The sequence below is a fragment of the Artemia sp. Qi Xiang Cuo genome, chromosome 1 (assembly GCF_049724085.1).
Source record: "Artemia sp. Qi Xiang Cuo chromosome 1, ASM4972408v1, whole genome shotgun sequence".
In the NCBI taxonomy this organism is placed as follows: Eukaryota; Metazoa; Arthropoda; class Branchiopoda; order Anostraca; family Artemiidae; genus Artemia; species Artemia sp. Qi Xiang Cuo.
In genome coordinates this window covers 46,932,902-47,077,080 of record NC_142794.1, presented here as the reverse complement: position 1 = coordinate 47,077,080, position 144,179 = coordinate 46,932,902, and the positions used below count along the sequence as shown (strand labels likewise).

The window sequence follows — 144,179 nt, the reverse complement described above, 5'->3', positions numbered from 1 at the left end:
GTATAACACTGGTAGCGAAACACAAGGAACATTGGTGCCAGCGGTAGCTGGCACTACAAACATTGGTGGCAGCAACAACAGGAATTATTAACAATATTGATAGTAAAAGAATTCTGCGTTTTCAAAGAGACTAGTTGAGTTAGCCTACATAGTGATAGTAGCCTATTGAGGTTACATATAAAGAGAAAAGAAAGAAATACTGAATCAATTAATACAATTATGAAGATCTATTATGGGCGGTGCCTTGTGAGATCATAATTGAAAAATTTACGAATCAATATATCGCGCAACTAATTAGTATTCAAAAATATAAGGCTAAAATTGCTGCGTGTCAAAACAATTTTTTGCGAGAGACTGGAAGTTAAATGTAATTCAAGACCGAAAAGGGCGAGTGAAGCCCATAGAAAAAAAAGAAAGAGAGATAGAAAAAAAAGGGAGATAGATAGAACACAACAAATATTAAATTTCAGGGAGAAATTGAGAGTAGCCAGAAAACGAGAAGACTAAAGAGATAGAAAAAAAAGTGAACAAAGAGAGAGAGATAGACAAGAAAGAATAGATCAAATTGAAAAAGATAGGCAATCCAATGAAATTCTTCATCAGGCCCGTATAAACAAAATTGAAAAAGATAGACGAGAAAGAGAGAAAGATAGAGAAGAAAGAGAGAAAGATAGACAAGAAAGAGAGAAAGAGAGGGTAGATAGAGAACGAAAGGAAGAGGCTGAAAGAAAAGCCAGAGAGCAAAAAGAGGAGGAAGATAGGAAACAAAGAGAGAAAGATAAAAGAGAAAAAGAGGAAGAAAGACAGGCCCGTAGGGAGGCCGATAAAAAATATTACCAGGATGTCGCAAAAACAATTGAAAGACTAATGAAAACTCGTTGGGGAAATTCGCAAAGTGACGTTTTATCACAAGTTACTTATAGGCCGTCAGATAGCCATAATAATTTGTCTAAGAATCAATTGCGAGAAAACGATAATTACCAAACATTAAACACTTACAAGAAAATATACAACTCCGTTAACTACGGGGGGAGGTGAACCAGCCCATAAAACAAATTGGGAGGCTGTGCCGCCCTATCGGAAAAAAGAAATGCTTGATAGTAAAAATGATGATAATCTGGTAAAAATTGATTTCTCGGAGCCTTTTTCTAAAAATTTCCATAATAAAGAAAAGAAAGTAACCTATAAAAGATCGAATTGGGCTATAGCACATAATCAAGGAAATATTGACGAGTTTGTGAAATCACATAAAATAGAAGGAAAATTAAACGGAAAATTGACCGAAATGGTAATTGACCCAGGGAGTGAGCAAACTTTTCCGCGAATGGACTGAATTAAAAAGACGGAAATAGACCATAAAAATGATATTAGAACAGTGTTTTATTATGGAGATAAGCACCCATGCCCGTCTGCTTGGGTATGAATAGAAATGCCAAAGATACAGTCCAGAGAAAAATGATAAAAGTAGGCTTAGTACCTCTGCTAGCAGTGGATGTTTTAGTAGGAGGACACTTTGGAGATATCTTTGCAAAAAATAGAAAACTCGAAAACACTTTTAATGAATATGAGACGCTAACAAGTACAGGTCAGAATGAAACGCTGATTGTACCAGAGAATAAGGAGACGAAATTTATTGTACGCGCTTTTCCTCGCAAAGTTCGAGAAATTTTAGTAGACTATGAAAAACCAAATGTCAGAGTTCAATTCCCATTTGATAACGAAATATTTGTTTCTGCGGTAAAAATAAAGAAGACTAAAAGAGAGAAAAGAGATATTAAACGGACCTACAACGAAGTAATGCAGTCAAAGATAATGGACACTGGGGTCCAAATCAGAATTAACGATGATTTGTTATTTTGCGCGAATGACAGAATTGAGAAAGGTAGAGACGAAAAGAGGAATGCGAAGAAGAGACAAAATTTGGAAATGCAGCCTGCAGTGGCGAAAAATAAAAAAATGTTGGATGGGCTGTGCCTTGAAAACATAAATAATAAGGGGGAAAAAGAGGTCAAAGACCCATGGGGAATAAAACAAGGTGGTTACGAAATAAATATGAATGACCTACAATGGGTTGGGGGAAAGTTGGGAGATATGGAATGTCGAGTCAGATTGGAAAGATTTGGGAAGGAATCTGATATTGGTCTGAACAACTCAAAAGAGGGTTTGTTCATTTATGAGGGGGAGGAATCCCTTGGGGAATATCCCCTGCGGATGAACAAAAGTACCCAGGATTCTAACCGCCTTATTTTGAATTATCTGAAGAGGTTGGAGATGGACCATAAATGTGTTGAGGTATATTACAGGGCAATATTTAAAATATGATTCAATTAGAGAATGATATAAAATTTTAAGGATGGAAAAAGGAAATACATGTTTCATTCAATGAAGACAACCTAAGTTATGGGCAAGTTTCAATCTCAAATGATCAGAATGCTTACGAAAAGATAAAAGCTCATCAAGAATAATCCCAAGGTAACGAAATGAATTTACTCTTTTTATCCTACTTTGATTTACAATTAACTCATCTATGGTAATTTTATCTACTGCCCGATGTGACCGCCCAAAAATCATGAATTCAGTTTTAGAATAGTCCGGAGCCAGGTAGTTATATGCAAACCATTTATTCAAAGAATTCATTGCTGTCACCATTTTCTCAGCCAACAAAGATGGGGTTTTAGCTTTTACTGTCACCGCCGTATCATCTGCAAAGATTACTGCAAAACTACTATCTTTGGGTAAACACCTCGAAAGGTCATTTGTATAAATCAAAAATAGTAATGGTCCTAATAGTGATCCCTGGGGGACTCCAACATCATCAATAATAATATGGCTTGACTGGTGCCCATTTACCTCTACCTGAATTTTTCGACCATGCAAGTAAGATTTTATTAGATCTAAGCCTTTACCTCTAATACCTGCATTATTAATTTTCTCCAATAAAATTTCATGGTTTAGCGTATCAAATGCCTTCTTTATATCATAGAAAAGAGTAGATACATGATTTTCATCATTTAATGAATCATTAATCTCTAAAATTAGCGCTGCAATAGCTTGTTCAGTAGAATGACCCGCCCTGAATCCAAACTGATTTTTAGTAAATAAATTCCTTTTATCAAAATACGAGACAATTTTTCAATAACCTTAGATATAGGGGAAAGAATAGCTATTCGGCGATAGTTACCTATATCTGTCTTATCACCTTTCTTATGAATTGGAATAACTCGTACAGATTTCCACACTTCTAGAAAGATCCCTGATGATGTAGATGCATTTAAAATATGAAGCAACAGGACGTGAATTACACATACAAGTTCCTTCAGAATATTTGTGGATAGCCCATCTAGACCTAGAGAATTACCACTCTTTAGATTCATAAGTACTTTCTGGAACTCACCGAGAGTGACAGGGGCCATTAACATACTGTAATTTTCGGATAGCAGGATATATTCATTATATGAATCAGATTGAGATTCAGGTGAATCCAGTTCAACGGTAGAACTAAGGTGAAAAAAATAATGAAAAAAATAATATGCAAGAACATCCTTCCCTTACAACTTAACACCATTTTTATTTATGATCACTTCAGGGTGTGGAGTTTTAATATTATTTCCAATTTTTTCCTTAATTAATTTCCATGTAGTCCGAGGTGAATCAGATTTTTTAAATGCATTTTCATAATACATTTTTTCACTTGTTCTGAGAGTTTTAACTAGCAAATTTTTATAATTTTTGAATCGCTGTACATTATGAGCTGAGGGGTATTTCATTTTTATCTTATACAGTCTATTTTTTTCCTTGATGGATTTTAGAAGTGATGGACATATCCAGGGTTGTTTGGGTGAGGTTCTTTTCCGGTGCGTAGTTTTAAATGGGCAATGAAGGTCCAAATTTTCATTCAAAATTCGATAAAATATATCTAAAGATATGTTGGGGTCATTCTCATTAATAACTTCACTCCATCCTACATCGCTAAGATTAGATTTCAATTCATTCATATTTACTTGTGAAAAGTTTCTCCTCTTCATATGATTTTCTTTATTGACTATCTTTTGCGCTTTGAAGTCAGACATTAAAATACAATGGTCAGATGTATCCTCCATAACCACGAATGTAGCCTCACAAGGATAAGGTGCAAAAATATTATCAATCAGTGAAAAAGAAGAATTTGTTATGCGTGTCGGAATAAAACATACTGGGTTCATACCATGAGAAAGGTTACATTCCAAAAACTGAAGGACATGTCGGTCGATTCCTTGCTGTCTAGATGGGAGACATCCCATTAAATCAATATTGAAGTCCCCAAGGACTAAAAAGGGAATTTGGAGATTTGATATCACACTTAACATATTTTCAAATTTATCAATAAAATCTTCCTTATTTGATGAAGGAGGACGATAAATTACAGCAATTAAAAGTTTATCATTATTTGGTAGAAAACACTCAACAATACAGCTTTCGAAAATCATCTCCGTATTCAAATATAAAAATTCTTCTTTCAGTCCTGCCGGAATATAATTTTTAACCCGTATTGCTAAACCACCTTGCTTTTGTTGGGTTCTACTTACGGGAAAAAATTGGAAATCACTAATATTAATTTTTTTTGCCGAAATTTCATCTAGAAATGTTTCACAAACTCCAAAATTATCCGTACCAGATTCAAATAAAATGTTTTTAATTGCATCTTGCCCGCTCCTCCATCCACGGCAGTTCCAAAAAGATATTCTCCGCATATTTGGGTTTTTGTGAACTATTTAATGAGAAAACAAATATTTATTTGGGGGGACTAAAAAAGAGTTTAAAATTTCATTATTATCATGGGCTAGGGGCGTTTGGAATACATTACTAAAATGGGCTGAATTTCTTTCCAATTCCTCCAGCCTAGATGTAGGGATCTCGTGAACTTGACTAACCATTATCATGTACCCCCCCATGCCTCTCCCACAAAAAATTACAAACACTAAAACTCACACTAAATAGATTCTTCATCATAATAATAGCACCCAAATACATCAAACCGCACAGAACCCACAATATTTTTTAATTCAACCCAAATAAATATCGAACACTTATACTCACATTATTTAACAAAACTAATCCACTATCATATCAACACAATCAGTCTTGAAAAAAAAAATCATGTTTCCAAATTTGCGATTAGAAAACCATGTTTACTTTCAAGGTCATTAATTAGAGAGAAACCTTCACTAACTGTTAGTCGTTCATTCGTTCCATCTCGCCGCTTGATAACTAGGCAGGGGGGTACACCTTTCGACAACCAAGAGTCAATTTCAAAATCGTGCAATTTTAATTTCACATGAAGCAACCTCTTTCGAACTTCACCAACAGATTTTGGCGCATGATCTGTCATATATATTTTCTTGAATCTTCCAATTTTTTTTGTTTTTCAGTTTCTTGGCGTTCTTCAAAATCTCATTCCTGATTAACCTCAATGGCAATTTAAATTTCAAAAATTTGGTATTTTCCCTGAAATCCACCAACTTAACTGGGCTTTGGACTGGGAGATCAAGGCCTTCAATAACAACTTTAGACAGTAATTCCTGTGCTCTCATTTCATCTTGAACTTTCACATTCCACATCACTAAATGTTTATCATTTTCATTACTTTCCAATTTCATCATAGTAAGCGATATATTGTCGATATGTGATTTAAGTGCTATATTTTCATCCGCCAACACAGATATTTGATTTTTAAAGCTTGCCGTCTCTAATTCAACATTCTGAACACGCGGTATCAGCCTCGCCAATTCTTTACTTGATTCAGAAACAGTTTCTTCCAATTTTTTTTACATTATGTTCAATTGATTTGATGTTAAATTTTAATGATTCTAAGCTGGCAGTATTACCTTTAACTGTTTCTAATATCAAACTGATACTTTCTGCTAAAGACTTTATAGAAACTTCATCACCTTGACTCGTTACCGTAGACAAGTTTAAAGATTCTTCCATTTTCTTCTTTCCCATCCTTTAGAAACTTATCCAAATATCAAAGTTCATAAGTTTAGCTCAGAGCAGACTAATTTATCACGGTTAATATTAAATGTTCAACTACACCAATTCATTCACTTGTAATAGGTCCTGGCGCGAAGAGCTCTTATTCCGTTGAATGCATTCAGGTAACTTTGCATTCAGGTAACTTCAGGTAGCATTTGTATTTTCGGCCTTAGATTATTTGAAATTATGCCAAGAGGCAATTTACTTTTTGATTGAGATGTGGGGTTGTTTCCACAGATGGAAATTAAGAGGCTAGCGCAGCCAAATCTTTCACGATGGCTGGCATCATCACATGTGCCAGAAACTGATTCTCTGCTTCTCTCAAATGTAAATTCGTGAGAGCGAAAAAACTTTTATTTTGGATTGTGCTGCGCGCAATCATTATCTACGAATCTTGAAGATTTCAACTTTCAAAATTTGATGCGGATGCTATAAGTTTTAGACCATGGTGGTCCTACAGTAGAGACGTGTCGAGGACGACCGTTCCAGTGCCAAGCGGTGGAAGTAGCATCACAGACACTGGTGGAAGAGAGAAAGCATGGATTTTGTAAAGTTGAAGTTAAGTGTTTATGTTTGTAAGGGTGGACCAAGGTAGCGCGTGGGTGGTCATTTATCTTATGGGGGGAGGTGTTGGGGTTCCACCCCTGTTTCTTTTCCTTTCAGATAAATGACCTGTTTTCGTTTTCTTAATTACATTTGCTTATAGTATAATTTCAAAAGACAGGTTAAATTCCGTTACTAAGCGATAGTGGTTTTGCAATAGGTAAGCTTTGAACCAAGTTTATTTTTGTACTTCCGGGTTTGGAAGTAATTGATGTATTATTGTAACAAGACAAAGTTCCAACAGTTTCTCTTGGAACAGAAATCATGATAGTGTTCATAAATATGAACAGGATCAGCTCATAATTAGACTCTTCTGTACTGGTAGTTTTTTTTTTCATTTTATAAAGCTGCCAGATAGAAGGGTATAGCCTACTGAATTGCATAGTTTAAAAATTAAACTTCTTTTCAAAATACCCAACACTCCGAACTAGTCGTGTTTACTTCAGCTAATAAAAACAAATTCTCTTAATTAAAATATACTGAAAACTGGCTGAAATTTGTACGGGTATAATGGGGGTGAAGAAATGTAGGTTTCAAGAGGAAATTTTTTTAGTATTCACTATATCAGAATTGGATAATTTAATATACATGTTGCTCAAATAAATTTCGCATAAACTAAACAAAAGGGAGAAACAGGAAAAAATTGACAAAAATAAAAGTTTTTCACTTTTCAAGTTAAACATAAACCTTAGTCTAACTTGAATACATTATCAGGTTCTAATTAGTTTAATTGAGATAATTGAATTATAATTAATAACTTATTGAGAAATTATATTTTAATAAATAATTAAAGTAAAAATCGGGTACGGATTGATTATTAGAATAATTAAATAAGAATTTGACTGATATTTTAAGCAAGAAAAACGAACAAAACGGCAAGTAAAAAAGGAAGATTAAACACTTAAAACCTAAAATCAGAGCAAAACATGATTCGGATCAAGCCCTATCTATGAATAGTGTCAATTATCGAATTTTTAAGTAAAGTCAGGCATATTTGATCTACTTTTGATTAATTTTCTTCATAGTTTAACTTTCTTAATTTTTCAATCTTCACGTGGAAGACAATTTCATACAAATGAACTTAAAAAAGGGGTAGATACCAAAGCAGTACTGCAAAACATACACAAAAAGCCTTGTCTTAATGAGTTTAATAATGGTTGTAGGGATTCTACATCTTAGAAAGCTCTTATGCCCATTGTAGAGAGGAGATTTCGCCTCGTCTTAATCCATGTATAAGACCATTAGTAAAGATATCACCGTCATCACCTTTGCAGTCTTCTTATTGGTAGAAATTAAACGATTAGTAAAAAACCACGACTTTCTCTCCTCTAAACCAATAGCTGTCATGAGCCTTGAGTTCCTCCCCAGGCTTCCCACAGGACGTGGTCCAACGCCAGTTGTCGTCCTCAGTAGACCACGAGCTTCCTACCTTTGGTTATTTTCTGTTCTAACCTTTTTCTCTGATCACCAATGTTTTGACATCAATCGTATTATTATTGTTTTTTTTTCATTAATATTTATTTGGTTAACTTTACTTGAACACTGTTAAATTTATTATGGTGGTTCACAAGTTGATTTTTATAAGGGATTTGAAATTTTTCTTTACATTAATTAGGGATATTTCCATCTGTCAGGTTTTTTAACCGTTCTGCCTGACTGTGTCGTTATTTTCTCCTCTGTTTCTTGCGTTTTTTTCTTTTTCGGTTTTTCTAGCGAAATAAGGTAAAACTTTTTGTATTGTTTTTTTCAAAAATTCTTGCCCGTTTAATTTCGTTTGTTTCCCGTGTGCGGCTGCTGAGGTCGGTCTTGATTTTCCTATTTCTTTAGGTACTATATGGTCTGATTCGCCGTCAGACTATTCGGAACTAGTTTACGACGAATCCGGAGTATAACTTTTAGAGGTCGCGCTTTTTGAGGTGTCACCTGCCCTTCTTTCGTAAATTTCTACTCCTCTGGAAGTAGAAGGTTTATTCCCTAGGTCCTCGCCTTGAGTTTTTAACTCGGGGGATTCGAAAGATTCTTGAGAGCTTTGGGAGGAATCAATAGTTTTTGCGGGGTTCCTCCAGTGTTTGAATGCCTTGTCTTCAGGGGGATGGGGCATTCTTTGCACAAAGGTCTCCCTCCATGAAGTCCATTTTTTAGGTTTGACCTTGGACACAGTTATATCATGATATTGACCTTGCTGGTCATCCTTTGGAGTTTTATGGGAAAATTTATGAAATCCATAGCTTCTCGCAGGTTTGTTTTAGTTAAATTTTTGGGAGGAGTTTTCTTTACAGTAATACCGGGTGTTTCTACAGCTCTGTTTAATTCTTCCTGTAAAGACAGGGGCCTTTCTATCGGTGTTGCAGGGGAAACAATATCGTCTAGAAATCTTTTGGGTGGACATGGGGTCAAAATTCTATCGGGGAAAAATTGCGTTTTTGGAGATATTGTATAATCTAAATCTCCTGCGCTCGCCGATGAATAACTTTTTGGACTTTTTGGCGTTTTTAAAAAAAAAAATCCTGGTATTAGGGATTTTTTCTTAGGAACAACAAGATTTTTCATAGCTAAGAATTCTTCAAAATTTTCCTCATCACTGTCATTCTCGAAGTAAGCTTGCTTGAAATTAAAGGGTTTAACTCTGCCAATCTTCACCTAGGGGGCTCATTTTCTGCATCTGACGAATCAGTAGAGGAGGGATGTAATACCAATCTCTCTGGAAATTTGGCTCTTTTTATTCGGCTAACATGCGCCTTGTAAGTTCTTCCACTACCAGGGTTTTCCCTTTTTAAAAGTATAATCGTTATCGTACTTTTTGACTATTCTGTACGGTCCAGAATATTTGTTGGAAAGTTTTGTTCCTTCTGTTTTTGCCTCGTTCTTTAGGTAAAAGAAGTCTCCTACTTTGAAATCCATACTCCCCTTGACTTTGGGTTGGTTTCTTAGCTCTTGGTTTATTTTACATTTTTCCAGCTCTTGCCTAACTATTTTATAATTTTCCTCATCCTATTTATAAATTCTTGTTTGTAATCTTCCGAGCTATTATAATACTGCCGATATTCAATGATCTCATTATACGGATTCTAAAATCGCGACCAAAAAGTAAATAAAATGGATTGTCTTTGGTTGTTTCGGAATAAGCAGTGTTGATTACGTTAGTTAAATAAGGTAGGAATTGATCCCAGTCGCTCCTATTTTCTTTCGTATAAATACTTAATAAGTTGGAAAATATTTTATACCTGTTTTATATTTTACCATTAGTTTGTGGGTGGTACGGGGCTGTCACCATTTTCTCTATATTAAGAAAACTCATTATGTTTTGTTACTTTTGAAATAAAATTACCTCCGTTGTCAATCAAAATTTTATTAGGAATGCCAAATTGTAGAAACAATTTTGCTAACGCTTTACTTGTGGCATAAGCACCTTGATTTTTTAATGCTTTTGCAAAAGTAAATCCTGAAAAATGATCTATAACCGAAAGAATACAAGTATGGCCTCTGCTAGAAACAGGCAAGCCTCCACTTGTTCCGTATAGGTCAAATGAGATAATATCGAAGGGGTACTTTGCTACCGGGATCCTTCCCATTGGAGGATTAGGATAAGCTGGGGGGATTTTTCTTAAGTTACATGCTTCGCATGTACTTACAAATTCTTTAAGTTTTGTCATTGCAGACGGCACGTAAAAATATTGTTTTAAATTATGGAACGTTTTCATAAATCCTAAATGCCCACCTGTATCCGAATGAAAATATTCAAATGCAGGCCCTATTAAGTTTCGTGGTAATACAGGTATTATTGAGGTTTGGTTTCTATTTGTCTCACAGTCACGATTCTACATAGTATTTCTTCATCAAGATCATAGTAAAAATTATCTATCTCTTTTCTAAGAGTTTTGACTTTATCCGGTAACACATCATCATTCACAAAATAATCAATTAGTGCTACACACATTTCGTCCTTTTTTTGCTTTCTTTTTATATTTTCCAAAGACAAGGGACAATAGTTAATCTTATTTTCTTTTACTGTGTCTTTGACTTTGTTTTTCTTAAGTTTGTGTTTGCTCTTAGCATTGATAGCGTTAACTTCATTTTCTTCGGCTTCCGACGGAATATTTTCTGGGTATCTACTCAAAAAGTCACAAGCTGCGTTTTGTTTACCTTTTAAATGTTCAAATTCGTAATCTAGGTCTTGGATTTTCATAATCCATCTAGCTAGAATGCCCGTGGGGTTTTTAAATGTGCACAGGTACTGCAAGCTTTTATGGTCTGATCGTAGTATAGATTTTCTACCAATTAAATAATGTCTAAATTTGTCCAAGTGGTGGATAATGGATAATAATTTTAAGTTTGTGGCAGAATAACTACTTTCGCCTTTTGATAAAGTTTTTCTCGAATAGCATATAACTTTTTCTATTTGTTTTTGTTTAGGAGTTCCCTCTAGAGGATTAGGGTTTTCTTCCGGGATTATTTGCAAAAGAATAGCGCCAATGCCTTTTGAACTAGCATCAGTTGTAACCACAAATCTTCCGCTTTCGAAATCAGGGAGTGATAAAATTGGTTCAGATTTGAGCGCCTTTTTGAGTCGGTCTAGGGAAGTTTGAGCTTCCTGGGACCACGTAACATTATGGGAGTTCCCTTTAGTTAATTCCGTGAGGGGTTTTGCAATTTGGGCATAATTGCGTATGAATTTTCTAAAGTAGCCAGTAAGACCTAAAATTCCCCTTAATTCTTTCATAGTTCTGGGGGCCTTGAGGTTTTCAACACATTTTATTTTATCAGGGTCTTGGGATATCTCTCCTTGGGTTACTACTACTCCTAAAAATTTAATTTTAGGTTGAAATAAATTTACTTTCTCAGGCCGGCATTTTAAATTACCTTGTCTGAACTTCTCGAATACCTTAGCTAACGTTGCTAAGTGTTGTTCAGTGTTTTCTCCCACGCATATAACATCGTCGACAAAATGAATTATATTCTTTAATCCTCTTAACAGGTACAGTAGGGGTCTACATAGCTGGCTTGAACTTGTTTTAAGGCCAAATGGTACTCTCAAGTATTCATAAGAACCATATTCGGATGCTGAAAATGCAGTTTTATGGACATCCTTTTCGGCTATTTTCACTTGGTGGTAGCCTTGGGTAAGGTCCAAAGAAGTAAAAATTTTGTTTTGCTTGAAATTGAGTCAAGACTTTCATCTATTCTTGGTAGAGGAAATTCATCGCTAACTACTTGTTTGTTGAGGGCTCTATAATCTACTACGAGTCTAAGATCTCCATTCTTTTTTGGTACTAAGATCACTGGTGCACTATACGGACTTATACTTGGGCGTATGATTTCATTTTTTTTCTAATTCATGAATTTTATTTTTTAACCATTCTTTGTGCTTATACGGCACACGATATGGCTGTTTTGCTACGGGATTATCAGTCGTTAAAATTGAATGTTCGTAAAATGGTATCAGCCCGATGTCATCTTCAGATGTAGAGAATACATCCTTAAAATTCCATAATAACTCGCATAATTTTTTCTTAAGTTCCTTGTCCGTAATACGATCCATATTAAATTTGTTTAAAAATTGCGATTTAGTTAAAGGATATTTGTTATTTGAAGTTTTAATACCGTTAACTAGGTTTCCCTTAGAATTTTCCCATCTATTTAAATCATTCTCCGTTAAAACCTGGATTTGAACTAAACACGTCCCCTTTTGAATTGCAATTGTATCGTTTTCGTGGTTATTGGTTACCCAAATAAAACCTTCTCCTTTGTCATAAGATATAATCTGTTCCTCACATAGCAGATTTTCGGGTATTTCAGACGGGGTTGCCAACCCATCTTACAGATTTGCTAACCACTGGCTCAATCATCTGTGACATTTGAATTTGTTGAATCGTTTTGGAAGGGACTTTAGTTTTCCTTATCGTGAATCCGTATTATTTCTCTTTATTTTCATTGTTTATTAGATTCATACTGGCGCTATGCTGCGCCATTGCGAAATCTTGCGGCGTCACGTTGGGTTTTACTATGTTCTTCCAGAATTCCGCTATTTTCTTAATTTCGTTTGACCTGTACTGTCGCATATCTCCAATTTTTATTTTCGCAGATTCAATTCTTTTATTATTTAAATATATTTCATTTATGCAATATCTCTCAGAGTAATTAAACAAATTTCGAATTATGCCATATCTTTGCGATACATGAGGTTCAAAATGCTGCGACATTATACCACCAGAAATTTTGTTTACTGTTACGGTGTCTTCGTAACCTCTGTTACGACTTCTTAGGGTAGAAATTTCTTCCCCTATCTTAGCTGGGTAGACAAGACTCTCATTTGCTATGTCTAATAGTATTCGATTAGACCTTAGAAAATTTGCGCCTATAATAGCCTCGTATGGAAAGTTATCGCATATTATAAAATTTGTTATAAAGGTCCTATTGTCTCTTTTTACGCTTAGGCAAATTGAACCTTTTGCGTCTAATTTATGGCCTGTCACACTCGTTAAATTGGGATTATTAGGGTTCCTCTGTCGCCTAATATGCAGAGGCAACATATTAAATACGCAAGAGTTTATGATACTAATTGTTGCTCCGGAGTCAATCAAAGCCTTGAAATAAACATTTTCTACACAAAAATCATTAAATATAGGTAACTTGTTATTAATATCACTACAAGACGGCACTAATATTGTCTTGGACCTATTAAATATTCCGGGCATCATCGGGGTCCAATGTATATTTCTGAGGGGCCTGAAACGTTTCCCTGAGGATTTGTTTCATGTGTCGGTGCCTGTAATAGGTATTCAGACGTATGAGGTTCTGTAGGCATATTTAATTGATTTACATCTGTCTGCCTTCGCCATATATTATTATGGTAACTTGGGTGTCTTGCGTCAGTGCCGCTTACTGGCGCTGACTGCCAATGCCGTTGGTTTGCAAAATTTTCATTTCTTGTCGGCAAATTTTCGTGATTTCCATATGGCATTCTTGCATTATATTGGCCTTGGCGAGTATTTGGGTTTTCAAATCGGTAATTAATTGTTCTTTTGGGGGGAGGGTTATACGAATTTGGTTGATACGTGTTATAAGGTACTGATTGGCGCAATCCTCCCTGGTTATAGCCTATTGCACGACCGGTGCTAAAATTTGTTCTTCCGAACAAATGGTTGCCGTAATTTTGCATATTACCGACAGCAATTCTTGGCATGTAATTGGGAACGCAGTGGCGCTCTCTCGCGATATGGCCAGCATTATTGCATTTATAGCGCCTTATTATTGTAGGGTTATTTTCGTCATTGGATTGTTTGATAAGCTGAAAGCGTACTGTTTTCTCCTTAGCGGGTTCTTGCGTTTTAGTTTTTTGTGGCACTGGGGAGTTATGCCTGGAAAAGAAATTGGGGGATGCCTGATCGCCCTTGAAGATTAGGTTCGCGTTTGAATCGCCTAGGCTATTTTTTTTTGCTATATTAGGATTATAGACCATTGTATCAACTTCGATGAATCGCTCTACCTCCTGAACTGCAAGATCCAACGTCTGACTATTTTTGGATATTACCACTCTATATAGTTTTGGTGGTAGCCCTCTCAAAAAGGTATTTAGTATGACTTTTTCATACAATTGCCCCGAACCACTTCCGTATTTTGCCTCTACAAAAATGCGTATGTTATCAAGGTATTCTCTTATATTCTGTGAAAAGACAAAGTTCACTGTTCCGTGTTTTAATTTATTTATGGAACTGGTGTCTATAAACCTATCTTTAAATGCTTTTAACAAGTTATCAACCGTATTTATTGGCAAGTTGGCGTTATTGCCTATGGTATGTTCGATCTGTTTTAGAAAGGTTAAGGCCTGGCCTTTTAATCGTAGTAGGAGCATGTCTTTAGACGCTCCAACGTCTGTTTTTGTTAGTTGTACGAACTGGGTCAATTGGATATTAAATTCGTCAATATCTGATTGCCCATTGTACTCCGGTATAGACTTTGCTATTTCTATATTTTTCACAACCAACTTCTGCACTATTGATAATTCATTTATTTCGTCCATTTTTTTTGAATCAATTAAAAATTAATTTATTTTTACTAAAAATATTTTGGGGAAGGCTTTTATCTCCTTTGAGAAATAATGGTTTTCCTGTCGCAGCCTAGCGGTTATAGGCCTAATCACTTTACTTATATGTCTGTATCTCTATAATAATTAAATTCGAATGACAAAGTTTATAGCGTAACTAGTTCGCAATTTTTCCTCCAATTTCCGACTGTGCCATTAGTAGCAATATAAATTTTCTTTGTAGCAATAAAAGCTTTCTGGCCGTCCTGATAGCGGTAATGAAGATTGATCGCGTCAAGTCTAAAATTATACCTTAAACTGTGAACTTACACTTTATAGGTACTCCGATAGCGCCGCTTATAGCGCTAAAGATTGTGTCAACTAGGCTAGCGCCGCCCTCAATTAATGGGAGAAAATTGAATATGTAGACATATAAATGTGGCCTCTTTTTTTCTCGAGCTATGTGGAGATCCGATTCCCTGGGAGCGTTTACCTTGGAGAGACGCGAACTAATTACCTATTATTAGACTAGATGCAGACATATAAAATGAAATAAACACAGATAAAAAAGGGCAATAGATTTATTGAACTTACATACTTAGGTACACAGCAATGGGTCACTTCAAATGACAATAACGGTGACAACGATGGAAGAATATAAGAATTTTGTCTGAGTGGTTTTAACTCTGATTTACCAATAATTCCCAAAAGCACTTCTACCCCACTATCAAACATAGCTCTTCAGTCCTGCGCCGTGAGAACTGGCTCACCATTGGCTCGATTGGACCAAGGATGTGAACCCGTCGTCCAATAATCTTTCTTAACTATTTTTGATGATTTAGACGTTCACACGGTTTCTATCGCTTAAACTTCCTTAGAAATATTGTACGTAGCATAATTTTTATTACTCACTCTCTTAGCGAAATCTAAAGCCTGGATAGTGCCGTTCTATGTCTGGAGGTGACCGCACTTTTTCTCTTTGCTGATTAAGGACATCATTGTTGAAACTAGGTTTAATTTAAATATAGGAAATCGGAATTATCTTTAGAAAGAAGGAACTTTATTTTGGTATTTTAAATACATCGCATTTTACTTATGGTACACATCGCGACGTGAAAAAAAAAGATAAACCATCCAGTGGCGGATCCCGAGGGGGGGGGGGGTGAGGGGTGCCCCCCTATAGTAGTCTAAAGTAGCGTAATTTACCTAATTAACGCAAGTTTGCATTAATTAAACTTGCTCCTAACGTAAGTTTGTCGGATCAACCTATTTTGCGCCCCCCCCCCTAAAAAAATCCTGGATCCGCCCCTGAAACCATCACACCTACTCCACCAGTTCCTAGAAGAAGAAAAAATTCCTTATTTTCACAAATTTTATCAACCCCCCCCCGCCCCCTTTCTTATAAAATACCACATAGGCCGATCAGTTGAGTCGACTGTATGTAAATAATAGATTAAGTCATAATTTATATATAAATTAATTCATACCTGTGAGATGGGACACTTGCAAACCACTTGGCTGGCTCACCAAGTTTTTTTCTGCTTTCGCAGTTACGAATAATGCACTTGGTAACCATTTCTCAGTGATTGACGAAAACAGACTAATCTGCTAATGCAGAAATAAGTGGGAGGAGCTTTTTGTTCTCACCGAGAACGAAGACCATAAATGATCTGCGATAAGCTTACTGTCTATAAACTGTGGTTGGGAAAATGGTTTTCACTAGAAACCGGCGCCGTGCCGGTGGATCGACCGAATGCCGCCGACGAGAGGCCCAGTCAACCACCGCCGAAGTGTCACAACGCCACCGACGTGCCACCGCCGGCAGAGGTGATGGCGTTCGGTTGACTTTAAATTGATTTTGCGACAATTCTTTATTGCGTCAACCGCAAAGTCGGAGCTTTTCTTTCCTGATTAGAAATCAAGCAGGGCTTGCACTATCCCCGAATTTTCAGGTATTTCCCGGAAAATCTATGCGTCACCCCGAAAAAAATAGGGTTCCCCGAATCCCCGAAAATCACACAATCACGGTGCCACCCCTAGCGATTTATCACCAGTGACTTTCCCTGCCAAATATTACTTTGCATACCATAATTCTTCACAACTCTCTTGTTCGTTAATTTTCGTCTCTTTTGTTACTTTGCATAAAAACCAGAAAGATGCAATATGCAATTGTAAATATTGCAATATACACAGTTCTTCACATGTTGACAAAAAAAAGTATCGTCTTTATAAAATGATTTTAAATCATTTCGAATGCAGTTTCCCAATCGCTATTTCGCAATCACTGTCACTAATCACCAATGGCTATTTCGCAAGAACGCAATCACTACTATACAGCTTCAGCCTTCAGTTGGATTTTGAAATTGACAACCAACAGATTGGTTCTACAGCTGAATTCTAAGTTTGCAGATTTTTTTTATTTTGCTGTTTTTAGATAAGATTTTATTAATGTTTAATGCTCAATTATTGAACGCCTGATAGAAAATACAATCTTCTTTCTGAAAGATTTTTACCCCCCCTCCCAAAAAAAACCTTCTATTGAGACAAAATTTAGTTATAGACTATGCTATGTACAAGGTTGGGGAATCAAAGATTGAAACGGAAGTTACCCCAAAAATATGATTCATAAATAAATTGTTAATTATTGCCTATAGGGGGAGGGGATAAGGGTTTATCATTTTTAAATGATAATACCTCATTTTTTTTTATTAAAAGCAGGGATACCAAAAGATAATTATTTTTTTTTATTTAAAGTGGAGACAGAAGAAAATGATATCAAATTCCCTGGGAAACTATTGAAATATTTTGATAGACCCAGGGCCCCCCATTGGGACTTGTTCATTGTCTTGGGTATTTTGCGATTTCTCATAGGCTACTGGCCTAATTTGGCTTTTGTGTGTGCTCCCTTTTAATTAAATTCTTTGGATCTTATTGAATGCCACGGCGAATCTATCACTCAGTTTTCCAATAATTTGAGGTATATCTGAATAATTTCAACCTATTTGTTGTTGTCTTTGTACCCCTTTACTCATACCCTCATTTTGTTTTTCCAAGGAACACTAAGCTGTTTAACGTTATTTTGCGTGATCGTTTGAACCATATAGTGACCTAGTTAATTATTAAGTAAATTATTTTCCTAACGAAAAGCTGAGACGGTATCCTATCAAGGTGGTATCCAGAGGGGGGGGGAGGGGGTAGGGAGGTATTACATTTAAATAGTAATATCTCGATTTTTTTATTATTGAAAGCAGGGATGCCAAAAAGTTATGTTTTTTTAATTTAAAGCAGAGACGGCATCCTATCAAGGTGGTATCCAGAGAGGGGGGGGGGCAGTTAGCTATCATATTTAAATGATAATACCTCATTTTTTTAAAAGCAGGGATGCCAATAAGTTTTTTTTTTTATTTAAAGCAGAGACGGTGTCCTGTCAAGATGATATCCAGAGGGGGGACATAGGAAATTATTATATTTAAGTGATAGTACCTTGATTTTTTTTATTGAAAGCAGTGATTCCAAAATGTTGAAAAGTTGACAAAAATTAACAAGATTTTCGTGAGTTATACTTGATACAGCACTTGCATAGTTTCATCGTCCAAAGGGAAAGGGACATATGCGTCCAATCCATTTTGTTCTTATTGATGAAACGGGTTTACTTTGAAAACATTCATTCGTAAGTACAAGGCAGATTCACACTAAAACGAATTGGAGTGACGAAAGCGATATCGACATCCCCACCTAACGTTGCGCTCGAGTGACAATGGCGCCCTTGGTCCAGTGCCCAAGTTACATTAAAAGGCCAGGTCATAATAAAAGCTTTCAATTTGGGAGGCTCAAGGAGGAGTCTTTGACAGTCTTCTGACCTCAGGGTACTAGATGTTGCAACGTTCTTACGCACCTACAGTGGTTTGAAAAATTCGATCACCCCACAAATGATTAGCAAAAATATGCACAGATATAACAAATGTAACATTTGAAATATTATAACCCTTTTTTTCAAAGCTCTGAAGAAAAGCAAAAAAGGCTAAATACCCCTAACTACGCTTGAAAGCGATTTTAAAAAGATTTCCATGGATATGACCATAGCAGAAGCTTTGACCCTGGGTGGGGATCAAAGAGGAGTCTTTGAGTATTTTGACCACAAGTGATTTATTGTGGCGACTTTCTTAAATTTGGTAATTTTGTGAGCATTTGGAAATTAAAGCTTAAACTCAATAACTGATACTAAGTGTCCTAACATTTTGCTTGGATTAAAAGTGACGAACTAGGAAGAAAATCTCAACATCTTCCTGGAACTACTTCAGTCTGCATATTATTTCATTTAATTAAATTTAAAACGGATGATTTTTTCCTTTTTTATCTAAGAAAATAGCTGGCACTTCATTTTTCTTCATACCGAATAAACCATTAAGTGTTTTTTGTTTCATTGTAATTGAAGTATTCTCATGTGAAGTGTTCATTATGTATTTTTTAATTTGATAAATTTACTCCTTTTAGATGCAGTTTATAATTTGACTGATATTAGGTATTTATGAGTTTATAATTTGGAATGAATCCCCAAAAGGAAAAATAAGTAATATCCAAAAGAGCAGCCAAAAGCAATAATAAAGCAGCAGTTCAGCCTTAGCCTACATGACATCTATTCTATAAAGAAGCCACAAAAAAAACTTTAAAATTCATTTTTTAAAAATTGTTATTAAACACCACTTTTTAATACAAGAAGGCTTTTTAGGAATCCAAAAGAGCAAAAAAAAACAATCAATATCAAAGTCGCCCATTTCAACTGTTTTAAAGATGACAAAACAGATATAGGCAGAGGACATTATGAAAAAATTAAGCTTCTAAGTTCAAAGTTTTTATCCAGATAACTGACGAATTTTGTGATACGGTATTTGAAGTTTTGTATGCAGTAATGCTCGATGAAAAAAAACTACTAATTTTGATAATTATTTAAGTTAAGAATACATAGCTAATAGATACTTCAACTACTCGTATTATGCAAGAGTTCTGAAACGCCACAGCCGTTTCGTTTCTGCCAGATTTTACTTCTCTTGATGAATAACGAAGAAGACCAGTTTACAGCCAGCGACTTGTGAATTTTTGAACTCATGAATAGGCTCGAATCCGCTGTAAATTTAAGCTGTGATTTGAGAAAGACTGATGAACACATTAATGTTTGCGGTCAACATTGATCGCGCCGGCGGCGCGCCACCGACATCTTACCGGCGGCGTGGTGGTGGCGCGCTGTTTTGGTCCCTCATTGGCGCGGTACCGGGGTCTAGTTCTGACTATATCTGAGGTGTCGTTAGCCGTTTTAGAATGTAACGTATGAGATTCGGGTCTCCCGGTTTAAAAATTAATGGATGCAATTACGGAAGTAGGTTGCATTGGCGTTATAGTCGCAACTGGTCCTTTAAGTAGATTTTCGAAATAATACTTTATTATGATTCTTAGCCCAAATAGAATTTTCATATTGGGACTTCTACTTGAGTTAAAAAAATAGATGCACTTGACACGTCACTGATATAAAAGTAAAACTTGACTACTCTGTAGGACAGTGATGCCGGGACGTCAAAGGAAAATCTGCCATGGCTCGAATATTCAAAAGAAAAGGACTCAGTATTCTGCTTCTGTTGCCAACACTTCAGTGGATCATTGCTAAGATCAGCCGACAGATATGGCACAAGAGCATTCATCGGCGTAGGATTGAGAAAGTGGAAAGACATTTCAGAGCGTGTAAGGAAACACGAAAGCAGTGACCAGCACAAAGTACGTATCATTTCCTGGACCAAATTTGAAGCTAATCACATGGAAACGGTCGAATCTGTTGCCTCATACCTCTCCAAAGAACGGGAAAAGGGAATATTGGAGAACAGACGGTATGTAAAGGCTCTGCTAAAAACTAAAGCCTTACTTGGACGGTAAGGTCTTGCGTTTCGTGGCCATGATGAAGGAGAGTGCAGTGCCAATAGAGGGAATTCCGTTGAGACGGTAAGTCTTTTAAAGGAAATCAACACGGACCTGATATACAAGTCTCGCAAGGCCTATGGCCAGTACTTATCACACGAGTACCAAAACGAATACATTGAGGTCATAAAAAGTAAAGTTAAAAGTTCTATCGTGAAAGAAGTCAGAGAAGCAAAATATTTTGCCATTCTTGCTGACGAAACAAAAGACCTCTAAAAAAAAGAACAAGTTGCGATCTTAGTGCGCTATGTTCATGACATAAAAATCAAAGAAAGGGCCATAGGCTGCTAACACATGCGCAAGGTTGACGCTGAGAGTTTGGCCGACTTAATTTACAACGAAAAGGCACCGAAAAAAGCACCACAAGCGGTGTACACTCACTGTCATTCCCATAGACTTGACCTTGTTTTTGGCGACTGTATGTAGAAAATACAAAGAATTTCGTCAGTATTTTCAGTTTTGCAAACAGTTTATGGTTTTGTCTCCAACAGCGACACTCGATACCAGTTGTTTGTCGAGGCCCAGAAAACTGCCAACACGTCCGTGGTAACGCTTGAAAGGGCAGTTGTGACACGTTGGTCTTGCTGGTATAGATCAGTGGCTAAAATTCTGGTAAGATATGACTACATACTCGCAGTTCTCTCAGTTGTTCAAGAATCTTCTGACAGGGAGGAAGCGGCAGAAGCTACAGGTCTTAAGAATCAACTAGACTCGTTTCCCTTCATATTCAGTTTGCATGTCATTCACGAAGTTCTTGCAGTGATCAACCCTCTTTCTGAACAACTGCAGGCCCCAGATCTGATCATTTCCGACGCTTGCACATTAATCACCACAACAAAAAAACACAACTGCATACAATGAGTGACGTCGAGTATTTTCGATGTCCTATACGGCAAGTCTAAGGAGATGACTATTAGTGTTGGATCTGATCTGTTGGAAACAAGCGCTCTTGCTTCAACCATACCAGCAAAATCAAAACGAGTTCATAAGATACCCGGAAGACTCAGGGACTATTTGACGACATCAAAACTTGGAAAGCACGGCACGGAATCTGAGGGCACAAGAACAGAAGAGAAAATGCGAAGAGAGTTCTACCAGGTTTTGGACAGAGTGGTAAATGAGTTTGAAGTTCGTTTTACTGTCCAGCTGGCAGTACTAGAAGCCTCACGATCCTTTAACCCCAAATACGAAGACTTCATGAACACAGATTTACATCTCGAGATCGTGACATACTTCGATAAGGCATACATCGATGTTATAGGGCTGAAGAGTCAAGCTTTGATAGCTCGTGCATATGTATCGCAGCTTCCACAGAAACCGGCAAACACTTTAAATCTTTTCGAAAGCCTAGGAGGATTGAAAGAAGCTTATTCTGAGACTCTTGAGGTCGTGAGGGCAGTCCTCACACTCCCGCTCACAACATGCTCAAATGAACGATTTTTCTCTTGACGTGGCCCAAAATTGATCTTTGCCCCCCCTGAGGTTTTCTGAAATGACAACAATTGATTTATTTTTATTAGTCTTCAATGTTGCAATTCACGAAACTGTAGAGGAGGGGGGATGAATTTTTCAAAATCCAGTAGGGCGGGAATTTTGGTGCCATTTCTATTTTTTTTTTAACAAAATACAAAAGAAAACCTAAGAGATGGAAAGGAGTGATTTTTCCTGCTACCACACCCCCCCCAAATTAGCCCCCTATCAGTTTTATACAACTTACTTTCATCAATAATTCCTATATTTTAAATAAGCTTCTTTAAAATAAGCAGAAAATCAATTAGCTATACAATTCTTTCAGTTTAGGCTATTATCTAGAGGATATTTCCACGGGGAGGGTACTTCTCCGTACCCTCCGTACTTCTCCCTACCTAATAAGTATTTAATAAAACGTTTGTAATGTAATTCAGTTTCAGTAAAGTGCCAATGACATAGCATGTTTTATGCTTTTACAGTTAGGGAAGGAAGCAGTGCCCATACTATTGTTTTAGTGAATTTTGTTCGTTCAATCTTGATTCGCATATTTAATTCAAGCTTTATTCGTTTTAAGGTTTATTTATTCATTTATGCTTGTTTGCTATGATTGTTTATTTAGTTACTGTTCGTTTCGGGTTTCATTTCTGATACAATAGTAAGATATTTTTGTTCATTTAAGCTTGATTTGCATATTCAATTTTAGCTGAATTCATTTTAAAATTTATATATTCATTTATATTAGTACAACAAAAGAATAAAAACGAAAGCAATACGAAACCAGAAGAATGGAACAACAAGAACAGTGCAAGAAGAGATAAGGAAATTAGAAACAATATATTAAAAAAAACAGTTGACCCCTCCTCCCCCTCCCGCACCAAAAAAACAAGCCAAATGTATTTAAGCTGCTCCAACCCCATCCAGGTAAAAAGAGTCCAGCCTAACGCAGGTTAGATTTTAATTACTTTTAGTTGTATTGACGAGCAATTCTGATTTTTCCCTTCTCTTCTTCACTTGATTAGCTGCAACTCCTTTTTTCTTATTGGTAGACGTTTCTGTTCTTTTCTGGTTTAATCGGCATTGAGCATGCCTCGTTTGACGCATCTAAAGATATTAGCGGTCTTTTTTATCCTTCATTGTCCTTTTTCGGTGGCTGGCGCCCCCGGAAAATACAACCCGCGAATATAACCCCCCTGGAAGATATCACCCCCCACGCAGCTGGTTGGTCTCCAATACCTTTGGAATTAAAGAAAGGACTAGAACGCTCAATTTCTGATCTAATAAGCACAGTCCGAAGTTTCTTTGACCTTGAGGTGGAGGTGAGAATAAGGAAGGGGCAATCCCCCTCCTGTATGGAATAAATTTTGCTCATTTTGGGGTTTAATGTTATTCTTTACTTACAGAATGACAGCATAGACCAGAAAAATGCCCAGAAATTATAAGGGAGTTTGATGCGTTTTTAAAGGTTTCTTTTGTACCCCTCCTCCCCCCAAAAAAACCTTTGTTGGTAAATACCCTTTTGCTGGATTCCACGGGGAGGTGGGGCCAGATTTCCTGGGGCTATTTAAAAAATGATCAAAAATTAAATAAAAAACTAATTATTACAACTGAAAGTAAAGAACAACATTAAAACTTTAAATTAACAGAAATTACTACGCATATGAAGAGGGTTGCCTCCTCCTCAACACCTCGCTCTTTTCATTAAAGTTTGAATTACGTCCCGATTCTCAAACTCACAAAAGACTTGTATTTAAACATGCTTCTTAATTTGTTTTTCTTTTTAGCCAGTTGATGTATCTGTACATTGAAATTCATATGTACATTATCTGCTTTAATCAGGTTAGTTATATAATTTGGGGTCCTTGCCCCTTAGACTAAACGTTGGAAGGCTCCTCAACTTTGTCCTCTGGGCTAAGGATCCAACTTTAGCGACAGAAACCAACCTTGGTGAAATCACCGTTTTTGAAACATCACTTAATGTGGGATAAATTTATTGGACTTTTAAATAATTCACAAGCTCAATTAGTTATTTAACGCATTTTCTGAATATAATAATTGTCACCGACAAAATTGCGTTACCTTAAAAGTCAGCATTATGAAACAGTAGTTGATGAGAAATAAGTGCAGAAATAATTTAAACCAACAACACCAGCGAAGGTTTATGTATAGCCTAGGGCTATATTTAGTCCTGAAACAGGAGGACTGGGCCGTAATTTTGACGGTAGCGACATGAGCGTACGCAGGGAGGGGGGAGCAGTTGTCCCCCTATAACCGTCAATTTACTAGAAATTAAGGCTTTACAACCTAAATTGCACTAGGTATTGTGAGTTATTGACCCAAATTAAAGTAGATATTATGACTTTTCAGCCCAGTTTACCCTGAGGTATTTTAACTTTTCGGCTCACTTTAGACTACATACTATTAAGATTCTTTGGGTAGCTTATTTCGGGTAAAAACACTTTTCACTACTAACTTAAAAAAATCACCCATAGCTGAATTAGATTTTAAATCCCATGTAGTGATAACACTAATAACACATCGAGCTGGTAAAGAACAACCATCTACAGGTTTCCGATATTATAATGAAAATACCAACCTCATTAAAGAAGAATTTGCTGGGTTGAGTCTTCTTGAAGCCCAAAACGCGACCACAATAGCAAAACAAACTGAAACCTTCCTTAATGACAATAGATTGGAACCTGAGAAATGTGTTGGTCTGGGATTTGATGGATGCAGCACAATGGCAGGCAAAGAAGGTAGCGTTAAAACTATTTTGAGGAAAAAATTTAAGAAACCCCTTTTTTTCACTGTGCTAACCACAGACGAAATCGAGTGGTCAATGATGTAAAGATGTGAATAAGGGGTCTAAAGCGAGATAGGCTGTTACCACCGTCAAGGACATCAAATTTTTTTTTCCGAGAATCTACAACAAGAAGACATGTAATACCAAATAAATAAATAAATAAATATATATATATATATATATATATATATATATATATATATATATATATATATATATATATATATATATATATATATATATATATATATATATATATATATATATATATATATATATATATATATATATATATATATAAAAAAAAATATATATATATATATATATATATATATATATATATATATATATATATATATATATATATATATATATATATATATATATATATATATATATATATATATATATATATATATATATATATATATATATATATATATATATATATATATATATATATATATATATATATATATATATATATATATATATATATATATATATATATATATATATATATATATATACATATATATGAGGCCTGGTGAACTGAAAAGTACAGAGCTATCAAATGTTTTGACCAAAACTTTCTAGAAATTGTAGGTGGGTTAGAAAAACTGTATATTGAAGGCAACCAGGGGATAAGACATTTAGCTTACGAACTGCATGCCGCCAAAACAAGATCCTTTCATAATTACTGTGAAAATTATTGTAAAATACTCTGTAATTTTGGAGCCTATAGCAAATGCTCTACAGGCCGAAAATAAGGACATTATTAGCACAACTCGATACATCTTAAGAATATTAGCGTTGCTCCAATGATCGCCAATATGTCGATTAGACAGTGAATGAAATCTTGAAAGAATCTAATCAGGCCGCTGGTGTTTTATCTATAACCTTATTAGTCCCTAGACAAACAGATAAATAATGTCACAGAGGACAATGCTAAGTAATCAGCAGATACTGAAGAAGATTCTTAGAAACTGCTATAAAACAATACTTTATTGATATTCGAAAGTCAGAAATTATAAAATAGCAGAATTTGCGTTCTCAATCAATCATGAATTTGTGTTGCGAATCAAAAGAATTGCACAAGTCAAAATCATTGAGATTATGAAAATAACAGGAATACTGATAACTAAAAAAAATATTGTGCAAAAGAAACTAGGCTAAAAAATAGATCTCAAAACTTGAAACACACAAAAAGTGGAGGCAAAGAAGCATCACAAACGGGCAGAAAACAAAAATAGCAATAGAAAAGAGGGGAGGAATAATTATTATGCTATTGAACGGTCTACTATGAAAGAAACGCTGGAGATTTTTTTGTTAAAGACATGTTTTAATAATTATTAAGGTGCTCTATAATAAGGGAATGAAATTTTGGAAACCTTTTGGTAACAGAATGGATTGAAGAGTAAGTTGGGATTTTTGTGAAGGCTAAGCTGGGGAGTCGGCATCTATTGGGGTTGCAAATTTGGTAAAAATGTCGTCAGTCAGGGTTTTGGAAATGGTGGACTTGGCAAAACACGAGCAACTTTTATCCCACCTTCTTTAATGGAGGTAATGCGTGCGGCTTTAAGGAGAAAGGAATATGGGATTTTAATCTCTTTGTAGATAATCTTGAGCGAATGCTTTTCGACTAACTCAGTTTTGTTACTAAGTTTACTAGAAAGTTGTGAATGTCAGACCGGACATGCGCTTTCAAATACCAGCCTAACATACGCAAAGGAAACACGGAGGGAATGCATCTTTGGGCAATCAAATTTATTTAGAAGTTTAATCAAGAATAGCGACGGGGTTGCTTGTTTGACAATATTTGACACATGCATGTCCCACTTAATGTTATTAGTTATTGTTTCACGAAAGAGTTCAGGTCGTTCCACTAACCATTAGATTGTTATACGCGTAGGTTCTAGAAAAATGAGAGCAGATTTTAGAATTTATCGTCCTTGTATTTGATTTAATGGTATTTGCTTTCATAATGCTTGTTTATATCTTGTACTAACCCAACTTTTTAAAATGTAAGATAAATACATGGCATGTGAAGATAATATTTTACTTATTGTCCGTCCAAAGTTTACCGCAATTAAGTAAACCCCATTTGTTTCTAAGCTGTTTGAAAAAGTCGGTCTTATGCCAGAAAGTGTGGACATTTAGTTTTTAACGCCAAACACTGAAGCAGTTATCTAAGTCGGTGTTCCTTTGCAGTTAGTGACCATTTACACGGGGCTTAGTCGTAGTCGTAGTCATGGCCACAACTACGACTTGGCAAAAACTTTCTGTTCCCACTGGTCCCAGAGTCTCAGTCCCAGGCGTAAAAATAGTTCAATTTGGATCAACTCACAAACAACTAAGACTAGGTTTTAACCTGGCTTTACTAAGCAAGCATCCCAAATGGTATTTGAAAATGCAGCTAATAAAGGCCTGGTGGTTTTTTTTAGCAAGTGACATCCCAGTCACATCCCACGCACTTTGCTTCATCGAAGAATTCTTATAATTTTTCTCTGTCTTATCATGCACAAACCTTTTGATCTCCACATGCACATAAGTTCTTCAATAAAATCAGACTCTTATTCCATTCCGTATCTGTACAATTTGCTCATCCTCCGTTCCTGTCATATTTCTTGCCACTAATCTTTGATGTCATTGGTTGAAACCTAGGCTTAGTTGCCGGTGAGTTGATCTAAATTGAACTATTATTACGACTAGGACTGAGACCCGTATGAAGGCAAAGTTTTTGCCAAGTTGCAGTTGTGACTACGGCTAAGACTAAGCCCCGTGTGAATGGCCACTTAATCTAGCTCCATCGTTGCGTTGGCTTGAGATTAGTTATTGTTCTTGTGTATCAGTTATCCGTTCTGGTGCATTTTCGCACGTTAAGAATAAACTTAAAGTACTTCAAGCTGAAATTATCCTGAATTGCGGCCATAATTCTGTTAGCGCTGATGTAAATTCACCCCCCCCCCATTTCAAAGAATCAGCTGCCCCCCCTCTACACAGGATGCTGGGTGTGCCAGTACAGTGATTATGTTTGGAAAGAGTTGGGCATGTTTATATTTTACTTAGGAAATTAATCAAACATTTTACAAGTTTACCCCAATCAATGTTTTGAAAGTCAACAACAATTTCATTTACTTTTTTTACCTATAATTTTAGATCTAGCTTGTAAGTAGAATACTCTCAATAATATTCCGTATTTTCCTTTGTCTGTGGTTTCATCCCAGTATAGACGTAGGTTAACTTAGTGCTTTAACTTAAAGGCTGTCAATTAGTGTTAGGCGATAATTTGATCAAACGATATATCGAAATATCGATATTTTTACTTTCGATATTCGATATAACGATTTCGATATTTCTGATCAGTTTATTCAGATTAACTCTTGGCTTTGCCAAAGTTAAAAAAAAAATTGGGTACTTATCTGTTAGCCACTACACACTCGAGAATCTGAATCTATAAAATCATACAACAACCGGTTTATTGTTGTTTGTACACGGAGACAATTAGCTTCGAATCAGTGGAAAACTACATTGTAGCTATGTTTTAATAAATATTTAGTTGGTATTTTGGTTTATTTAGGTTAGGTTACTTATTTCATGCAGTCCCGCTGTACTTAACCCCCACCCCACCATCCCCCTAGTGTGCAAATATACAGCCCAAATTATATATATCCTATCTATTTCCCAAGCATAGCGGTTGTTTCTACCCCGTACCAGTAGATCCAAATTCTCGAGTGTGTACTGGCTGATAGAAAAGTACAAACAATTATAATAAAAGTGTATTTTGCACATTTTTTTTAAACTTTGAATAATATAAAATCAAGCAATAAAAACAAACTTTGATTACAAGAGTGAATATCATAGAAATCTAGACTTGAAATTACTCGGGCTCAGGGTAAAGAAAGATGACCTACTTACTACTTTTGGCTATTCAAACTCAGCAACATGTCAATGTTTTTCCCTGAGCATTTGTTCTACCCACAGTTTATATAATTATCCAGTAAGCTTATCGCAGATCATTTCTGGTCTTCGTTCTCGGTGCGAACAAAAAGCTCCTCCCACTTCTTTCTTCACTTATGGATCAGTGTGAGTAGTAATCAATGTTATACTTCTAAGGGACATATAGCAATTTCAACGTTATTTGCGTACGCCTCTACACCTTTTCAAAGACATTCAGAGCTCCCTCACATGGCCTAATACTTCTACGAGATAAATAGGTAAACATTTTTTACAGGGCATTTACAACTTTTCAAACAGAATGAGCATAACTTGATTGGTAATTGAGATTTGACCCATAAAAAGAGTTTTCTTAAAGATTCATATTAGTGTGAGAGTTGAATTCGACGAGACTAATTTATATGGGTGTATACTAATTGAGAAAAATGAGCGATATATTTAAATTATTAGAAATTAATTATGGATCTAGAATCAACAGCAACGATATAAGAGTACCCAATGTGGCTGTAGAAACAACCACTGGTTCTGAACTTTGCCTTGAATGGGACAGAAAATGAGCTAGATAAATGATATATTTCAGGAAGTTTAAGCAGGAGGAGCAACTATGTTTCGCTGGAAAAGTGAATATTCTCCAATTAAATAAACTTCAGTCAGCATTAGATGTCCTATCGAAATATATTGATGAGAACAAAATGCATCAGTGAATGTTATTATTGTAATTATGTTCAATAAAATTGTTTCTAAATAAATGGTATTTTTTTTTCTTTCTATAGTAGACTAGCGTATATTTTTTAGAGTAGAAAAAAATTCTGGTTAGTCTGAAGTTGGCTGTGAGAGTGTTAGGACTAGAAAAAAAAATGTATAGATTCGAGAAAGAGCGAATCATGGGGAATCTAGTTCTTATGGAAAAATCTTAGATTCTAGATTACATTTATCTAGAATTGTCTATCCAAACAAAGATATTTTCTCAGGAAATACCTTTCAATATAATGACAACTGATTCACGATCATGAGACTATTGCATGAAGGTTCTACATCGTGGTCCAAATGCATTTACACAATTTATTGATATATTGATCACAACACGGCAAAATGATATTGTGGATATGCTTTTAAACATTAGTTGAGAAATTTAGGACTCTTTTTTTTCATGAGAAAGATGGTGCTCAAGGACGATTTACTCCTCTCTCTCTCTCTCAGACAATTTATTGTTGTTGCTAGCTCAGTTTCAATGTGGCAGTGAGAGTGTCAACACATGACAAAATGTTCCATACATGTCCGTTATGTATGTATACACTGGGCTGCTGGTCATCATGTGAGAACTGTTCAATGATTGATGAGTATGATGAAAAGTGTAGATTATACAACCCGTGTAAATTGCATAGAGGATATGCTGTACGAAATGAAGGTTGTAATTCCTGTGTTGTATAGCTATGTGACTCTCATCCTAGAGGACACCTATACTCCAATTGTCTCTATAATAAAGTTAATCAGTGGGAGAGTACATATCCTGGTATGATTGGAAAGAATCCTAAGCATGATTTTAATTTATTGCTACGAGATTGGTATCGTCGTGGTTTTAGATTTTTCTGGGAAGAGGAACCGGGTCAGCGATTTAACTGCTGGAACAACAAAAGAATATGGTTTTTACATCATTTCTGTGAAGACAATGGGTGTTATGATTATAAGCCCACTGATTTTTATTTGGCTGTGACGGAATGTGATTCGACACTTGAGGAAACTGAAACACCTTCCAAGGGTTTTTAAATAAGCTATGTTTATAGTGAAGTAGGCATTATTAGTGTTGTTATTCGCCTAGATGCATGCAGCTTTTTATTGCTAAGTATTTTTTGTTATCTTTTACAGATTAAACCCAGGGAAGCTAATTTTAAGCGGGTAAGGAATGCTCCAAGGCACTCTTGGCTCGGTGCAATAACGAACCAAGTCCTAGGCGCTCTTGAGTCCCCATTCTGTTTGGACCCTCATTCCTCCTATGTCTAGTACACAGTATTTCCATTCCAGTTTACGAGGTTTTTCTAAAATGACATAGGATAAATGAAATGAAATAAAGTTGGATGAATACATAATAGTTTAGAAACAATTTTGGGCTATATCTTTGCCAATTAGGGAGGGGGGGGGCTAAAACCTATCAGACATTAAATATCTACACTAACTGAGGGATCTGTCTCCCTCCTCAACCCAAACGAAACCCCTTCCTTAAATACTTAAAATTCACAATTTGGCATCAATTTATCATGCAAATCGCCCAGTGTCTGATAATGACATAGCACTTTGACGGGTTTTGTGACTGGTTTCTTTGATTTTGTATATAGCGATGCCTGCATAATGCACCAGTACCCCGTAATTTATTTAGGATAAAAAGTAAAGGGCAAAGCATGGCTCAAGAAAAATTCACAAAACCATAACTAGTAAATAGATGATATTACTCCATGAGACATTGATCTTGTGCACTTTAAAAAACAAAAGGTACTACCATCTTGGAATGCAACTTTGATCGTACTACTTTGTTTCTACTAAGTCTTTCAAGCTCAAGTAAATCTTATAGTAACTATCTTTCATTTTCTATTGACTTACTACGTTTAAAATATTATTTATCTTTATCAAATTTTCAATCAATTTCTGATAAATATATGTATTTATGCTTGTCTTACTTATATATTTCAATTATGAAGACATTACACATTGTTAGTGTTGGGCGATAATTTGATCAAGCGATATATCGAAATATCGATATTTTTACTTTCAATATTCGATAATCGATATATCGATTTCGATATTTCTGATCAGTTTTTATTCAGATTAATTCTTGGCTTCGCTAAAGTTAAAAAAAAATTAAGTACTTATCTCTTAGCCACTACACACTCGAGAATCTGAATCTATAAAATCCTACAACAACCGGTTTATGGCTGTTTTTACACGGAGACAATTAGCTTCGAATCAGTGGAAAACTACATTGTAGCTATGTTTTAATAAATATTTAGTTGGTATTTTGGTTTATTTAGGTTAGGTTACTTATTGCATGCAGCCCCGCTATACTTAACCCCCACCCCACCCACCCCCTAGTGTGCAAATATAAAGCCCAAAATATATATATATCCTATCTATTTACCAAACTTAGCAGTTGTTTCCACCCCGTACCTGTAGATCCAAATTCTCGAGTGTGTACTGGCTGATTGAAAAGTACTAACAATTATAATAAAAGTGTATTTTGCACATATTTTTTAAACTTTGAATAATAGAAAATCAAGCAATAAAAACAAACTTTGATTACAAGAGTGAATATCATAGAAATCTAGACTTGAAATTACTCGGGCTCAGGGTAAAGAAAGATGACCTACTTACTACTTTTGGCTATTCAAACTCAGCAACATGTCAATGTTTTTTCCCTGAGCATTTGTTCTACCCACAGTTTATATAATTATCCAGTAAGCTTATCGCAGATCATTTCTGGTCTTCGTTCTCGGTGCGAACAAAAAGCTCCTCCCACTTCTTTCTTCACTTATGGATCAGTGTGAGTAGTAATCAATGTTATACTTCTAAGGGACATATAGCAATTTCAACGTTATTTGCGTACGCCTCTACACCTTTTCAAAGACATTCAGAGCTCCTTCACATGGCCTAATACTTCTACGAGACATATAGGTATACATTTCTACAGGGCATATACACCTTTTCAAAGAGAGTGAGTATAACTTGATTGGTGATTGGGATTTTACTAAAAAGAATAGTTTTATTTAAAACTAATATTAGTAAGAGAATTGAATTCGGAGAGAATAGTTTACTTGAGAGTATACTAGTAGAGAAAAATGAGTGGTGTATTTACATTATTGGATATTAATGATGGAGCCGACATCAACAGCAATGATATAAGAGTACCTAATGTGGCTGTGGAAATAACCGCTGGCTTTAGACTATGTCTTGAATGGGACACTATGTATGCTATATATGTGATATCATTAAGCAAATCTAAACAGGAGGAGCAACTATGTTTTGCTGGAAAAGTGAATATTCTCCATATAAAAAACTTTGGGCAGCATTAGATGTGCTATCGAAATATATTGATGAGAACAAAATGCATCAGTGATTATTATTGTAATTATGTTCAATAAAATTGTTTCTAAATCAATGGTATTTTTTTTTCTTTCTATAGTAGACTAGCGTATATTTTTTAGAGTAGAAAGAAATTCTGGCTAGTCTGAAGTTGATTGTGAGAGTGTTAGGACCAGAAAAAAAATGTATAGATTCGAGACAGAGCGAATCATGAGGAATCTAGTGCTTATGGAAAAAAGTTTTGTTCTAGATGATGATTATCTAGAGCTATCTATTCAAAGACAGATATTTTCTCAGGGTATGATTGTCGATATAATAAAAAACGATTTATCGTGATTAGCATATCTTATGAAGATTCGACATCACGGTACGACCATACTATCACAATTTACTGATATATTGGCCAAGGCATACCCGTTCGATATTATTGATATTCTCTTAAAAATTAGTTTAGACAATAAGGACTTTTTTTTTCATGAAAAATATGGTGTTCAAGGACGATTTAATCATCTCTCTCTCTCACTGACAATTTGTTGTTGTTGCTAGCTCAGTTTCATTGTGGCAGTGAGAGTGTCAACGCATGAAAAAATGTTCCATACATATCCGTTATGTAAGTACACACTGGGCAGCTGGTCATCATATGAGAATTCCACAATGATTAGTGAGTATGATGAAAATTGTAGATTATGTAACCCGCGTAAATTGCATAGAGGATATGCTGTACAAATTAAAGGTTGTAATTGCTGTATTAAAGAGGTGTGTGACTCTCATCCTAGAGGGCACCTATGCCCCAATTTTCACTATGATAAATGTAATCAGTTGGAGAATACATATCCCGGTATGATTGGAAATAATCCTAACCGTGATTTTAGTTTATTGCTACGAGATTGGTATCGTCGTGGCTTTAGATTGTTCTGGGAGGAGGAACCGGGTCAGGGATTTAACTGTTGGAACAACAAAAATATTGTTTCTACGTAATTGTTGAGAAGACAATGGGTGTTATGAATATGAGCCCACTGATTTTTATTTGGCTGTGACGGAATGTGATTCGACACTTGAGGACATTGTGAAATTGCTTCAAATAAGCAAATTGAAACATGTGAATTCTATAGAATGAATGAGAATAGTATCATTGACTATACAAAGAGATATGACAAGAGTGAAGTCACACTCTACTGTAGAAAATGTGACCCTGACATTGCACTACATCAGGATCAGTAAAATGTGAATTCAGATAATCTACCTGCACTAGTTGTTGTCGACAAATACCTAGTAGTGGATGAAATCTAAAGAGTAGAAAAGTCGTTTTATCATGTTTATAGATTTTTTTTATTAATAAACAATTTCAGATACTTTTTTAGAACATTTTACTCGTAGGGCACTAAAATTAATATTAAATAAGCTTTTTAATATATTCTGCCCTAGAAAGTCGTTAAATCGAGGTAAGTCAACGTAGATGTTGAGAAACTGCTGGTAGGTGTAGCAACGACATCTGAACATGAAAAAGAGTAGTGCATCAAAGCCACATGTCTTAGTCTTTAAATCCTGTACTCTTCGTTGATTTTGAATAATGGTTTTCCCACTCCTTTCAATACAGATTCTGATTTATGGAGTTTAGAATTTATAAGATAGGCCAAGAGGATAAAAAAATTGAATACTCTTCGCTGTTTTGAAAGATGCACAGCAAATGACCAGTCTTCAAAGTCAACGGACTGCCAGTAACAATGATAAGGGTATTGTTAACACTTGTAACTTTTTGAATGAAGTCCAATGGTATGCGCTAGAACTTGTACTGGGACATATATGGATCCATATCAAATAAATTGATTTTTTATTTTGTGTTCATGGTGCTAGATCTATTAGAACACTACTATTAGGCCTGATTTTCCAAAATTTTTCGAACTGAGTTTATGACATTAACTTGTTATCGTCATTCAGGACAGTAAAGAACGTAAGTTCTAAATTTACGGTCTCAGATCGTACTAGACTCCAATTGTATCTGCCTGTTAATTCCATACCATTAAACTCATGATTTTTTGAAAACATTAAATCGATTATTCAATTTTTAAATAGTTGAGAGTCATGATCTAGGGATTGCATGGTCAACTCGTAGAGAGTTCTATACGATTTTTTGTCAAATGATAGAGTGTACAGTGGAATACCATTCACTTTGCACACAAGGCTAGATAGACCGAAACAATTAAAATCATGGGGGGATTCAGTCCAGGATCCAACGGCACTGCCACTCTTCACAAAGGCCAAAGCCAATTTTGATGGGATTTCTCCATTGATAAATGATGAATCGCTATAGCTCCGAGAGCCAGTGGCAATAAGACAGTTCCTTGTGATTGTAGGGCGGACAAGAAGTTGACAGTTGTTGCCAGAGGTTCTTAGCTTTTCCTCTGTCAATGGAACAGAGATCAAAACTTGTTGTTTTCGGACGTGAAGAAATGCCAATGCGATAATAACATTTGCATCAGGTGCAGCAGGAAGTGTTTTTCTCAAGATGAAATTTGATGGTGCCAACTGTAACTTTACGTCAATCCTGACATTGGGGGGTAGCGATTGGGATATATTGAATATCTCATGATTTAATTTTCCAACCAGATGATACTCCTGGGTCACTGCAGTAGTCAACTCACCGTCAGTATCAACACCTGATCGATATTCATAACCCATTGATTGTCCTCTCATCTCCTTGTACGCCTTTGGCGTCATCATCATAAATTGTATGTAGCTTGAATAGTTGGATAAATTATTTCTAGTGCTCACCAATGTTCAATTAATAAATACATTAATTTGTTTTAATAGGTTGTATTGAATACAGTTTTCTTAGTAGATACCATCGCCGGCATTTGGAGTTGTATTATCTGACTTTTTATTCACCATAACATTTAAATCAATAAATGTTGATGACAAATCAATGAAATAGTCTTCATTGGAAAATATTTGAAAGTGTATATTCTCCGAGAGGGGTTGTTGGGGATGAAATTGTTCATAGTAGCCATACTTGACACTGACATCAATATTTTCAGCATTGAATAGATTCAATGAGGAGCTGATTGATGGATATGATTCCTTGTGGGGGAGATAAGTCATCTTAAGAGAAGAAATCCTTCTTTGATCTAACAATATTTTTCTTTTTCTTCTTGCGCTTATTGGCCATCCTTGTTTTAGTCCTCAAAGTCATTTCTGATTTCATTTTCTTCCTGCCTGGGTGAAGACTGATGAATGAATTATATGCACGCATCCTTTTCACTCCCTCTAAATTTTTTCAAGATTTTAAGTGATCCCCAACTGCTTTGCTTAAGATCAAATAATTTCCTTAACAATTTCCCTGAAATTATTATCTGGTTACCGTTCCCTTAGCTTTGAGGCAGCGAAATTTGATGCAGTAGGCACAATCTATTTTCTGGAAAGCTGTATTCCAGAACGAAACAGCCTAGCAAGCCAGCTGCCAAGACCGTAACCAGACATTGCAATACTGCTCTTGTAGTAGTTCAATCCATTACCTGTTTGATGTGGACTCAAAGCACCAACATAACAATCAATATCGGGACAGACAAATGTAATTCTTTTATTGTTAATTTTAGTTGATTGTGCCGTCGTTGACAATAGGTCGAAAATGACATGTAATAATTGCTAAGCCTTTTGGTATTGCTAGAGGATCACCCAATTCACTTCTTAGTGTTAACTGACAGAGTTCCAAATACAAAGTGTCTACAGGAACAAACTGAAAATGCTTTATATTATAGTGAAGAGCAAGTTCATGAGTTGTTTTTCGTTAAAGAGAACTTAGTAGGGGAACGTTTGAATTATCGACTCTCAACGTTTACACAAAGAATTCATATAGAATCGTGTTAGATTCCGATCTGAAAAAAGGTGGATATTCAACAAAAATTACTCGATTCATCACGTAAACGCTGTCAGCATTTTTCCTATTTATCATATTCTGTTTAAAGTCAAGAACATCTCACAGGCAGTCCGTGACGATAAACATTTTAGTGTTATCCGTAAAGCTATTGTTAATCCTATCAGGTTCCAATGAATAATTAAAACAGAATTTACTATTCCGACCATTTGAGATTTTTATATTGACTGTACGACGAAAATATCCCATATTATTATATTCAGCATATTTAAACTTAGCATGTAGGTATTAGCTAGATTTAATTTCTTCAATCCGTGAATAGCCAGCAGAGTGATCAATCGAATTGGACAACTCTCAAGTCATACACATAATCCTTTCTCAGAATATCGTAAGTATTTTTGAGAATACAGTTGACAAGAGCCACTTCATACGCACCGTCATATGAACTGGTAGGGGAGAGTTACTTCCGGAAATTCCTTTTCACATTTTAGTTAGCACAGGTAGGTTCAGAAACAAGTGATAAGAAAGTAAAACAGAAAGCTCGGTGCCTCTCCAAAACCATTAAGATTGGTCCCAGTAGTAATATCAGAGTTGACTCCTAGCCAGCAAAACTTTCTTTTTTTCTAAACCTATGAGCACGAGTCTTTAATATCTTTTTAATTCGGTATATTTCACTATTATTTTTAACTTTTTGTAATTAATAGTCATAAAAGCCACCGAGAATCTCTTCATCTTTGGTTTCACGCAGGCGATAAGTTATGGGTGTAGTGTCTAGGATTTTTGCTACTTTAAAAAGTTCGGTGGACCACAAGTAATTCCCCTTTTCAAAAACATTAGTTGTTCTATTAATTCCAACATTATCACCAACATTGAATTTATTTTTCTTCTTGACAATCGATTCATTAGAATATTGTTTAAGAAAAGTGTCAATTGTATCATGATCAGAATAATGAACTTCCGTTGGCGTAGAGTTGGACAATGATCAATGAGGTTGTTGATTATAAATAAACATGATTTTATCTAGATCATGAATAAAAGCGGATATATTTTTCAATATACAATATCTTGAAATTAGAAGTCGAATAGTTCTTATCAATAGTTCGGCCAATACAGCCTTTATAGGACTGTGACTATGATAGAGCAGTGTACTATGTTTCTCTAGTACTTTTGCAACATGGGGATTAAAAAATTCACTACCGCGATCCGTTTGAATTTATTTATATGAATCCTGTTCAAAAATACTTTCAATGGCCTGAGCAACTTCAACGCCTCTCTTTGATCGCAATGGAATTGCATATGCATAGCGACCAAAAACACTGATTGCAAGTAGAATGTACTTGTATGGTGTATTGTGACGTCTTTGAATCTCATCTAGAGTCAGGAGATCTGCTTGCATTGTATGCAATGGGAAAAAGACTTTAGTTTTTCGATATTGATTGGCAAAAAGTCTATGATTTTTATACAGATTTTAAATTTATTCATTTTTTTAGAAATTCTTGTATATCTGAAGTCTCAAAAATCCAGAAAGTTTGAAGACTGTTGGTGGAACTTAAAATTAACATCTCACCAATTTTATCATAAGCGTCGTTCATAGTATTAACAATTTTTAACGTAAACAAGTTGTTTAACGTCCACTACTCTGTTGTAGACGGACTGTTGGTGGTGGTAATGGTGAATTTAATTTGATACGTCTTCGCTTTTGTTTAGTTATCAGCGGTGTACTAGTATTTTCTAAGATTGATTTAAAATCTTCTTCCTCTTCAAGTTCATTCTTCAATAGTGTCAATGTTGTTGATGATGATGATGATGATGATGCATGTTCATTTAATTTTTTTAGAATTTATCTATTGCCAATAAGACTTTTGGGGAAGTTTAATGTATTTAGAAAGTTGTATAGATGAGCGTCAAATGATAATAGTCGTTTATGTTTTGTAACCATGTCATAGATTCAATCAAGTAGATTATAGCTCTTGCCCTGAATTATAATCCCTTTCCCATCGCTCTCAACTTGAATATGATCTTGACCACTTTCCATGAGATAGGTTGGGAGTCGTTTACATTTTTCACGATATGAGTGGGGCATTATATTTCCAAATTTCAATACAACTGAATCCAGGTCCTCCTTCTTTAATTGTGTTCCAGCAGCAGCAGAAGCAGCAGACTCTTGAGAAGATGATTCTTTTTTGGGACCAATACCAGCAGCAGCAGTAGGTTTCGATCAATAGGGTTTGTTTTTTTTCTCTTAGCAAAGTGCATCTTGAAGTAAAAGCAGTTTTTATCATCCTCAATATTTTCCTTGTCAAGGAATTTACTCTGATTGTTCTCAAGGTATTCCGCGGGTGAGAGAGCTAGTTCTATTGGAGTTAATTTAGGGGATTTTGCCATTTTCACTAGTAAAAAGTGTTTAAAGGTCCTGAAGTTATTTGCAGTAAAAGTGTGAAAAAACTACCTACCGCCTGACGACGTAGTTTACGTTTAAAAATAATTAATTTCTTTTTATATTACCAAGTAAGTAAAATTGAAAGATTTTTCTTTGTCTGCTGCTTAACTACTTCTGGCAGTTTAATATTACCCTCGGTCAAATTTAAACAAAGTTCAGATATTAGATTAATGAAATCATTGTCAATACAAAGTTTGAGTAGTGCTTTCCTAAGCCGATGTTTTGAAATGCTTATAACTGACAACAAATGCCTGTTTGCATGTACTTTTTTCAACTTTATGATAGGAACAACTAAGTTGGTATAGTTTTGACGAGAAGATATTTTGTAATGTCATCGTCGACAACATCTGTGGCTAGACGCAGATCCACGGGTGTATTTTTATTAAGATACAATAGGATATAGCCGTGGTGTTTATTAGGTGCCTAATAGTATGCTGAAAGCAGAAATTTGGGGGTACCTGCATAAATTTGTTTATTGAGGGTTATAAGCGAGCGGGAATCATAAACAACTCTGTAGATGATGCTGTATGTACAGTTCAAAGCAAGTGTTCGCAAACATTTGCTCTGATGAAAGAGATTGTGTAGAACCAGAGTAACGGAAATCTGTTCATGATGAGAGCGAACAGTGAATAATTGCAACATTTCCTGGGACCATTGTTAAATAGATTCAGCCAGATCGTCAATGATCAGCCAAGAGTTTGGTTTAATAATGCTGAAAACATCAAGTCCCTGTATGAATTGTATCTGTACTAAACCCGTGATGGCAGCAATTGCTTTTAGTTTATCGTATGACTCCTGCCAAATACTATAACAATAGTAGATTTTTTTCGGCTTTTCCACAAACATTTTATCGCAATTTTTAATTATTTTAGTTAAGAGTGTTGTTTTGCCTGACGTTGAGGGCCCACACATAAACGATTTGAATGGTGTTTTAAATTGATACATATTCCCTTCAACAGTTCACCTGGACAACTAACTGTAGATCATAGTTGTCTAATGACTAAATAATTTCCCAACTACTCCGTTCAAGAATAATAAGAAGAAGACGAATAAAGAATCATATTTTCTTTTATTATATACATAAAAAAGGTAACAATACTTATAAAAAAAGCACATTAAACATGACAAAAATACACTTTTTTAAATTTATTTATAATAAAAAAATACAACATTTACAAAGGCACAGAGAGAGAAAAAACACTTAAATAAATACTTTTTTTTGTTTATTTATAGAAAAAATACAACATTAGAATAAAGCACTTGAAATAATATCACTTTTTTGAATGAAACATTTACAAAAAAAATGCTCTAAGTAAAAAAAGATAACTTTGATAGTGGCGGTGCGCTCCCCACTGGCGGCCGCCCCCCCAAAGGTTTTCGGAAAAATTTACATGCATCTATTCAAACCGCGACTTTACATACGGCTAACACATTCGGCCTGGTCTGACGTTTAGTAGAGTCCAAGGGGGAGGGTAGTCACACCGTCGTAACAAACATAGAGCTTTTCGGAAATGGTACTCATGGTAATTTTTTCCACAGTTACAGTAAAGTTTCTGTAGTTGAGAGAACGAATTGCCAGCAATTTGGCTCGTGGAATTGTATTTTGAAGAATACAATTCCTATAAATGTCCATGTCGAAATTCTTATCCACATAGCGCGTGGGCACTCCTTTGCAACGTTTCTTGATTTATTCGTCGTGTGTCTGTATAAAGTACACCTTCGGACTTACAAACATACCACGGGAAATCATGTCGCTTCCCGTTTCTGATTTAAAAAATAAAAGCTGCTTGGGCGCCCGACGTTTTATTAGCTCAGGGTCTACCCTACCCCATTTAGAGTAGTCCATTCGTCAATTGATAATTTTATCATGCACCAACTCACCAATTAGATTTGGATTTTTTATTTTTTACAATAGAGAATCTATTTCACCATAGTAGACCTCTACTTGCCCCTTTTCCGGCCACTGTACCCTAGCCACATTGTAGTAGAATTACAACATGACCTTTTTTGTGATCTGCAAGATCGCACTGCCTGCAGCAATATTTTTATTTAATACAATGCGTCTTTTTTTCTACTCAATAGTACCATGTCCGGGCCAATGATTGTGAAGGAAGTGTAATTTGGATCGGCAATAATTCGAGCACATTGTTCAGGATCGGTCACGACGTCACAACGATTCCTATTGCGAACACTCTCACACATTTTACCGAAAGCCGAATTCAAAATGAGCTTATAAATTTCTTTTTCGGCTTTTGTTTGCGCTGCAGAACGTTTGTTGAAAAAAGTGTAAACAAACATTTTCAGACGTGGTTTTTGACTAAACTGGAGCGCTCTATGAACCTTTTTACAGCTAAGCAGTTGTTGCAAATCCATTTTAAGGATAAATGATTTACAGCTATATTTTTTTTCGGAAGAAGCTCAGCAATAATGTTATGTTGTGAAGGTGACCGATGCAATTCGCCAACATCAACTAAACGTCTATTTCTAGGGCTCAAAGAGTCCTTAGTCACAGGTATATTGATGCACGGGAAAACAAAATCCTTTACTGAATCGTGAAGCTCGACTGGTATCTCTCCATCAATTTCAAAAAACCATCCAACCGGCCAATTCTCCTCAACACTGTCAATGTTGGGGAAATGGGGAGCCTGAGGGTCACTGAGCAATTTATAGTCCCCGTAAGGTCATGCATAATGAGTTATGGCTAATCAGTGGAGAGAATTAATATCAAGGAACACTGCTTCTAATATTAGAACCATCATCTCTCCAGTAGTATCAGATTCCAGAATACTATCCCCGTGACAACATTATCCACCCTTCATTGATCTTTCTATGAACTGATGCTGATCAATGTCTATGATCAGCCCAAATTTTTCCCCGCTAATTTTTAGGATGAGGTCCATCACTAGATGAGGAGATGAAAAATAATAGCCCAAATCAAGATTAAATTCCCCACAGATTTTGCCCATATTTTTATACATAATGTCAAACAGCGGTAACAAGTCACTCGACGAATAAAACTTGCAGCAGTCAAACCTATTTTTAAACCCTCCCTCTGCCCAAACTTTTTTTTAGCAAAACTGTATTCATCGGGGGTGCAACTACGAACATGTAGACTATCGTAAAACGATTCAATTGGAGGAATAGTTTCCTCGGCAAATCTCGACATGGAACAATAATAATCATAAGGATATATGCCCTTAACCGTCAACAAATCATAAATATCATTTGGAAATTGTTGCTTGAGAAGGGGGAAAGCATTGCAGCTGTCATCATTTTTATGCACCTGAATTAATTCGCTCAATGATTTGGGGAAAAACTGTAGGAATCTAAAAAGCGAATTTTATTCGTGTACTCAACGTTGGCTTCAACAAATTTCCACATAAATTCCAAAACAAGCAATTTTTCCGATTATTTGGGTATGATTTTGTAGGTAAAGCTGTCTATCACCCATGCATCATCTACTGTTCCATTTCTTTGAATATACGCCATTGCTGGTAGCACAAACTTCAGATTGTAGTTAGCGCTAAGTATAAAAACCAGAAGGAGGGGATACTGTTAAATTTTTAAGTTGAGTGGTTTGTCAGCCCACTCCCAAAAGTCACTTTTTCCCGTTGAATTGGGGTAAATAAGAGGATAGGTATCATGGATCGCATCTAATGGGGCAAGAGAATTCATAGCAATATAACAATTCTATCTAATGTCGAGCGCCATCCACCATTGAGCATTCAGAGATTTTATATAGTTGAAGTTACGCGACTATGACAGTGTAGTGGTTGCCGTTTTTATTAAGGACACAACAAGCCTGACCATGATGCCAATCATAACAATAGCCAAAAAAAATCATCAAGTTGAAACTTTTCGTTGGACTCACGATGAGCATGCCCAAAAGATCACACACAAAGTTTGTGTTCTTTGACTATATTTGGCTTTGATGGGTCTGATACCTCCACCAGCCTTGTTTCACAATCTAAAGATACTTTATCAACTTGTAGCAGGGAATTTTGGAAATTTGTAAATTGTAAAGTATCTTTGCCTTCTGCCGGCATTTCAATTCTTTGATTGCCATGAATTTTGCAATGGTTCATGTGATCTGAGAATGTTTGTTCATTTCGAAATGGGAAAAGACACATGGGGCAATAGAAACGTTCCGCTTTCTTCACACCTTGAGATAAGAGTCGACTTATTGCTGTAACGGGAAAAAATGACCGTAGGAATTTACATCTTTGGGAGGCTCGTAAATAACCCAAACCCAATTTTTAACATTATCCACCATCGGTGTCCTCACTGAATACAAAACCCCTTTTTTATTTGTTTTTTCCCCCCATCTATAAATTCAGTGTCATACCGGAGAACACACCCCCCCACCCCCAAATTTTAATTTTCTTTTTCGAAAATGCTTAATTCTTTAAAGGACACCCGATACATTACCTCTAAACAGTCAAAAATTACTTTATGGAAATTTTTTCCACCGTTACGAGCAAGTCCGTCGAGATTTTTCATTGAAGACTCATCTTATAATGTCTTATGAGCTGCTGCTAAAAATGCGTACTTAAAGCATTGCAGCCCCGTTTCAAAATTGAAACCTTGAACCCCTCCTGTAGCCGACAAATCTGGGTGGCAATTTATTTTGTTACCTCGCCCTCCCATTAAAATAAAGTTTTTTTTAAATCTACTGAGATTCAGATCCATGCGTTCAATGTATAAAATTGTGGACCCACTACCTCTCTCATTAAACGTGTCCAAAGTTGATATTAATTTATTTATCCAGTTGAAAAATTTATTCTCAAATTCATTTAGACCAGGGTAAAAAGTCTGGTTGCCAGTTGAAAAATGAAAATAAAAATATCCCCGGATGTCCCCTTTTGTAAATAAACTTTTTGATTCACTGATGCTTTAACTCCCCCTTGACCCCCCCAATTCCGAATCTGAATCTCAATTTGTGCTCAAATTCTGTCGATGTAGCTATGAAGAACAGTCAAAGGGGCAGTTAAAATAATGCCCCCGTCAACCACGTTTTCCTCGGGAGGGTTAAAATCTACCCTATATGTTTGTAAGTGACTTAGAGCCGACTCTAACAGATAAAATTCACGTAATTCCGGGGACATGACACTATCTTCGTGTCCTGCTCCTGTTTTAATTGGGTCCAATTGACTAATAGTAAAGTTGTCATCTAAAGTGTCCCCGGAAAAATTAGGTCCAACAATTTGCATTGTTGTTGCTGTATCATTAAGTGGAATGGTGGGGGGCGACGTAGAATTGTCAATCACGCCACCCCCAGTCTGTTCATCTGCAATGGTTGGAGATGGCATGAGGCTCCCTAGTACATATTCAAAGGTGTTTTGGGACAATTGATCGAGCCAGACTGTATTGTCCAGTGATATGATTTCCTTTTGAGGATCCGATTCAGTTGCACTAGTAACATCGTCTAAATGTTCGTGCATACATCTATCTATCCAGTCCGGGTCCTCTATTATGTCAATATCACAAGTTAAATCGTATAGGGAAGTTTTGTCCCCAAAAATATCATTAAGAAAACCTCTATACCATTCCATATTATTTAGAACTAATGTAGGTTCGTTTCAGATCTCCATTGGTGCTGTAAATGATGATGTTTCATCATCCAACGGCAGTGCTATTTCATTAATCTGTAGAAAAAAGGTTTTATTTTCTATGTGAAATAAGCATTATTTCATAAAAATGAAAAAAAAATCATGTTCATTTCTAGTCGTATGTTTACCTGAATAAGGGCTTAATGGTCCTTTTTAGAGCTCTGAGAAGGAACTTTGAGGATCGGGAGCTTCCTTTAGTGTTGGGATAGGGGGATAGGAGCCCTTTCGAGATGGGGTAGAGAACTTCACAACACTGTTCAAATAGAACTTGTGTATTCTAACGACCCTAGAGTTTCAGCCTCAAATCCTTTTCGAAAACATCTTCTAAAATCATCTTTTAAAATGTCTCTAACTGTTTCGTCGAAATAATTGCCTAAAATGTCTAAAACGGTTTCGCCCAAATAATCTCTTAACGTAATTTCTGCATGTTCCATTTGTTTTTGACATCCCTGCGCTGTCACATTTGAAATTATTAAGAACCCTCTTTTCCCGCGTTAATATCTCTTCATCTCTAAGATATAAACATCCGGTTATTTGGACCACTTTGTACCGAGCGATTAGCATTCATTTTATACTTGTCAGATTAACATTCAAATTTTCAACCTTTCCGATGGGTTATTTTGATAAGGACTAAATAGGTGCAAAGCTAACTGCAAAACATATCCCAGTTTAAGAGTGTTTGTTCAACAACCAACTGTGAAATAGTGGTTTGTTTATATAGAGTTTGTTTGATGAAATAATGGATTTTTGCATTAGAAAACATCTTGCTTAAAAGAGAAATTACAGGTAAGGTTTAAAAATCTATAAAAAGTATGATAAGCTATTTGCTGCTTCTGTGTTATAACCACTCTTTTATATACTGCTAATTTTGTTAATGGTAATGAAAGAAAATGAAATAGGATTATTATAGAATAGTTTAGAAACAAATTTAAGTTTAGTTTTACTCATCAAAAGCTAAGCGCTCGAGAAAATTTGCCTTATTTTCGAAAATACGGAAAGAAAAAAATATATACAATTACAAATTCAGACTGTACTTTTATATCTGAAGTCCTTGGAAAATCATGAAGCGGGTCGGCTTCTCGACTTTGAGCAGATGATGCTTATTTATTAGATGAGAGAATATAGTCCTTTTTGAAATTCCTGCCGGGTTGCATAGTGGTCTGTATAGAGCTGGCACTTGACTTGATTGAATTTAATGGTTCGATTACTTCTATCTCGGCGTTGTCCTTGGCTTCATCCGACTTTGCACGTTTTTGCTGCGATGGCTGATCAATAGCATTCTAAAATAAAAATCATTTTCAGTTTTCAAAATATTTAGCTTACGGAAGGGTACTGCCCCTTCAATATCGCTATCAAACCCCCAAAAGTTGAAAAAAAGACGCAATTTAAGTATCTAGCTTAATTCTTACTTATTCAGAATATTAACAAAGGGCGTTAGGCCTTTAATTCCATAGTATCAAACACAAAAAGTTGACAATTATAATTTTGTTTTATATGCAAAGCTTTTAAATCTTATATACCTAAATTACGAATATCACAGTACTAAACCCCCAAAATTTGAAAAAAATGACAATTTAATTAGCTAGCTCAATTCTTACTTATTCAGAATATTAACGGAGGACATTGGGCTTTCATTTCCATGATATGAAACACGAAAAGTTGACACTTATAGATTTTTTTTTTATGCAAAGCTATTAAAATTTATATATCTAAATTACGAAATACTTAAAATCACAGAAAAAGGAAGAAAAAGATTCCTGGACATAGCCTAAACTAAAAATTATTAATTATATAAAGGGTTTCGCCTTCTAGCCTATACCTCACCCTATACGCTTATTTTTTTTTAGCACTTTCAAAAGAGGTATCTATTCTAATTAACCAACCTTTGTGATTCAAGAGTTTGTGATTCGAACAAAATTCGAAATTTAGTGTAAAGAGCATGATATTGAGGAGGGGGGCGAACTTTCATATGTGCCGAAACTATTATGCAAATTCTATTTTAATTTTTCATATACATTGAGCCAAAATCAAATTCAGCTTGCTTCTCTTTTTTTGAATATTTATTAAAATTGAAATACATGGACTGTTCAATTAGCATTTAAAAGAAGTAAGCTTTTTAAAAGACCTAACAACACGGTGAAAAAAGCGTAAGAAAGGAAGGTAAAGGAAATTCTTCCTTAACTTAATGGAGAGAAAAAAAATAGATTTCCCTTTTATTATAATAATGAGAAAATTTTAATCACCAGAAGTCGCTTAGAATATTCCATATCTCTATCAATGTAAATGATTGCAAAATATAGATACTGGTAGAATGAATGAACTATTCAAACTGTAGAAAATTCTAATCTGAAACTTGAATATATACAAAAAAATAATTGAATATATTAACATCGAAACAAGACACACTGGTTTTCTGACACGGATTTACCCTAAAAGACATGTATACAATATATATCATGAAGTAGAAATCTAGTCTACGTAAATAATGTCAGAAAACTTGTCCTTCATAACATATTACGCAATTCCCAACTAGCACAAGATGGTAGTTCGTATAGCTTCTATAGAAGTATAAGGCCATGTGAGGGAGCTCTGAATCTATTTGAAAAGGTGTAGAGGCGTACGCAAATAACGTAGAAATTGCTATATGTCTCGTAGAAGTATAACATTGATTGCTACTAGTGTGTTTGCGTCTATCAATGAGAAATGGTTACAAAGTGCATTATTTGTAATAGCGGGTTTCCACTTGTTTCCGATTGTTTCGCGTCTGACTTGTCTACCCGTGAAAATATCTGATGCCGCTTATGTTTCTATCTACAAAAACGTTCTCCGGAGCACTCGCACCCCGGTCCGGGTTTTTATAATGGGGGAGATATGGAATGATCATACTGGATAATTATATAAACTGTGGTTCTACCTTTCAGTGATTAAATAAAAATAAAAGAAAACAGGTTTTTTCAACTGAAAGTAAAGTTCAGCATTACAACTTAAAACAAACAGAAATTATTCTGTATATGAGAGGGATGCCCTTCATATACATTTTTTCTAGTATTTTAAAAACAAGCTTCTTATTCTTATTAAATAGCCCTTGTGTTTCAGAATTTGTTTTTAAATAATTGGAACTCTTTAAAGGAGGGGGTAACTCCCCTTGCATACGGTAGGATTTCTTTTTGTTTCAAGTTTCAATATTTCTCTCTAGTTTCCGTTGAAAAAACTTATTTTTATTTAATTTTGGTTGTTTCATTTAATGCTAGGAAATCATCACTACAAATCCGTCCCTGCTGAAAATTCCACCCAGATATTTTCTTGTGGACAATTTCGCCTCGAAATTTCTCTTAAGCCTATTTTCATTTGAAAAAAAAAGACTTGTCTTTCATTTAATTTTTGATCTTTTTCAAATCACGACGGAAAACTCCTTCAACAGGAAATTTTTCATTGAAATCCCATCCTCCGAATGGAAAGTTTCTTCCACGGAAAATCCTCTGATGAAGAATTTCTCCCGCGAAAAATTTCCACATGGAGAATATCTCCTGCGGAAAATTCCACCAAAAAGAATTACTCCCACTGAAAACTTCCCATGGAAAATTTTCCCCGTGGGAACTCCCTCCCTCCCACAAAAAAATCTCCCAGGTAATTTTAACCTCTTTGAAAATTTACCCCGGATAATATCCCCGGAACATCTTTAGATGTTAAATTGAATCGGCAATGAGAAAGTAAAATAAATTTGATTATAAGAGTTCTGGAAAATTCTCCCGTGTAATATTTCTCCTTATAAGTTCATCTTCGGAAACTTCCCTGCCCATGGAAAATTCTCCCCGTGGAAAATCCCCTTGCGGAAATTTCCCTCCCTAAAAACGTCTCTTTACTTCCAAATAACAGAAACTATATGTAAACAACATACATAATTCATAACTTATAGCCCTTCCCCCTGGTACCGTGGGGGGATCATGACAATTTCCTCGGAACATCTCTACATCAAAAATTGAATCGGCAAAGAAACATTATGATGAATTTCGTATAGGAGTTATGACAAATTCTCCGGTGTAAAATTCTCCCTTGTTAGTTCAGCCCCGGAAACTTCCCTGCCCATGGGAAATTCTACCTGTGGAAAATCCCCCCCACAGAAAATTCCCCCTCCCCTAAACAGGCCTAGTTACTTACAAATAAAAAATACGATACGTAAACAAGAGGCAAATTCATAACTTAAAGCCCTGTCCTCAGGTTGCGGGGAGTCAGGTTATCTCCGGAGGAACATTTTTTCGATCTTTCAACTATGGTGAAAAAATTAATATCTCAAAATTTGGATCGGGTGTTTTCAGGGAAAAAAGAGCGTGGGAGGGGGGCTATTGGCTTCCCAATATCTCGGGTCACTTTAAAAGGGAACTAGAACTGTTATTTTTTTTTCGAACGAGCACTTTCCCAACATTCTTGGGCCTTTGAATTGATGCGATCACGCTGGCGAAAGAAAGAGGAATAAATAAACATGCATCCGTGATTTTTATCCTGACAAAAAATACAAAATTCTACATTTATGCTGACGGGAGGTTAAAATCTTTACAGTAGGGTTCCATGATATGCTGAATCTGATGGTACGGTTTTCTTTAAGATTCTTTGACTTTTTGAGGGGTTTCTCCCCTTTCCCAAAAATCACGCAAATTTTCTTAGGCTCGTATCTTTTGATGGGTAACATTCAACTGAATGAATCCTATATATTTGGATTCAGCATAAAAAGCCAATTCTCTTTTATATGAGCAAGGCCTATCAGCTTAGAAGGCATTAATACAGCCAAGGCCTTTTGGCGGTTCTTAGCAACATTTGGAAGTCCTCCTGACTAAACGTATTTTTAGTTTGAGAACAGGCTACGCCAACTTATGGATGCAGGTAAGTATGCCGTGTATCAATATGTATGAGTCAATGGATTAAATACATTATAGTACTTCTTCTCGCCCGTTTTCCAAATAATTTTCTGTGTTGGATCTTTTCTGCAGGACGTTTACCAGTAGCAGAAAAGGCCGAAAATAGTCAAATATGTTCATATATCGTTTTCGATATCGATATTATCGTTTCGATATTCGATATCCATATTTGCTCTGATATATCAGTATATCAATATCAATATTGAATATCGGCCAACACTACTGTCAATTTTAAAAACTAGTGCATGCTTCTGAACAATGTCTATCCCAGACAAATCATGGCAGCCACGGACGGTCACTTTCAGTACAACGTTAGACATTTTAGTTTTCGTAGGTATAATTATAGATGAGAGGATTTGGTAAAGTTCTACCAAATCATATTATTGAGTTAGAAATAAAGTGAATACACCATTTGATGCCTTTTTGGTAAAGTTCTACCAAATCATATTATTGAGTTAGGACAAAAATGAATACACCATTCGATGCCTTTTTTTATGCTGATTACGAATATAATAATCATTTCTATCGGAAATGAAATTCAGCCCCCCCTATATATGCTAATTCAGGGTTAGGTTAGGTTGTCAAAATCCTTGGTAAAGTTCTACCAAATCATATTATTGAGTTAGGACAAAAGTGAATACACCATTCAATGCCTTTTTGGTCAATATCTACGAAATCATATTATTGAGATAGGAATAAAGTGAATACACCATTCGATGCCTTTTGGTCAATATATACCAAATCATATTATTGAGTTAGGACTAAAGTGAATACACCATTCGATGCCTTTTTTTTATGTTGATTACGAATATAATAAGCATTTCTATTAGAAATGAGTTTCAGCCCCCCCCCTCTATATATGCCAATTCAGGATATGGTTGGGGTGTTGGGTTAGGTTAGGTTAGGTAAAGCTTTTATAGGGGGGGGGGGGCTGAAATTAATTTCTGATATAAATGCTTATTATATTTGTAATCAGCATAAAAAAAGGCATTGAATGGTGTATTCACTTTAGTCCTAACTCAATAATATGATTTGGTATATATTGACCTGCCTTAGGTTGGGTTAGGTTAGGTATAGCCTATATAGGGGGGGGGCTGAAATTCATTTCCGATAGAAATGCTTATTATATTCATAATCAGCATAAAAAAAGGCATTGAATGGTGTATTCACTTTAGTCCTAACTCAATAATATGATCTGGTATATATTGACCTGCCTTTTTTTATGCTTATAACGAATATAAAAAGCTTTAATATCATCATTTATTTTACGCCCCCCCCCCTATATCGCAAGAACATCCCCTACACCTGAATGTAGCTATATAGGGGGGGGGGGGGCTGAAACTAATTTATAATTTAACTGCTTTTTTTATTTATAAAAAGCATAAAAAAAAGGCATAGAATGGTTTATTACATTCATTCCTAACTCAATAATGTGATTTTGTAGATATTGACCGCCTTTTTTTTATGCTGATTACAAATATAATAATCATTTCTATTGGAAATGAATTTCAGCCCTCCCCTATATATGCCAATTCAGGGTTAGGTTAGGTATATATAGGGGGGGGCTGAAATTTATTTCCAATAGAAATGATTATTATATTTGTTATCAGCATAAAAAAAGGTGGTAAAGTTCTACCAAATCATATTATTGAGTTAGAAATAAAGTGAATACACCATTTGATGCCTTTTTTATGCTGATAACAAATATAATAATCATTTTGGTAAAGTTCTACCAAATCATATTATTGAGTTAGGACAAAAGTGAATACACCATTCAATGCCTTTTTTATGCTGATTATAAATATAATAATTATTTCTATCAGAAATCAATTTCAGCCCCCCCCCCCTATATATGCCAATTCAGGGTTAGGTTAGGTTGGGTTAGGTATATATGGAGGGGGGGGCTGAAATTCATTTCTGATAGAACTGATTATTATATTCATAATCAGCATAAAAAAAGGCATTGAATGGTGTATTCACTTTTTTCCTAACTCAATAATATGATTTCATAGAACTTTACCATCATTTCTATTGGAAATGAATTTCAGCCCCCCCCCCTATATATACCTAACCCAACCTAACCCTGAATTGGCATATATAGCGGGGGGGGGGGGCTGAAATTTATTTCTGATACAAATGATTATTATATTTGTAATCAGCATAAAAAAAGGCATCAAATCGTGTATTCACTTTTGTCCTAACTCAATAATATGATTTGGTAGAACTTTACTGCCTTTTTTTATGCTGATAACGAATATAATAATCATTTCTATCAGAAATGAATTTCAGCCCCCCCCCTATATATACCTAACCTAACCCTGAATTGGCATGTATAGATGGGGGGCCTGAAATTCATTTCCAATAGAAATGATTATTATATTTATAATCAGCATAAAAAAAGGCATCGAATGGTGTATTCACTTTTGTCCTAACTCAATAATATAATTTGGTAGAACTTTACCAAGGATTTTGACAATCTTAAGGATTAGAAGAATGAAACTTTCAGGAATGGATCCAGAGCCTTAACAATGCCATGAGAAGATCTATAGGCTAGAAGTATCTAGGTTTCCCCAAACTCTTGAAAGGGAACTGTCCTCTGATAATTTAACATTATAAAACTAAAAATTTTATTGCAGATTCAAAGCTCAAATGAGGCACAAGGGAGATATTTTGATTTTCATGACTTTGCTCAATCATGATTTAGCCTATGTTAGCCTATAAGGTTTTTGTGAACTGTAAGATTTTTTATCATTCAGAAAAGAGTAAAATTCTAGACAAGCTACTTTTAACTATCTCAAAAAAGGTTAGGTTAGGATAATGAGACTGAATGAATCCAAGGCCAAAAACATAGGGTACTCTGGGAAGGTATTGCCAAGCTACCATGTTAACCCTGTTTTGATTTCCAAGTTTTAGAAATCTGCCTACTTGACAAGCTTATACCTTAAATCACACTTGCTTACAGTATGGACAAATCCACTTTAGCCTACACCAGTCAGTGATGATAGGGTTACAGGACATCTGTTGCATCCCATTAGCCTATGTGAGCCATGGCCAAATAGGTTTCAAGTCATTGGCATACAGGTAAAGTTTATTTGTAACATTTCTTGGAGCATTGTTAATGTATGTAGACATTGAAGAGTATAGGCTCCAGACCCCAAAAACAGTTCCTTAAGGCACCCCACTTAAGACCACTGCTATTTCAGAGTAGTAAGCTGTACCACCTTCTCCAAAAACCCTGACCTGCTGCTTTCTTCCCTTCAAAAAAGACATTATTCTGTTCACCACACCCTCTTCAATTCCAACTGCCTTCAGTTTCAACTGGAGTCTCCAAAGACAGACTTTATCAAAGGCTTTAGTAAAGTCTAGGAGAACCATATCTACTGGGAGACCTTGGTCAAGGAGCTCAGTTACTTACTTAGACTTAGGTCTTCCCACACTGGCTGGTGCATAAGGTGACATAGGTGCATCTCCATGACTACCTCTCTTGCGCTTTTGACCAAAGTTCTTAAAGTGATGATCTCAAAAGCTCAGCATCCTTGTCAAGGCATTTCCTCAGTGTTGTCTTCTGTTGCCCATGTCTTCTGATGCCAGAAGGAACCCAACACCACACATCATGGGGTAGGCAGCCCTCACCCATCTGCACCACGTGACCCCATTGGTTAGTCACAATTCTATCAATCATGAGCAGCTGCTTTGTCTTTTCACGTATAGAGGCATTAGTGAGCTTATCAGTTCACTGGATACCAAGGATATGCCAAAGACAGATGTTCTTCAAACCCTGGATTTGCTTTTCCAGCTGCTTAGTCAACACCCAAGATTCACAGCCATTCATTAGTATTGAGAGGACTTTACTATTGGAAAGCCAGAGCTTGAGCTGTAGGGAGTATGCTGGATTCCTTCACACATTTCTTAGTTTATCAAAGGTGCTTCCTGCACATGCAATCTGTGTGGTAATTTCCTGCTCAAGGTTACCATAATATTTAATGACACTACCAAGGTACTTGAACTCTTCAACCTCTTCTAATACATCAGATCCAATTTTAAGCAGTGCAGCAGGTAGGGTATTGATGTTGTTTTGCATGAATTTTGTTTTCTGTGTACTGATTGACAGACCAACTTGCCCGGCCATGCTGGAAAGTACAGTGACATTATTCTGCAGCTTCTCTCTTAAATAAGATTGGAGGGTTATATCATCAGCAAAACTGCCGTCACAGACTTTGCGGTTTAGGTTCAGCTGAATTCTACCTCTGAAATTACATTTTTGAAGTACGTTGTCGATGAGAATAGCAAATAACACTGGGGAGAGGATATATCCCTGGCGGACACCTGACTTAGCAGTAAACCATTTGGTAGGGTCCCCATCATCAGTCCATACAGCACATAGCTGATTCTCATACAGCCTGACAATCATACAAACAATTTTGTTGGGGAATCCATAATACTGAAGTATTTTCCATAGTGTGTCTCTGTGGACCAAATCAAATGCTTTCAAGAAGTCAATGAAAGCAACAATAGTCTCAGTCTGCTATTTGTCTGCTTCTTCTATGAGTACCCTCAAACTGAATATCAAATCAGTGCATGATCTCCCTGGTCAAAACCCATGTTGCTCATCTCTTAGTATTGCATTGACTTTTGACTGAATATGGTTCAGTAGTACTTGGCAGAAAATTTTACTCCCTACCAACTGCAGAGTGATACCATGGCAGTTACTGAGAAATAACCTTGTGAAGGGGCTTGGCAATGACTTCAGCTCCATACTCCAAGAGTTCAGGCTGTAAGCCATCAACTCCTGCAGCATTGCCACTCTTAAGCTTATGCAATACTTTCAGGACTTCAAGCAGGCTTATAGGTTCTTTGCTTATGTTAAGTTAGAGGAATGGTAGCTCAGCCAGAGGGGATACAGGGTTTGTAGGCAGTGGAAAATTTAGTACCTCATTGAAGTATTCCTTCCATTTCTTGTCAATATCTTCCTTTTTTTGTAAGAGATTGGCCAGCCTTACTTTCAATCACAGGTGCCAGTTTTCTGAAGTCTCTAGTCATTTCCTTTGTGATACAATAGACTGTCCAACTGTCACCCTTACTGGCTGCTTCTGCTATTCTGAATTCTGACATCAATTCTACAAAACTTCATAATTTCTGAGCCTGATTAATTCCCCAGTCTCAAAAATAATAATCATGGTTTGTTGGAAGTAAGTTTTTGCATTAGAATATTACTTACAGTTAGATAAGAAGAAGTGATAGCAAATTAAAGGGATTTTCCCCCATCAGCTGAAGAAAAAAGTATTTAAAATAGGATATTTGTCAGTTTTTTGAAAAAAAAGATAAAGGAATAAGAAACAATTTGGTTGTTTTGAAGGATTAAAAAAGAAATGACCACAAGATTTTAATTTTAAGCATAAGCATTTTATGTCACAGCTTTAAAAACTCAGAAATACCCGTGTTTTTAAGTTGCTCTGACCTTAAATTTAACTCTTCATTTTAGGTTTTCTGCTTAAATACATTCAAGTTGTGATTTTATTTTAATTTTTAGTTTGGACTTTGCCGCAGTTCTATTGTTATAGAAAAATGAACCCGGGAAAATTGATGGACAGTATTGTGGATCTTAATAATTTTGAAATGAAGATTCCCACCCCACTTGGGGCAAATGCAAACTTACTGGTTGACAAATGCACAAAACCCCACAGATAATTTTTTGAAGTAAATGATCAAGCTGTATAGAGCAACTTAAAAATATTGGGATTTATGATTTTTTAAAGCTGTGACGTAAAATGCTTATGCTTAAAATTAAAATCTTATGGTCATTTATTCTTTAATCATTCAAAACAACCAAATTTCTTCTTATTCCTTGATCTTTTTTTTCAAAAAACGAACAAATATCCTATTTTAAATACTTTTTTCTCCAGCTGATGGGGGAAAATCCCTTTAATTTGCTATCACTACTTCTTATCTAACTGTAAGTAATCTTCTAATGCAAAAACTTACTTCCAACAAACCATGATTATTATTTTTGAGACTGGGGAATTAATCAGGCTCAGAAATTATGAAGTTTTGTAAAATTGATGTCAGAATTCAAAATAAATCTCCCAATTTAAAAAACAAATCAATAAATTTTAAAATAAGGAAAATTACTGAAGTTGCATTTATTACATAATATGTCCATTACTTCAATTCTCAGCAAGATTGATTGAAGATGAGCTACTTTTCTTACACTTTTGATGGTCAAGAATCTCTTCTTTGTAAATGAGGAAGAAATTTGTTATAGATTTTGGTATTGATGGGCTTCTGTAATAAAATAAATTCAGTGGCACCTATATCATTGAAAGCCCAGTTCCAAATTGATCATTCCTATTGGGATTTATGACTGATTTATTATTTGATTCAATAGTATTTTTGATAAGGTACTAGTTATTAAATTGTTAACAAAGATCAATTCTTATCAAATATTTACAAAAATACAATAATCAAGTCTTTTTTGTTTTAAAACAGTCAAAACATTATTTTACGATGAATCTTGGTCTACAGTTTTGACTCTTCTAAAGTACCAAGGACATCAAATTGAAAACATTGTTTGATCCATGGATCTATCTTAGTTCTACTTGCGCATGTAAACCGGGATTTGCTAGGTTTTGGTATGCTAGGAGTTCTATCACATTTGTATCAGTCTGGCCACATTAAACCATGAAAATAAATGAGTAAAACTGATTCTTAATAATTTGCCAAGACTTTTCTTCTGTAAATTTATAATATTAACACTGTTGATAGTTGTATCCTATCAAATGCTCCTAGCACACACATAGGAGGGATACCTGGGGCCATAAGGAGTCACCAACCAATTCAAATAGCTACACAGTTGATTCTCAAAGACAACTGCACCTTCAAAAGAAAGTTAATCATTCTTGTGCTGTTTGGTGTCATATTTTTCAGCTTATTTTCTGTTTTTTTTTTAACACATTTCCCCTTTTTTCTGTTTAAATTGGATATTTGCTTGAAGTTAGAACTCCTTAACTGCTCAGGGAAATCTTTTTGATTAAAATTGAAGCTGTGGTTTTTCATTATTTTCTTAGTATACATGGTTGTGTGGATTTTCACATAACCAATAAAAAAAAATAACTGTCCTTAGTACTTAAAAGTATAAGGTTATTAGAAAAAAATGGACAAATTGCATTACGAATAATAGTGGATTCGGACGAATGTGAATATTTCGTTGGGATGCAAACCCATGGCACCTCCTGTGTACATGTTCACCGTATGTAAACAAGGCAAGACAAAAATAGTTAGTCTACTAAATTAGAACTTAACTGTAAGGCAAAGTATTCTAAAAAGTCTAGGCCAAACTCTCATTACGTATCATCTTTTGGAGAATTAAACACAAGTTTCTGTTTTGTTCTTTTTATATTGAACTGCTGCTTCGAAAACACATGCCAAGCAACACAATTGATTCATTTTTAGGTTCTAAAACTCAGCAATTCTTGATCTTTATAGCGTGTTCTCATTAGAGTTTCTATTTTCCCTTTGATAAGTATGCCCCTTCCTCCATAGCCAGAAACATAGCTATGAAACATCAATTTTACTTTTTAGAATGGGAGACTTAGTAATAGAATTATATTGGAAGCATGCTCCAAAAACATGTAGAAATTTTGCTGAACTTACTAGAAGAGGATATTATAATGGGACAAAATTTCATAGAATAATAAGAGATTTCATGATCCAAGGTAAGGAAATTAATCTATCTATTTTGTTTCAAGTTTTTGAAATATTCTTGAATATTTTTTTTTTGTGAAAATATACATATAGTTGCAAACAGGTCCAACATCAAGAAGGGAAATTGAAATATGTTTCATCTGAAGTGTCTATTTTGCTCATATTACCCCTGGGAAGGAGGCCTCCATATGAGCTTAAGAGCAAATCCCCTGTCCTTTGTAGGTCTTTATATACTTATGTGCTTACGAGGAGCTTAAAAAAGTATAGCCATATACTTATGTGTATCTATAGCCAAATATATGTAAAATCATAGGCAGGGCAATAGTGCTGACTAAATAAAGAACAATGTTGGCACAATGTATCATTTTTGGTTTCTTTCTTTCTTTTAGACCGGGGCGATTCGTATCAAAGGAGTTGTCATAGAAACTTCAAAAAGGACTCATTTGGTCAGAAATTGGAAGGGCTTGTGCGCTTTTTAATACGCGAAAATGATTGGAGGGCAACTAACACCCCTTCCATGCCCACCATTTCCCCAAACACATCCAATTAAAATTTTGAGATAGTCATTATATTCAACGTAGTTGAAAGATCTGGACATTATGTCTTTGAGGAGGGCACTCCCCCCGCAGCCCTCAGGTCAAGGGTTGTAAGTTATGCCCTGGGGGCATACAAGGTTCTTATAGAAAGCGTTGTCGTAGAAACTTCAAATAGGGCTAATTTGATTGGAAATTCAAAGGAAGAGCGCTCTTTTGAATAGTTGAAAGAGATTGGAGGGCAACTAACCCCCCTCTCACACCAACCATATTCCCAAACACATGCAATCAAAATTTTGAGATAGCCACTTTGTTCAACAGAGTTGAATGTTCTTGAAATTATGTCTTTGAGGATGACATATCCCCGAACCCCTCAGGGCAATGGTTTAAAGTTTTGCCCTGTGGGCATATAAGGTTTTTATAGATAGTGTTGTCGTAGAAACTTCAAAACAGCTCATTCAATTGAATATTGAAATTGCTAGTGCCCTTTTTAAAAGTCAAAAGTGATAGGAGGGCAACTAATCCCCCCTCTCACACTCACCATTTCCCCAAACACATCCAATCAAAATTTTGAGATAGCCATTTTGTTCAACATAATTGAAAGATCTGGAAATTAGGTTGTTGAGGATGACAAATCCCCCCCCCACAGCCCCCAGGGTAAGGTTTTTAAGTTATGCCCTGGGGGCATATAAGGTTTTTATAGAAATCGTTTTTGTAGAAACTTCAAAAAGGGCTCATTTGATTACAAATTGAAAGGGCTAGTGCCCTTTTTATTAGTCGATAGTGATTGAAGGGCAACTAACCCCTCTCTCACGCCCGCAATTTCCCCAAACGCATCCAATAAAAATTGTGAGATAGCCATTTTGTTCAGCGTAGTTTAAAGTTCGGGAAATTAGGTCTATGAGGATGACAAACCCGCCACAACGCTTAGGGCAAGGATTGTAAGTTATGCCCTAGAGGTATGTAAAGTTTTTTTTATAGAAAGTGTTGTCGTAGAAACTTCAAAAAGGCCTCATTCGATTGGAATTTGAAAGAGCTAGTGCCCTTTTTAATAGTTGGAAGTGATTGGAGGGCAACTAACTACCCTCTCACGCTCACCATTTCCCTGAATACATTCAATCAAAATTTTGAGATAGCCATTTTGTTCAACGCAGTTGAAAGGTCCGGAAATTGTGTCCTTGAGTATGACAACCCCCCCCCCCCGCTATTCCCCTGGGCAAAGGTTGTAAGGTTTGCCTTGGGGGCATATAAGGTTTTATATAAAGTGTTGTTGTAGAAACTTCAAAAACTGCTCATTTAATTGGGAATTGATAGGGCTATTGCCCATTTTTACAGTCGACAGTGATTGGAGGGAGAACCCCCCCCCCCCCCACGCTCATCATTTTCCTAAACATTTTTCCGATCAATAAATGTGGCCATTCTGTTCAACGTAGTTGAAATGTCTGGAAATTATCTCTTTAAGGATGACAGCCCTCCCCCCATAGCCCTCAGGACAAGGATCGTAAGCTATAGGCTACCCTTCGGGCACATATGGTGCTTATAGAAAGTTCTGTCGTAGAAGCTTCGAAAAAGGGCTCATTCGATTGAAAATTGAGAGGACTAGTGTCTTTTTTATTAGTCGAAAGGGATCAGAGGGCAAATGTCCCCCCCCCCCCCATCATTTCCCTAAACACTTCCAATCAAAGTTTTAGAGATAGCCATTTTGTTCAACGTATTTGAAAGGTCTAGAAACTATGTCTTTGAGTAAAAAATTCCCCCAGCCCTCGGGGCAATGGTTGTAAGTTATGCCCCGAGAGCAAGGGTTGTAAGTTGTGCCCTGAGGGCAAGGGTTGTAAGTTGTGCCCTGAGGGCATATAAGGTTTTTTATAGAAAGTGTAGTCATATGAACTTCAGAGGGGGCTCATTGGATTGGTAATCAGACGCTATAGTGCTCTTTTTAAGAGTCAAAGTGATCGGAGGGCAGCCCCCCCCTCCACATACGCCATATTGTCATGAAATACATCTAAAAGAAATTTTGTGATAGCCATTCTATTCAAAATAGTCTAAATATCATATGACAAGGTTTTTGGAGTTTACACAAACCCCAGAGATAAGGGGCAGGGGTGAAGTCATGCCCAGGGTATATTTAAGGTTTTCATGGAAGTAATGGTTGTTTAACTTTAGAAGAGGCTCAGTCTTTTTCCATGGAAAAGACTATGTCAATATAAAATGAACAGAAATAAATCAAAAAAACTTCCCACAAAATAAGTTTTTTTAAAAAAAGTCAAGAACTCAATTAAAGCAAAAATGAACAAAAATAGAATAAAATAATCTACCAAGGGTAGCCTACAACTACCACAAATCAGTATCAATAAATAAATGAAACCCAAAACAAACAAAAATTAAAATAAATAACGGAGTCAACCTCAAAACGAGCAGAAATTATTGTGATTAGGGTTCTAAACCCCTGTGCTTTTCTAAAAGCCGGAATATAATTTGTACTTTACTGAAAAAATTCTTTTAAATGTTTTCATTTCTATAACTTTAAGGCATCCAAAATTAATTCAGATTTTAAGGAATAAATACCAGGTTATGTATATTACACTGACAATGCACATTTTTTTCAGTGAATTATTTTGAATTTTTTTAAACAAACCACACTTGGCTTCGTAGTACAAACCGGTGCTGCTGATCTCCTTGTCATAATCTAGACAAGACGTGCAATGGGGTGATTTTTCTTTTGCAAATGAGATATACAGAATGTTGGTACAATAAAACTAAATAAAGATAATTATCTAAGACTAGACTAAGAGGGAGTCTTATTTGCTTTAAATCTATGGGAACTTGCAGATATATTTTTTTTTTACCAAGGAAAAGGTCCACAGGAATTATATCATAACGTCAGAATCGAAGATTGTAATTGTATATGGCAATTTTTATTCAATTTTATAAGAGGATCTCTAGTCTAGTAAAAAGATTTAAAATCTTTGATGGTGACCGGAAGAGTTTCCTTTGGCTACAATTGCTTTTTAGGGATGTGTAATAAGAAGTCAAAAGCACATTAGTTATTCAATACTAGTCTGGATGTGCCTGTACAGGTCCAATTTAGGAAATGATTTTTGATTGAGATTGTAGAGATTATTTTTAATACTGATAGTTCTTCTTGCCGTTTTATTTATTCACTAGTTGATTCTTTTTGAAGTCCTAGTTTATATTCCTTGTCGATTTATTAAAGACTTGGTGCATAAGAAGCTATCTGTACTATTTGCTTGGAATTTTAAATCTTGCTGCTCGTTGAGTCAAAAATCTGCGCAAGATTGTTAGACAACGTACAATTTAATAGTTCTTTTCACTAACTGTCCCTACAGTCAGTGTATTACTGAAAAAAAGAAAAAAATTAAATTATCACTATGTCTAAAGAGACTAGCTAAAGACTAAATTGGAAGCTAAAGCCTATCACTAGAGAGTCCTGATGGATTTAACTAGAAGGTCAGTCGTAAGTTGATTTGTTTGCGTTGTTCACCTTTTGATGTTTTGTGTTCGCTACGCTGTGCTGTGATCAGGATAATAAAGGATCTCAAGACAAAAGATATAAGGGAGAAAGTAGGGGGGAATATAATCACATTTTACAAGGAAAACTCACTTGTTTCTCAAAGCTGACTCATCTCTTCTTCCTCAATGTGTAAAAACCGCTAGTATAGGTCTATCTGCTAGCACTAGCACGCTGCTAGTACCAGTCTGATCCTGGAGGGGATAATATGAGTTCCAGTGGAGTGGGTATGGGACCTAGAAGTTTATTTGAGGCATTTTCTCAGGTTTTAGTACAGTTTATTGTAAAGACATTGAAAGAAAACAAAAAGTGTTTCCCTCCCTTAGGTTTTGAAAAATATGTATTTTTTTTTATTTTGTTAAACATCCTTGCTCGCCGTTTGTTTTCTTGAATTGGTCCTACATCTCTTATATTTCCCTCTGTGTTCAAGCTTCATCAACCGCCTTAGAAGATAAGTTTTCCAGAAATCTGAGTTTTACAGGAAGAACATTTTTTTTTCTTTTTGTAGACTATTAAGATTACAAAGCTCAATAAGTTATACAGTCAATGTTTGGTATCTAAGACTATCCAGTTTATGATCACCAGTTGTCTTATAAATATTGTCAGGCCCAGAAAATGAATATTTACGTATATTGACGATGTACACTGGATATGCTATCTTTGTAAGATAAATGAATCAATAAATGAACAGGACATAAAATACTTTGTAAAATTTGTCTTTGGAGGTAAATTACTCTTTCACTGGTCTTTGATGCTTTACTGTTTTTTATTGCCTACAGAACGGGAGAAAACTTCCCATTTCCATTGTTTTCACTGTGTTTTTCATGCGTTCATATTCCCTTTTGTATTATACAGAATTATGAGCAGATCAATCTCTTAGTTATTTTGGAAGAAAAATAAGTTTTCGCTGGAAATCTCAAGTCGTTTATATTAAATTTTGGTCTAAATCAGTTTTATTTGTGATATACTTTGCTACGTTATTTTAACTGGTGAATTTAGAAAATATACTTATATACCTATATCAGTATATCCTGAATATATAGAATATACTGATATGCAGTATGTCTTTTTGTTTCCCTAGGTGGTGACCCAACTGGTACAGGAAGAGGAGGCAACTCAATTTATGGTTCCAAATTTGAAGATGAGATATCGGAGGACCTTAAGCATACTGGTAAGCTGAAAACCGAAGACTTAAATTATCAAACAGTTCATGGTAACGAATTGTAAATAAAGAGTGACTCGGTTCAATAGAAACCAAAACTCTAAAAAACAAAATTTTTATATCAATAGATACACCTAGTGTTACCCATCAAAAGTTACGAGACTGAGAAAATTTTCCTGATTTTTGAAATAGGGGGGAGACACCCCTAAAATTTAAGAAATCTTGATGAAAATCACACCATTAAATTCAGCGTACCCGAGAACCCTATTGTAGAAGTTTCAAGTTCCTATATACAAAAATGTGGAATTTTGCTATTTTCGCCAGAAGACAGATCACTGATGCGTGTCATTTTATTTGTTATGCGTGTTATTGTTTATTTTATTTTTTCCCAGGGGTGATCGTACTGAAATAATGGTCCTAGAAGATCAGGAGGTGGCGCATTCGAAAGAAAATTAAAAATTCTAGTGCCCTTTTTAAGTGACAAAAAACATTGCAGTGCAACTGGCCCCTTCCCACGCCTATTTATTTCCCAAAGTTATTTGATCAAAATTTTGAGATAGCCATTTTGTTCAGTATAGTTCAAAGATCAAATAACTATGTCTTTAGGGGCAAAATGACCCTCCACAGTCCTTGGGGAGAAGCCTAAAAGTTATGAAATTTGCCCACTGTTTACGTTATGCTATTGGGAAGTATACAGACATTTTTTTTTTTGGGGGGGGGAGTGTGATTTTGTGCTTGGGATGGATTTCCATTAGGAGAATTTTCCTTAGAAAGGGAAATTTCCGGGGGTGGGGGGAATTCCAGGGAAAATTTTACACTGGGGGGGATTTGACAGAATTCCTATACGAAATTCTTGTCAATTGTCTTACATTATCTTTGCCAACTCAATTTTGCACGTGACGATGTTCTGGGGGAATTATTCAGGGGCTGATTTCCGGAAGCAAATTCTACGGAAGGGTGCATTTTCCGATTGACCGAGAAACCCATTAGAGATTAAAGTCTTTTTCGAATGAAAATATGCTAAAAAAAAATTTTCAGGCTGAATCGTCTACAAGAAATTTCACGGTGAGGGAGATTTTCAGCGAGGATGGAACTGTCTGGAGGGAACCTGACGAGGGGGGGGCGGTTGTTATTTACGCTGGATGAAATTTTCATGGAGGAGTTTCCCTTGAGTGGTGGGGGGTATATTTCATGGAGGCTGAACCAGATTTACCTGCATTATTTAAAAACCGAACAGAAATTAAATAAAAAAATAAGTTTTTTTTAACTGAAAGTAAGGAGCAACATAAGTGAGGGGAAAATAAGGAGGTTGCACCCTCCTCAATACCTTGCTCTTTGCGCTAAAGTTAGACTGTTTGTCCCAATTTTTAAAAACGGCTACTGAAACACAGGGGCCGTTTAATTAGAATAGGAAGTGTTTTTAAAAGTACTAACAGCTTTAGCCCCCCCCCCCCTTCTTTTTAGGCCTAGGAGCTTTTTTGGGGATTAGTATAGTTCATTTATTGTAGGTTTATCTGATTATAAATACATCTTATCTATTCTAAACATATCGTTAAGATGTTTAAACATTTTTATAAAGACTCTTGAAATTGCCATTACACAGATACTTTAAATGCAATAGGCATAGGATCACTTTTCTTGATAGAATTACTTTTCTAGAGATGTTTTTGAGAAGTTATACTTTTAGCAACAACTTTCGTGATATTTTACTGAAAGTAATACAAATTTTAAGATACTCGCCGTTCTGACTGTTCTGAGTGTTTCTTAATCTAGGTTAGTTCTTCTTATCTTGACAAAGTGGAAGGTCCAAGCTTCACAGCAGTGCTTTTGAGCATTGTGTTCTAATCTATTAAGTGGAAAAGCCATCTTCTGGGCTTGTCAAGCTCGACAGATTCCTGCATCAAGCTAAGCGGGATGCTCCTGTTAGACTGTTCTGTAAGCATTGTAGAGATAAAGAGTTCTTTTTAATCAAATGAATACAGTTGAAAGTGAAAATCTGACTTTCTATCATTGATTAATTGATATGCGCAGTATATAAATATGTGAAATTTTAGCTACAGTTCAAGACTGCTTGAACACTTTGGAGCCTAAAGCATTTGAAATCATTCCTTTCTACAAAATTTTAATCTCTGAAAGAATGGCAATCAAATGTGTTTTCTTACAAGGTTAAGAAATGGCCTCAACTAGTTGATGGTTTTGGTTCTTTTTCTGTTTCCGATAAGATTCCATCCAAATCATACACTTTTGAGCAGTCTATCTTTTGGGGTAATTTATAACCATTTATCATATTTAAAAAAAATATAATTACTTCAGTAATATGCTTCAAACTTTCGGTTCCTCACATCGTCACAACACTTGCTATAACACGAAATTTGGGGATTTAATAACATTTATTTATATATAAAATACAGGAAAAACTCCTCGACTTTTTTTTAGATGGAAATAGTAAAGAATGAACCCCAGGAAATCAGGCAGTGGAGTCACTCAAATATGACATCGTACCCAATATGACATGATTTTGTATATGAATATGCAGTTCTGTCAAAAATTGCATTTTATTTTAATGAAACGTTTTCACTAGATATAGTAGTTTCCTTCCAAGTGAACCTTTAAATATCTCTCTGTGATTTTTTTGCGCCCCACAAGCAGCGACAGAAAAAAAGCAGGATGATTCTAAAAAAAGGAGACACATCACTGCTTCCCCTGCGAAAAAGTGATTCTCCTTGTTGGTCAAGAAGGGGGACTAGTTCTCCTAAGTGGGGTTTTAAGCTTTGGTGATTCCAATAATCGAGTTTTCATTTTGGTTCGACACCGTTTTTGTGCGATTTTAGGCTATTTTCCGAATTCCCATAAATTTTTTTTCGCAACAAACTCTTATCACAAAGATTAGTCGAAATAATAGTTGCTATTTCTGGTTCAGGTTCATATGGCGATTCTTCCTTGCTTGATAGTCGTTTTTTAAAACGTATTTAAAATTTTTGGTCACTATGGGCTAGGGCTTGTTCTTTACCAGGTCCATGATAATATTGTTATCAGAATTCCTTATTTATAGTTTCGGTTAATTTTGGTACGGATCGCTCTTTACTTACAGTTCGTTACAACGAAATGTTTGATGGTACATAGAAAGGAATGAATTAGTGGCTTGTATTTCAGATTTTACAGGTCTGCTGCAGTTTCCAAATTCGTTTGATTCAATTTTTCTACTATTAAGACAAAAAATTGTTCCTTAGGAAACTATCGATGTTCAATCGACAATATACGGTAATTAAATCTTTCTTTGTATATTACGCTAGTCCGAGTTTTCTGAAATTATATTGTCCTGTATTTTAGTCTAACGATGTGAATCAGGCGGCGGAAACGCCTATCCTTAATATTAGTTATTATAATTTAATCTCTGGCACTTCTCTTGAGGGTTTCCTGAGTAATTCGACGGGCCTCACTTCCGGTAAGGATACTTCATATCAAGGAAGATTAGAGTGGACGTTGACCTAAAAAGCTATGAGAGGCTTATGATATGGAATTTAATAATAGGTTTGAGATGGCTTAAAAACTGTGCTCCCAACACAATCCCCAAACCGGGGGACACTCCCCTCTGGATGCGGCCATGATTGTTTGATTAAATCAGGCTAATATTACCGCAATAAAGTCGAATATTGAAGTACATTAAAAAAGTATCTCACGAGTTGTGTTTAATTTTTATTATAATTTGTTTTAAAAGATTTCTGAGGCTATTGATTACAAAATATGAAGTGAATATTAATATTTTCAGTACTTAGAAACGTCATGTCAATATATAAACACACAGAAATGAAACGAAAAAATACACACAATCTTCAATGACAATTAAAGAGCGAATTTAAAACATAAAATGGACAGGAATTACCTTATGCAAGATGTCAAACTTAAAGCAAGCAGAAATTACGTGGAATAAATATTACTGAAGTAATATGAACTTTGAAGTAAAATTTCCGAAAGCAGTTGTATTCTGAGGTGCTGATATCTCAATTTTAATAGTTGAAATTTAGTTTCTTTTAACTTGATTTTTGTTGTTGTTTCGACTGCAACTTGGTCATGCAGTTAATAGGGCCTTTGGTGGTATTCAAGTTTAACACGTCTGCTGTAGATTTGGCTCAAACTAGACAGGGAAACAGCGCCATTGCTTGAGAACGACTGTAGTCTATAATCCGCCTACTTTAGCAAAATTTATTTTACATCTAAGTTATCTTTGACAAATAATAGGGGTATATTCTCCCTCTTAATTGAGCTGTCTAATTAACCTTGAGACAACGCTAGATAATCTTCGAGAGTTAGATCCGCAATATTTAGTGCAAGAAATTCCTCGCAGAAGCAAGTCTAAGGTAAAAGTGGTAACCCTGTTTGCAACTCTCCTTCCACTCTCAAAGTAAACCAGCTTAAAATTTAAGGACAATATATTTTGTCTTTTGAGATTTTTGCTGGTGAGGGACAGATGGTGGTCATCCTGATAGTGTAGAAAAGAAAAGATATACCCGTGAGACAGGAGTCTTAACTGAGACAATTAGTTAAGCAAAACCATTCAATTGCTGGATTTGGTGATCTCAGACAGGGATTACCAGATTTTGGGATCACTCGGTAACAATAGAAACATTTAGCTAAATTGTTCAATTTTGGAAATCTTCATTCATCTGGAAAGGAGAAATACATCACTTGTACGAAGATTACAAAAAAAAAAACAACAAACAAACAAAACACAAATTTCCTTCTTTGATTAAATATGAAGAGAGAATAGCAATTAAGGTTCATTTCTTTTTTTGTGTGAATTTTTGGTCTGTGTTGCGGTATATTTTGACTGAATTTTTAGGATTTTTCATTTGCTCGATAGGAAAAGACTGTTCTTGCTGTATATAACCTATTTTGTTTTGAAAAGTTTTATTCCTTTTATTCAGTTTAATACTTTTTTATTTGGTTAGGTGCTGGGGTACTATCAATGGCTAATTCTGGACCCAACACTAACGGCTCACAATTTTTTATAACCTTGGCGCCAACTCAGTGGCTAGATGGTAAACACACCATCTTCGGTAAGGTTCTGATTTTATTTCAATTTGTGGCGTACTTTTTTTGCAGGCACAAAATCAGAATTTACATAATTGGCAAGTGTACGTAACTCCCAGTCATTCACTAATCTGACAACATTATGCTTAGGAACGGGTACCTGATATGAGTATTTCCCGATTATTTACAAATAGGCCTCAGTAAGTTTCCAATCCTCACATGAGAGTATTTTTCACTTCAGAGATTGCATATAATCAGTGAGTTGCTAGTGTATTGTATAAGTAGTTTCGAAAGTGTAAGCTGTTTTGTCTCACGGCTAGGAGATCCAGTTAAAACGTCAGAGATTTCTTTTTGGGGGAAGAGGTAATGGAAGGGAAAAGGGGTAATTTTCGAATTGGAAGAAGGTAGAAAAGTATTTTTTTTATTCCTTAGAAAAAATATACGCTTGTTTTTTTTTCTTTTCTATGCCTGTCGTCCGACAGGTTCTTTGGCTAGTTGCTGGACATAGTATACTTCATACGCAACAATGTTTGAATTCTTACCCCTTCTTAAATGTAGAAAATCACATTAGAATCTGTATTTTTGGTTAATTAATGCATTTTTACCAGTATATTCTATAGTTAGAGTAATCTAAAATAAGAGAAACGCCAATCCCTCACCCAGAAACAATATCATGGCTACCTGTCTAAGGAATATAATGCACCTAAGCTAATGTCCTATTAGCTTAGCTAATGTTCTATTTAGCCAATGTCTTATTTAGATAGAGAAATTAATTTTTATTAAAGATTTTTTATTAGGTCTTTAATAAAGACCAATATTCGCCAAAAAATCATATCAAACAGACCTTCCACGTGAAAATCTATAAAGATGTGTTTGTGGCAGGACTCAAATATTTTACTCACTTACTATATATATATTGGAAAAAAAAGAGAAAAAAGTGCAATTTTATAAATAAATAAAAATAAACCTCGTGGGAACCGCGAATCAATACTTAAAGAAGATAGGAGACAGAAGACAGCCCCCCCCTCACCCATCCTTATTCATCAAGAAATTCTTTATCTTATTTTTAAAAGAGGACACACTCTGAGCCATCCTAGTGCTTTCCGGTTGACTGTTCTATACCGAAACACCCACATGCCTAAATACAAAAACTAGACCTATTAGTGTGTCGTCTCTCTTGTACTAGGTCCGCGGAATTCCTTGTATCATAAGAATGGTACACAGAATTCGATGATAAAACATCACAAAAATGATTAGGTGCTAGTTTATTTAAACACTGATACACGAAAATATCGTTCTGATAACCTCAACTGCCCAACATTTAAAATATTAAAATGGCGATAACAATCCATTGTACGTTCACATTTTTCAAAATCACCGAGCAGGTGCAGCGCTTTATTCTGCACAATTTGTATCCGTTTAAAATTTACAACAAAATTACTAGGCCACACAGAACAACCGTATAAAACAGTTCGTGGTAACGAACTGTAAGTAAGGAGCGACCCGGCTCAATGATAACCGAAACTCTAAAAAACGGGATTTTGATACCAATAGATACGTCAAAAGAATCAGATTTTAATTCTGATTTCAAATATATAAGTTTCATCAAGTTTAATCCTACCCATCAAAAGTTACGTGCCTGAGAAAATTTGGTTGGTTTTCGAAAAAGGGGGAATGACCCCTTATAGAACATTAGTGAAAATCACACCACCAGATTCAGCGCATCAGAGAACCCTACTGCAGAGGTTTCGAGCTTCTATATGCAAAAATGTGGATTTTTCCATTTTTTGCCAGAAGAAAGATCACGGTTGCGTTTTTATTTGTTTGTTTGTTTGTTTTGTTTTTGTTTTTTTTTTTTTCCCAGGGGTGATCTTATCGACCCAGTGGTTCTAGAACATCGTGGGAGGGCTCATTGGAATGGAAATCAAAAGTTCTAGTGCCCTTTTTAAGTGACCAAAAAAATGGAGGGCAACTAGGCCCCCTCCCACGCTCATTTTTTTCTCAAAGTCACCCGATCAAAATTTTGAGATAGCCATTTTGTTCAGCATGGTCGAAAATATGATAAAAATGTCTTTTAGGATGACTTGATCCCCCAAAGTCCCCAGGGGGAGGGCTGAAAGTTATGAACTTTACTCAATGTTAACATATAGTATTGGTTATTGGGAAGTATACAGACTTTTTCAGAGGAGATTTTTTCTGGTAGGTGGGGGACGGAGAGGGTCGGGGGCTATATGGAAGGATCTTTCCATGAAGGAAGTTTTCATGGGGGAAGGGATATTGCTATGAAGGGGGCGCCGGATTTCCCAGCATTATTAAAGAAAAAGATCAGGAATTAAATAAAAAAAACAAGTTTTTCAACTGATCAACTGATTGTGATTAAGAGGTCATTTTTAAAGAACTGGAAAAAAAATTCGAACTATAGTTTAAAGAGCAGGGTATTGACTAGGGGGCGAACCCCCTAGTATACGTGTTAAAAATTTATGAATATAGAAGTTCGTTACGTAAGTTAATTTTAAGTTACGTATATTTATTACTAATAAAAACATTCGTAAATAAAATTAAACAAGTTTCGAGAAAGCCATTTAACCAAATTAATATGAAAATTGCGTTTCAATTATCCTTTACGGTGAGCCTAAATCAAAACCTGTATTAATTAAAAGATGTTCAAAAACTAAATAAAAAAAACAAGTTTTTTTAACTGAAAGTAAGTAATGACGGTAGAAGATAAAACAAAAAGAAAATGTACCATACATGAAAAGGGGCTGTCCCCTCCTCAACGCCTTGGTCTTTACGCTAAAGTTTGACTTTCTCACAACTCTATTTTTTTTAAACAATAAAAAAAACTTTAGCGTAAAGAGCGAGGCGTTGAGGAGAGGACAGCCCCTTTCATATACGGAATAATTTCTGTTCGTTTTAAGTTTTAATGTCGCTCCTTACTTTCAGTTAAAAAAACTTGTTTTTTTTATTTAATAAATATAAGGATGAATAAGTGAATTATATAAAATTTTCAAAACTGAGATAGGAAAAACATGTTTAAATCTACGAATCAGCCTTAAACCCCGCGCAACTTTCACCGATACAATTTCACTATATTTTTCCTATTTAAAGTACAATCAATCTGAAAACCAAGATACCTTGTATCAAATATCTGCTTAATCTCTGTACCATTAAAATTAACTAAACCGAAAACACTATCAATTACTCCAGTACGACTAAAAATCAAGTAATTTGTTTTACTCGTATTCACTGCTAAACAACTAAGACTACCAAAAACATGGAGGTTATGTAGCACTTTATTTGTTTTTGAAGCAAGCTCACTCAAAGCTTTTCCAGCAATTGTTATAGCTGTGTCATCCGCAAAGGATGGTATGGCGGCATCAGGAATGTAGGACTGTAATGTGTCGGCGTAAATTAAGTATAAAGGCGGACCTAACACGGAACCTTGGGGCAACTCACATAGTACAGGACGAGGTGAACTGACAATATCCCCCACTACTACACGTATTGATTTACCATACAAATACGAACGAAACCAATCAATCCAATTTCCTTGTATCCCTAAATGTTACATCCTATCTAACAACAGCTCAAAATCAACAGTATCAAAAGCTTTCTTAAAATTAATAAAAATAGTTAAAGGAGTAGAACCGCTCTCTAATACATGTTTAAAAAATCAAGAAGATGGTGCACTGCATTACTAGTAGAATGAGATTTTCGGAATCCAAATTCCGTGTCACATGAAAATTCAAGAGAATTAAGGTAGGAATACAGTTTCTTATGAACAGCCTTTTCAAATATTTTTGAGAACAGTGGCAGAATCGATATAGGTCTCCAGTTTAACATTTCTCTTTTTCGCCACCTTTATGTAAAGGTATAATTTTTGCTTGTTTTAAAGCATCTGGGAACTGGCCTTTTTCCATAGATAGATTCACCAAGTATAGAAGACAAGGCAAAAGATAGCGGCGACAGCCGTAAATGCCCTAAAGCCAAGACCGTCAATTCTTGCTGAACCCGACTTTATTGTTTTCAGTGCGTCCTCGAGATCAGACTGAGTGTAATTTACGAATTTCATGGAACGACCTTCCCCACGGTCATCAATAAACAGTTCGTTTTTATACCTATGATCAGCAACATCATTTTTAACATGAATTCCAACATTTGAAAAATATTTACAAAACTTATCACTAACATCTTTCTTTCCTTTAACTTGTTTTTCACCGACTACAAATTCATCCACTGGGTCTATAATGTTATTACCACGCAGTGCCTCATTTATCACTTGCCAAGTTCCCTTAACATCACCGTTTTTATCACGAAACGTCTCTGAATAATAATGTTTCGTTGATGACCTTCTGGTATTTGCTTTGACCCTGAAGTGATTATTTTGTTTAGTATAAATACAGTTTGTTTTAATTTGGATATGCTAGCAACTCTACTGATGATGATGACCGACTGTGTCATCGAAATATTTAGAGTCTTTGTTTGTATTTTTGTTTCACTGTCTAATAAAAAGACCTATCCCTATTTGGAACTCTTATTGATTTTGATGACCTACTTAGGGAGTTCAAATTGTTCCGACGTTTCCTGAATTCTTGAAGGTTTTTTTTTGCGTTGGAGAATCAAGGTGCAACCGATAAAGTCTGTTCCGTTCACTAATTTTTTCCAAGGTTTTATTCGTCACCCACGGTTTCCTTGGGACATTTTTCTTCTTACGAACAACCTTCACAGGGCAACATTTATCATAAACAGGTGAAAATGTTTTAAAAAAGTGTCAAACACCATCGATGCGTTTTCTTTTTCATTCATAACTTCCTCCCAAGAAAATATACTTATCTATTCTTGAAACTGTTTAAGATTTTCCGGCTTAAGATCCCTAAATGTCTTCTTCTCCATTTAAAAAGCCTTTTTTCCAGTGTCCCGAATTACGAACGCCAAAGGAAGATGGTCAGAACCTGGACATATGATCACGTCGCAATAACTTTTCGGTATAAGATTCACCGATAAATAAATATTATCAGTAAGGGTAGCCGACTGACTAGTAATCCGTGTCGGTATTTCTGCTACCGGAAAAAAATTGCGTGACAGCATAAGATTTAAAAAATCAAGGTTAGAACTGCTTAAATTAAGAAGATTAAAATTAAAATCACCAATAAAGACCCGATCCAATTTATTCGCTGGTGTATCGGAAATAAACTTTTCAAAATCATGAAGAAAATCCTCTGGATTAGCACTAAGTGGCCGGTATACTAAACAAACTAACAACTTTTTCTTATCCAAAACTTCAATCTCAATAGAAAAAGTTTTGATCTTTCCTTCAATCCAACAATTTAAATCCTTCTTTACTGTATATCTTGTTTGATCCTTAAATATAAATGCAAGTCCATCCCGCATCATAGAATTTCTTGATTTTGAAACCAGCTGGTACCCTGGAAAAGTATATGACGGGAGAAAGCTATCCTTTGTAAGAAATGATTAGCATATACCAGTAGAGAGGGGGGTTCTACTCCGAACGGGAGTCCATATATGGGCATAGAGTCCCGTACGAACCACGTGGTTAATGGGGTCAATGACCTAAATTTCCAAGGTCGATGTTGTTGTTGTTGTAAGTGCACGCTCTCAGCGAATGTCAAGGTCGATGTTGTTGTTGTTGTAAGTGCACGCTCTCAGCGAATGCTATGAGTCCAGGAACTTGGAACACCTGTGCTGTCGACCTCAATTCCCCTATCGTGAATCAATAATTCCCCTTAGAAACAACAAATTATTTCCCCTTTCTTGACAGATCAATCAACCAATGACATCATCTGTCAGACTTTTAAAATTTTCGCCTAGAAACGATTTTCCAGGAATAGATCCCAGTCATTAATGTCATTGCCTCGGAAACAACTCTTTTGGTCGAACTCCAAAGGATATTAATAACCAAACGCCATGGAAACGATTCTCTGAGAAACATTTTAGCGAAGAAATGTTTTAACACGGGAATCAGGTTTCTTATTAATTTGAAATGCATTAGCGCAGAGATGCCAAAAACAATAGGAACACGCTGAAATTACATTTAGGGATTATTTAGGCGAAACTGTTTTAGACAGGTTATGGAATTATTTCGGTGAAACAGTTAGAGAAATTTTAAAAGATGATTTTTGAAAAGATTTTAGAAGAGGATTTGAGGGTGAAACTCTGTGTTCATTATAATACACAAGTTTCATTTGAACAGTGTTGTGAGGTCCTCTACCCCAACCCCAAAGGGTTCCGATACCCCAACCCCGAAGGAAGCCCCTGGTACCCAAAGGTCCCCCCAGCTTCCCAAGAGCCCCCCCTCCACACGACCTCCGCCGACCCTCAAAGGCCCTTCCCTGGGCCTCACAGAGCCCCCCGGACCCCAAAGGGCCCCTCGGCACCCCCGGGCCCTCCCCCGGTCCTCCAAGGGCCCCCGGGCCACCGACCCGCCGCGGGCCCGGAAAGTACCGCAGGGAGATGCGCCGCAGGGGGATGCGCCGCGGGGGTGTGCCGCAGGGGATGCGCCGCAGGGGATGCGCCGCAGGGGATGCGCTGCAGGGATGCGCCGCAAAAAGTAAACTAAAAGTAAAAATTTCGAAATGTGATCCCCCAAACGCTCTCCCCTGCCCACAATTACCACGGACCCCCCCGATCCCCCACTGTTCTCTAGACTCCACACTCGTCCCCCCCAACCCCCACCGGCCACCCCCGGACCCCGCGTTCGGTGAGGTATGGTGTGTGTAAACTATGATTTTGGGTGTTTGGGGTGGTATTTTTTAGTTTTCTGAGTTGGATTTCATAGTCATTCATTGGTGTGTGTTGTCTGAAAACTATGATTTGGGATGGATGGTTTGCTATTTTGACCTTTCTGACCTTGATTTCTTAGACTATTATAGGTGTGTTTTGTCAAAAAAGTATGTTGTATGCTGTGTAGTTGGCTCTTTGGACTATTCAGATCTATAATTCTGAGTCTCTCTCAAAGGTGTTTGGTGTCTGAAACTTCTAGCTTCTGATGAGTAGTTTTCTATTTCAGACTTTTATGAGCTGGACTTTCATAGTGTATCGTAGGTGAATGTTGTCAAAAAGTTACGATTTGGGATATTTAAATTACTATTTCGGGCTTTTCTGAGCTAGATTTCTTAGTCCCTCATAGGTGTTTGATGTCTCAAACCTATAGTTTGGGATGAGTAGTTTGCTATTTTGTAATATTCAGAGCTTGGTTTCTTAGACTTTTATAGTTGTATGTTGTCAGAAACATCTGATTTGTGATATGTTAAATAGTTTTTGTGTCTTGTCCGAGCTTGAGTTATTAGCCTGTCACTTGTTTGTAGTGTCTAAAAAAGCGAGTTGGTTATGATTAGTTTAGTTTTTTTATTGTTTTAGATTGTTTTATGATACTTTCTTTTGTGTTTTGTTTCTTAAAATCATGTGGTGTTATATTTACTTTTATCTTATTTTATTGTAGAATATATATTTATTATTCTTTCGTGTGGGGTTGATGTCTGAACCCTCTCTTGTGGTATGTTGAGTTTGATTTTTGACTTTTCATAGATATGATTCTTATTAACTAATATTTGTTCATTGTATGAAAACTATATTTTAGTATCATTTGTTTTCTATTTCAGGTTCTTATGAGCTAAGGTTTCTTAGTATTTCATAGGTGTGTGTGTTGTCTGAAACTTATTAGTTGAGGTGTCTATTTTGATCTTCCAGGCATGTCTTAGCTAATGATTCATACTATTTGGTATGTAACTGTTGCCTGAAACTCATGATTTTGGATATGTACATGACAAGCTCTGGCTGCTCTGAGTTTGATATCGGAGCATTCCGTTTTTTTTGGTTGACTGAAACCCAATAGTTTTTAGATCCGTTTAGGATTATGTCGTTTGTATGCGCTGTATGAATAATGGTGTGTGTTTTCCTAATAATTTTATATTTTATCATCGGTTCATAGTCTGTAGTTTATTTTTGGTGTCTGAAACCTATGAGTTTTTCGTATTATTTTTATATTTTTAATTTTACTAGCTATGACTCATAGTAACTCAGAGATATTTTTTGTCTGAAAAACATAGTTTTAGGCTTGTTGTGTTATATATAAGTCTTTACTGAGATTAGGTTTAATAGTATTTAATATATGTGAGGTGTCGGAACTTATTATTTGAGGGGTGTAATTTGCTATTTTAGCATTTTCTGTGCTTAGGTTTCATAGTGTTTCTTAGGTGATTGTTGTCTGAAACTTATGAATTTTGATATGTAAATTACTATTTCGGGATTTTCTAAGCTAGATTTCTTAGTCTTTTGTTGATGTGTGTTGTCTGAAACTAATGATTTGGGATGGGTGGGTTGCTATTTTTGACCTTTCTGAGCTGGATTTCTTAGCCTTTCATAGGTATGTGTTGTCTGAAACTTATGATTTGGGATGGTTAGATTACTATTTTTGACTTTTCAGAGATAGGTTTCTTATAAATTCATAGGTACGTGCTGTCAGAAAATTATGATTTGGAATATTTAGTTTGTTTTATAGACTTTTTAGAGCTAGAATTCTTAGCTCCTCATAGGTGTGTGTTGTCTGAAACCTATAGATTTGGATGAATATTTTGCTATTTCAATCCTTTCTGATCTAAGGTGTCTTAGTATTTCATATGTATATCTTGTCTGAAACTTATTATTTAAGTTATGCACTTTGATATTTAAGACTTTTCATAACCAGACTTTTTAGTCTTTCTTAGATATGTGGTGTCTGAAACCAATGATTTGGGATGTGTGGGTTGCTATTTTTTGACTTTTCTGAGCTGGATTTCTGATGCTTGATTCCGTTGAGAGATTTTTCCAGAAGCAAAAATTTGGGGATATATTCCACAATGATTGCATCACAGATCTCAGAGACAATAATTTCCGTCGGAAAGTTACCACCCCCTCGTTCATTTGATTTTTCCTGTACCTTGCGCTGTATATCCTTCCTAATGTTTTTTCATTTGAGCGACTTCCTGCTCAGACGCTACCAATGGACCTCGAAATCCACTCACATCAGCAGAAGCGCTGCTAGCAGATCCGTCCTTATCTGTGCCACTTTGATTTTTAGCTTTTTTCAATACATCAAGCTAAATTTCCGGAAAAGAACGAAGTTCTTCGAACGTTTTCTTTACTCCTTTCGTGGTTTTCTTGGATGCCTCCTCTTTGTTCCTCTCGTAATCTACGAGTTGGCCCTCTACGATGAGTTGCTGATCTTGTGACCCGTAGCAGAATATCCGATAGTTCGTTGAACCCGTTGTAGTCTTTACCATCTCAATAATCCTCACTGGCCAGAGGGGGTGCCCCACAAATCGTGCTAAAGCTATGTCACCTGTCTTAAACTGATTAGATGGGGGATCATTACGAAACTGAATAAAGTCGCTAAACAAAGACTTACACGCAAGGGGGGCTTTTTTAATCCCCCCACTTTTCAATAAACGCCTTCTGAATATCCAAATTAAAACACTGAATCGTAACCACAAGTATTCACAGAATTGAATCAGCAGTACGTCTTTACTGGCTGATTGCTGAAATATGACTATTAGGTTCCGTTTGTATTTTTTAGCTTGCTTTTTTACTAATATTAATTAAAGAAAAATACTTTCCAAATAGCTTTTCAAATAAAAGAAAAATAATTCAAATAATTATATTTATTTATTTTTCAAATAAAAGTAAAGAGCCATAATAAAACTTAAAAGGAACAGAAATTAAGTCCTATAATAATTCAAAATTTAATTTACATGACTAGAAGTTACTTTAAAGAAATAATTAAAACCCAAAACGAACAAAAATTAAAACGAACAATCGCATCAGACGTAAATATAGTAGATGCTGAAATAGATGAATAATTAAATCCTAAAAATAATAAGAATTAAAATGAATACTCGAGTCAAAATTAAAATGAACAGAAATTACTACAAACTGGAGGTTGGCTACTGCCGTCCTAACTGTAAACCTTCTAAAGTCTATTGTGTTACTTGCATTTTATTGAATATTTTATGTATTTTTAACAGTGTGCTTTAGTTTTTCATAACGTCCACGAAAAAAATGTTTACCATATAATGTTATTAATTTCTGGAAATCTCAGTAATTCAAGATTCAAGATTTTATCTAGCAGTGATTTTTTTTTCTATGCTCTAATTATAAAAAGCAACTTTAAAATGTATTTTGTAAAATATATATATCTCTTAACATTAATTGCAAGTTCAAAGTTTTTAACCTAGCTGTTCTTGAGATATTTCACATCCACCCTTTTGACAACCTGGATACAAATAGTATCTTTTGATTTATTTCAAAATCCTCCTCAATATTCCATGAAAATTCAAACATAATACCTTTATCGTTTCTGAGATGTTGCGCCACCATCTTGGCAACCTGGATGAACGTAGTATGTTTTGATTTAGTTTGACATCCCCCTCATCATTCTCTGTAGGTTTCCAGTAAATACCACTAGCCATTCCTGTGATATAGCGGATAAGTTCTTTTGATAATTGAGATGCACATATGGTCTTATCATCAAGTTCAATACCTCCATCAACAGTCTCTTGAAGTTTCAACATGACACCTTTAATTGCTCCTGAAATATTGTTAACATACTATTTTGACAATCTGGATGCACTTGGTGTCTTTTGATTACTTCATCATTCGAATCGACATTTTCTGAAACTTTCAACTTAATAATCCTAGCCTTGCCTGAGATATTGCAGATACACCCTTTTGAGAAACGTAGCATTAGCATCTCTCTCAACACACACTGAAAGTTTCAACTTAATAGCATAAGCTGTCTTAAGGCATTGCTTGTGCGTCCCCTTGACAACCTGTATGTATGTAGTTTTGATTTAGTACAACACTTTTTCAACATTTCCTAAGGTTTTCGCCTTAATACCCCTAGCTTTACTAGCAGTAGCATTAGTGCCAGTAGTAATGTTATTAGCAGTAGCAGTAGTAGCAGTCGTAGTAGTAGATATGGTAGTAGTAGGATGCAAAAATTGCAGGAATAATACTAGTATTAGTAGTGGCAGTAGTACTAATATATTGCCTTTTCATCATCCCGTTAATCAAGCCCTAGAAATTTCAACTTAACACATTTAGCCGTTGCTATAACATTGCCGATGGGCCCTTTTGATAACTTCTATGTTCATAGTTTGTCTTTATTTAGTTCAACACCTTCCTCAGCACTTCCTGAAATTTTCAGCTTAATACTCTTAGCTAAGCAATAGTTACAATAGAAGTAGTAGTTGGTGTAGTAGTAGTAGAAATGGTAGTAGTTCTAGTATTAGCGTGCTCGTATTGCCTTTTGGTCAATTAGTCTTCCCCTTTAAGCATTCCCTGAAAATTCCAACTTAATTCCCTAATATGATGTCGAGTCTGGAGTCCCACAGGGATCTCCCCTTGGTCCACTATTATTTGCTGTATCTTTTAATGATCTATGTGGAGTTTTATCTAATATTGTTGATTCAATAAACAGTGGAGACCCAAATGTGACCCCTGTAAAAGCGTTAGTTTTATTTGCTGATGATACTAATTTAACGGTATGCGCAAGAACTGAAAAGAGTTGATCCGAGCAGTTGAACATGATATAAGTTTTATTGAAAAGTGGACTAGGTTGAATAACCTGAAAATAAATTTTAAGAAATATGATTTTGTGTTGTTTGTTCGTTCTAAAACGTATTATCCTTGGATAGATAAGTTGAGGTGTGGAAATTCGTTTATTAATAGAGTACGCTCGACTAGGTATTTAGGCTTTAATGTAGATGAGACGCTTAGTTTTTCAGATCATATAAATCGTACAACATCTAAAATTGCCCGTAATGTTGGAATTATTAGGAAAGTGAAGCACATTTGTCCGAAAATTGTCCTTAGACTTTTGTATTTTTCACTTGTTCATTGTTACCTTTTATATTGCTGTTCGGTATGGTCTTCAACTTTTCAATCCCATCTGAAACGACTTAGAGCTTTGCAGAATTCTGCCATTAGGATTTTAGCAAATTATGGACCAAGAAATTCAGTGAGAAATGCGCATTTGAAACTGAATATTCTTCCTCTAGCAGGTATATTCCTTTTCTATCGATCTATGCTAATGTTTGATATTACTAATAACTTAACCTCAGAGTGTTTTAGTGGCATGTTTATAACTGGTATGGATCTTCACAATTATAATACAAGAAATGCAGATGCTTTTCGGCGGCCGCTGTGTGAAACAACCCGGTCACAGTTCTCTGCTCGGCAAGTTTTGCCGAGCTCCTGGAGTCATTTACCAATTGGGGTTTTGCGTGAGCATGACCGAAGTATTTTCCGGGGAAAATTGAGGGATTTTTGTAATAATTTTCATCAGTTTGTTTGATTTTTTTTTTATTTTTTGTTTTATTTTTGTTTTTTTTAGTATTGCTATAATGGAATTTTTAGTTGCGTTGTTTTGTTTGCCCGTCGGCGGGGGATAATGTTTTGTTTTTGTTTATTTATATTGAATTATATGTTGGAAGTTTGAGTTGGCCTAACAAACCGAAAGGTTCCTTGGCGTTTTTTTTTTGTAATTTATGTATAAATGAAATTATGCTCCTGAAAAAAAAAAAAATCCATTTCACCCTTTTGATAACCTGCATGCATATAGGTTTAGTTCAAATTTTCCCCTCAATATTCTCTCAAATTTTTATCTTTATACCCTTAGCCTTAATATTAATAGTATCATAATAGTAGTGGCAGTAGCAGGAGCAGTAATAGCAGTAGTAGTGTTGTAAGAGTATTGTTAGTAACAGTAATAGCAGCTGTATTAATAACAGTAGTAGCAGGTACATGTTGCCTTTTGGTCAGTTGAACATCCCTTTCATGATGCCCTGGAAGTTTCAGCTTGATACGGTAAGCCATTCCAAAGGCTTGCTGATATTCCCTTTTGACAATCTGTATGTACATAGTATGTACTGATTTAGTTTAACTTTCCCCTCAACGTTTCCTCAAATTTCCACTTCAATATCCTCAGCCTTTGTCGTACTCAGTACAAAAGCGGTAGCTGTAGCGGTAGTAGTGGTAGTAGTAGTAGTGGTAGCAGTAGTAGTAGAAGTGGTGGTAGGAGTAGTAGTTGTAGTAGCAGTAGAAGTAGTAGCAGTAGTAGCAGTAGCGTACAAATATTGCCTTTTTTTGTCAATTGATCATCCCCCTCATGATTTTCTGGAAGTTCCAAATTAATACAGTCAATCATTCCTGAGTCACGCTCTTTTGGGAACCCGTATGTACATAATGTGTTTTGATTTAATTCAAAGCGCCCCTCAACACTCTCTGAAAGGCCCACCTGAATGCCCTTCGTCTTTTTGGACACTAAAGGTCAAACATCCCCACCTTTTTTAATAACAAATACTGTATGTAAACATTGGGCGAATCACGTTAATACCCTTTTTAGAGACCCAGGATAAAACATGTTCCCTTTAATAAAACCAAACACTAATGGAAAACTTGTATAACTTACAACCCATGCTCCAGGGACTGGGGGGGCCATGTCATTCCCGGAGGCATAGTTATTTGACCTTCTTGATTGCTTTGAACAAAATTGCTATCTCAAAATTCTGATTGGATGTGTTTAAGGGAGGGCAGCTAAAAATGACATGGAAGGGGCTGGCTACCCTCCGACCACTTTTGACTTTGATAAAGGACACTAGAACTTTCAGTTTCTAATTGAATGAGCTCCCTCTGAAGTCTCTGTGACCACCCCTTCCATATGGAATGGCTGTGGGAAAAAATAAATAAAAGTGAATAATACAGTGAAAGCTGATGGCCCTTAACTAGAGGCAATGGTAGAACGTTGCCTCTTAAAATGTGAATCCAAACTTATACAATGTTATGATTCTCGTATAACTTAAACATTAGATTAGATATCTTCATAGCTAATTTAAGAAAAACAAAAAATTATCTCTTTTTCCTTGGGACAAATCGTAAATGCTCGATTTTCGCAAGTCGGGCGTAAATGTACACAATTTTCGTGCTTCTGAATCTTCCTTCACATCGTCGTTCGTGCCTCAATTGTACACATACTGACTTCATGAATAAGATTTTCATAGTAGTGACAATTGATTTCAAAGCCTAATGGCAACCAGATTATTTTTTTTTTATCGTTTATTTGGAATTTTCTCGGTACTTTTAACGTATGGATACTCTAAATTCTAAGCTAGATGAAATTCGTGGAAAACCGGGTTCAATATGCTTTAAAGTTGTTGTTGTTCTAAATGTAAAAGAAGAACGAATATGCAGATTTATTATCCTGAATTTATTGTTGTCAGTTCTGTCTTTGTTTTTACTTCTTTAGAAATTCCCATTGAGTTGCTTTTGTTTCCATCCTGGTATTCATTATTCAAATGTATATTGCTTCAGTGATTCCTCGAAGAGATTAAACATGAAGTGAAACTGCTGAAATCACTCTGAAAAATTTGCAAACAATAAATTCAGCAAAATTCGGAGTATCATTATCATTTAACATTTGTCAAAAAAATTGTTTATTGGCATGAGAAAATATTCTTTAGAGATTGTTTGTATATGAAACAAGCTGTCCTTGTTCTTCAGGAAGTGGGAGAGGCTAAAAACTATCCTACTGAAGAGGGCAAGACTGCAAAAAAAAAAAAATGGTTTTATTCAATTTGAAGAAAACATTCCCATTTCTGGCACACACATTTCATTATTTTCGAGGCTTAATGGGAGGAGAGGTTCCAGAATTGTTTTTCTGCTGAAAAAAAATGCGCTATTGACGTAACATTGTTCCAAAGTTACTTTAAATTGGCTTCTGCAAACAAAGCATCAAAACAGTCGGAATACCTTTACGGTTTGTTATTTACGGTTAGGTTTTGGTATGTTATTTTTCAGATGACGCGCAGTCTCAGTTTCTCAACGGAAGAAGACAATTCTAATGTCAATCTGTAGCTGATATTCAGCTTTATCTATATACCACATTAGATTTTTTTTTTTATAAATAAGTTGAAAAGGTTTTTCAGTAACATGGATTCTTGCGACAAGCCTGCAGCTGTGATTAGTCCGAAAGAAAAAGATACTTGTGTCATCGTATCCATTATTTTCAGATCTCTTCATTCACTGGGCCAGATTACTGACATTTTTTAGACGTTTTCTTAGAAAATAATATAAACTGGCTTTAAAAAAGGGGAAATGTTACCGCTAGATGGCTGAAGCTTCAAAAACCCTTCTAACAAACTTTATGCAGAGTAAGCTTATGGGATGGCTGCAATGCCTGTGGCGTGGGTGGTAAAATGAGTTATATGTAAGTAAGCAAAAGTGGGTTGCTTGTAATATTCGAATTTTAGTGTTTTCATTCAATTATGGTTATTCAATTCGGTTAGTTTTGTTTGGATAGCAAAAGGAATTATTCTTTTTGCTTTTGTTCCAAGTTGTGTAGCATATGTTTCTATCATTTATTCACTTGTATTCCTTTAGTAATTTTTCTTGATCTATGCGCACTTTTCCACTCAATCCATGCTAAGTACTGAAAATGTAGCATAGAATCAAATTCTAATGGCGGAATCTGCTTTGTATTCTTTCTTTTAGATTTTTTTTTATAGAATTTCAGGGAAGTTTTTTGGAGATTTGTTTAATTGGCTTGCTAAAAGATGAATATACTGCTCGATTTCCCATTTAGCGCTCTTTCTAAGTATAATTATCGCTACCGTTGCAATCGAATCTAGTGCCCGGATGCAGCTTAAGCCTAAAGACAAATTTTGCTGACTTTGTTGGTTTGGACTCTTTTTGTACTTATTTCTAACCAAAGTTCGCTCATAACGCCAATTAAAAAAAAAAAAAAAAAAAAAAAAACAAATAGCGAAATCAACAAACATGGTGTTTAGCATTAGAATTTATTTGTTTATCTGTAACTAGACATTTTGGGGCTAGGATACGAATTCCGTGGTGACAGTTGCGATTCTTATGTTTTTAATTTTATGGTGGAATTTACCCATACACTCTATTTCGAGTTTCAGCTCGGTAAGGTTTATTGCCCCCAAGCCCCAAAAAAAGCAACTTATTATTGACTGGGTGAAAATACCCTCCCCCCATTGCCTTTGTCGGACTCTTTCTTCCCCTACTATGTTCTCTAACTTAAAATTCAATGCATGGAATATCTCAAAGCCGGTATCCACTCCTTGCTGGACATTCTTCTACCTGATTTCTCCTTGTTTCGACGGTCATCTTATGTACTAATGTGTAGGCAGAGGGTGTTTAATGGTGAGTCCAAAGGTATATTTATCTATTATCTAACGGATTCATTAATTCTGCGACAAAACCTCTAAATTTCAGTTTGATTATTTGTTGCTTTTTAATTTTTTTTTACATTTCTAGTTTTTAAATTTTAAAGTAATTCATATTGGATTTATAGACTATTACATATCGTTTTCTTGTTTAAATTTGTTTTGTTTCGTGTTAATTTGTGTAAACAGGAGAAAAGGTAATGCTGCTTTTAGAAGAGCTCGATAGGTAGTACTATATCAAGTTGTAAAGCAGACAAATGACTTCGAAATGGTAAATTATAGTTGACCGTTCTGTTGATCCAAAGGACCGTATCGAGCTAAAAAAAAGACAGTCGACATGAAAATGGCAAATTACAATTTAGGCCATCATCAATAGTTTTTACTGTAGTAAATCGAGTTACCGAGTCCTTTGCGATTTGCAGCTATTTTTTTTTTATTAAAAAAGCAGAAAAGTATGGTTTTAATGTTTCCTCACAAGAGGTCCTGGCTCCTTTCTATTTCCGAACTTAATTCCTCCCCCAAGAAATCTTTGCACTTGAGTTTTATTTCGGCCCTGACAAGAACAATAGACCTCTTGATCTGATCGAATTTAGAATATTTAGCTAAATTATCCGTACTTAAATTCTGGGGCCAGTACTCCCCCCCCCCCGGAAAGTCTTTCCCTCCCCGCAGGAAATTCCTCCCGCGGAAATTTTGAGTAGCCACAGAGAAAGTACAAAATAGGTACCTCAAAATTAGGTGCTCTTTACTTTCATAATAACGACGTAGACCAGAAATATTCTCGGAAATCAAGAGGGATTATATATCACTTTCTACCTCCACCCACCTTCCTTAGAACTAATGCTGTATTTGTCAGAAGGCTCAATGACAGTTAAGATTCTTTGGCATTGAAATGTATCCTTTGTGGCATCTTTACCCATTCCTAGCTACAAAACGATCATAGAACCGAACATCCCTACTGTGGATGTTACAAGCTCTCATTTACAAAATTTGTTATTTTATTTATTTTTTTTTTGCCAAAAGAAGATCAAAGATGTGTGTTTTTTGTTCAGTTTTCCCCTAGGGATGATTTTTCCGAACTAAGAATCGTAGAAGATCGGGAGAAGGCTTATTCAAACAAAAATTAAAAGTTTTAGTGCACTTTTAGGTGACCAAACAAATTGAAGGGCAACTAGCCCCCTTCTCTCGTCCTTTTCCTCCAATGATATCCGATTGAAATTTTGAGATAGCTATTTCGTTTAGCATAATTGAAAGGTCAAATCTAAATACGCCTCTGGGGATGACATGACCCCCCACACGCCCCTAGGGAAAGGGCTGTAAGTCTTACAATTTGCCCATTGCTTGTTTATAGTATTTTTTTGTGGGGGGGGGGGAGCGTTCGCAGTTTTCAGGGAGAAGTTGTCGTAGGGGATTTCCCGTGGGGGTGGTGGCTAGTAGCCTTAATTATGTACACGAACCATATGTTCTTGAATTTTTTTTTGTCTTCTTGTTTTATATTGTTATTCAGGAATATACTGATTAACATGTATGCTCATCTTCTAATGAAGTAAACCTGTGTGATTTACTTATTTGTGGTATTATCTTTAAATTATTTTTCCGTATATTCTTACTGGTGAGTTGTGAGCTCTTCGTTTTTTACTTTTAAAATGTTTCTTATTACCGAAAGTCATCAATAATATTAGCTAAGTTATCCGGGCTTACGTCCGTATAAGAGCAAAAGAAATTTCTTGTCCGGGATGCTGAATTGTTCTTGTTCTTTTTTTATTTTTTTTTTTAAATCCAGAAATAAATTGATTTGCTGTTTCTACTTATCTTCTACTGAAACAAAAAACTGTATTTTAGTTAAAAAAGTGTCTTACTCAAGAATCATCTTTGCTGTATATACTTACTTTACTGGTAAAATACGAGCTACACATATTTTTTTATAATTTAATCATTTAACATTGCTGAAAGCCATCTAGAATATATCAGTAAATTACCCGCCCCCGAAAAAGAAGCCTGACAGATAACTTGGCGTTGCTCTTGATTTTAGCGTCGTAGAATACCGGGAGATGGCTCATTCAAACGGTAATAAAAAGTTCGACTGCCCCTTTAAGTAACGAAAGAGATTATGCACCAGTAAAGTGCCGATTTCCGCCCTTTTACGATGCAAACCAAAATTTTCAAATATAAACTACTTTCAGATATATACTACATCATAACCTGTCTAAAAAAATTGTCTCAAATTTCTAGCTACAACATGAAAAAAGCCCTACCCCCTATACCTCTAGTGACTCATTTCTTCTATTTTTTTTTAACCTGCTTCCAAAATTTATCACAGCTATGCTACTGACCATAAGATCCGACGAAAAAAAAAATCAATCTCCTAAGTTATAAAACGATTATGAGCGGTAGATTGTACTTCCCTGGCTCCCAGTAGTCAAGCCTATGAAATGAAATTACTTCTTTATTGCTTAAATTTACATAATCCCTCTTTTGGGTGTTTACCCGTTGGAACCACACAACTTTAGCAAAACGCTGGGAAAAGACGCCATCTAACTAAAACTGGTCGGTCAACATATGTTTGTGCATGGACGTTAACTCAATGCAATCTGTTCCAGTTCAATTCGTGTTTTTCAGCAATTCAAAGCCTTTTTTCTAGAAGAAAAGGGCTGACAATATTTAAAAAAGGCACCAAATGTGGGCCGATCCCTAAGTGGTATACTATACGACAATGAAAGCTTGTTTCTCACATTTGTGTAAATATATACTAGATCCTTTCACCTTGGATAATTCCGTGCCTCCAGATACGCTTAGGGAATCCAAGAAGAGTCGCCAGTCGTCCCTCATTGCTGCGACACCCAGACTTCCTCCTATTCAGGTTGAAGCAAGGCACTGAGATTTGAGAGGTCAGTTCCCTAGTTGCTTCGTAAGGTGTTTCTTGGGTGTCTTCTTCTTCTAGTGCCGCGTGGTAGCCACTGGAGGATGTTCTTTAGCAGTCAAGTTTTGGGCATGTTACATGCCCAAGGTATCTCCACTTCCAGTATTTAATGACTTCAGTAACCAGTGGCTGAGACATCTTCTGTCGTTTAGAAGCGTTCGTTACTTTTTGGGTCCGATGGATATTTAGAATGCCCCTTAAACACATATTATGGAGCAGGTGGAGTTTCCTTTCATGGTGTTAGTCTAAGTGCCAGATTCTGGAACCATAGCAAAGCGTCGAGAAAACGTTGTTGTTGAAGAGTCTCAGTTTGAGTCGGAGAGAATGCTGCTGGCTACGCCAAATTAGGGTCAGTTTCCTGCATTTGCCTGCCCGATTTTGAGATTGGCTTCCCTTTTGTAGGCACTGCTTTTGTGAATGGTGCTCTCCCTAAATACTTGGAATCCGTGACTTGCTCAATGGTCTGGTTTTAAAAGCGTAGGTCGAGTGGAAATCCAGTTTTGGCTATTCTATTTGTTTTGCTGGCGTTTATTTTAAGGCCTAAAGGTTTGGCAGTGTCTCTGACCTGATTGAACTATTTCTGAAGTTTTCCTAGAAGGTCTCTAGGAGACTGATATCATCTGCCAAGTCAACATCTTCAAGTCTCTGATTTTCCTCTGGATTCCATGGCCGTCTCTGAAAAACATAGTCGACGATGAGGATTAATCATAGTGGTAATTGCATGCAACGAAATGGAGGTCCCTTCATCCTAAGCGAATGGCCGAGATGGAGGCCTTTGTGGCAAATGATGATATTGATGGGAAGCCCTTTGTCTAATAAAGCATGGTTTAATAGAAATTTTTGTTTTAAACATGGGACCACAAATGGTGTTATTTTGTTGCATTGTATTTTTCAGACTCAAAGGCTTGATTTTGCTTTTGGCTGAAGCACCATTTTTTTTTTTTTTTTTTAGTATTTTAAAGTATTATTTCGCAAAAAAAAGTTGGAATGGTAGGGGATCTCAATTGCAGCTTATACGGTAGTACGAGCCTAATGAAATTCTGCTTAAATCTAATTATAAAAGTACCAAAATTAATTATATTTACATAAGAATTCATGCAATTGATTAAATCAAGAGAATTCACTACTCAAAACAAATTTGGGCCACAACATCAGAAACCCTAGACTAGGAAATAATTGCTTTTATTTAATATAATTTCAAATAATTGCTTTAACTAAGCATTGTCTTATATGCTCAGCAGTATTACTATTAAGCACTGTTTTATAAAAATGTATAGTATTAATGGTTAAGAGTAGAGATGAGAAATCTCACTTGAGTGTTTTCTGGAGAGAAAGAAAGGAAAAAGCAGAGATGTGTTATATTTGTCCCTGGCAACTTAGGGTGAATAACTGGTTATGTTTGAGCCATCCCTTTGAACCTATTAACTTTAAATCTTTGTCGGGAGGGGGGATTTTTTATTTAGGCCCCGCCTCCTGATATTTTTTTACTCCTGTCATAATATGCCCTTTTTTTTGTCTTTTTGACAAATTCGCCCTAAGCTTATTCCACTCGTGTGTTGTGCTATTCCACTCGTATATGTGTTATTCTACTCTTTTCCCAGTAGCCTTATACTATAAGGAACACAGAGCCAATAATTTTGGCTCTGTACATGGTAACTAGTATAAAGAACATGGTAACTAGTATAATTCTCAGCATAAACAATTTTTATTGTCTATAAATCCTAAAAATAGGGGAAAAGGGTAAACATTTTCACAGGCAGGACAATAGCGCTGCCTAAGTAAAGAGCGATATGGGCACAATGTATTATTATTTTTTTTTAGACCAGGGTACTTCGTATCGAACGAAATGTCTTAGAAACTTCAAAAAGAACTTATTCGACTTGAAAGGGCTAGTGCTCTTTTTAATAGTCAAAAGTGATTGGAGGACAACTAACCCCCCTCCCATACGCACCAATTCCCCAAACACATCTAATCAAAATTTTGAGATAGCCATTTTGTTCAGCGTAGTTAAAAGATCCGGAAATATGTCTTTGAGGATGACAACCCCCACAGCCCTCAGGGCAAGGGTTGTAAGTTATGCCCTAGGGGCATATAAGGTTTTTACAGAAAGGGTGGTCGTAGGAACTTCAGAGGGGGTTCATTGGATTGGTAATCAGAATTTCTAGTGCCCTTTTTAACATTCAAAGTCATCAGAGGGCGGATGACCCCCCCCCCCTCCCACACTTCGTATTTTTCCAAAATGCATCTGATATAAATTTTAAGATGGCCATTTGTTGTTGTAGAAACTTCAAAAAGGGCTCATTCGATTGGAAATTGAAAGGGCTAGTGTTCTTTTTAATAGTAGAGAGTGATCGGAGGGCAAATATCCCCTTCCCACACCCACCATTTCCCCAAACACATCCAATAAAAATTTTTAGATAGCCATTTTGTTCAACGCATTTGAAAGGTTTGGATATTATGTCTTTGAGGATGACACCCCCCCCCTACAGCCCACACGGCAAGGGCTGTAAGTTATGCCCTGGGGGCATATTAGGTTTATATAGAAAGGGTGATCGTATAAACTTTGGAGAGGGCTTATTGGATTGCTAATCAGAAGTGCTAGTGCCCTTTTCAAGATTCAGGGTGATCAGAGGGTGGATATCCCCCCCCCAACACCTCGTATTTTCCCGAAATGTAATTGATAGAAATTTTGAGATGACCATTTATTGTCTTAGAAACTTCGAAAAAGGCTCGTTCGATTGGAAATTGAAAGAGCTAATGCCCTTTTTATTAGTCAAAAGTGATTGGAGGGTAACAAGCCCCTCCGACGTCCATCAACTCCCAAAAAACATCTAATCAAAATTTTGAGATATCCATTCTGTTCTGCGTAGTTGAAAGGTCTGGAAATTATGTCTAAGGATGACAGGCCCCCCTCCCCTATAACCCTCAGCGCAAGGGTTGTAAGTTTTGTCCTGAGGGCATATAAGGTTCTTATGGTAAGGGTGGTCATAAAATCTCCGGAATAGGCTCATTTGACTGAAATTCAGTTGTTGCCGTGCCCTTTCTATGAGTCAAAGGGATCGGAAGGCTGCGCTTTACTGAAAAGAAAATACATTTTAAATGTTTTCACTTTTTTTACTTTCATAAATAAAAAAATTATCAAAACTTTAAGGAATGCATATCAGTATGTCAGTTAAACTGACAATTAACGGTTATTTGTTTTTTGTTATATTTTTTTTCAGTAAAGCGCAAATTATGTTCTAGTCTTAAGAAGGCCTGGGGGTTATCAGTCCTACTCATGTTAATTTCTGCTCGTTTTGAGTTTGACTCGGCTATTTATTGTAATTTCTGTTTGTTTTTGGTTTCATTTATTTACTGATAGTGATTTGGGGTAGTTTTACACTTGAAGATTATTTGACTTTATTTCTGCTAATTTTTGGCTAAATAGAGCTCTTTACTTTTCTTTGAAAAACATGTTTTTATGGAAAAAGTTCTTTAAATTAATTTCCTACAAGGGAAATCCTGGTCAGAACTAAACGCCTTCTGGCTATGAAAAAAAAACCCAAAAAACCCAAAAACAACGCAGTTACTAAGCAACATTAGTGTTTTTTGTTGTTTGCTTCTGAAATTTTTAAGGTTGACAATGCTTAAAAACCCTGCTAGTTCCAGAAAAATGGACTATTCACCGTGCCGAAAAGGATCAGAAATTTGCTCTGTTGAATTATGCCAGGAAATCTGTAAACGATAAAGTAGAAACATCAGGAATTTTCCCAGGAAGCCTAATTTAGGACAAGCTATCCAAATATAAACAAATAGGAAAGGGTATATTAAAGATAAAAGAAAAAAAGAGAGAGAAAGACAGAGGGATGGAAAAAACAATGCAAAAAACGCGATAGAGAAAGAATTGAAAATAAGCTAATACAAAAGTGTATATGAATTGGAAGGACGAAAAAATTCAGCAGAGAACGAGGAAACAAGAACAGTAGAAACGACACGCGTAAAAATACTTCAAATCGTGGAACCGTTCTTATGAAACAAATTCATCTACAGTCAATTCCTTTTTGGATTCAGTGTGGTTAGTATTGAATCCCGAAGCGTTATTACTTTTATATGGGTCACATTCCTGCAATAGTTGTTGCGATAACTGTCATAAACTTGCCCGTCTTATTCTAGGAATTATTCTATGTTTCAACGCAAAGAGTATTTAATGTTTTTAACGTTTTAATGTTTTTTTTAAGAGTATTTAACGTAACCCCACGTCTTGTTTCAGTTCGGCTGAATTATTTAGTATGTAAGCTTGCGAAGACATATTTTTTTTCTCCAAAATTCTTCAATGGCCATTCATGGGAGAATTTTGAAGTTTTTTTCTGAATTAGTTTTAGTTATTTACGTGTATTCTCTGATAGAGTGTATTTTATTACAGGACGTATTGAATCTGGGATGCAGACTGTCAAACGGATGGGAATTGTTGAGACAGACTCTGGTGATCGACCGGTCGATGATGTCAAAATTCTTAAAGGAACAGTTAACATGCTATGATTTTTATGATGTTTCTGGTTTAAACAATAGAGTTTGTACGTTTCTATTTGAATCGTTTGTAGAAGGTTTAAGAACGACTTTTAAGATCTGGGATCAGCTGCGGACCATTAAATTGAGAAGATTTCACTTACGCATTGCTACCTGGTGTTGATTTTAATATAGTTAAAACAAAAAAAAAATTCTAAGGTTCATAGGTAAAGAAGGCTAAATTCCTTTTTTAGGGGTTTAACTTGTGCTGGGTTTCTCCTAATTCATTGGCCTGTTCTAAAAAGTGGTGGGTAAGTAGGTCTGAGAAAATTTAACCTTCATCAATAATGATGGCAGCTAGTAATTAGTCGTGGCGTTAATTGAAGGTAAAGGCAGTATAGTCATGTCCCCCTCTAGGCTTTGCTGGCCCTCCTCTCGAGATTTTGAGACATACCATTCCAGGATGATTGTCATTAAAAATAATGTTTCCATTCTATTCTTCCATTGAAGAAACGATAAATTTGCCATCTCCAGGTCTCAAAAAATACATTTTGCCACTACCCCTCTATATTTTTCTGAAATGACGCCATTGGTAACTAGGCGTTCCTAAATAGTGATCCCCAGATTTAATCAATTAAGGTTATGCATCAATAAGTGGTGCCCGTGTTGCTTTACAGGCCATAGATTTTAATTTGTCAGTATTTTTCTTAGAGTTGAGGTTCATATTTAGAAGCTATTACATAAATAGCCTAATGTTAGCTCTCCTGTATTATTTTGAGGTAAACTGTTCTCCTAGTTGGTAGCTATTGCTTAGTAGCTGCGATGGTTTTTCTTTTAGGCATAGCAGGAGGGGGCTAGTTTGGCCAGAATTTTGCTTGTAAAAGAAACCCTTTTTCCCCATTTTTAGGATTTCTAGATAATAAAAACTGTCTATGCAAGGAATTAGACAAGTTACCATGTTCTTTGTGTTTTTGGTATTTTAGCCAAAATTATTGGCTCTGTTCCTTGTAGTACATGGCTACTGGGAAACGAGTGGAAAAACAAACAAATCTCCCGTTGGGTTGAGCTCGCTCGTTTAAATAAAGAAAACAAAAACAAGATACTAATTGAAAAAAAAAAAAGCAGATGAAAACATACAAGGATTTAATAGATTTTCTTCAGGAGGAGGTCTCAAGGTACTAATCAAAACGTATTCAATTCTGGATAAGATTCATCGGATGCGACAAGACTTTTTTTCAATGTTCTTCTGAATTTTTGTCTTCTACTGGTAAAGTGACATGAAAAATAAATAGTTTATAAGAACTTCAGTACTACCAGCTATAAACTTATAGTATTTTAGTGCAGTTTCGAGCCCTAAACCCATATAAACAAATATTCCCCTAAAAATAGAGTACTGAAACTCCCCATCCGGAAAAGAATAAAAATTAAGAAGAAAACCAAAAAAAAAAAAAAAAAAATTATCCCAACAGAGGAAAGAACGAACTTAAAAATCTCCTACATGTGAGGGGCTGCCCCCTTCCCTCTCAAACCCCGGTCTTTTCGCTTAATTTTTAGCGTAGCGGGCAGACGTTAGAATTTTATCTCTGTTTTTTTTTTTTTTGGTTTCAGGCCGATTAAAAAAAATTGCTCAAACTCTAAGAACGTATTGAATTTACTAAGAAGAAGTTTTATTAATGATCAATTAATTTTCATGAAAAAAGCTAACCTGATTCTACCATTTTGTTAATTTATACTCTGTAAATTTGGAAGCTGGCAAGTATGCATAAAAGCCTTTTAATTTTTAGATTAAGTCAACTTAGCAGATGCTATCATTTAAAATATTTAGGGTGAAGGTGCTGTTACTTATAGGATAATTTTCATACGAATTTTTCAGGAGTCATATCGATTAAATCCATTTTTCATATTTTTCAAGATCTTCCCGTGTTCCCGTGTTCTTCCCGTGTTCATAGGGTTTAATTATTTTATTTAATTTACACACAAAAAAAGAACATTAAAATCATATTTCAAACATAAAGAACTTGGTAACTAGTCCAATTCCTAGCATAAACAATTCTTATTGTCTATATATCCTAAAAAATGGGAAAAGGGTAAACATTTTTATTTGACAAGGGAAAATCTGTTAAAAACTGAATCCCTTCTGGCTATCGTAAAAAAGAAAACTAACCCAGCTATTCATCGGTAGCTATCAACTAAGAGAACAGTGTACCTTAAAATAAATCAACAGAATTAGCATTAAAGTACTTAAGAGATAGCCTACAAATTTCAACATTAATTCTAAGAAAAATACTTACAAATTAAAATCTACGGCCTGTAAAGCAACACCGGCCTCACTTATTGATGTATAGCCTTAATTTGTTAAATCTGAGGATCACTATTTAGGAGTGCCTAATTACCAAGGGTGTCAATTCACGAAAGTACAAAGAGGTGGGGACAGAATGTATTTTTAAACATACAGGCGGCAAATTTTTCGTTTATTTAATGGAAATACAGAAAAAAAAAATTCATGAAAATCTTCCTGGAAAGGTATTTTTCAAAATCTCGAGGAGAGGGTCAGCATAGTCTAAGGGGCACATACCTACTCTTCTCTTTCCCTCCAGCTGACGCCACGTTCTCTCTGTACTATCTTTTATGCATATTTTGATACCAATACCTAGAAAGTAGTCATAATACATATTTTATTTATATAAACGTAAATATTATTATAATTCTGATTTATTTCTTCAAAATTAGGCTAACTTGTGATTTCTATTGTATGCTTTTAAGCAAGGCCGTACCCAGGATTCTTTTTCGGAGGGGGTTTTACTCAAAGATTTTTTTCGGGGGCGGGGGCGTTACACAAAAAAACGCATACAAAATTTGTTTATATCCATTTTGTTACGTTTTTACGAGTTAAAAAAAATAAAAAAAGAAAAAACTGTAGAAAGTGACATTCCTTGGGTTAAAGATAGTTTTGTTTAAGTAGCACATATATTGAGCTTTGATATAGGCTAAGATCGAAACAAAAAAGCAGTTTGGTTAATTTAAGCTCCACCATTCGGTAAGCTCTTAACCGCTTGTTACAACCCAGAAATAACTTCTGGGTTGCGGCATCAGCCGCAGCCTTGTAATGAATGAGCCATAGCCTGATTCATGAATGGTAACTATTATTTCGATTAATCATAATGGTAAAAGTTTACGAAAACAAATTTACAGGTTTTCTAAAGTAGCCTAATAACTTTTTCAAATGGTGTCGAATTGAAGCGAAAACTGCACGATTGAAATAACATAGCCAAAAGCTCCACATTGGAGAATTACTGTTCCCCATTTTGAGAAACAAGGAAATCACTTTTTCGCATAAGCGAAATAATAAAATAAAATGCAGTTTTTACAAACAAACGTATTTTGACAAGAGATGACGTAACACACGCATATTTTGAAAAGATGATTTTCTGGATGTCAGATTTGATTGACTCTGCTGCCCGATCACCCCTGGGTTTCGATCTTTGCTAGGCACCAGCTAAGAAAAAGCCAAAAGGGTTTTCTGTGTGTGATATATTTCTTAATAATGTATACAAACAGTCCTGTTTATCGAGTAAACCGTGGCCGAAACACAACATGCTTTCCGGTTAATTCTTTCGACCTTTTTTCTCACACAACCCCGGTCCCTGGGGTTGTAAGTTATGCAAATGGCCCAGTGCTTAAACATACATTTTAAAGCGGAAAAGGCGGGTTCATGGTTTGATCCTGAGTACCTGATTATCTTGAAACTGCCAGAGATCATTCCCTGGGTCAATAAAAGTGTATATTTTGCTGGTAGAGGAGACAGGGAGATGTCATAAAATGAGACAAATATGACAAATTATCCCCTGAATAAAGTTCCAGGAACTACCTTCTGATGATTTTTACGTTTCTATCGCCCTGAAGTATCGTACTCTTCTAGTGAAGCGAGTTAAACAGTATGAAAAGTGATCTTCCCTTATAAAACTATGCTCAATGGAAATCTCTAAGACAAAACTAATGACATTGAGTTCAGCATCTATTATAGATGACCCATATTTGAGCTGTGGAGCTTTCTAGATTTATATATTTAAGCAGACAACCATGTCAGCCATCTCAATAGAGCTGATGCTTTTATGACTGTGAATATGTTAAAAATTTAGCATTGTACCCTTGCAAAAGTTTCGAGGACTATCTTCTGACGGTATTTGAGTGTCGTTATCATCAGGAAGCAGGTCATTTATGTAGCGGAAGAAGTTTATCTACAAGACATGAATATTGTCCGATGCAATATCATAGTCAGTGAAAATCTCTAAGACAACATTGAGCTCAGCAGATATAGTAGAGGTTCCATATGGAAGGAAAGCATGTTTCTAGATTTATATTTTTAATAAATAGTCTTGACAGCCAGTGGATCCTCAATCTTAAGTAGTTTGGTGTTACGGCCAAAAAACTGGCATATTATCTCAGTACGTTTTCAGGATCTGTCTCCTGATGATTTTTAGATTTTTGTCACCAGGAAGTATCTTCCTGTTCTTAAAGAACAACTTGATCTATAAAAAAGGGATGTTTTCAGATACAGAGTCATCCTCCATGAAAATATCTAAGACAACATCCGCATATATAATAGATGACCCATATGAGAAGGGTTGAGCTTTCTAGATTTAGATATTTAAGCTAATGACTCTGGCTGTAAATATGTCAAAAATATAACATTTCACCCATTCAAAAATTTCGGGGAAGGTTTTCCGATAATTTTCTGATGATATTTAGGTGTCCATCACCTAAAATTTTCTCAAACATTTTACTTTTTCAGGATCTGTCTTCTGATGATTTTTAGGGGTGTATCAGCAGGAAGCACATTGCTTTTCTTGCAGAACAAGAGTAGGAACCCATTATCCAATCCGACGATACAAGATTCAGCCAATAAGAGGGCTAGAATCCGACGAATACAAGATCATGTGTCTCTTTCTAGGCCAATCATAGATGTTTCTAAGCCTATTGAATACTGACGGGGCATTTGTATAATCGACAATGTTGAAAATCTGACAGGGAATTCTAATGTATCACGAGGGGAATTAAGAAACTAATTTGGCTTGATTTTCTTAAGGCTTAGCGATAAACTCAGGAATTATTATTTCGAAGCCTTAATAGTGTAACTAGGACACCCTAGATAATTTTCAAAAATTCAAAAGAGATACAAGGAGGTTAATAGAGATTGAATATATTTATGGATGAAAGGATTTTTATTGTTCACCATACAAGCGGGCTATCATTCCATGTTTTATTGAATGTTTTTTTTTGTATGGATGTTTTATGTTTATGGACGTAAGGTTTTTTATTGTTCACCATACAAGTGGGCTATCATTCCACGCAAACACAGACCAATTGATGTTAAGCGGCACAGTATCGTAACAAGTTATTTGAACATTCGATTTTTCAATTGGAATTTTGATAGGTGTTAACAGTGATATGTTTCGGGACATTATTTACGGTATCATCCTGAGAATATGCATACCACGATGATTTGAGATGCATACTGGACACACAATTTCTTCTGATGGTTGGGTTCCGTGTCCCCGCTCAAGAACCTGAAGTAGCCCCCCCCATCCAAACCCCTCCCTCAACCTACCCCCTCCTCCATTTCTTCTAATAGCACCAAGTTTTCCGTCAAAGATAACAAATTTCTCTTAAAAGTTAGAATCAGATGAGTTTTTAGTTCCAGAGAAGGTGCAGGATTCGCTCTTTGGTTTTGATCATATGAACCTCTTCATATAACGAAATCAGGTAAGTTAACAGAAAACCATGTCTTTGCGGATTTCTTAACAAGGTCAGGTCGGCAGGGCTGTAACTAAGGCACACAAAGTTCAGAATTGAGAATTTCAGGGAAGCTCTATTCTACTGTTCTAAAAATATGTTTGATTAAACTCTACACTCTCATAGTATCTTAGTAATATTTTAAAAACTCCTTTCTATTAACCGTGTGCTTTTTCAAGTGAAAACTATTGCTTAGTGATTATCGAGAAAAAAAATGAAGAGAGGTATAAAATAAATTGTCTCGATCCATAACATCTTTATTTAATGTCTACATCTTTTTAAGTTATATATTTGATAAAGTCGCTGACAAAACACTTCTTTATTTATCATTGCTTAAAAACACAACAGTAGAATCAATGCAGCACTATTGATGAAACTGGTATAGATCCACTGCATAGATACGCTTTTAACGTCATAACAAAACACCCTTAGCGTGTAACAAAGCACCCTTGAAAAATATTAGGTTAGCCAATAGTTTTAACGACAGATAACAGAAACAAGAGGTAACAACAACGGAAGAAAAAGAAATCAAAAAAAGAAGAGCCCTTTGAGAAAATTGTAAGTTCAATTTCCAGCTCAAAAGAAAATATAATTGAGAGTTTAGTATGTGGATTCGAAAACTTTTTATTTTTTAGGTTACCCGAAATCTGAAATACCTTCTCAATAAGAACGATATTTGACTTGGATTTTCAGCAGAATAGGTTTTACATTGTATTTCTAATATGACTTGTGCTTAATTGGAATTTTAATTAGGTGGGCGAAAAACGAGTGCAATATAGACTACCATTCAACAAGACATATCCTCGTTGTTGAAGTCTTAAGTTTATAGATACACAAATTGTCTTCATTCTAGGCAGTAGTATGCCAATTCACATTCTCATACAGCAACACCCTCTAACCAAAAATCGGCAATATTTGATAATTCCGAATAAACTTGAGTTGAAGTTGGTCTCTCTTGCTTCGAACCGAAACATATGGTTGCCAGCTGAAATAAACTGCCGCACAATTCCTCAGGCTAATCTCCTGCCTTAGGGTCAACATCTATCATTGATGCCTCATCTGGGCTTATAACCTAGAAGAAAGGGCAAAGAATGGTTCCAACAACGAGCAGCTGATAAGAAAGGAAACCCACATCGCTTCCTTTCTTATCAGCCTCGTCAAAACCCGCGACCAGTGGAATGAACGATAAAACAACAGCACAGTTTAAATTAGATGGGACATAATTGCACATAAACAAGAGCAAATCAGAAAGGTTACTTTTTGTGGACAAGGTTTTGTTAGCTTCAGTTTTTCTCACAAATAAACACTTCTTCAAAGATACGGATTTGTACAGGCCTGATATTCAATAGGCTACTCTGCAACGCTTCTTCTTTTATCCAATTGTGATCCCGGTAAGTTTTGAAAAGCTGTTGAATAGTTTCATTGCTTTCCAAATTTTCTCTATTTCAAATTTCATTAAAACGGACCTGAGATGTGCCAATGATAAAGAAGACTATAAAACAACAACTTAAAATCAAAGCCTATTTCCTTCAAACACTAGGCTTCAAGCTGGAAGCACCATTCGGGGCTATCAATCCTGCTGTACCGACTGATAGTGTCTGCAATTTTCTTCATGCCTTCTTTTTTATTTACCATGAATCAGAACCTATTATTTTCAATAATTTTCCTTGCAGTATCGTAACTTCAAACTGCAATTGCTTAAAACTTTGCAGGGGTTATATTTTGATTTTTGCTGGCGAAAGAAAAATAGTAATACAAAAATGCTGTATTAATACATAAGCAGGAAACAGGGCTTCCTCTTCACTCAGCACACCACCTGCTAACCACCTTTTTTTTTTTTTTGAATTTAGACACAGAGAATTACAGAGGGAAAAAAGGGCGTCTAAATGAAAAAAATAGTTTTGTATTAAAAAGAATGTACCGTATCACTGAAAAAGCTCCGCTAGAAAAGAAAAACTTTAGTATTGGGGGAAAGGCAACCATAGTTTTTCTTCCCCAACAGCAGAAGTAGATAAGTAATGTCAAATAAGCCCAATGGTTAAGATTCACCAGTGGAATTATTTACAAAAAAATTTTGAGATCTGCCTTTTCGTTTTAGACGAAGCTATCTTTTGTAAGGAAAAGAAGGTCGAAAAGTTATCGTAACAAGGGTGGGGTTTGAATTCAAGAAAAGATATAGTAAAAATGGAAACATTCTAAAACGAAGCGTTCATTTGTTTTTTCATCAACATCATCAATCCGACTTACAGCCTTTCAAAAACTCCAAAATTTTTCTTCCGTGGAAAGAATTAAAATGTAGCTTCTTTGACAAAGTCTAACTAGCCGGTGAAAATATGGTTTATAAAAACAAAAAGAGTATCACAACGGCAAGAAAAACTAGTAGAAATCAATATAACCAAGAAAAGTGATAAATAAAATTATAAACCAATCCTGGACTTAATTTTATTAAAATTTTTATCAAATATTAACTAAAAAAAAAAAACAAAAAAAAAACGATAGTACTAAAAATTTAGATTAAAAAAAAATAAATCGAAATTTTATTTACTCCATTTAGAACGTGCAGTGTGATTACATAGCCCCAAACAATTAGGCAACAAAAAGCTTATCAAAAATGCAGATATTGGTCGTTTGAAAGGCAGGGGGCCAATATATTAAATAAGTTAAAACGTGGTACTAATAAGAATACCGCTTGCGACTAAAATTAATAACTTCTTTACTTCTTCTTATTGAATAAAACGCCACATTTCATTTTTTTTAACCAAATAATCGCTGGTCACATGCTTATATACTCTGCCAAAATAAACAAAAGATTCAAATTCATAAAGCAAAGTGAACAATCGTACTTCTGTTTTATACAACATATTAACAAATATTCCCATGAGTAGGTTCACTCTACCGTCTACCTTGAAATTCTCTACAATCTGGATCTACGTCTACTGTATGCATTGCTTGCAATGGTGCGTATATTAAATTATAACAGGGCTTTGTATTGGATTTTCTGCGGCCTTTAGATTGGATTTTTTGTTTCTTCATTTTATGGAGAGGGGTTGTGCGTAATGAGAGGTAATAAGCAAAGACCTAATAACTTGGTCTTTAAATAATACTGTTTTCAATTACATAAGTTTGGCAATGAGTGTTTATTTAGGGCCAAAACGTCCAGCAGGTCGTCCCTAAGGGGGTTGGGGAAGAGGTCACAAAGAAGTACTTAAAGAAAATTGGAACTTCATTGGACTAGGAAAGGAATGAAGCTTCAAATAGACTGGGGTGGAGGAGGAGCGTCCTCAGCTGTATTGGTCTCGGGCGGCTTTATGCTGCATTGAGTTGTTAGTACTGGTATTAGTAAGATGGTTTATCCATTTCTTTGAGAAAAGAATATTGTTTGGTTTCAAACAGCTTGCGTTACCTACTGCACCATGAAACAGGTTTTCAATTAGAGAGTTTTTGATCTGGCTCCTTTTTAATAGTACAATCACTTTTTAAGAGACCTTTAGATATTCGATTTGTTGTGCCCATTTGATTGTTTATTACATATAAATTAGCCAAATATTATAAGGTTTACGATTTTGTTTTATCTTCTACAGAAGTTGTGATTTTGAGCTGCGTCTTTTTTGAAAATAATTGATTTGAATTTTCAAATAACTATATTACTTACTATGGCTCCAACTTTGTTATCTCCAAAAGCAATAATTCCAGAAAGAACTTCCAATATAACCTACAAAAACAAAATACATAAGACGAAAAACTGAAAAAAAAAACAAGAAACGCAAATCTCTCTAGGCATTAATCATTTGTATATGTCTCATTACAGGCAATATTCAATCTCATAACAGGCAATCTAGCGGTCTTATGTCAATTTTAAATTCTTGGTCAACATGCCTGAGACTCTAGACAGGCATGCCTTTCCACAAACTAACAAACAAGCATACTCCCACCATTTAAATATTTGCCTCTCAATGAGAGAGAGAGAGAGAGAGAGAGAGAGAGAGAGAGAGAGAGAGAGAGAGATAAAGAAAGATAGAGAGAGATAGAGAGAGAGATAGAGAGTGAGAGAGATAGAGAGAGAGAGAGACACACAGAGAGACACAGAGAGAGAAAGAGAGAGAGAGAGAGAGAGAGAGAGAGAGAGAGAGAGAGAGAGAGAGAGAGAGAGAGAGAGAGACAGCACAGTGTCATTTGATTGAACAATAAATGAATACTTACTACGCCAAAGCTGAATACGTCCATTTTTGCTGATATATCACCACGTACAGCTTCAATTGACATGTATATAGGCGTTCCCATTGGGTTATCAGTTTCACCAGGAAGATCAGTTGTGACACCACTTTTACCAGCTCGAACTAGTCCAAAGTCCCCACTCTATAAAATATATCAAATCAAATTGTTTGTATTCGAAAAAAAATAAAATAAAAATGTGAAAACGACGTCAAGACCGTCTATAGTGACATTTACGTTCCAACAGTTTGTTCTAAAGGTTGTTTTTTTTTATATTTCCGTTTTTTCATGTCTCTGTTCTCTTTTTTCCGGGTATATCTTTTGCACTTATTATTTATTCATTTATCTATTTTTTAATATAAGATTAACAATGTTTTATTTACAACTTGTTTTATATTTTAACCATGTAGTTCATTTCTCTCACAAGCTGTGTTTGCTGGACTAGTTTTTTTTATACATATGAATTAAAACAAGGCCAGTATTATTTGGACTGTAAAAAAAATCCAAAAGGAATGACTATAGTTAAAAATTGAAAAAAGAAATTCCTTTTTGTATTTTTTACAATATTGATTTACGTCTTTTTAGAAAATATTTTTATTACTGGAAAAGAGGTTCATGCACCTCTTGTTAGACTTATATTTATTTTTCACGAGAATAGATGTTATCAGTGCCGTATGGGATTTTGTTCAGGTTTTTCGAAAAGGTATTAAGTAGAAACCAGATATATTTTGTAGGAGAAAAACAAAACTGAAACATATTTTTCAGATATCTACTATTAATGAGAGAAGTTTTCTACGCATTTAAGGAGCGGAACAGAAAAATTTTGATTTCAAAAGTTCCATTTTCCAGCAGTTTTGTAAGTAAGATAAGAGGATATAGCATATTTAGGAATATGCTACCTTGCAAAATTGCAAGCCCTTTGCATCTCCTTGACGTCGACTCCACGACGAACGTAGTTATCTCAAACACAAAGACCCAAATCAAGTCTCTATACGGACAGATCTTTTGAAAATTGAAAAGTTGTCCGATGCCTGGATGGTCAAATTCAATGCATTGAAAACAAAGGAGCTGTTGTTCTTTCCATTGAAAGTGCCACGCATATACCCCAGCTTCATCTTCACGAATGAAGCTTAAAAAAGATTGGACGAGCTTCGTCTCCAAGGAATCCACTTTATCACTGATCTCTCTTGAAAATTCACTTCGAACGGATGAGAACCTCCTGTGCAAGAAAGCTGGGGATCACTCACCAATGCAAAACTTTCTACCACCCAGCTCCATCCTCCCATTTAACAATTCTTGCATCAGACCCATCGCCAAATATGGGAATCCGCTGTATGCTGGTTTTCTGGAAACGTGGTTGGCACTTCTTCAAAGGTCCAGAATAAGGCCAATAGGGCAGGTTTACTCGCTACCCATGACTCCCTCCAGTCCTTTAGTGAAACGTTGGATGTGGCGTCGATGACTTTTCTACAAGTACATCGATGTACCTCCTTCGGTAGAGCATTCTTGTATTATGTTCCCCCATTGTCCAACAAACACGAAGGCACACTGCTCGGTCCAACCATCTTAAGGTTGACACACTGAGACTAAGCGAGTACTGAAGGACAATTTAAATCGACGTTGAATTTTGATTTAGAGCTATCTTCCTGTAGGATTGATGCAAAAGACTAGCGGCAAACTAGATATGTAACTGTACCTGGCACTTTTTAAAAGTCTTTTTTAGTTAATCACTATTATAATCAAGATGGTTCGAAACATATAATCAAAATAAACTTAATGTTTAATATATAATGATATTAATTACTAGAAATCTCAGCAGTTCAAGATTTTATATAATAGTATTTTTAAATTTTTAGCGTTATAATTATAAAAAATGTTTAAAATATATTTAGTTTTAAGTTAAGCACAAATGGAGCCATAAAATTTAGAAGATTAATTATTATGAGGGGGGCAATAGCCAAACTTCTGTTTTAAGTAATTTCTGTTTTCTTTTAAGTTTTATTTATATATTCACTTCAATTTCTACTTGTTCTAGGATATATTTATTCACCTATATCAGTGTCTCTGATCTTCATGTTTGATGTGATAGTTTGTTTTAATTTTTGTTCGTCTTAAGTTTGGAGTGTTGCAGGACTTCATTTCTGCGTCTTCAGTCTTAATATAACTTTTTACTTTTCTTTAAAAAACTTTTTCGGAATTTTTTTTTTTTAAAGAAATTTCTGTTTCTGTTTGATTGCCAAAGTTCTATTATTGGTTAATATTATGAATATTTCACCAGTTCTTTGATTTTTTCAGATTTTTTAAAAAATTAAACAATAATAAAGACAAAATAAAATTGTCAATTTCGACTGCTTCTACGCATGTCTTCGCAAGCAGCGTATTCTCGCGATGTATGATACCCATCAGTTCCTGCTTCTTCAAGACACTATGCTGCTTCTATCTGACTCCAGTATTTTATATAATCTGATCAGTGAATTCGTCAGATTTTTTTAATCGTAAGAGCAGTGTGATTCACAAATCTCACAAGACTGACTGGCTGGTTGTCTGTTTACAATGTGTCATATAGCTCTTTCTAATAGTTTACAGCACATCGATATATTAAGCACACCCCATGAAATTAAGCATCTTTGAATGCTTAATTTCATCATCGGCTTTCCCAAAACTGTATCAGTTTTCCCAAGGAAAGGGTCTTTTATAAAAAGGATTTGAAAATAGAGCTGAAATACCTTTAGCCGGCATCAAAACACCAACGATTTAGAACCGATGTCAAATCATTTATAGCTATTAGGGTAAGTATAAGGCGTCAGCCATTTAAAAAGCTATAAACAATACAATCATAATTTTAAACGCATTATGAAAGATACATCATAACAATTTTCTGTAAACCTTTTTTTCATACAAAATAATTGTACACGTCCCATATATACTTGAAATAACAAGCGTTCAACCAATTAGTCTCGAATTGTGCTCTGATTTCGTGTGGCTATACTGCAGTAAATTAATAATTATTTCTAGAGAGCAGAGGAGTATAAGCAAGGAGAGCTGAAAAAGCTCAAGACCATTCTTACCCTCCCCAGAGAACTATTCTACAGCAGAACAAGCTTAAGTATTGCATAAGAACTTTTATGTTACTAGATTTAATAGTTTACTTTGGTTTTCAACTAAGAAAATTATCAACAAGCTCGTGGCAACGAACTGGAAGCAGAGAGTGCCATGCCAATGGCATTTGAAACTTTAAGCAGTATTATTTTGACAACAATATACATAACTATCGAGTTTCCTTTTCATTGTTACTATAAATATGCAATATTCATCAAGTTTAAAGCTACCGATCAAAAGCTATTATCATGAGAAAATTTACATAGCTTTGAAAAGGAGCCCAATCAAGACAAAAATACATAATTCCAGTTTAGTATGCCAAAGAGCCCTATATCATAGGTTCCAACTACTTCTATGTAGAAACAAGACATCTTTCAATTTTCCCAAGACGGCTGGTCATGGATGCGTGTTTATTTGTTATTTTTCCTTCTAGGGGGGACCATATTAAATCACTGGTCTTAAAATATCAAAAATTAGCCCATTCAAGTGGAAATTCAAAGATATAGTCCCGTTTAAATAGTCAAGATTTTATTGCAAAATTCCGAGGCCACAGCACCACACGAAATACAGCTACAAACAGAAAAAAAGAACAAAATACATAGAATTTGTCCGAAGAACAGAATACACCTTAAAATAATACAAACCAAGAAAAAAAAATAGACATGGAGGTTAACAATTTTAACGGAAAACAGCAACCATAATAAAATTCAGCTCCTAAAAATCTTAACAGACTATCCCCTGAAACATAGTTCCCTATGTTTTCCCCCTATACGAACAAACTCACACAACTGTTTAGCAGCACAAAAGTTCCTCGCAAACATCCGCTCAATTAACCAACACTCACTCCCAGACACTCTTCCAAAACATTCATTCCGTAACTCAGACAGCTTGTCTTACTCGGATACAAATTTAACAGAAGAGATCATGCAATGCAGAATATTTCCATTTTGTGCCATCAAACAACATTTTTGCCCTGACCATGCATTGTTGGGCGCCGGTTATTAGAGTAAGTTCAGTGCATCTGATTGGGGAAGGGGGGACGGTGCGTGAAGCCACATTCAATGCTTTCCTCGTTCAGTTCTTTTTTGTGCCAAATTTTCCAGGTTTTCATGAAAGGTGCCCAGCACATCTTTTTTCGAAAGAACATATTCGGACTAGGCGTGAAATATGGATACGGAGGAGGTGAAAGATCCCCTTTTATTGTAAAAATATTTTTAAGTATGCAATAAAAGATCTTATTTTTAATAAAAGATTATAAAAATCACATTTGTAATTTTGCTGACGAGTAAAAGCGTGGGAGCACCATTACTTCAAAGACCCCCCCCCATGAATTTAGACATTTCGGCCTGAAAAAATGAATGTAATGAAATTGTAAACATAAGGGTGCACCTTTTTAAGGGAGATTTATAGTATAAAAGTATTGCTATACTAAAGATAAAATACCATCCAAACAGTTAACATACCTTCCCGTTTTCACACAAATGAAGGAAGGTTGAAGTCAGCTCCCTTCTTGTTTATCTATGCGAATGCGATGTCAAAAACGAAAAGGTACTAACTGCTAACTAAAAATCAAGTTTTTTTCAAAACAAAAGTAAAGAGCGAAGTTAAAACTGTAAAAGATCATAAATTATCCTTTATTAGGGGATTACGACGCGTTAATCTCATTCCAATCTGCTGCTAAAGATTAGTTTATGAGCTATTTAGAGTATGCTGAGTATTTGTAATTTTTTAAAACTTCAGCATAATGAACGCAGGTGAGGCGTTGAGGGTTGCACTCCCCCTCGTATTCCGGACATTTACTATTTGCTTATAGCTTTAACATCACTCATTACTCTCATTTGAAACACTTTGTTTAATTTATCTTTAAAATTTCGTGTTTGTGATTAGTATAGCTCCCATGACCTGTTTTTACTTGACAAAGTTGAAAAGAAGTAGATGACACTAAACTTTGGTCCTTCCCCTCCCCATTCAAACTGAAAGTTTCAATTTTGATCTCGTTCACACCAGATTTCTGTGTGCATTCATACCAGGATTTGTAGCGTGAATTGAAACAACGCCTCGAGCTATTCGCTGTATAGTTAAATAGATCATCCCAGATCCTGATTGTAATTTGTATGAACTATGTGATGCCACCCAGTCATCTTAAAAATAAATATTATTTTGGGTAGACAGCAATCAGAAATAAAGCCTATGATTCTTTACCATTATATCAGGGCTGTTTATTCGCCTGTAAGTTATTAATATTATTCGTACCGTGGGTATATCATATCAAGTTTTTCTTTTTATAATCATTTAGCTTGTCACATACCCGCAATCAGTAGGAGAGGGGACGAAGGAGAAACTCCGCGCTAAGATTTATTCAAAGGATAACCCCTGGCCAACCCGGAAAAATTTTTCCAATGAAAATACTTTTATCATCTTTTTGTCCTCCTCGCTCCATCATTAAATAAATTTATCTAGACGGTAAAGAATCAAATTTATATGAACTAATTCATGTAAGGCAAATAATTTCAATCATAATTTATACAGCCTGATAGTGATCAAATTCTAGAATTATTATTGATATCTCTAACTTAAGACTCTTTATCTACCTGAAAAAATTATAAATGTTTTTTGTAACATTAGTCTACCTTATCGGTTCTTTAGGATAACTTAGTTTATCGCATACCCGTAAATAAGGTGGCTGAGATTTTTTTCTAATATAAATTCAAAAGTATCCCCTCCCCCTCTTCCACTTCTTAAAAAAATAGATAAATTATTGCAATAAAAATCCCTTTCCTCATCTTTCTATCCCCTTCTCACAAGGAAAATTCTCCCAACTCTGCCACCCTCCAAAGGTCCAACCTGTCTGCACCTATGGCTTATCACATATCGTAAATGCGATATAACATATAAGAAAATGACGGGACTGATAGAGCTAATTAAAAAGGAAAGAACAAAGAAAGAGCATTTTCTCAACTTTTCCTTAGAATTCGATGTAAAGCTGACATTAAACCATGCCGGGGAGGGGAATTGTTTTGATTCCCCCTCCATTAACATATTTATAAAGGTTACGTAAAGTGCGAGCTTTTTAATTTAGTAATGGCTAAAAAGAAACCAAAGAAATGTTTTCACAGTTGATCACTCACAATGAAAATCCTATATATGCCTCTGTCTTGAACTTAACCATGAATAAAAAGTAAAATATTCAAGATGTAACAAATACGCAACCTTGGCTAAGCAATGTTCATCCAGCAATACATTTGCAGACTTGATAAATCTGTGTATAAAAGCTTTCTTTTCAAAGGTATGTAGGTACTTAATGGCAGAGATGACTTGTTTTAGTATATGTGTTCGAGTCTCCCATGACAGTGGTTGTGATTGATCCTAAAGATTAAAAGAAAAGTTAGCAATTCGAATGTTTCGTCAAAATACAAAACTTATTTGATATTATCTTTTTTTGTTTTATCAATCAAAACAAACACAAAATTTTAATTCAGTTTTTTTCACAGTTTGGTGTCGATCTAGATGACAATCTACTAGCATTTTGCGTGATCTATGAGATAAATAAATAGTTATTTCGAAAAGTGGCAGTAGTGAGTCGATCAACAAGTTTGACGTAAGAGACTAAAATGAAGGGCGAGGGACTCATGACATAAAAAACTCGTTACCACTTCCTAGATTTTCTGGTGGGGGTCCTTATGTTCACACTGAAGAATATCATGTTTTGTTTTTAACCTTAAAAATTAATTTTTCCGCAACCGAAAGAAAGAAAAAAAATGCAGTTATTTTTTCGAATAAAAAAACAAAATCAAACTAGTACTTGAAAAGTTTTGCTTATATATTTTTATTTATCAGATGATTTTCAAAGTAAAAAATAATGCTTCTACTTGGTTAGATTTAACTGGAAGGTCATAGACCTACACGAATATGAAAGGATTAGGTGTTTTTAGCCAACTGTTCGTCGACAGTCCAGAGGGGACAAAACATGTCAGGATCACGCCGAGGTCATGCTTAGATCACACGATGCGTAATTCCTTTTAGTAAGCACGAGTCACATTATTGTACCTTTCTTTTACCTGCAATTATGCAGTTTCCTGCCTTCAGCATTAAAGCAGTTGATTCTTTTATTAAAACATAACTCTTTCTGATACATATGTATACGAATAGACTACTTTTCTCCAAACATGTAGGAAAAGTCATTTCGAAATTCTCTACGATAGTTTTAGATTTTAGAGAACATTAATCTCAGGGTCTGCTTTCTCCAGTAGGGAAATTTTGAGGCTTTCAAATTGGAGATAAGGCCGGGAAACTCCCCTAAGTTTAACTTCCATTTTGTTTTCATCTTCCTTAACCACCCACTATCCAATAAGGGTACCAGGTCTAGGCTCTTGATTACGACAAGTGGTGTCTTATGGTTGTTACAAGTCAACATTTAGTTGTAGTAACGGTTAACTTACAACAATCTGTATACAATATCTGAAACTAGGATATACTCAAAAGTTAAAGTCGAGGAATTAATGCCAGCAAGAAAGGTCTATACCAAGTGAAACCAAAAGAGAGGAAAATTAAGATATGCAATCAATTCTTCCTTTAATGAATCTTTTATTATACAAAGTAAATAGATGTTATATAAACGTATATATTCAATGAAAATAAATTTAAAGTACAAAGGACATGAAAATGAAAACACCCTTTGTCCCCCTGGCTTCATCTTAGGTCTATTCGTACCTGAAAACCAGCATTTTCTATGATTCTTCTTTTGGTGAATATTTACGTAAAAAGCTGTGCACAAAGTTTTCCTAGATAATGGTGCCATACAGAACCATGAAACAAAACAAAAATAAACAGAAACTAATGCCGTAAATTCGACGACGCTTTTCACTTGTAAAAATTCAAACATAAACAATCTTTTGATCCACAGAATATTAATTACACGTTATTTCCTGTTTACGCAATTGGTGTGAGCTAATGAACTCATTTTCTGCTGATTTTCACACACTTTACTTATTTTCAAACTTAACACCCGCTAAATGTTAAAACTATGTAACTGTATATGAAGGTCTTTTTAGCTAAAAACTGAGTTTCCAGTTTTTCATTTGTGTAAGACATGTATGGTTGTAAAAGTTTCCACTTAACTAAATTGAAGAATCAAATTTCATTTTTATAGCCCTTCGTACTTTAAATAGAATTATTAAATCGAAATATCAAAAACGAATTAGCGAATTATACAGGTTTCTCATTCTTAATAATATTCGAATGATTTAGTAGCTTTACACAAGGAATTATTAATCAGGATTTACATTTGACCTTGTATTACAGTATATATGGCTGAACGCTGTGCGATTTTACCCTGTATCTCAAAAATGGTTGCAGGCATGACAAAATGTTTGGGACGAAATTTGTCACAAATTTGTGTTCTATAGTTTTTGTCCTTGAATATTCTATGCTGTTTACATTCTTCAACTTTCTACATATTGCCATCATTAAAATCATAAAAACCGAGATAACCATCATAAATCAATTTCTGTGACCTTTGAACATGAATAACTTAGGACGCGTACACGGAATTTTAGGGGCTTATTATCTACCACTCCGGGGTTAAATAAATTTGTTGCTTAAGTGGATGAACTAATATTAGAAGCCTCTTTACTGAAAACACAGGTGATACCGATAATAGCACGTTTCAGTGTACATGCAATGGCGTCTCATACGGACCCTCTGATTTTTTGATGATCCCTCAAAAAATTGAGGGAGCCAAACAAAAGGTCAAGGATCAGTATGATAATTATGAAGTTACATTAAACAACGATCATTGGAATAACAAATCTTTTTATAAATTTTACAGTAAAGAACAAACTTCCAGCATATACTAACTAAGATAAGATTATAATTTCATGTTAAAGATTGAGCAGAGATGTCATATTCGTAGGTTGTAGCAAGGTCGTATATTACTATTCCAATTAAGAAAAAATTCATGGGATTTTTCTGCATGTAATACAGTAAGGATTTCGGTAATTTATTTGTAAAGGTGGGAAGATCCGGGTTGCAGCGGTAGCTAGTTATAGTAAAGAACGAACTCTAGCCTACAATAGTTCTTGTAAAAAAAAATAGTAACTAAAAGTTAAGATGATTCAAGCATCTTTTGAAAAGTTGCTTATCTTGGGTATGGTGCCACCTTACAGCGGTAGCTAGCAGCCTAGTAAGAGACGATCATGTCCAATGTTAAGAAATATAAAAACCCATCCGGGTTGCAGCGGTAGCTAGCAACCTAGTAAGAGACGATCATGTCCAATGTTAAGAAATATAAAAACCCATAGCTCCTAACAAAGGAGTCAGATAAAAAAAAAGTACACCATTAGAACCGCCTTGTCCAAAACCCCTGTATAGGAAACTTTCTGTCCCTTGGCTTGAACAGCAAGGGAAATATATTGGCTTGAAAAGCAAGAAAATTGATTTTAACCACGTTATTCTCCACAAACGGGATATTTTTTTCTTTTTTTTGTATCCACAGATAGCTTGGCACTGGAACATCGTAGAGGGTTGTTCAATAGCTCATTTTAAAGGAAATTAATTGGGTTAAAAATCTATAGTAACTAAAATAAATTATTTCTAAAAGAGAATAAATTTTTCCAGCAAAAACTGCATTTTTGATGTCTTTTCACACTGCAGTCTTTCAAACATAATCGTACACCAGCGGTAAGATTTGAACCCACGCCACCGAAGAGACTGGTTTACAGTAAAGAACAATTTCTCACCAATAGTAACTGATATACGGTGGCTCCAGGGGTAGCTATCCGGGTTGCAGCGTTACAATAAGGACCGAAGTCAATCTCATAGTAACTGATGCAATAAGGAAAAGAAAAAGAAGTCTGTGGTATTATATGAAGTTACATATACGGTCTATATATATAGTGGAAAACCACGGAATACTAAAAAAGCTTACTAAAAGCTTACTAGCTACTAAAAGCTTATATAGTACAAGCATCTTTTAAAATTATAGTAAAGGAAAAACTCTTGTTCTTATTAACCTGTGTCTTGTCTAATTAGTTAAAGATGATCTCTTCAAATTGTGTTTTAAAAATTACATTAAAGAACAAATTATAGCCCATAGCTATTGGTATCTGGGTTGCAGGGTTAGACATTATATTAAAAGATTATAATTAGGATATAATACATAAGGGATCGATACTGAAAAGGTAACGAACTGTGTAGTAAGAGCGACTCGGCTCAATAGTAACCGAAACTCTAAAAAACGAAATACCAATAGATACATCCAAGAGATACATCAAAAGAATGGAATTTTTATGCTGATTTTAAATATATAAATTTCATCAAGTTTGCTATTACCCATCAAAAATTACGAGCCTGGTAAAATTTGTACAATAAAGAACGAACTTTAGCCCATAGTAACATTTACAGTAAAGTTATATTAAAGAACGAACTTTAGTCCATATCTGGGTTGCAGCGGTAGCTAGCAACCTAGTAAGAGACGATCACGTCCAATGTTAAGAAATATAAAAACCCATAGTTCCTAACAAAGGAGTCATATCAAAACAAAAAGTACACCATTAGAACCGCCTTGTCCGAAACCCCTGTATAAGAAAATTTCTGTCATTTGGCATGAACAGCAAGGGAAATATATTGGCTTGAAAATCAACAAAATTGACTTTAACCACGTTATTCTCCACAAACGGCATATTTTTTTTTTCTTTTTTCTTCTTTTCCACAGTTAGCTTGGCACTGGACCATCGTAGAGAGTTGTTCAATAGCTCATTTTAAAGGAAATTAATTGGATTAAAAATTCTTAGTAACTAAAATAAATTATTTCTAAAATAGAATAAATTTTTCCACCAAAAACTGCATTTTTGATGTCTTTTCAGGCTGCAGTCTTTTCAAAGATATTTGATTTTTTTACATAAATCATAATTGTATACCAGCGGTAAGATTTGGACCCATCCAGGTTGCAGCGGTAGCTAGCAACGTAGTAAGAGACGATCACGTCCAATGTTAAGAAATATAAAAACCCTAAGTTCCTAACAAAGGAGTCAGATCAAAACAAAAAGTACACCATTAGAACCGCCTTGTCCGAAACCCCTGTATAAGAAAATTTCTGTCATTTGGCATGTACAGCAAGCGAAATATATTGGCTTGAAAATCAAGAAAATTGACTTTAACCACATTATTCTCCACAAACGGCATATTTTTTTTTTCTTTTTTCTTCTTTTCCACAGATAGCTTGGCACTGGAACTTCGTAGAGAGTTGTTCAATAGCTCATTTTAAAGGAAATTAATTGGATTAAAAATCCTTAGTAACTAAAATAAATTATTTTTAAAATAGAATAAATTTTTCCATCAAAAACTCTATTGTTGATGTCTTTTCATGCTGCAGTCTTTTCAAAGATATTTGATTTTTTACATAAATCATAATTGTATACCAGCGGTAAGATTTGGACCCATCCGGGTTGCATCGGTAGCTAGCAACCTAGTAAGAGACGATCACGTCCAATGTTAAGAAATATAATTCCTAACAAAGGAGTCAGATCAAAACAAAAAGTACACCATTAGAACCGCCTTGTCCGAAACCCCTGTATAAGAAAATTTCTGTCATTTGGCATGAACAGCAAGGGAAATATATTGGCTTGAAAATCAAGAAAATTGACTTTAACCACGTTATTCTCCACAAACGGCATATTTTTTTTTCTTCTTCTTCTTTTCCACAGATAGCTTGGCACTGGAACATCGTAGAGAGTTGTTCAATAGCTCATTTTAAAGGAAATTAATTGGATTAAAAATCCTTAGTAACTAAAATAAATTATTTCTAAAATAGTATAAATTTTTCCATCAAAAACTGCATTTTTGATGTCTTTCATGCTGCAGTCTTTTCAAAGATATTTGATTTTTTTACATAAATCATAATTGTATACCAGCGGTAAGATTTGGACCCATTATAATAAAGAACGACCTCTTGCCTATACTAAATTTTATACGCCACTTAATTATAGTATAGGTTAGTAATTCCACAGATAGCTTGGCACTGGAACATCGTAGAGAGTTTAGTTCCTAAAACAGGAGTCCGATCAAAACAAAAAGTACACCATTAGAACCGCCTTGTCCGAAACCCCTGTATAGGAAACTTTCTGTCCCTTGCTTGAACAGATAGGGAAATATATTGGCTTGAAAATCAAGAAAAGTGGCAGCTACTACAACATTCTGCCTAAACGGGATATTTTTTTTTCTTTTTTCTTTCTTGTTTTCCAGAGATAGCCTGGCACTGGAATATCGTAGAAAGTTGTTCAATGGCTCATTTTAAAGGAAATTAATTGGGTTAAAAATCTTTTGAAACTAAAATAAATTATTTCTAAGAGAGAATAAATTTTCAATTAAAAACTGCATTTTTGATGTCTTTTCATACTGCAGTCTTTTCAAAGATATTTGATTTTTGTACATAAATCATAATCCTATACCAGCGGTAAGATTTGAACTCACGCCTCCGAAGAGACTGGTGGGTAACACTAGCGCCTTGGGCCACTCGGCCAATCTACCTCTCATAACTATCTATGTGAAGTTGGGTTGCAGCAGTAGCTAGCAACCTAGTAAGAGACGATCAGTCCAATGCTAAGAAATATAAAAACCCAAAACTCCTAAAAATAGATTCAGATCAAAACAAAAGTATATCATTAGAACCAACTTGTCAGAAACCCTACTAGATAAATAATGAATGTCATCATAGTTTTATATTAGAGCTATGACGTGAATAGAAAAACACGAAATTATATTGTTGTTTCTGAAGACTTCATGAAATAATATCATTAAGCCATGACGCCATGAAATTAAATCATTATGCCGTGACGTCATAATCAAACAGTTCGTGGTAACGAACTGTAAGTAAGGAGCGACCCGGCTCGCTGGTAACCGAAACTCTAGAAAACGGTACTTGGATACCAAGAGATAGACCAATAGAATAAAATGTTAATGCTGATTTCAAATTAGTCTCATGAAGTTTAACCCTATCAATCAAAAGTTACGCGCCTGAGAAAATTTGGCTGATTTTCGAAAAAAGGGGGAAAGACCCCCTAAAAGTTATAGAACCTTAATGAAAATCACACCATCATATTCCGTGTATCAGAGAACCCTACTGTAGAGGTTTCTATTTGGGAGGATCTTTTAATGAAGGAAGTTTTCATGGGGGAAGGGACATTGCTATGAAGGGGACGCCAGACTTCCCAGCATTATCTTAAAAAAGATCAGAAATTAAATATAAAAAACAAGTTTTTCAACTGCAACAGCAGCAACATCAAAACTTTAAACGAACAGAAAATATTACATATATGATTGGGTTCACCCCGTAGTCAATGCCTCGCTTTTTAAGCCAAAGATTTTTTAGTGCTTTCATAAGAGCTATTTATTCTAATTAACGGCCTTTGTGATTAAGCGGTGATTTTTAAAGAATTGGAACAAAATTCAAACTTTAGCTAAAAGAGCAAGGTATTATTTAGGGGGCGAACCCCCTAATATACGTATTAAAAATATACGAATATAGAAGTTCGTTACGTAAGTTAATTCGTAAGTTACGTATATTTATTACTAATAAAAACGTTCGTAAATAAAATTAAACAAGTTCCGAGAAAGCCATTTAACCAAATAAAAGTAAATTAATATGCAAATTTTGTTTTAATTATTCATGTACGGTGAGCCAAGATCAAAACCTGTATTTTTTCAAAAATGTTCAAAAATTAAGTAAAAAAAACAAGTTTTTTAACTGAAAATAAGGAGCGACATTAAAACTTAAAACGAACAGAAATTAATCCGTATATGAAAGAGGCTGTCCCCTCCTCAACGCCTCACTCTTTACGCTAAAGTTTGACTTTCTCACAGCTGTATTTTTTTTAACAATGAAAAACTTTAGCGTAAAGAGCGAGGCGTTGAGGAGGGGACAGCCTCTTTCATATACAGAATAATTTCTGTTCGTTTTTAAGTTTTAATTTCGCTCCTTACTTTCAGTTAAAAAAACTAATTTTTTTTATTTAATTTACTATTTAAGAAACGACAAAAGTGTAAATGGTCTCATTCATGGTTACATAATGGTTAGATCAAATCAAGCTACACGCAAGTTAAAAAAACAGTACTACAAAAAAACAGAGATAGCATCTTGAAAAGAAAAAAACAAAAGGTATGCAACCGACCAGGCGTATCGAGAAGTAATAATTGATAGTGACAAACAGCGTTATTATAATGATGTAGTTTATAGACATGCGAAAATTGAGACAGCCAAACAAAAGAGTAAGGAACTGTATGATAATGATGAAGATTACAGAGAAGCAACAATTGAGCAGGCTAGAAAAAAGATCAAGGAGCGTTATCACAATGATGAAGATTAACGAATAAAATATAAGAAAAAATAAAAGCAAAGATATTCAACCGACCAGGTGTATCGAGAAGTAAAAATTGAGACATCCAAACAAAACATCAAGGATTGTTATCAAAATGATGAACTTTATAGAGAAGCAACAATTGAGCAGGCTAGACAAAAGATCAAGGAGCGTTATCACAATGATGAAGATTACCGAAAAATATATAAGAAAAAAGTTGCTACCAGAATAATATCCGGGTTGCAGCGGTAGCTAGCAACCTAGTAAGAGACGATCACGTCCAATGTTAAGAAATATAAAAACCCATAGTTCCTAACAGAGGAGTCAGATCGAAACAAAAAGTACACCATTAGAACCGCCTTGTCCGAAACCCCTGTATAGGAAACTTTCTGTCCCTTGGCTTGAACAGCAAGGGAAATATATTGGCTTAAAAATCAAGAAAAGTGGCAGCTACTACAATATTCTGCCTAAATGGGATATTTTTTTCTTTTTTTTTCTTTTTTCTTCCTTTTCCACAAATAGCTTGGCACTGGAACATCGTAGAGAGTTGTTCAATACCTCATTTTAAAGGAAATTAATTGGGCTAAAAATCTATAGTAACTAAAATAAATTATTTCTAAAAGAGAATAAATTTTTCCACCAAAAACTGCATTTTTGATGTCTTTTCACACTGCAGTATTTCAAACATAATCGTATAACAGCGGTAAGATTTGAACCTACGCCTCCGAAGAGACTGGTGGCTAACACCAGTGTCTTGGACCACTCGGTCAGGCTGCCTCTTATAATTTGGGTTGTAGCAGTAGCTAGCAACCTAGTAAGAGACGATCAGTCCCATACTAAGAAATATAAAAACCCAAAACTCCTAAAAATAGAGTCAGATCAAAACAAAAGTACATCATTAGAATTACCTTGTCTGAAACCCTAATAGATAAATAATGAATGTCGTCATAGCTTTATATTAGAGCTATGACGTGAATAGAAAAACACGAAATTATGTTGTGGTTTCTGAAGACGTCATGAAATAATATCATTGCGCCATGACGTCATCATGAAATAAAATCTTTACGTCGTGACGTCATAATTACTATATAAGAAGCGTCAGAACTGTAAATGTTCTCATTCATAATTAGATAATGGTTAGATCAAAGCAAGCTGCACGCAAGTTAAAAAAACAGTACTACACAAACAACAGAGATAGTATCTTGAAAAGAGAAAAGCAAAGGTATTCAACCGACCAGGCGTATCGAGAAGTAAAAATTGAGAGAGCAAAACAAAAGAGCAAGATGTCTTATCAAAATGAACTAGTTTATAGAGATACGAAAATTGAGACAGCCAAAAAAAAGATCAAGGAGAGTTATAACAATGATGAAGATTACCGCATGGAATATAATAAAAACCAAAAGCAAAGGTATTCAACCGTCCAGGTGTATCGACAAGTAAAAATTGAGACAGCCAAACAAAAGATCAAGGAGCGTTATCAAAATGATGAAGATTACAGAGAAGCAAGAATTGAGAAGGCTAGACAAAAGATCAAGGAGCGTTATCACAATGATAAGCTTTATAGAGAAGCAACAATTGAGCAGGCTAGACAAAAGAGCAAGGAACGGTATGATAATGATGAAGATTACCGAAACAAACATAAGGAAAAAGTTGCTACCAGAATAATGGGTAGATACTGGGGTGACAAAAGCTATAATGAAATATTACATTAAAGAACGAACTGTGGCCCATAGCAACTGAAGCATTAAAATGAAACATTATTGTATACCCAGCACCCTAGTAAGAGACGATCACGTTTAATACGAATTAATTTAATATACCAGAACTCCTAAAAAGAAAGTCAAATAAAAATAAGAAGCACACTATTAGAACAGATTTGTCCGAAACCACTATATAGGAAAATTACCGTCCCTTCGCTTGAACAAAAAGGAAAATCTAGTGGCTTGAAAATCAAGAAAACTGGCTACAACCAGGATATTCTGCATCGAGGACATTTTTTCCCCTTTTTTTCTCCGCAGCTAGCGGTGCACTGGAACATCATCCGGGTTGCAGCGGTAGCTAGCAACCTAGTAAGAGACGATCACATCCAATTATAAGAAATATAAAAACACATAGTTCCTAAAAAATGAGTCAGACCAAAACAAAAAGTACACCATTAGAACCGTCTTGTTTGAAATCCTGTATATGAAACTTTCTGTTCAGTGGCTTGAACAGCAAGGGACAGATATTGTCTTGAAAATCAATAAAAGTGGCAGATCCTACAACATTCTGCCTAAACGGCATATTTGTTTTTCTTTTTTTTCTTTCTTTCTTTTGCACAGATAGCCTGGCACTGGCACATCGTAGAGAGTTTTTCAATAGCTCATTTTAAATTAAATTATTTGTTTTAAAAATATTTATTAAGTAAAATAATTTTTTTTAAGATATACTAAATTTTTCCAACCAAAACTGAATTTTTGATGTTTTTTCATACAGCAGTCTTTTCAAAGATATTTGATTTTTGTACATATAAATCATGATCGTATACCAGCGGTAATATTTGAATCCACGCCTCCAAATAGACTGGTGGCCAACACCAGCGCCTTAGACCACACGGCCACTCTGCCTCTAATAATTATTTATGTGACTCCGGGTTGCAGCAGTTTATAATAACGAACGACACCTAGCCCATATTAACTGAAACATAAATAGGGATTATGTAATTTCCATCAGTATCATGGCTGTAGAGATGGCTGAAACCTAGTCCGGGTTGCAGCGGTAGCTAGCAACCTAGTAAGATACATTGAACTTAGTTATCTACTTGATGTTTTCTATATATTAAAAGACGATCATTAGAAGAACTAACCATTGCATACATTAAACTTAGTTAGCTACCTGATTTTTTTACACACAGGATCAATACAATAAATGGGAACTATATAAATATAAACAGTATCATGGTATTATTGATAGCTGAAACCTAGTAAAGAACACACCAAGGCATATAGTAGGTTAAAGTTAAAATAATACAAGCAACTTTTGAAACGTTGTTTTTTGGGGTTGCCGGTTAGCAGCGGTAGCTAGCAACCTAGTAAGAGATGATCACGGCCCATTGTAAAAATTAAAATAACCCTTAACTCCTAAGACAATAATCAGATTGACGTTATACGAGTTTAAATTATATTTTAAATAAACCCAAATACCTAACGCAAAATTACTTAAATATTATATATGATTCATTTTAAATTTTGATTATATAAGCTTCATCTGTATCAGGGTTATAGAGGCATATAAAATTTTCATAAAGAGTATTTTATATTCATTATATTAAAGAAAAACATCATATACATTATGACTCAACCAAAATTATGACTGAAGCAGTATCTGAAACCTAGTAGATGAATAACCACAGACCATACTAACCAAAAGATAAAAACACCTTTTGAAAAAAAACTGCCTAGTGAGAAAAATTTGCCGTCTGATGCTCATTCAGTATTGTTTATTATTTTTTGGTATAATATTAAAAGTAAACTTTTATACAGACCGTAATTTAATAATAATTTCGAAGGGAAACTAACTATACAGTAAGAGCGACTCGTCTTGTGGTAAAGTGAGTTTTAGGTTTTAAAGTGACGTTATAGTTGATACCTCATTACTCCCTTTATAGGGGGTTTAATTACGCTGCTAAGGTAAATAAACTTTGGTAGCGTGCCTTAGGCTTTGACCTGACTAATTTGGTGCACCGACTGGGATTAACCAAGAAGCTTAAACAAGATTGTAGAGATGTTGGCTATAACATAATAAGTGACATATAAGTGACGTTATAGTTGATTCCTTATTACTCCCTTTATAGGGGTTTAATTACGCTGCTAAGGTAAATAAACTTTGGTAGGGTGCCTTATGCTTTGACTTGACTAATTTGGCGTACCGACTGGGATTAATCGAGAAACTTAAATAAGAGTCTAGAGAGGTTGTCTATAAAATACTACCTTTTTTTATGAAAGACACGATACAAGGTCTGGCAATATATAAACCGCTGGGACTAGTTGTCCCAGAGTATCAACAATTATAAGAATACTATGATTAGATACAGTACAATAAGATACTTGAACACTTACGGTATTTGAACATATAATCCAAGTTATTTCTAAGGCATCAAACGGACAGAGGTTTGCCCGGCAAATGAATTAGAACCCTTTAGATCTAAAAAATCTGAGTATATATATATATATATATATATATATATATATATATATATATATATATATATATATATATATATATATATATATATATATATATATATATATATATATATATATATATATATATACTCAGATTTTTGAGATTTAAAGGGTTCTAATTCATTTGCCGGGCAAACCTCTGTCCGTTTGATGCCTTAGAAATAACTTGGATTATATGTTCAAATACCTTAAGTGTTCTAGTGTCTTATTGTATTGCATTTTATCATAGCATTCTTATAATTGTTGATTCTCTGGGACAAGTAGTCCCAACGGTTTATATATTGCCAGACGGAGGTAATGATGCTCGTCCGGAGTTAGTTCCCATGCAAATTGGCACATGAAGAACGACCTCCACGTGCCTCTGGATACCTGGCTAGCCACCAGAGAACCAAATGCATCTAGGAACGGTTGGGTTGGCAGCCCTCCTCCTGAAACTTCTATTGCTACGAATGGAACCAGAAATTCAGCCTCGGATATATCATCTCAAACCCCGTATCGACCTCGGACCGCCCAAGCAAAATCCCCTCTGAACATCGTTGACCAAGGTGGCACCCTTATGGCCACCTGGAACGTCCTGACGCTGAACCAACCCGGTTCAAAGCATCTTTTAGCACAAGAACTAAAAAATATAAAGTCACAATAGCTGGAGTCACCGAAACACACCTCCCTTGACATGGTGAAGAGGACACGGGTGAAGGGCGCACATTGCTGTGGTCTGGCGGTAGCCAAAGAAGAGGAGGCGTTGGTCTAGTACTGAACAGTGCTACACGTAGGGCCCTCTGTCATTCAAACCAGTATCGCCTAGACTCCTGACCGCAAGAATGGATGGGAAGCACGGCAAAATAACTGTCATTACGTGCTATGCCCCCACAAACGACGCTGATGAAGAAGACAAAGACGATTTCTATAACCTGCTTAGTTCTGAACTATCTTCTGTACCTCCCCATGACTACCTCCTCCTCCTAGGAGACTTGAATGCAAGTGTTTCAAACGAATCAGGCCTGTGGGATCTCGCTGTTGGACCTGTTACAGTGGATAGCCTAAACGATAATGGAGAGAGGCTGCTGAATTGTTGTCTGGCCCACAATCTAACGATTGCGAACACATGGTTCCAGCGAACAAATATAGCCAAGTACACCTGGTATAGCAATGATGGATCAACAAAGAAGATGCTCGACTACATCATCGTACGTCGACGATGGCTGTCGTGTATCCAGAATTGCCACACCTACCGTGGCACCGAGCTCGGGAACACCGACCACCGGCTGGTAGCAGCCAAAATTAAGCTCCGCCTCAAAGCTATGAAGAACAGCCAGTCTTCTCGGAAAAATGATGCCTGTCGCATCCAACAGGACCCCACTCTGGCTGAGCGGTACCATGTGGAGATATCCAACAAATTTGAGGTCCTTGGCCAATGCGATGATAGTGAAGTTGCATGGAAGTCCTTCAAAGAGAACACTCTTGCGGCAGCAACTGACGTTGTTGGAATGAGGTAACGGAAGAAAAAGGACTGGATCAGTAATCACTTCCTTGCCATCATAGAGCTCAGGCGAGAAGCACGTCTTGGCGGGGACATGGCTACATACAGACTGCTAAACAAAGAGCGCAATTCCATGTTGCATAAAGACCGCAAGGCTTTTATTGACAGCAAGGCATCCGAACTGCAAGAGGCCGCCAAGAAAAAGGACATTGGAGCCACCTACAAGATTCTTCGTGAGCTCTCAGGTCAGCACACTCAAACTACGCCATACCTTCGAAGCACTAGCGGTGAGAATATCTACGACCAATCACAATGCCTCCGCCAGTGGGAGGACCACTTTGAGAAACTGCTCAACTCAGATCCACAAGACCAGACGGACCATGAGCTAGCAGCTGCTGCGGCTACTACCATACCTGCTCCTGATGGTCCTGAATTTACAGTGGAGGAGATAAAAGCTGCTACCCGCAAGCTAAAGAATAACAAAGCGCCAGGAATATGTGGCCTAACATCGGAATTCCTTAAAAATGGGGGTCCAGCCATGATCCTCTGGCTACAAATGCTGTTTAGCCTTGTGTGGCACTCTGAAAAAATTCCCTCAGACTGGAAGAAGGGCCTACTTGTGCCAATCTACAAGAGGAAAGGGAGCAAAGCAGAATGTATCAATTATCGTGGCATAACTTTACTCTCAGTTCCTGGAAAGCTCTTCGCTATGCTGCTTCTCAAACGGGCAACAAGATACCTCCATGCCCTGCGTCGCCCCCAGCAAGCTGGCTTCATGCCAGGCAGGTCCACCACCGAGCAAATCCATACGATTAGACAGCTAGGAGAGAAAACTCTTGAATATAAGAGGAAGGCGTACATTGCCTTTGTCGATTTTCGATTTGCCTTCGACACTGTCGATAGGCAGTCACTATGGCTAATCCTCCAGTCTGCTGGCGTACCCACGAAAATCGTTCGTCTCCTCAAAGAGCTGTATAATAACACTGAAAGTGCGGTGATCGTAAATGGACGGCCTTCTGGATATTTCAAAATTAAAAATGGTGTCCGGCAAGGATGTGCCGCTGCACCTGAGCTCTTTAACTGTGTAATAGACCACATCCTGAATAAAATACAGCAGATGCAGCGGTTTGGTACAGGCTTTGCTGGAAGAGTTCTTTCAGACGTTGACTTTGCCGACGATGTGGCGCTAATATGCGAAAACATTAGTGACCTCAAAACTACACTGAAAACACTGGCCTCAGCCGCTGAGAAATTCGGTCTGAAAATAAATTGGTCGAAGACCAAAATAATACCCGTTGAGAAAACGCCGTCCAACCCCCTGTTATCTGTGGAAATTTGTGGCCAGACTGTAGAGGTAGTCAAGCAGTTTACCTACCTTGGTTCAATTGTCTGCTCAAAGGGAAGCCTAGATGCCGAAATATCAGCAAGAGCGGTAAAAGCAAACTCTGTCTTCGGTCGCCTTCTAAAAACAGTCTTCCATAAACCCCAGATCAACCGTCTCACCAAAGCACGAATATATTCTGCTTCGGTTGCCAGCGTTATGCTGTATTCTGCTGAGACTTGGTCACTGACTCAGACACAGACACTGAAGGTAGATGCCATCCAGACGAAACACCTCCGAAAAATCAAACGCTCCAGATGGCCCAACAGATTATAAAATTTAGAAATCCTCAGGTCCTTCAAACTCCCACCCCTATCCGAGCAGCTTGCTCGGATAGCAGCTTGCTATCCGAGTCTCGCTTGCTGCGTTGGTATGGTCATCTGCCTGCCCAAACACCCGCCCGGCTCATCTTCGATTTCGACCCAGCTGCAAACGGCTGGAGGCGTCCTTGGGGAAGACCACGCACCAGATGGGCAGATGTCATCCGTGATTGGCTCACCTCCAGAAACATCAACCCGGCTGAAACGACAACCCTCGCCCTGAACTGACCACTCTGGAGAAGACTGACGGCGCTGACGACTGGTTCCCTCTACGCTGGCGACGCTGCCGAGCAAGAGCTTTAAGTAAGTAAGTCAGACCTTGCATCGTGTCTTTCATAAATAAAGTTTTTATGTTATAGCCAACCTCTCTACAGTCTTATTTAAGTTTCTCGATTAATCCCAGTCGGTACGCCAAATTAGTCAAGTCAAAGCATAATGCACCCTACAATAGTTCATTTAACTTATCAGCGTAATTAAACCACCTATAAAGTGAGTAATAAGGTATCAACTATAACGTCACTTATATGTCACTTATTATGTTATAGCCAACATCTCTACAATCTTGTTTAAGCTTCTTGGTTAATCCCAGTCGGTGCACCAAATTAGTCAGGTCAAAGCCTAATGCACGCTACCAAAGTTTATTTACCTTAGCAGCGTAATTAAACCCCCTATAAAGGGAGTAATAAGGTATCAACTATAACGTCACTTTAAAACCTAAAACTCACTTTACAAAAATACGAGTTGCGCGTAATGTATATTTAGTTAACCTTCGAAAATATTATTAAATTCCGGTCTTTCTACAAGGTTAAATTTTAAATTATCCCCAAAAAAAATAAACATTAAGGAATGATACTCTGACGGCCATTTTTTATCACTAGGCTGTTTTTTTTTCAAAAGGTGTTTTTATCTTTTTGTTAGTATGGGCTGTGGTTCGTCATCTACTAGGTTGCAGATCCTGCTTCAGTCATAATTTGGGTTGCGTCATCATGTATATGATGCTGTTCTTTAATATAATGCTAGCTACTGCTGCAACCCGGATATACTACTAAAACTTCCTAAATAATTTGGCAGTTTACAAAGTTTTGTAGTTTTTTTCTCATACCTTTTGCTTTATAATAATATAAATACTGTAATATTAACTACAACTAAGTTGCCTATGCAGGTTATTATAGGCAAGAGTTAGTTCATCATTATAATGACGTCATATACACCTCAGATCTCTTTTTCTTTTCCCTAATGTATCAGTTACTATGAGATAGACTTCGGTCCTTACTCTAGTAACTAAACAATAAATACAAACAGGAAAAAGCCTACGGCTTTTTCTTCTTTGAAATAGTAAGAGACGAAATTCAAAAAGTCAAGTCGCTAACTAAGTCCAATGTGTGGAATGGTTTGCTGTTTCAGTGATCTTCTTTTAATGTAATAAAACTAGCAAAACAGTTTTTAAGTCTGATGAAGATTTAACTGATGTGTCAAAAGTAAGGTTGCAAGTCGACGATTTTGTTTTGGCCTTATTATAATTGGTATGGTGAAATAATAATATGCATATGGTTCTTAAATCATACTTCTTTATGGTCCCATGTGGTCTAGTAGCTAGGATAGTTAACTTTCATTTAAGAGGCCCGGGTTCGATTCCCGGTGTGGGAAAATTTTTAACTCTATAATGTTCGAACATTCGAACCTTTTATAATTTATAATAAAGTATAATATAAATACAGAAATCTGCACTGTAGTGAAGTTGCCTATGCAAGTTAGTATACGGAAGAGTTCAATCTTTATTATAACTACTGCTGCAACCCAAATTCACATATATATTTATTTATGAGAGGCAGCCTGGCCGAGTGGTCCAAGGCACTGGTGTTAGCCACCAGTCTCTTCAGAGGCGTGGGTTCAATTCTTACCGCTGGTATACGATTATGTTTGAAAGACTGCAGTGTGAAAAGACATCAAAATGCAGTTTTTGGTGGAAAAATTTATTCTCTTTTAGAAATAATTTATTTTAGTTACTATAGATTTTTAACCCAATTAATTTCCTTTAAAATGAGCTATTGAACAACCCTCTACAATGTTCCAGTGCCAAGCTATCTCTGAATACAAAAAAAGAAAAAAAAAAGAAAAAAAGAAAAAAATATCCCGTTTAGGCAGAATGTTGTAGTAGCTGCCACTTTTCTTGATTTTCAAGCCAATATATGTCCCTTGCTGTTCAAGCCAAGGGACAGAAATTTTACTATGCAGGGGTTTCGGACAAGGCGGTTCTAATGGTGTACTTTTTGTTTTGATCTGACTCTTTTTTTAAGAACTATGGGTTTTTATATTTCTTAACATTGGACGTGATCGTCTCTTACTAGGTTGCTAGCTACCGCTGCAACCCGGATCAGAAATCTTAAAAATTAAAACCAATAGTTTGAAGCTTACTAGAAATTGTGGTTACAAATTGGACTTGCTTTAATAATCAAATATCATAGGCAGCGCAATAGCGCTGCCTAAGTAAAGAACGATGTTGGGACAATGTATTTTTTGTTTTTTCATACCAGGGCACTTCATATCAAAGGATTTGTCGCTGAAACTTCGAAAAGGTTACATTAAAGAACGATCTCTCACTCAGTATACTTGAGTTCAGTTTCCGTATGGGAAATTTTTACTCATGATGATTTCTTAAGGAACATAATTAAAATTTCTTAATGTAATAAAAATAATTTGTTTTAATTACAAAAGATTTTTAACCCCATTAATTTCCTTTAAAATGAGCCATTGAACAACTCTCTACGATTTTCCAATGCCATGCTACCTTTTTAATTACTAACCTACGCTATAATTAAATGGCGTATAAAATATAGTATAGTCAAGAGGTCGTTCTTTATTATAAAAACAATCAAACAGCTGATTAGGTTTATAAATTGTTCTTTAACATAAACGTCATTAATCAGATATTTTAATAAATCCAATATGGTCTAGAGGTTGGGATAGCTTTAACCCAGTTGGCTTGAGTTCAAACTTTGTACTGGAAATTTTAACTTATGATGATATCTTAAGGAACATAATTATAATTTCTTAATGTAATAAAAATAATTCATTTTAACTACAAGAAGTTTTTAACCCCATTAATTTTCTTTAAAATGAGCCATTGAACAACTCTCTACGATGTTCCAGTGCCAAGCTATCTGTTGAATTACTAACCTGTACTATAATTAAGTGGCGTATATAATTTAGTATAGGCAAGAGGTCGTTCTTTATTATAAATTGGTGGAAAAATTTATTCTCTTTTAGAAATAATTTATTTTAGTTACTATAGTTTTTTAACCCAATTAATTTCCTTTAAAATGAGCTATTGAACAATCCTCTACGATGTTCCAGTGCCAAGCTATCTCTGGATACAAAAAAAGAAAAAAAAAGAAAAAAAGAAAAAAATATCCCGTTTAGGCAGAATGTTGTAGTAGCTGCCACTTTTCTTGATTTTCAAGCCAATATATTTCCCTTGCTGTTCAAGCCAAGGGACAGAAATTTTACTATGCAGGGGTTTCGGACAAGGCGGTTCTAATAGTGTACTTTTTGTTTTGATCTGACTCTTTTTTTAAGAACTATGGGTTTTTATATTTCTTAACATTGGACGTGATCGTCTCTTACTAGGTTGCTAGCTACCGCTGCAACCCGGATTTTTTAGGAACTATGGGTTTTTATATTTCCGAACATTGGACGTGATCGTCTCTTACTAGGTTGCTAGCTACCGCTGCAACCCAGATGATAACTTTATCGACCCCTTATGTAAAGAAAAACTGGAAAAATACCTGAAAATTTTAAAATTAGTTTAATTTTTTGTTAGGGTTTTGTTTAATAACAAGCCGACATATTTTCTTTGTTGTTAAGCAAAGAGACTCCGGGTTACGACTGCCGCTGGAACCTGGATACTGCTACAATCTGGATAGCTTGTAACTACCCCTGGAACCACCGTATATCAGTTACTATGGACGAGAGATCGTTCTTTACTGTATTTATTTACATTCTAGCTAAAATAATGAAGATAATATGAATGAACCACAGGGTTCAGTTTCTTTGGACTTGAGTTCGTTTTTTAACTATAAATACAAACAGGAAAAAACCTACGGCTTTTTCTTCTTTTAAATAGTAATAGACGAAACTCAAACAATCAAGTTGCTAACTAAGTCCAATGTATGGAATGGTTTGTTATTTCAGTGATCGTCTTTTAATGTAAAAAATTCAATGATCGAGCCTTTATGTACTAACTACATCCAACGACTATGACGTCATTGATCAATATTGTATATAAGAAATTGAGTTTTTCGTAAAAAATAATTGATTTAAAAAAAAAGAGTACAAATGCGACTAGATCTAGAGATTTTCTTTAAAATGAGCCATTGAACAACTCTCTACGATGTTCTAGTGCCAAGCTATCTGTGGAAGAGAAAGAATAAAGAAAAAAATATGCCGTTTAGGCAGAATGTTGTAGTAACCGCCACTTTTCTTGATTTTCAAGCCAATATATTTCCCTTACTGTTCAAGCCAAATAACAGAAAGTTTACTATACAGGGATTTCGGACAAGGAGGTTCTAATGGTGTAATTTTTGTTTTTATCTGACTTTTTTTTTGGAGTTATTTGTCTTTATATTTCTTAACATTGGACGTGATAGTCTCTTACTAGGTTGCTAGCTACCACTGCAACCCAGATGATGCTAGCTACCGCTGCAACCCGGATGATGGTTAGAGTTCGGTCTTTAAGTTATAATATCATATACTGTTAAAATTCTTTTATATATGAACGTTTCTTGGTGTAGTGGTTAGCACTTAGGACTTTGAAACAAGCAATCCGAGTTCAAATCCCGGTGGACAGATCTTATGAAATATAGCTTACTTATACTACCATTTAGGTTTCTGCCGTAATTCTTTCTTTTCAAAATTAAATTTGTTACTATGGCCTAGAGTTAGTTCTTTACCATGTCGTAACAATTTATTTTATAATAATAACTATTTTAGTTAATTACAAAAGGTTTCTATATGTTTCTATATAAGGCTTCTACAGCAATTTCCTTTAAAATGAGCCATTACACAGCTCTTTATTATGACCACGAGCTGTTTAATTTAATACTTCAGTTACTAGGGGTTACAGTTCGTTCTTTATTATAACTCTTTTTTTAAGAACTATGGGTTTTTATATTTCTTAACATTGGACGTGATCGTCTCTTACTAGGTTGCTAGCTACCGCTGCAACCCGGATAACACGAGCTGTTTAATTTAAAACTTCAGTTACTAGGGGTTACAGTTCGCTCCTTAGTGTAATAAACTGCGAAAATATTTCTGGTGTCTAACCAATAATTTAATTTTTTCTGTTCCAACTGGATAATTACATACAAATTTTAAAAAGAGTTTAGTTTTTTGTTCGATTTAAGTTACTTGTTTGTTCGGTTGACTTGTTGAGTTCTGGGTTTTTATATTTCTTAGCATTGGACTGATCGTCTCTCACTATGCTGCTAGCTACTGCTGTAACCCGGATTCACATATATAGCTATGAGAGGCAGCGTGGCCGATTGGTCAAAGGCGCTGGTGTTAGCCACCAGTCTCTTCGGAGGCGTGGGTTCAAATCTTACCGCTGGTATACGATTATGATTTATGTAAAAAAATCAAATATCTTTGAAAATACTGCAGTATGAAAAGACATAAAAAATGCAGTTTTTAGTGTTAAAATTTATTCTGTTTTAGAAATAATTTATTTTAGTACAAAATATTTTTAACCCAATTAATTTCCTTTAAAATGAGACATTGAACAATTCTCTATGATGTTCCAGTGCCAAGCTATCTGTGGAAAAGAAAAAAAAGAGAAAGAAAAAAATATGCCGTTTAGGCTGAATGTTGTAGTAGCTGCCACTTTTCTTGATTTTCAAGCCAATATATTTCCATTGCTGATCAAGCCAAATAACAGAAAGTTTACTATACAGGGGTTTGGACAAGACGGTTTTAATGGTGTACTTTTTGTTTTGATCTGACTTTTTTTTAGAAGTTATGGGTTTTTATTTTTCTTAACATTGGACGTGATCGTGTCTTACTAGGTTGCTAGCTACCGCTGCAACACGGATTACAACTTGGGTTTCGTTTTATGCTATATCATTACAAACAGGAAAAAGCCTACGGCCTTTTCTTCTTTGAAATAGTAAGAGACGAACCTCAAGCAATCAAGTAGCTAACTAAGTCCAATGTATGCAGCGGTATGCTATTCCAATAATCGTCTTTTAATGTAATTATCCTAATGATCGTCTTTTAATATAATGAATTACTAACCTATACTATAAATAAGTTGCGTATAAAATTTAGTATAGGCAAGAGGTCGTTCTTTATTATAAATGACGTTCATTATTTATCTAGTAGGGTTTCAGACAAGGTATTTCTAATGATGTACTTTTGTTTTGATCTGACTCTATTTTTAGGAGTTTTGGGTTTTTATATTTCTTAGCATTGGACTGATCGTCTATTACTAGGTTGCTAGCTACTGCTGCAACCCAAATTCACATATATATTTATTTATGAGAGGCAGCCTGGCCGAGTGGTCCAAGGCACTGGTGTTAGCCACCAGTCTCTTCAGAGGCATGGGTTCAATTCTTACCGCTGGTATACGATTATGTTTGAAAGACTGCAGTGTGAAAAGACATCAAAATGCAGTTTTTGGTAGAAAAATTTATTCTCTTTTAGAAATAATTTATTTTAGTTACTATAGATTTTTAACCCAATTAATTTTCTTTAAAATGAGCTATTGAACAACCCTCTACGATGTTCCAGTGCCAAGCTATCTCTGGATAAAAAAAAGAAAAAAAAAAGAAAAAAAGAAAAAAATATCCCGTTTAGGCAGAATGTTGTAGTAGCTGCCCCGTTTCTTGATTTTCAAGCCAATATATTTCCCTTGCTGTTCAAGCCAAGGGACAGAAATTTTACTATGCAGGGGTTTCGGACAAGGCGGTTCTAATGGTGTACTTTTTGTTTTGATCTGACTCTTTTTTTAAGAACTATGGGTTTTTATATTTCTTAACATTGGACGTGATCGTCTCTTACTAGGTTGCTAGCTACCGCTGCAACCCGGATTTTTTAGGAGTTATGGGTTTTTATATTTCTTAACATTGGACGCGATCGTCTCTTACTAGGTTGCTAGCTACCACTGCAACCCGGACTACCGCTGCAACCCGGATTGACAAATCAGATTATGTAAACCCTGATTACAACTTCGAACATTAGAAGCTCTAAACCTTTTATAATTTATAATGAACCACATCGATCCTTTATGTAAATATTATAATGAATGAACCACAGTGTTCAGTTTCTTTGGACTTGAGTTCGTTTTTTAACTATAAATACAAACAGGAAAAAGCCTAAGGCTTTTTCTTCTTTTAAATAGTAAGAGACGAAACTCAAACAATCAAGTAGCTAACTAAGTCCAATGTATGGAATGGTTTGTTATTTCAGTGATCGTCTTTTAATGTAAAAATATAAATACTGTAATCTTAACTATAGTGAAGTTGCGTATGCAAGTTAGTATAGGGAAGAGTTTGATCTTTATATTCAATTACATGCTGTTGTTTGTTATTTACTAATTGTCAGATCGATCCTTTATGTATTTGATCTGACTCTTTTTTTAAGAACTATGGGTTTTTATATTTCTTAACATTGGACGTGATCGTCTCTTACTAGGTTGCTAGCTACCGCTGCAACCCGGATATACTACTTTTAATTAATATTTCAGTTACTATGAGCAAGCGTTCGTTCTTTATTATAATCAGTCCTTTATGTAAACCTTACTAACCTATACTATAGTTCAGTGGTCTATAATTTAGCATAGGCAAGAGGTCGTTCTTTATTATAATTCCTTTAAAATGAGCTATTATACAGCTCTCTATGATTTTCCAGTGCCCAGCTAGCTGAGCAGGAAAAAAAAGCGGAAAGAAAAAAATATCCTGTTTGTGGAGAATAACGTGGTAAAAGTCAATTTTATTGATTTTCAAGCCAATATATTTTCTTTGTTATTCAAGCCAAAGGGCGGTAAGTTTCCTTTATAGAGGATTCGGACAAGGTGGTTCTAATGGTGTACTTTTTGTTTTGATCTGACTCTTTTTTTAGGAGTTGGGGAGTTTTATATTTCTTAAAATTGGAGGTGATCGTCTCTTACTAGGTTGCTAGCTACCGCTGCAACCCGGATTAGGAACTATGGGTTTTTATATTTCTTAACATTGGACGTGATCGTCTCTTACTAGGTTGCTAGCTACCACTGCAACCCGGATTATAATTGGTATGGTGAAATAATAATATTCATATGGATCTTAAATCATACTTCTTTATGGTTCCATATGGTCTAGTGGCTAGGATAGTTAACTTTCACTTAACAGGCTTGGGTTCGATTCCTGGTGTGGGAAAATTTTTAACTCTATAATCTTCGAACATTTGAACCTTTTATAATTTATAATGATGTATAATATAAATACTGTAATCTTAAGTATAGTGAAGTTGCGTATGCAAGTTAGTATAGGGAAGAGTTCGTTCTTTATTATAACTAAGTAAAGAACGATGTTGGGACAATGTATTTTTTGTTTTTTCATACCAGGGCACTTCATATCAAAGGATTGGTCGCTGAAACTTCGAAAAGGTTACATTAAAGAACGATCTCTCACTCAGTATACTTGAGTTCAGTTTCCGTATGGGAAATTTTTACTCATGATGATTTCTTAAGGAACATAATTAAAATTTCTTAATGTAATAAAAATAATTTGTTTTAATTACAAAAGATTTTTAACCCCATTAATTTCCTTTAAAATGAGCCATTGAACAACTCTCTACGATTTTCCAATGCCATGCTACCTTTTTAATTACTAACCTACGCTATAATTAAATGGCGTATAAAATATAGTATAGTCAAGAGGTCGTTCTTTATTATAAAAACAATCAAACAGCTGACTAGGTTTATAAATTGTTCTTTAACATAAACGTTATTAATCAGATATTTTAATAAATCCAATATGGTCTAGAGGTTGGGATAGCTTTAACCCAGTTGGCTTGAGTTCAAACTTTGTACGGGAAATTTTAACTTATGATGATATCTTAAGGAACATAATTATAATTTCTTAATGTAATAAAAATAATTCATTTTAACTACAAGAAGTTTTTAACCCCATTAATTTTCTTTAAAATGAGCCATTGAACAACTCTCTACGATGTTCCAGTGCCAAGCTATCTGTTGAATTACTAACCTATACTATAATTAAGTGGCGTATATAATTTAGTATAGGGAAGAGTTCGTTCTTTATTATAATTGGTGGAAAAATTTATTCTCTTTTAGAAATAATTTATTTTAGTTACTATAGATTTTTAACCCAATTAATTTCCTTTAAAATGAGCTATTGAACAACCCTCTACGATGTTCCAGTGCCAAACTATCTCTGGATACAAAAAAGAAAAAAAAAGAAAAAAAGAAAAAAATATCCCGTTTAGGCAGAATGTTGTAGTAGCTGCCACTTTTCTTGATTTTCAAGCCAATATATTTCCCTTGCTGTTCAAGCCAAGGGACAGAAATTTTACTATGCAGGGGTTTCGGACAAGGCGGTTCTAATGGTGTACTTTTTGTTTTGATCTGACTCTTTTTTTAAGAACTATGGGTTTTTATATTTCTTAACATTGGACGTGATCGTCTCTTACTAGGTTGCTAGCTACCGCTGCAACCCGGATTGTAATACTTCAGTTACTATGGGTTACAATTCGTTCCTTAATGTAATTCTGGTAGCAACTTTTTTCTTATGTTTGTTTCGGTAATCTTCATCATTATCATACCGTTCCCTGCTCTTTTGTCTAGCCTGCTCAATTCTTGCTTCTCTGTAATGTTCATCATTACCATACCGTTCCTTGATCTTTTGTTTGGCTGTCTCAATTTTTGCATGTCTATAATCTTCATCATTGTGATAACGTTCCCTGCTCTTTTGTCTAGCCTGCTCAATTGTTGCTTCTCTATAAAGTTTATCATTGTGATAACGCTCCTTGATCTTTTGTATAGCCTGCTCAATTCTTGCTTCTCTGTAATGTTCATCATTACCATACCGTTCCTTGATCTTTTGTTTGGCTGTCTCAATTTTTGCATGTCTATAATCTTCATCATTGTGATAACACATCTTGCTGTTTTCTTTTGCTCTCTCAATTATTACTTCTCGATACGCCTGGTCGGTTGAATACCTTTGTTTTGCTCTCTCAATTATTACTTCTCGATACACCTGGTCGGTTGAATACCTTTGCTTTTTTCTTTTCAAGTTACTATCTCTGTTGTTTGTGTAGTACTCTTTCTTCAACTTGCGTATAGCCTGCTTTGATCTAACCATTATTCTAATCAAGAATGAAAGAATTTTCAGTTTTGACTTTCCTTATATACTAATTATGACGTCACTCTATTCACGTCATAGCTCTAATATAAAACTATGATGACGTTCATTATTTATCTAGTAGGGTTTCAGACAAGGTATTTCTAATGATGTACTTTTGTTTTGATCTGACTCTATTTTTAGGAGTTTTGGGTTTTTATATTTCTTAGCATTGGACTGATCGTCTATTACTAGGTTGCTAGCTACTGCTGCAACCCAAATTCACATATATATTTATTTATGAGAGGCAGCCTGGCCGAGTGGTCCAAGGCACTGGTGTTAGCCACCAGTCTCTTCAGAGGCGTGGGTTCAATTCTTACCGCTGGTATACGATTATGTTTGAAAGACTGCAGTGTGAAAAGACATCAAAATGCAGTTTTTGGTGGAAAAATTTATTCTCTTTTAGAAATAATTTATTTTAGTTACTATAGATTTTTAACCCAATTAATTTCCTTTAAAATGAGCTATTGAACAACCCTCTACGATGTTCCAGTGCCAAGCTATTTCTGGATACAAAAAAAAGAAAAAAAAAAGAAAAAAAGAAAAAAATATCCCGTTTAGGCAGAATGTTGTAGTAGCTGCCACTTTTCTTGATTTTCAAGCCAATATATTTCCCTTGCTGTTCAAGCCAAGGGACAGAAATTTTACTATGCAGGGGTTTCGGACAAGGCGGTTCTAATGGTGTACTTTTTGTTTTGATCTGACTCTTTTTTTAAGAACTATGGGTTTTTATATTTCTTAACATTGGACGTGATCGTCTCTTACTAGGTTGCTAGCTACCGCTGCAACCCGGATTGGTGGAAAAATTTATTCTCTTTTAGAAATAATTTATTTTAGTTACTATAGATTTTTAACCCAATTAATTTCCTTTAAAATGAGCTATTGAACAACCCTCTACGATGTTCCAGTGCCAAGCTATCTCTGGATACAAAAAAAGAAAAAAAAAGAAAAAAAGAAAAAAATATCCCGTTTAGGCAGAATGTTGTAGTAGCTGCCACTTTTCTTGATTTTCAAGCCAATATATTTCCCTTGCTGTTCAAGCCAATATTATAATTGGTATGGTGAAATAATAATATGCATATGGCTCTTAAATCATACTTCTTTCTGGTTCCATATGGTCTATTGGCTAGGATAGTTAACTTTCACTTAACAGGCTCGGGTTCGATTCCCGGTGTGGGAAAATTTATAACTCTATAATCTTCGAACATTTGAACCTTTTATAATTTATAATGATGTATAATATAAATACTGTAATCTTAACTATAGTGAAGTTGCGTATGCAAGTTAGTATAGGGAAGAGTTCGATCTTTATTATAAAGTTTTCAGTTCAGAATCGCTAAAGTTATTGTGTAAAGTGCAAAAATTTTATGGTGCTTTGCTAGAGGTGTATCTCTATAACGCTGTGCTATATTTCCGTAGAAAAGAAATTCTTTTTCTGTTTTAATTTTCAGTTCAGAATCGCTAAAGTTACTGTGTAAACTGCAAAAATGTTTTTGGTGTCTGAGCATTAATTTAAAAATTTTTAATTCAAACTAGAAAAATACCTGAAAATTTAGAATTGTTTTTTTTTGTTAGGTTTTTACTACTTGTCATGTGATTTTATGGGTAGAACTTTAAATGTAAGAAAAGATCTGGTTTGCAGCAGTAGCTAGCAACCCCCCCCCAAGTTTGTATGAGTATGCGTTTGTGTAAGCTGCAACCCGGACTACAATTAATTATTATTTCAATTCCTATGAGCTAGTGTTCGATCTTTATTATAAAACAGGAAAAAGCCTACGGCTTTTTCTTCTTTGAAATAGTAAGAGACTAGCCCCAAACAATCAAGTAACTAACTAAATCAAATGTATGTATTGGGTTTTTATTCCAATGACCGTCTTTTAGTGGAAAATGTTAATATATTGACCTTAAATATAATAACTGTACTAGCCTATACTATAGTTAAGTGGCCGATAAAATTTAGTATAGGCAAGAGGTCGTTCTTTATTATAATTGATCTGACTCCTTTGTTAGGAACTATGGGTTTTTATATTTCTTAACATTGGACGTGATCGTCTCTTACTAGGTTGCTAGCTACCGCTGCAACCCGGATAACCATTGAACAACTCTCTACGATGTTCAAGTGCCAAGCTATCTGTGGAATTACTAACCTTAAGTATAATTAAGTGGCCTATAAAATTTAGTATAGGCAAGAGGTCGTTCTTTATTATATTTAACCGAAATAATTTCCTTTAAAATGAGCTATTGAAAAACTCTCTACGTGTTCCAGTGCCAAGCTATCTGTGGAAAAGAAAGAAAAATAATTAAACTGGAAAACTTTTTGTTTGGCTGTCTCAATTTTTGCATGTCTATAATCTTCATCATTGTGATAACACATCTTGCTGTTTTCTTTTGCTCTCTCAATTATTACTTCGTGATACGCCTGGTCGGTTGAATACCTTTGTTTTGCTCTCTCAATTATTACTTTTCGATACACCTGGTCGGTTGAATACCTTTGCTTTTTTCTTTTCAAGTTACTATCTCTGTTGTTTGTGTAGTACTCTTTCTTCAACTTGCGTATAGCCTGCTTTGATCTAACCATTATTCTAATCAAGAATGAGAGAATTTTCAGTTTTGACTTTCCTTATATACTAATTATGACGTCACTCTATTCACGTCATAGCTCTAATATAAAACTATGATGACGTTCATTATTTATCTAGTAGGGTTTCAGACAAGGTATTTCTAATGATGTACTTTTGTTTTGATCTGACTCTATTTTTAGGAGTTTTGGGTTTTTATATTTCTTAGCATTGGACTGATCGTCTATTACTAGGTTGCTAGCTACTGCTGCAACCCAAATTCACATATATATTTATTTATGAGAGGCAGCCTGGCCGAGTGGTCCAAGGCACTGGTGTTAGCCACCAGTCTCTTCAGAGGCGTGGGTTCAATTCTTACCGCTGGTATACGATTATGTTTGAAAGACTGCAGTGTGAAAAGACATGAAAATGCAGTTTTTGGAGTGGTCCAAGGCACTCGTGTTACCCACCAGTCTCTTCGGAGGCGTGGGTTCAAATCTTACCGCTGGTATACGATTATGTTTGAAAGACTGCAGTGTGAAAAGACATCAAAAATGCAGTTTTTGGTGGAAAAATTTATTCTCTTTTAGAAATAATTAATTTTAGTTACTATAGATTTTTATCCCAATTAATTTCCTTTAAAATGAGATATTGAACAACCCTCTACGATGTTCCAGTGCCAAGCTATCTCTGGATACAAAAAAAGAAAAAAAGAAAAAAAGAAAAAAATATCCCGTTTGTGGAGAATAACGTGGTTCAAGTCAATTTTCTTGATTTTCAAGACAATATATTTCCCTTGCTGTTCAAGCCAAGGGACAGAAAGTTTCCTATACAGGGGTTTCAGACAAGGCGGTTCTAATGGTGTACTTTTTGTTTTGATCTGACTCTTTTTTTAAGAACTATGGGCTTTTATATTTCTTAACATTGGACGTGATCGTCTCTTACTAGGTTGCTAGCTACCGCTGCAACCCGGATACTATGGACTAAGGTTCGTTCTTTCCTGTAAAACTAGCAAAACATTTTTTAAGCCTGATGAAGATTTAACTAATGTGTCAAAAGTAAGGTTGCAAGTCGACGATTTTGTTTTGGCCTTATTATAATTGGTATGGTGAAATAATAATACGCATATGGCTCTTAAATCATACTTCTTTATGGTTCAATATGGTCTAGTGGCTAGGATAGTTAACTTTCACTTAACAGGCTCGGGTTCGATTCCCGGTGTGGGAAAATTTTTAACTCTATAATCTTCGAACATTTGAACCTTTTATAATTTATAATGATGTATAATATAAATACTGTAATCTTAACTATAGTGAAGTTGCCTATGCAAGTTAGTATAGGGAAGAGTTCGATCTTTATTATAATGAGATGAAAAAAAAATTTCTTCCAGGAGACAAAAAGTAAAACTAATTATAAAATTTTCATGTATTTTTGTTGTTTAAATTAAAAAATTACTATTACTGATTAGGTATCATAAATATTTTTGCAGTTTACATAATAATTTTAGCGATTAAGCCAAAAAAGAAAATTTTGGTTCCAGGAGTTTCGGTTACTATTGGGACAAGTAGCTATTATTACTATAGAGTTCATTACATGGACTGTTTTATTGCTTCAAAATTCAAATATCTTTGAAAAGACTGCAGTATGAAAATACGTCAAAAATGCAATTTTTTTGACAAAATTGATTCTACTTTAAAAAGTATTTTATTTTTAAATACAAAAGTGACTAGATGTTGCAATTTCCTTTAAAATGAGCTATTATACAGCTCTCTATGATTTTCCAGTGCCCAGCTAGCTGAGCAGAAAAAAAAAGCGGAAAGAAAAAAATATCCCGTTTGTGGAGAATAACGTGGTAAAAATCAATTTTCTTGATTTTCAAGCCAATATATTTTCTTTGTTATTCAAGCCAAAGGGCGGTAAGTTTCCTTTATAGAGGATTCGGACAAGGCGGTTCTAATGGTGTACTTTTTGTTTTGATCTGACTCTTTTTTTAGGAGTTGGGGGGTTTTATATTTCTTGACATTGGAGGTGATCGTCTCTTACTAGGTTGCTAGCTACCGCTGCAACCCGGATTCTTTGGACTTGAGTTCGCTTTTTAACTATAAATACAAACAGGAAAAAGCCTACGGCTTTTTCTTCTTTTAAATAGTAAGAGACGAAACTCAAACAATCAAGTAGCTAACTAAGTCCAATGTATGGAATGGTTTGTTATTTCAGTGATCGTCTTTTAATGTAAAGAAAATTATAAAAATACTGTAATCTTAACTATAGTAAAGTTGCGTGTGCAAGTTAGTATAGGGAAGAGTTTGATCTTTATTATACTGGAAACAAAGAAAAGAGAATCTTATATAGTAATTATGACGTCACTGCATCAAAAATACAGTTTTTATTGGAAAAATTTATTCTCTTTTAGAAATAATTTATTTTAGTTACTATAGATTTTTAACCCAATTAATTTCCTTTAAAATGAGCTATTGAACAACCCTCTACGATGTTCCAGTGCCAAGCTATCTCTGGATACAAAAAAAAAAGAAAAAAATATCCCTTTTCGGGAGAATAACGTGGTTAAAGTCAATTTTCTTGATTTTCAAGCCAATATATTTCCCTTGCTGTTCAAGCCAAGGGACAGAAAGTTTCCTATACAGGGGTTTCGGACAAGGCGGTTCTAATGGTGTACTTTTTGTTTTGATCTGACTCCTTTTTTAGGAGCTATGGGTTTTTATATTTCTTAACATTGGACGTGATCGTCTCTTACTAGGTTGCTAGCTACCGCTGCAACCTGGATTATATACTAATTATGACGTCACTCTATTCACGTCATAGCTCTAATATAAAACTATGATATTTCTTAACATTGGACGTGATCGTCTCTTACTAGGTTGCTAGCTACCGCTGCAACCCGGATAGCATTGGACTGATCGTCTCTTACTAGGTTGCTAGCTACTGTTGCAACCCAAATTCACATATATATTTATTTATGAGAGGCAGCCTGGCCGAGGGGTCCAAGGCACTGGTGTTAGCCACCAGTCTCTTCAGAGGCGTGGGTTCAATTCTTACCGCTGGTATACGATTATGTTTGAAAGACTGCAGTGTGAAAAGACATCAAAATGCAGTTTTTGGTGGAAAAATTTATTCTCTTTTAGAAATAATTTATTTTAGTTACTATAGATTTTTAACCCAATTAGTTTCCTTTAAAATGAGCTATTGAACAACCCTCTACGATGTTCCAGTGCCAAGCTATCTCTGGATACAAAAGAAAAAAAAAAGAAAAAAAGAAAAAAATATCCCGTTTAGGCAGAATGTTGTAGTAGCTGCCACTTTTCTTGATTTTCAAGCCAATATATTTCCCTTGCTGTTCAAGCCAAGGGACAGAAATTTTACTATGCAGGGGTTTCGGACAAGGCGGTTCTAATGGTGTACTTTTTGTTTTGATCTGACTCTTTTTTTAAGAACTATGGGTTTTTATATTTCTTAACATTGGACGTGATCGTCTCTTACTAGGTTGCTAGCTACCGCTGCAACCCGGATTTATGGTCCCATTTGGTCTAGTGGCTAGGATAGTTAACTTTCACTTAGGAGGACCGGGTTCGATTCCCGGTGTGGGAAAATTTTTAACTCTATAATCTTCAAACATTCGAACCTTTTATAATTTAAAATAATGTATAATATAAATACTGTAATCTTCACTATAGTGAAGTTGCCTATGCAAGTTAGTATAGGGAAGAGTTCGATCTTTATTATAAAGTTTTTCTGGACTTGAGTTTATTGTTTACTGTAAAATCTTTGAAAACTTTATTTGTAGAAACAATTTTTTCATTAATATATGTTCGTTTTATATTGACATAGTCTTTTCAGAAAAAAAGAAAGTAACAGTTTAAATCTTTTTGGTTTTTTGAAGATTTTATAGTTTGGTCTGTTTTAAGATTTTATAGTTTGGTCTGCTATTTGTATGCTGGAGAAAAAAATTCAGCAAGTTTTAACAACATACAACCTTTTAAAATTCTTGACACAAATAGTAGTGTTTAATTTAGTTTCATACCTTATCTAGATGACCTGAAATGTAAAAATTGATACCATTCGCAAAAAAATCTGTTTACTTTCTTTGATAGCTTGGATACACTTATGATATTTTGATTTGGTTAAATTTTAAGAGCAGAAGTAGACCCAAAAGTTTGAACAAAATACCCTCAGTCGCTCTTGGGATACTGCTGAGATGTTTTATTGGGAAATTACCTTAACAGACTGCATTTTGATTTAATCTTAAGGCAATATTTAGTTTTTAATAAATAAAAAGAGCCGAACTTCATACAATCTAGTATATGACTAAATCGAATGTATGCAATGATTTTTTATTCCAATGATCGTCTTTTAATGTAACTACCGCTGCAACCCGGATTGCTAGCTGCCGCTGCAACACGGATGAACTCTATCGGTCCTTTATGTATATACATTACTAACCTATACTATAATTAAGTGGTCTATAAAATTTAGTATAGGCAAGAGTTCGTTCTTTACTATAATAATAAACTGATTACAAACAGGAAAAAGCCTACGGCTTTTTCTTATTTGAAATAGTAAGAGACGAACCTCAAACAATCAAGTAGCTAACTAATTCCAATGTATGCAATTGTTTGTTATTCCAATGATCATTTTTTAATGTAAAATGAAACAGTATTGACAAACACCATTTATGATGAACTATATTGGTCCTTTATGTAACTTACTATGGGCTATAATTCGCTCTTTAATATAATTTATGTAACTTAGGTAATTCCAATTTATAATTAACTATACCGAAACTTTGTATAATCACTTACTATGGGCTATAATTCGCTCTTTAATATAAACTTACTATGGGCTATAATTCGCTCTTTAATATAACTATGTCGATCGTTTATGTAAATTCAGATTGAAACAAGAAGCACTCTTTTAGAACCGCCTTGTCAGAAACATCTATATATCAAAATTACCAACACTTTGCTTGAAATATAAAAAACAACGTATTGACAAACACCATTTATGATGATCTATATCGGTCCTTTATGTAACCTTTAAAATGAGCTATTATACAGCTCTCTATGATTTTCCAGTGCCCAACTAACTGAGGAGGAAAATCAAGCGGAAAGAAAAAAATATCCCGTTTGTGGAGAATAACGTGGTAAAAGTCAATTTTCTTGATTTTCAAGCCAATATATTTTCTTTGTTATTCAAGCCAAAAGGCGGTAAGTTTCCTTTACAGAGGTTTCGGACAAGGCGGTTCTAATGGCGTACTTTTTGTTTTGATCTGACTCTTTTTTTAGGAGTTGGGGGGTTTTATATTTCTTAACATTGGAGGTGATCGTCTCTTACTAGGTTGCTAGCTACCGCTGCAACCCGGACTTAAATTATTGCTCATATACCATAAATATTTTTGCATTTTACATAATAACTTTTGCGATCCTGATCTGAGTTAAACTGGTTTGTCTGTTATTAGCCAGAGTCGAATTGTGTTTGGACTGGCTTATGAAGCAAGATTGTGTGTTTTCCGTCAACCTGCGGCTTCTATAGAAACTCTAGTAGAATTTAATAGCTTTTTTCTTGTTTTCTCATCTGTTCCTCAAAAAAAAATTAATCCCTTTGTATCTTTTCAACATATTGTAAACAGTATCCTTTTCAATATAATTTCTCCGACACAGATCATCACTCGTGCCTCTTGATCGATGCAGACTTGATAGTATTCAGGCGATACGCCTCGTCATTTCTGTATTTGATGTTTCTCCGGATTGATGCAGACTTGATAGTATTTTGACAATACTCTTCATTATCTCTGTATTTGATGTTTCTCCAGATGGATCCAGACTTGAGACTTGAAGTGATCGTCTCTTACTAGGTTGCTAGCTACCGCTGCAACCCAGATTACTCCAATGATCGTGTTTTAATGAATCTTTATTATAATTCTTTACTATAACATCCAGGATGACGTCAGTTACAACTTGGGTTTCCTTTTATGCTATATCATTACAAACAGGAAAAAGGCTACGGCTTTTTCTTTTTTGAAATAGTAAGAGACGATCCTCAAGCAATCAAGTAGCTATCTAAGTCCAATGTATGCAGTGGTATGTTATTCCAATGATCGTATTTTAATGTAATTTTCTTGATTTTCAAGCTAATATATTTCCCTTGCTGTTCAAGCCAAGGGACTGAAAGTTTCCTATACAGGGTTTTCGGACAAGGCGGTTCTATTGGTATACTTTTTGTGTTGATCTGACTCCTTTTTTAGGAACTATGAGTTTTTATATTTCGTAACATTGGACGTGATCGTCTCTTACTAGGTTGCTAACTACCGCTGCGACCCAGACTAGGTTGCTAGCTACCGCTGCAACCCGGATAATTGACAAACACCATTTATGAGCTATATTCGTCCTTTATGTAACTACACCTGGAACCACCATATATCAGTTAGTATGGGTGAGAGATCGTTTTTTACTGTAACTCCTTTTTTAGGAACTATGGGCTTTTATATTTCTTAACATTGGACATGATCGTCTCTTACTAGGTTGCTAGCTACTGCTGCAGCCCGGATTGCTAGCTACCGCTGCAACCCAGATAACATAATGTCGTGTTTTTCTATTCCTGTCATAGCTCTAATAAAACTATGACGACATCCATTATTTATCTAGTAGGGTTTCAGACAAGGTGGCTCTAATGATATACTTTTGTTTTGATCTGACTCTATTTTTTAGGAGTTCTGGGTTTTTATATTTCTTAGCATTTGACTGATCGTCTCTTACTAGGTTGCTATTTTTGCTAATAGTGGTTAGCACTTAGTTCGGTATTTAAGTTATCATATACCGTTAAAATTCTTTCTCAAATGAACATTTCTTGGTGTAGTGGCTAAAACATAAGACTTTGAATCCGGCGATCTGAGTTCAAATTCCGGTGGGCAGTTCTTAAGAAATGTAGCTTACTTATGCTACCATTTAGGTTTCCGCCGTAATTCTTTCTTTTCAAAATTAAATTAGTTACTATCGCCATGAGTTAGTTCTTTACCATGTCGTAATAATTTGTTTTATAATAATAATTAAGTTTGTTAATTACAAAAGGTTTCTATATACAGCAGTTTTCTTTAAAATGAGCCATTACACAGCTCTTTATTATGACCACGAATTGTTTGATTTAATACTAAAGTTACTATGGGTTCAGTTCGTTCCTTATTGTAATTATATGATGAAACTTACATATTCTGCATTTACGACGAACCCTATTGATCCTTTTATGTACTTGTAGCTACCCCTGGCGCCACTGTATATCAGTTACTATTGGCGAGAGATCGTTCTTTACTGTAATCTTCCTACACCTCCTCTTCCGTGGCTTTGCCCGACTGGACAAGGTATTTTACTGCAGAGAAGCAAATTTTCAAAAGATCCTTGTCTAACATAAATACTTGACTTTTCTCTCTCAATTTTAACTTTTCCATACAACTGGTCTATTAAATACCTTTGCTTTTCTCTTTTCATGATACTATGCCTTGTTTTTGTGTAGCACTATTATCTTTAACTTACTTGAAGCTTGCTTGGATAAAGCCATTAATGTTTCAGCTTTGTAGTCTTACGGGTCCTTATATTATAAGAGACGAAACTCAAACAATCAAGTAGCTAACTAAGTCCAATGTATGGAATGGTTTGTTATTTCAGTGATTGTCTTTTAATGTAAAAATATAAATACTGTAATCTTAACTATAGTGAAGTTGCGTATGGAAGTTAGTATAGGGAAGAGTTTGATCTTTATTATATTCTAGCTAAAATAATGAAGATAATGTGAATGTACCACAGGGTTCAGTTTCTTTGGACTTGAGTTCGTTTTTTAACTATAAATACAAAAAGGAAAAAGCCTAGGGCTTTTTCTTCTTTTAAATAGTAAGAGATGAAACTCAAACAATCAATTAGTAGCTAACAAAGTACAATGTATGGAATGGTTTGTTATTTCAGTGATCGTCTTTTAATGTAAATTTACTAACCTATACTATAGTTAAGTGGCCTATATAATTTAGTATAGGCAAG

General features: G+C 35.3%; 2 protein-coding genes across 4 annotated transcripts; one reads left to right on the top strand and one right to left on the bottom strand.

Annotated features, from left to right (window-relative positions):
- The first annotated feature begins 49,957 nt into the window (after positions 1 to 49,957).
- On the top strand, positions 49,958 to 91,411 carry Cypl (peptidyl-prolyl cis-trans isomerase-like 1 Cypl). 2 transcript variants are annotated; one of them, XM_089095168.1, is made up of 5 exons: positions 49,958 to 50,044; positions 57,312 to 57,445; positions 62,578 to 62,667; positions 67,608 to 67,715; positions 91,250 to 91,411. In XM_089095168.1, exons 1-5 carry the CDS (start codon positions 49,992 to 49,994, stop codon positions 91,363 to 91,365), a joined length of 501 nt encoding a protein of 166 aa, XP_088951294.1. In that variant the 5' UTR covers positions 49,958 to 49,991; the 3' UTR covers positions 91,366 to 91,411. The 2 variants fall into 2 exon arrangements, with proteins under 2 accessions (XP_088951294.1, XP_088951285.1); XM_089095159.1 differs by having other exon boundaries at positions 49,966 to 50,067.
- A 5,983-nt stretch (positions 91,412 to 97,394) lies between these two features.
- LOC148956397 (interleukin-1 receptor-associated kinase 4-like) lies at positions 97,395 to 109,372 on the bottom strand. 2 transcript variants are annotated; one of them, XM_089095150.1, is made up of 5 exons: positions 109,352 to 109,372; positions 107,647 to 107,802; positions 101,326 to 101,481; positions 100,778 to 100,837; positions 97,395 to 98,197 (listed from the first exon to the last, which is right to left on the bottom strand). In XM_089095150.1, the coding sequence occupies exons 3-5, from the start codon at positions 101,404 to 101,406 to the stop codon at positions 98,141 to 98,143; spliced, it is 198 nt and encodes a 65-aa protein (XP_088951276.1). In that variant the 5' UTR covers positions 101,407 to 101,481; positions 107,647 to 107,802; positions 109,352 to 109,372; the 3' UTR covers positions 97,395 to 98,140. The 2 variants fall into 2 exon arrangements, with proteins under 2 accessions (XP_088951276.1, XP_088951270.1); XM_089095144.1 differs by lacking the exon at positions 109,352 to 109,372 and adding an exon at positions 109,147 to 109,296.
- Between the last annotated feature and the right edge of the window lie 34,807 nt (positions 109,373 to 144,179).

Coding starts and splice junctions, on each gene's coding strand:
- Cypl (XM_089095159.1), top strand. CDS start 49,979: ATGCTTCTGAACAATGTCTATCCCAGACAAATCATGGCAGCCACGGAC. Junction 57,446..62,577: donor AAGAGATTTCATGATCCAAG/GTAAGGAAATTA, acceptor TTGTTTCCCTAG/GTGGTGACCCAACTGGTACA. Junction 67,716..91,249: donor TGGTAAACACACCATCTTCG/GTAAGGTTCTGA, acceptor ATTTTATTACAG/GACGTATTGAATCTGGGATG.
- LOC148956397 (XM_089095150.1), bottom strand. CDS start 101,406: ATGGGAACGCCTATATACATGTCAATTGAAGCTGTACGTGGTGATATA. Junction 100,838..101,325: donor ACGTATTCAGCTTTGGCGTA/GTAAGTATTCAT, acceptor TTGTTTTTGTAG/GTTATATTGGAAGTTCTTTC. Junction 98,198..100,777: donor ATAACAAAGTTGGAGCCATA/GTAAGTAATATA, acceptor CCTTTCTTCTAG/GTTATAAGCCCAGATGAGGC.